Here is a 141,561-nt window from a genome sequence, read left to right as displayed (position 1 = left end):
TGTGTTTCTTCAAGTTTCCACACACACAAGAACAATCATGTACTCTGGGGGCACGTGGAAAATCCTGCTCACGTGGAAGTGAGCACAAGGAACACAGGCACCCCAGGACCCATCTGACAATTGTTTCATGGTCAGGAACTTCTCTGGAACAAGAAAAAGTGGTGGAAAGACTTCCCACCAACATGGCTGGCAGTGAGTCCATTGGCCGTTCTGATTCATGTGGTTGGGGAGTTCCTAGGGGACGTTACCATCTTGAAATTCTTATGCATGCTTCAGGGTTTGTGAGCTTGTGAGCTCATCTCTCAGGTTTCTGATGAAACAGGTTCTGAGCCTGCGTAGTGGACCTTGGACATTGCTCAAGCTAAGGGATTAGTAAATTCACCCAGGGGACACCCGCTAGGCAGTGGGTAAGATGGCTGCATCGGGAGACACTCAGCCTGCCGTGATCCTTGCTCTTGCAAGGTTAACAGTAGTGGCTCGGCTGGTGGTGAGCCTTTGACTATGACAGGAAAGGAAGATGCCAACAGACAATATTAGGCCAATGCCGGAGGACCAAGGCAGTGAGGAAGAAAAATGGAGGGGCCAGTACAGTTGCTCCTCAGAACCTGTGAGGATTGGACTGTCTCTGACAGAAAGTCATGAAATAGTGAGTCAAACTGCACTTGAGTAAGCTGTTTATTGAGAGGGTAGCAACTAGATGTTCTATTTTTTAAATTAAATTTTATTTTGATATGTTAGTGCACATCATATAAGCCTTGTGCCTACAGAGGCCAGAGGAGGGTGTCAGATCCCCTGGAAGTAGAGTTACAGATGCTTGTGAGCTGCCATGTGGGTGCTGGGGAATCAGACACAGATCCTGGAAGAACAGCCAGTGCTCTTAGCTGCTACGTCAACGCCAGCAATTAAGGCAGAAGTGAACAAGATACATGTTTAGTAGCTGGGTGGTGGTGGCTCACGCCTTTAATCCCAGCACTTGGGAGGCAGAGCCAGGTGGATCTCTGTGAGTTCGAGGCCAGCTTGGGCTACCGAGTGAGTTCCAGGAAAGGCGCAAAGCTACACAGAGAAACCTTGTCTCGAAAAACCAAAAAAAAAAAAAAAAAAAAAAAAAAAAAGATACAAGTTTAGCATTAGTTTGATGCCCCTGCAGTGACCTAAGGCCCTGAGTGTCCTTAAAGAGGGGGTTTTGGACAAATGGGTGTGAAAATGCAATTTTTAAGTCGGCTGGTTCCCGTCAGTTAAACACGGAGAAGCAAGTCTGACGTTTCCAGTTGTCTGGACACTGACACTTGGAGAGTGACCCATAGGACTGATGTGCCAGCCAGGTGTGTCCCTTCACCTCTGCAGCTACAACTGCCCCTTGTCTGGCTTCTGGCCTTTCCACTCAGTTTGCTTACTAGTACTCATATCATCCCTCTCCCTGTTCCTTCCAATGAGTTCCAGACAACTTTCAATGCCGCTGTGTGTCAACTCCAAAGTGGTTTGTCCCACTCCATCTTTCTATAGCTTTTGCCTAAGATCCCATCACCGTCAAAGGCTGCTCTATCTTGTCTTTCTCCTGTCTCATGCTCTTGACAGTCTACTTCCCACGACTTACCCCACTTTTTTTTTCCCCCGCTTTAGGAGTGTTATTCTTCTCATGACCAGCTCCAAAGCAGCCTGTCAGTTTCTTGCCTTGACCATTTATTTCCAGAGCTGTTGCCACTGCTTACAGGGGCGAGTCACTGCTCCTCCTTGCTCTGCTTTGCCCTATGACCCCCCTGTGTTATTGCTATCATGAGATCCCCAAACTCAACATGTCTAAGTTGGACCTTGGCAATTCCCCATAAATTCCATAGACTTCTCTTAATTCCGTCACTCTTCATATGGAATCATTGCCCTGGGTGGGTAGTAAGGACTTATATCCTGGGCAGTTAGGTTGGAAGTCATTTCTATTTATTCCTTCACCAGACTTTAAAAAATAGTGAGATGTTAGGGATGGTGGTGCATGCCTGTGACCCCCAGCACTTGGGAGGCAGATGCAGGAAGATCAAGAGTTCAAGGTAAGCCACAGTTATATGTAGAAAGAGACTTTGTCTCAAAACTGAAATGTTTTTCATCTCCAAAACATTCCTCCCATTCCTTGCCTTCGGTTTCCACGGCTGTCAGTTGAGTGCAGGTCTTCATTACTAATCATATAACCTTTTACAAGTGTGCCACAGCTGACCTCCTGACTGTTAATCTATTTTCCATATAATCTTTCTCTATAAGCTGTTGCCAAATTAATCTTCTTAATGCATACCTCTGACTGCATCACATCTCTTTCCAAAGGCTTTTTTCTTGTTCCCCTGTGGCCAGCCAAATAAAGCCCAATGTCCTTTGCTTGACATTCAGAGGGGATCACGACTTGACTGGGCTCCATCCTTCTTTGTTGCTATGGTTTTTCAAACACTAACTGAGGGACTGGGGAGGTGGCTCAGTGGGCCCTTGCCACCAACTTGATAACCTGAGTTCGATCCCTGAGACCCACACAGTGGAAGGCCAGTATAGACTCCCACAGTTGTTCTCTGACCTCCATATACACACTGCAGCTGGTACATACACACACTAAATAAATGAAATGTAATAAAAAATAAAACCCAACTGAACTCTGGCAGACACTGTGATTGGCTGCCTTAGGACATACCTTTCTTATTCATTTTCATTCACACTGTAATTGCCTGAAAAAGAGAAAACCCACCCCCCACAATTTGGTTAAGTGTTGAGAAGCAGTGATCCCTGAGAGAAAAGGCCAAAGGAGAGACATTTGTAGAGGTAGAAACAAGTGAGGTGGGGCTTGGAGAGAAGTCTCAGCAGTTAGCAGCATGTACTGGCCTTGCAGAGGACCCAAGAAGTCTGATCCTCAGCACCCACCTCAGGTGGTTCACAGCTACCTGTAACTCCAGCTCCAGGGGGTTCTGAGACCTTCTTCTGGCCGCTGTGAGCACATACATTCATGTACAAACACCCCCACTCAGACATATACATAATAGAAAATGCAAATAAAATTTAAGAAGTTTGTCTAGTGACATCAGGACTAAAAAAAATCAGAGGGAAGAGGAGAGATGAGCTGATGTTTTATTTAGTTTAGGGGAGGGTGGTCAGATAGTAAAGCCATTAGCTTATAGTTAGAAATACATTAAAAATGAATCCAGTTTTGGAAATGCTGATGTTACACATTTGTGTCTAGACAGCAGCTGGAAATGATAGCCTGGAAGACAGGGCTTGGCCGAAAGCAGGCTGCAGATTCACATTCAGTGTCCTGAGCATGTGGCCTGGATGCCAGCATTCGGAGGTCACCTGTGCATGCTCACAGGAAGAAGACATCAGCGATAAAATCAAGAGATGTCGGAAAGAAGTTCCTCCCAGACAGAGGTTAGCTGCCTGTGGGTGTGCCGTGTCTCTCCTAAGCAGTTGTGCTGTTCGTTAGAGCTGTTCTTACACTTCATCCGGGGTGTTTTATGCCTCCGCGGGACCTCTCTGTAGTCCCTGGGTCTAGCCACAGGATACCCGCTGCACATGCTTACTGAGCAATGCCACAGATGAGTGGTGACGCCTCCAGGCTAGCACTGGACATATCTGCCCCTCACAGAAAGCCTGACAATGTAGTTCACACTTTCCAGTGTTGTCTGGCCAAAGCCACACTGCTTCTGAGTCCCAGAGCTCCTCGCTCCCCTTGTGGTAGCACCCTCACAGTTCTGCCTGCTCGCCGGCACTTATCTCCCATTGAAGTGCAAGGACCCACTTCTTTTTTTTTTTTTTTTAATTTTATTTTACAATACCATTCAGTTCTACATATCAGCCACGGGTTCCCCTATTCTCCCACCTCCCACCTCCTCCCCTTACCCCCAGCCCACCCCCCCCCATTCCCACCTCCTCCAGGGCAAATCCTCCCCCGAGGACCGCGATCAACCTGGTAGACTCAGTCCAGGCAGGTCCAGTCCCTTCCTCCCAGACTGAGCCAAGTGTCCCTGCATAAGCCCCAGGTTTCAAACAGCCAACTCATGCACTGAGCACAGGACTTGGTCCCACTGCCTAGATGCCTCCCAAACTGATCAAGCCAATCAACTGAAGGACCCACTTCTTTATCTTTGCTTACACACTTTCTTTTAACAAGGTATAACAACACATACCACACACACACACACACACACACATACACACACACACACACACACACACACACACACACACACACACACACACACATCCTCGAACACATTTAATCACATTTGAAGAAAAATTTGTTTAACTTATGGAGCCCAGAACACACTAGAGATGTGGAAGAGAACCCATTCCCCACTGATATTCCAGGTAACAGTTTTGTGTCTTTGAAATTATTCTCTATTTCCGTGAACAGTGCCAAAGACAGTGGTGGTGAATTTCTCTAGTGTTAGCACGGCAGTGTTGCAGGGCCAACGAGGGGCTTTGTGAAGGTTGGACTGACTGGCAGCCATGCAGTTACCTTTAGTTTCCTCCAATCCCTTTTCAAAATTTACTATTTATTTGTTTGTTTGTTTGTTTATTGTGTGTGGGGGTGTGGGGGTGCGTGTCATGGAATACTTGTGGATGTTAGAAGACAAGGTTCAGGACTCAGGTCTCTCCTTCCACTGTGTGGGCTCTGGGGATTGGAACTCAAGCCTTTAGGCTTGGCCACAGGTGCCTTTACCTGCTGAGGCATCTCGTTAGCCTCCGCCACTTCTCGAAAACAAATGCATCTGGGGAAGTATTTAAGAAGCACATGCAGTCCCTCCTTGCCTAAGTGGAGCAGGCGCCAGGGTTCTGAGTTGAGACAGACAAAGCAAATGATTCATGACCACGTGGGTTTGTTTGAATCTGATGCTGTTTGAGCTGCACTCAAGAACTGCTGCCTGCAGATGCCAGCAGCTTAGAAAAGCTGGTGAGCAAGCGTAAGGGTCAACCCAGATATCATCAGGAGAGTTACCCAAGACGCAGTTCCATGCCATAGTGTCTTGTTAGTGCTGAATCCAGTAGAGTGACGGCTTGCTGTGCTCAGTCCGAAGCGTTTGAACTACAAGATCACTCTCCTAACAAGCGCTGATTCTTCTGAGAAGGCAGCCAGGCCACTAACTGCTGTGTCATCGAGACAATTCCTTTGGAACACAATCTAGCTTCTGTTCTTCTAATGCACATTCATGCCAGCAGTCTAATTCTTCATCCAGACGAATGTTTGCATAAAAACAAAATTAATTTATCTCTTTATTTGATTCACAAATAGCCACACTTGGCCTCTTCCCCACTTAATTCAGTTCAGAGAACTGCTTTGAAGTCATCACGGTGATGAGTGCTATTTCTGGCTTTGCTATTGGCCCAGGCACAGTCGGCCCACAGCTTGGCTGTCTCTTCACCTCCACACACAGAGGGCTGACGGCAGACGCCAGCTCCCAGAATAAGTAAGCTGCGTTTTCTTGTATCATGGCAGCCCCTGGAGTCCTTAGCTGACTTAGTTTCCATCTGGAGCACTCAAGAGCAGTTGATGCAATGACTGCATCTGTGTTGCTGGGTTTTTTTTTTAGCTCTTTTGAGGGGCCTGCTACTCAGCTCCCGAATAAATCACACACAGAGGCTTATTCTTAATTATAAATGCCCAGCCTTATCCTGGCTTGTTTCTTGCCAGCTTTTCTTAACTTTAAATTATCCCATCTATCTTTTGCCTCTGGCCTTTTCCCTTTTCTTACTTCTGTAATCTTACTTTCACTCTTACTCTGTGGCTGGCTGGGTGGCTGGGTGGCTGTGTGGTTGGGTGGCTGGGTGGCTGACCTCAAGAATCCTCCTCTCCTTGTTCTCTTCTGCACTTTCTTCTTTTCCTCTCAGATTCCTCCTTCTGATGATTCACTCTGCCTGCCAGCCCCACCTATTCTTTCTCCTGCCTCGCTATTGGCTGTTCAGCTCTTTATTAGACCATCAGGTGTTTTAGACAGACAAAGTAACACAGCTTCACAGAGTTAAACAAATGTAACATAAAAGAATGTAACACATCTTTACATCATTAAACAAATGTTCCCGAGCATAAACAAATAAAACACGTCTTAAAGTAATATTCCACAACACTTCTGTACTTGGAGAACCACATAGTGGTTCTTGCATCTATAGCTGGAGCTCCATATGTAGACTCTTGGCCTATTTTTTGGTGTTTCTGATGTGCACATGTGTGTGCATTTGCATGTGTATAGGTGTGTGTGTATGTGTCTGTGTTCTGTGTGTGTGTCTGTGTGTGTATCTGTGTGTGTCTATATGTGTGTTTGTGTGCATGTCTGTGTGTGTGTGTGTGTATACACTTGCATTTATCTGTGCTTGAGGCCCAAATTTGATGACAAGTGACTTTATTTCCCACTGTATTTATTGAGGCAGAGTCTCTATTGCCAACCTTGCTCATTTTTTGCTAACAAGCTTGCCCATGGGATCCCACATCTCTACCTCCCAAGTCCTGGTATTACAGGCTGCCGTGCCTGCCTGACTTTGGTGGGATTCCAGGCTGCTGCCATGTCTGCTTGGCTTTGTTTGGTGTGAGTTCTGAAGATATGAACTCCGGTTCACATGTTTGAGCAGTGAGTGCCTTATTCACTAAGCCATCTCCTCAGCCCAGCGGCACATTTTTTTTTTTTTCCTGAGACAGGATCTCATGTAGCCCAGACTGGCTTCAAAATCACTATATACCCAAGGATGACTTTGAACTCCTGATGCTCTGCCTCAGAGTACTGTGATTATAGACATACACCACCATACCCAGTTTTCACGGCACATTAAAATTTCCATTTATTTATATTATTTATGTGTGTTCATATGTACCATGTCATCTGCAGAGGACAACATACAGGTTGGTTCTCCCCCCACACCATATGCACCCTGGGGCTCTGACTTGGGTGGCTGGGTTGGCATTAGTGCCCTTTAACTCCTGAGCCGTCTTGCCTGCTCACCGTGACTCATTTTAATAAGGTCACCATATGAGTAAGTGGAACATATATAGATGGATTTGACTTGTTTTGTAGAGATGGCTGAGCAATACTGGGACTTTTTCGTAATGGCACAGTTTGACTATTTGGTGGCACCACTTTAAGCCTTCTAAACATCTCCCCACTTTCTTACCTGAGGGCCATAGCTGAATCTGTCCCATACTGCCCTGACTGAAGGAAGGGCTGATAGGCAACAGAACAATGCCTTCCCTGAAAAGGCAGTGTTGACTGGCGGAAAACACACAGACTTTTGACCTTTGGAAAATCTTGGTTTAACTCCAGGTTTGTCAAGTAGTAGCTCTTTACCTTGGGTGTCTTACACAACCTACAAGACTCAGCGTCCACTGTTAAACAACAGCTGACGAGATGAGAACAGCACCTGTGTGGATGCGGTAACAGAGACGCACAGCCCAGATGTTGTTGGTCCAGCATGATTTATAAATGGTAGTCCAGTCATGGCGAGGCAAACTGGGGGTCTGGCAAAGCCACCTTCATTTCCACTTAAGCATTTTTTCCCCTTTGATTGTTTCTTGATGGGTATTTTACAGAGAAAGTTGAAGCTCCCTGGCTGTCTGGTGCCAGGTCTCAGGCTTTTTGGACAGCAGTTCTCATGACTTGATGTGACACCTGTTTCAGTTCAGCCCGAAGTGCAGATCTTATCAAAATCGATTATGTAAGTTCATTAGAATTTGCATATTTTTACTTAACCTGCAGGTACTGCTTAGTTTCTGAAGCAAATAGAAATATAAGAAATTATTATGGCACTCGGAGGATATTCCCACTGACTTTGGTGAGATGCATCTATACAGCAGATAATTTGTGGAACTAAAGGTAGCAAATTGGGTCAAGGGGAAAAAGGCATTTTGGGGTATCTATTAATGCGATGACATATGATGACTTTTCCCCAGTCACCAGCCATGTAAAGGAAGAATTCTGAATAATTTGTACCCGGGAAGGACAACTGGAGCTGGGCTTTTCTGTTTGCTATCAGCCAAAAAAGAACTCATCAAATCGTGTTTCCGGTGGGCAAGCGTCTGACAAACTGGCCGAGGGCAGCGGTTGCATCAGTAACTTCCAAACTTTGACCCAAGCACTGAGCTTTGATGAATTCAGAAACATTTTGGCAGACTAGGTAAATGTCTGTAAATAGGGAGCTGGACTCTGGGTGTGGGGATCAGCAAGGCATCTGATTAAATGAGCAGAGAGGAGGCCAGCATTCCGATTCTGCTTCAGTGGCTCCAACCTTTTTTTGATAGGATGAAACGGTTTTTCAGTGATAACAGTTTTCTGCGGGCCTCGGGGAAGTGGTTCACTTAGCAAAATGCTTGCCCCATACAAGGATGAAGAGCTAGGTCAGATCTCTAGCACCCACTAAAAAGCTGGGGAGCAGAGACAGGAGGATTCCTAGACTTGCTGGCCAGCTGGCCTAGTAGAATCAATGAGCCCCAGGTGCAGCACAAGGCTCTTTCACAAACTAAGGTAAAGAATTGTCTTACACGGGATTCTGGGTTTCTATCGCAATGATAAAACACCAGGACCAAAGGCAACTGGGGAGGAAAGGATTTACGTCACTTACGCCTTCACATCACAGTTCATCATTGAAGGAAGTCAGAGTAGGAACTCAAACAAGGTAGGGACCGAGGCAGAAGCCATGGAGGAGTGCTGCTTACTGGCTTGCCCCTCATGGCTCGCTCAGTCTGCTTTCTCAAGAACACACCCCAGGGCCACCTGCCCAGGGGTGGCACCCTCTACAGTGGGCTGGGTCTGACCACATCAATCAGTCATTAAGAAAACATACTACAGACCTGTCTGCGGGCCAACCTTATGAAGGCATTTTCTCAATTGAGAGTCTCTCTTCCCAAATGATTCTAGCTTGTGTCAAATTGATGCAAAACTAGCCAGGACAAGAAAGAGGAAGACACCTGCTGTTAACCTCTGACCTCCACATGTGTGCATGTGTGTGATGTGTGTATGTGCGTATGTATGTATGTATGTATGTATGTATGTATGTAAAGGTGCCTACTGCACAAGTCTGATGACCTCAATTTTATCCCTGGAACCCATGGTGGAAGCAGAAAATGGATTCTCAAAGGTTGTCCTCTGGCCTCCACACAATGAGCTATGGGATACACACAAGTAATAAATAAAAATAAATTTATGGCAAGAAATTAAAGTCAGCAGTGACTTGAGATGGATTTGTATTTTATAAGTCACACACACATTTGTGTGCAAGTGTGTATAAGTGTGCATGGACACCTGTGTGTTTGAAAAGCAGTGACCCTTTTCTAGGTCAGTAGCATCTTCAGATCCCTGTAAATGCTTGGGTCAGGCACCCAAGGCCCTTTGCCACACCTCTGTGTATTGGAGAAATTATTTTGGCCACTCCACGTAGTTAAAAGGATATTTATTTAATGGCGTAACTCACAAATTAAGTAATGGGTAGGTCGCAGGGTCTTGGGAAGGTGTAACGCAGTCCAGCGGTGTTCTCCGGAGCTCTGCACAGTCAATCTGCACCGGTCAGCGTCCCGACACCGACACCGAGAGAGCGCCCAGAGAGAGCGTTGACCCATCCAGCTCTCGGGTCCCCCGGCGCTTCCCCTCGCCCCGCCTCGTAGGCGTGACAGTTGCCAGAGTCTCAATGGGGGTTGGAACTTCCAGAACCAAGCTGGAATGGCTACCCACTACATCTGTGTCTACTCCATTGATGCTCAGCAAGAGTCAGATGCTGTCTTGGTCCTGATGAGAGATATTTTGTAGGTCCCTCCTCCTATGCCTCCATCTAGGAGAGCATGTTCTGGTCAGGGAGTTCAAGCAATGAATCAAAGCTTGTCTTGAGGGTGAAACACAGCCCCAGGTCCTAACTGCAAGGGGGGTTTTATTGCAACTTGTCCTTGAGCAACTGAAACCTCCTGAGTGTGTGTCAGGAACTGAGCTCACAGGCTTGTAACCTGAGGCATGTAATAAAGTGCATGGCTGGTGACTCAGACCAAAGCTGCCCAGTGTTCTTGGGAAACAGATGTCAATGTAGGGCTGAAACATCGCTCAAGATCTTGTGAAGGAGTTGTTAGTGAGGCTTAGAGGAGATGTAGTCAGAGGCCCAGAAGGGAGCAGAGGAGGAAGAAAGGAGTGCCAACCTGGACAATTTCCCCATTCTTTTCACCTCAAAAGCCTGGTTGCAACACACACACACACACACACACACACACACACACACACACACACACACACACACTGCTTCCTTTTTTCTTCCCTCTCACATCTCTTACTGGTCAACCTCTTTTTTTTTTCTTTTTTTTTTGACTTGCCTGATACCCGAGGTCAGAGTGGGAAGGTAGCTTTTCCACAAGTGAGTGTATCAAGTCAGATATGATAATGTTCCTGCTTGCTACGAGGATAGGTCAACACGGGCTCCTGAGCCCTTCAGACTACCCACACTAATATCCTTAAATTGACTACTTGACTTTAGCTCCCTGGGTGCACATAGTTTTTCTGGCAACCTGCTCTGGCTCCCTCTGGAAGGTACTTCCTGGTGTTGCCCAGCACTGTTACCCTGAGCAGACTCTGGAGATTAAGGTGCAAACCATGGAGGCACCCAAGTTGGAGATTAAGGTGCAAACCATGGAAGCACCCAAGATGGGCCTCATTAGGAGGGGAAACGTCTGCCTGTTAGTGGTCCTACAAATCAGTCTTCACTGGTTAGTTCTTTTGACTTGGCACAAACTAAAGTCACTTGGGAAGAAGGATCCTCAACCGGAGCTTTGCCTCCATCAGACTGGCCTGTAGGCAAGTCTGTGTGGGCATTTTCTTGATTCATGGTTGGTGTGGGAGGGCCTAGCTTATGGTGGGCAGTGCCATCCCTGGGCAGGTTGTCTTGGATCGTAATAGAAAGCTGAACAAGCTACAGAGAGCAAACCCATAAGGAGCACTCCTCCATGGTCTCTGCTTCAGTTCCTACTTTAGGGCTCCTGCCTTGAGATCCTGCCTTGAATTCCCTCAAGAGTGGACTAGAACTCATAAGCTAAAATAAACCTTTGTCTCCCCGAGTTGCTTTTTGATGGTATTTCAGGACAGCCACGGAGGAAGGAAAACAAAACAGGGTCTTCCCATCATGACTTCCTCTGAGCTCCAGGGTTGCCGGGTCATCGGGAAAGCCTAGTGAGAGGCATTTAGAAAACACTCCTCTCAGAACTGGGGACCATCTCATTGGGAGCTACTGTCACTGTGTACTTTGGAATGCTTATAGCTCTATCCCTGGGAGTTCACTGGCAGATCGTCATGCTGTTTTCTTGTAGAGAAATCTTCTTACCTAGTCACCTCATGCTGTTGCTTCCAGTATCTCCATACCACCCTCTGTTCCAACTGGAAGACAAGCTGGAGTCTCCTAATAAAATCATGGGCGAAGGGCACATATTACCTCTGGCACCCATTTTACATCTTGGAGATAGAAAGCCCAGGCTTGAGCAATTGACCTCTCCAAGCCTCATAGGCCTCTGCTGGGGAACACAGCACACATTCTCTAGGTTCATCTTTTCTTTATCCTGAAGGTGTCTTCCTCACAGTTAATGGGACAGCCTGCTCCAAGGTCATTGCTTTTTCCTTTGCTGTCTGTAGAAGTCTTTAACTAAACTCAGAGGGACACTGTCTATAGAGAAATCTTAGAATTTTTTATTTAAAAAAACACAGACCTAGTTAGGGTTACCATTGCTGTGATGAAATGCCATGACCAAAAGCAACTTGCGGAGGAAAGGGTTTATTTGGCTTACGTATCTTGAGTCACAATCCATTGAGGGAAGCCAAGGGAGGAGTCAACCTGGGCAGGAACCTGGAGGCAGGAACTGATGTGAAGGCCATGGAGGAGTTCTGATTACTGGCTTGCTCCTCATGGCTTGCTCATCCTGCTTTTTTTTAATGGCACTCAGAGCCACCTATCCAGGAGTTCCACCACCCACAGCGAAGTCGGCTCCCCCACATCAATCAAGAAAATGCCCCACAGGCTTGCCTACAGCCTGATCTTAAGGAAACATTTTCCCAGTTGAGGCTCCCTCTTCTCCAATGACTCTAGCTTGTGTCAAGTTGACATCACACTAGCCAGCTGAAACACTAAGAGAGGGCTGGTGAGCAGGCTGATGTACTTGCTGCTAAGCTTGGTGACCCAAGTTTGGTCCCCAGGACCCACCTACATGATAGAAGGAGAGAACCAACTTCTGCAAGCTCTCCTCAGACCTTCATATGCATGCTGTGGTGGCATGTCCACTGCCCCTAAGATAAACAATTTTTAAAATATAATAAAAATCAAAATCACACCCCCGCCCCATTATTGTTAGCTGGATTGGGCAAGGATAGCACACATTTTAAACCCCAGCACTCTGGAGGCAGTGAGTTTGAAGTCAGCCTGATCTGCTAGTGAGTTCTCTTCCAGCCAGGGTTACATAGTGAGACCCTGCCCCAAACAAACAAGCAAACAAACAAACACAAAACAACAACAAAATCGATGTTTTTAAAGGGTACTTTCAGGTTCACACACCTGAAATGACTGGTATGAGTACAGATAAAAGAACAAAATATGGCAGGCACTGGCTTAGCCAAGAGCCAGCTGTCACTCGGTCCCTTCCCTTGCTCACTTTGAATGGCTCCTCACAACCTGCTTTATCGTGGTGGCTTTCTTCAGCTAGGTCCCTCCTTAACCTCCTACAGATTTATCCCTCTGGCCCAGGTGTCCACAGCATCCCAGGTTATCAACACCTGGTGGTGCATCTGCCAACGCAACAGGGATGCATTGTTAGCTGCAGTCCATCTGTTACCTGAGAATTCACTGTGCGGTAGAGGTTTTTGACAGACACATTTTGATATGTTGCATTAATCTCTTTTTGTGAGCTGTGACAAAGGGAATGTAAGGAAGGAAGAAGGGGTTATTTTGGCTCACAGTTTGCGGTACAGTCCATTATGGTGGAGGAAGTGTGGAGGCAGGAGTGTGAGGCAGCTGGTTGTGTTTCATCCAGTCAGAACACAGAGATGAATGCTGGTGCTCAGTTCATTTTCTCCCTGTTATTCAGTCCTGGAGTCTAGTCCAGGAGATGGTGCCACCCACATCCAGGGTGCGTCTTCCCTCCTCACTTAAGTATTTCTGGCAACAGACACACACCAGAGGTGCGTTTCCATGGTGATTCTGAACCCAGTGGAGACAAGGCTGATGACCATCACTCTGGACTCAGCGTTACAGTATGGTACAGGGTAGTTCCATTGTCCTGGAAGTCAGCCATACTTTAATTGTTCCTTTCTGTCTGTGTCTGTCTGTCTGTCTCTCCCTTTCCCTTTCCGTCTCTCTCTTCCTCTCCCCCTTCTGTGTATGTGTGTGTGTGTGTGTGTGCACATGTCTGTCTGTCTGTCTCCCCTAATCCTTGGCAACCACTAACTTTTTTTCTGCCTCCATAGTTTTGTCTTTTCTGATTATCATACAGTTGGAATCACACATTATCTGGCCTCTTCAGAATGGCTCCTTGCATTTAGCAGTTTGTCCTTATGAGTCCCACATATCTTTGTATGGCTCAGTATCCCATTTCTTTTTATCACTGAGTAATGTTCCATTGTATAGATGTATCACAACTTTTTTATTCATTCACCTAATGAAGGACATCTTCCTTTTCGCATCAGTTATATCATATTATGAACAAGTCTACTATAAATATGTAGGTTTTTTGTGCAGAAGAAATTTTTTTTTGCATGACCAACCACACTTTCAGAATATTCTCAACTTCTCCAACTCATTTTTTTAGTTTTGTCAGATTTGCCACATCCTTTGAGATGCTCTTCCTCATTTACAAAGGAACATTCTGTATTGTATGAACTGCAGAACTTTGGGCTTGGTGTTCTGGATGGTTTTGTATGTCAACTTGACACAAGCTGGAGTCATCAGATGAAGGAGCCTGGGCTGAGGAAATGCCTCCTTGACATCCGGCAGTAATCCATTTTCTCATTTAATGATCAATGGAGGAGGGCCAAGCCCATGGTAGGTGGTGCCATCCCTGGGATGCTGGTCCTGGGTTCTATAAGAAGGTAGGCTGAGCAGGCCATGTTAAGTAAGCCAGTAAGCAGCACTCCTCCATGGCCTCTGCATCAGCTCCTGCCTCTGGGATCCTGCCCTGTTTGAGTTTCTGTCTTGATTTCCTTCAGTGATGAACAGCAATACTGAAGTGTAGGCCAAGTCAACTCTTTCCTCCTCAAATTGCTTTTTGGTCATGGTGTTTTGTCACAGCAATAGAAACCCTAACTAAGACACTTGGGAAACCTCTTTGTGGTACATTTACAGGATAGCACTAGTACTTCTCAGACTCCATTAGCCCTTAAGGGGGCTCATCACTGCAGAATGATCAGCTGACATGAGGCCTCAGCCCACAGGGAGGTCTCTGGAACACTGTCAGCCATTGATGGTGCTTTGGCCACCAGGAAGTTTCTTAATGACTTTCAACCCCATTGTCCCATAGCCTCGCTAGCCTTCTCTGCTGTTGTGATAAACACTGACCAGACCCAAGGTAGGTGAGGAAAAGTTTTACCTCACCTTACAACCCCCAGGTCACAGTCATCACTAAGGGAAGTCAGGGCAGGAACTCCAGGCAGGAGCCTGCAGGTAGGAACTGAAGCAGAGGACGTGGAAGAATGCAGTTTGATAAAAAGCTAATTAGCAGGTGCATTATCTGTGGACAGGTATGAACACCGCTGTACTAACTGAAGATGACCTACCAGTAAAAGAGAGAGCTAGGGCTGACATTGAAGATGGCATTCCTAGGATGCTGGCAAACTTGACATTGCTCTGCTCTAGGTGTTGGTTTCTTCTCGACAATGACATCTGCTTTTCAAACCTCTTCCCTTTTGGCAAATAGAGATGCTTTAGTTTCATTTCTGTTGCTAGGACAACATGCCCAACAAAAAGTGACTTGTAGAGTAAGGGTTCATTCCGCCCACCATTTCTGGTAACAGTTGGTCACTCTGGGGAAGCCACAGATGCAGGAACTTAAGAGAGCTGGGCACATTGTATCCACAGTCAAGAGCAGGGGGGAAATGATTGCATGCTAATTACACGGCTAACTCTCCCCTATTCCATAGTGAGAGAGCTGGTCACATTGTATCCACATCAAGAGCCGTGGGAAATGATTGCACGCATGCTAATTACACGGCTAACTCTCCACTCTTTCATAATCTATCCTGAGTAGGATGAGCTTCAAGACGGGTCCTGACTGGGATAGGAAAGTCAGTGTGTGACATTTTCAACTTTCATCCGTGAGAAAGGAAGGAAGTCCAAGTCACTGGCATCTGTGAGAGCAGATTACAGCACAGGCCTCCGCATTTTCATGCTCTGGGCACCAAGGTCTTGACTGGGAAATCGTAAGTCCAACCACAGTAAGGTTTTGCACAGAAGCAGATGTGTCCATCTTGGTGGAGAGAACAAATGTCTTCATCTTGCCACAACTATTGTTGGGAATCCTAACTGGGAGACAAACCTGAAGTTGGTTTGTTTGTTTGGTTTTGTTTTTGTTTTTTTCTTCCCCAGTTTCCTATTATTTCCTGTTTCCTGTCTCCGTCTGTGAAGTAATTGGAGCTGCTGGGACCAGATTGAGAACTCTCTGCTATGGAGCAAGAATTTTGTTGGGGAAGTTTTGGGGGGAAATGTTGATATTGGTCGTAGAACATGTTTACATTGTGGACTAAATCTGCTCAGCAGAGTATCTGCCACATGCCATGTGATGTGGCCCATATGTCACAGCTACATGTGCTGAATGTTCTGGCCGTGCAGTGCATTTTTAGCTAGAAAATGTACCGAGTCCATTCTTGAAGTCCACCTTTTGATGTTCACTCCAGTTTTGGCCACACTAGAAACTACACTTCCCAGAATCCACTTCTGCTAGTGTCACAAGAAGTTAGAGGTGCTGAAGGGAGGTGACAGCTCTTCTCCACCCCACCCCACCCCCCGGGGGGGTGTCTTTGCGCAGATGAGGGAGGGGTGCCTCTGGGTGTCCCAGGCTGGCCTTGCTCCCTTCTTTTCACTGCCCATCTCTTCTTTCTAATTGTTGGTCCAGAATGTGGGCCAGCACTTGGCTGGGAACATGAAATGCCTGGTGTTTCCCACCCACAAACCCTCATTATTTTCACATACCCACGCCCAAATACACTCACGAACACGTAATTCTGAAAGTAAGATAGATCTCTACAAAAGAATATATTTTTTAAACGTCTACCTGACAGTCACGAGGGTGCTGTGTCAGACACAGGATCAGGCAACCAATGAATGTTAAGGTCATAAAAATAATGCAAGACAATATGGCTCTGCCCTGCAGCATTTCCTATTGTCCACAGGCAGGAAACCCTAGTTAATTACTTAGCACTGTAGAACCTTCAACACAGGTGTGGCTTTAGATTTTTCTGGGAACTTATGTCTGCGCTGAGTGAAACCCAAACAACCTATGCTGCTGCTCCCCTGTAGGTAAAGTAGGCCTATTGGTCTGCTTCCCACCCAAGGCAGAGATGAAATGAGAGACTACTACATTTACCCAGAAAACTTGCAAAGATGTCGTCTCATACTCTGAGTAGTCATTTCCGGTCCATCATCTATTGTGCACCCACCTCTCACTCTCCTAAAATGCCTGTGAATGCAGGGGCAACATGTCCACCCCAACCCCAGGTAGGCAGGCCTCTCCTGGTCCACCTGTCCTGCGTGTCCTTCACTTCCCTTACTAGAGGGGTTTCTAACTCCCTCTGGGCCAGTAAGCTGGGACCTGGTGCTGGCTCCCACGACTCCTGAGATTTGCCTGTTTTAGGGAGGTGGTCATGCCCTCTCTACCTCGTTTCTTAACCCCATCTCTGATGGCTGCCATGTCCTGTCAGAATCTCCAGAGCATACTCTGGGGCACTTGTAACTTTCTGAATTCTATGCCAGATCTACCAAGGAATCTACAGACAGTGTGGGAAAGGTTTTCAGATCGACCAGACATTGCAGTCCAGAGTGGTGGAATGGCACCATGCTGTGGGAGAATGATTCCAGGAGTGGGGAGGCCCCCAGTGCTCCCCAGAGTGGAGAAGGAAAACAGGGGGTATGGACATGCTGAATATAGGCATCAGTGCACCGTGTTAGCATGACTGGGAGGCCTTGAGGACAGGGAAACCCAGGAGCTTGGGGCAAAAATGGAGGAAGCTCAAGAGAGCAGAACAACTGTGGACCTTGTAAGTCAACCTCACGAGTTCAAATCCGGGGTCTGAGGTCAAACGTCAATCCTTTCTTCAGCCTCATTTTCCCCATGTAGTGAGTATAAAAAAGGGTGTAGGTCATGGGCAGGGTTCGGGTGCACGTGATTATCATCATTAGCTGCACTTGGCAGATACCATTAGTTACTAAGTGCCAGCAAGAAAAGCAGTTAATAATCAGCCCCAGCATTGCCTGAAGACGGTCCATTTCCTTGGGTCTCTAAAATCCCATGGTGCACATGTTATTGTTCTAGCTCCCAGTTTTGGTCCCTTCATCCTCTTGTTAAACCATAGTGCATGTCAGAGTTGACACAGGAAGTGCCTCATCTGTCTGTGGGTGGGTGTGAAGGAACGGCACCACTTGGTGTTTCTTCTGGTCTTGCTGTCCCTCTGGTTGGCACACCCATTTCCCTACTGATGTGCCCCACATCCTGCCACACTAGTGTAAGTCAAGAAATATGGTAGTCATAGAACCTCATGGTGCCATTATCTCTTTAAATACTGACTCCTATCATGAGAAGACAGGCTCTTAATGCTAGGCTTAGCAGATACGCATCTAAAAGGTGATTTAAATACTGAACCCAGAGGATATAAAGTCAATGTGAATTGATTACACATGCCGAGTATGTAAAAGACAAACAAATGCCAAGATGTAACTCCTTCATGACTTCCAGTGAGACTTCAAGAAGAACTGCCTTCTCAGAAGCTACGAGCTTGAAGAGTGCATTGCCAAGGACAGTAGGGGGCCTTTCTCCTATAACAGGAGCCTGCTGAAGACAGACTCTGACTGGTGTGCCTTCTCAGCTTGCTCCAACTCGTTGGAACCTTGACGATATTTTTTTAGTAGACTACAGAGCGTTTCACAGACATTTCTTTATCTAGGGCTGATGTGGCTTTCTGTATCGTTGAAAAACAAGCAGGTGCAGAAGCTGAGTTAGATTCAAGGACTGGGCAAGTGGGGTCTCCTGCAGTCCACACGGTTCCCCTTCAATGATCACAGGAGTTCCACAAACTGAACGAACAAAGAAAACTTGTTTTGCACCAAAAGAAAATAGGAAGAAAACCCCTCGAGCCAACAGCAATGTTGCCTGACCCTGCCGTCCCTGTAGACCTCAGAGCTGTTGGTTCTGCCTTGGTGTAACCCCACCACCCTGCTAAGAAGGAGTGCTGCCCAGCCCAGCTGTGACCTCCTCCTCTGTAACCTAGTTGCTAGGAGACGGTAAAGATTAGCTTGTCATAGTGAATGGAAATTTCTCCCTTGCACTGTTGTTTAGAGAGATGAAAAATAATTGAGAGTATTTGGGGGGAAAGCCTCTTCTATGTCTTTGGCTCTTGGATTATTTTTTTAGATTAATTTTATTTATTTGTTTGTTTAGTGTGCATATGTGTGTGCCCAGTGTGCATGCTAGTGCCCGAGGAGACCAGAAGATGGCATTAGATCCCCTGTAATTGGAGCTATTGACAATTGCATATTAGCATGTGGGTGACTTATTGGGGAACATTATTTTAAAGTGTGTTGCATTTTTTCCTCCTGCTTTTGTTAACAATTCAAAGATGTGTTTGATTAAATAAAATTAAATGCGAGCAGGAGACTGAGGCAGCAAGTAGCCGACAGGAAGTGGTAAGGAGGAACCACGTGTAGCAAGGGTTTTTAAGTGGGGCTGAGAGAAGGACACTGGGTTTTTGGAAGACACCAGCCAAGGGAGACGGTGAGCTACTTGCTACTCAGCCTCTCTGAGTGAGCAGAATTCCAACTAAACTGTTGAATGGTGAATTCTTTGGGTTTAGATAAGTCCCCTTGGTAGGTTTGAAAGCGTCGGTGCCTGAGGGAACAAAATCCATGGCCCTTGTGGCCAAAGCTGGAAGCTGAACCCAGGTCTGTAGTTTCTGGGAACTGAACTTGGTCTGTGGGTGCTGGGAACTGTATCCATGTCCTCTGCAAAAACCGTACCCAGGTGCTCCTAAGTGCTGAGCTTCCTCTCCTGCCCTCTGATGATGAAAGAGCCCCTTTACCCTAACAAATCCAAAGACAGGACAAGCAGTAGATGGTTTGCTGTGGTCCTAAAATGCTTTCGCTCTGGGCCTTTTTTCTTGTTCCTGTAATTATTTCTTTCTCAACGAAAAACATCTGGTAATTCAAAAAGCACAAGGAGGCTGGGTGTGGCCCAGCCTATAATCCCAGTAACTAGGGATATGGAGTCTCCACAAATTGAAGGTCAGCTTCGGCTACATAGTGAGACCTCGTCACTCTGCCTACCTTCCTGCCAAAAAAGGAAAGGAAGGTGGAAAGGTGGGCACAGAAGGAAGGAGAGAATTTTGGATAGTTGCATAGGCCTTCAACAAAGCAAGGGTCTTACACTGTCAGGCTAAGCACCGTGGCATAGGCCAATAGGCCTAGGTAGTTGAGAGGTTGAGGCTTGGAGCTCCCTTGAGCTCAGGAGTCTGAGGCTAGCCTTGGACAACACAGCAAGACTGTAAACTCCACCTCCTAAACTAAAATGTCAATTGTGGAATTTTTGAGAATATGAATATTGACCAAAAATTCTTTCAAATTTACCATGTGCATGAAAAGTTTCTCAAGATTGTTGGGGGAAATGTCTCCTGACACACGTAAGCTCTCAGCTAATTGTGGTCCTATTCTGTATAGTTTAAGGACATCTAAGAACAAATGCCATGTGTAAAGTGTGTGGGGGTAGAGACTAGAGACGAAGTTCTTGGCTCAAAGTGCACATGGTTCCATAAAGCAGGCCCAAGCGACACTGGATTGTCCTGAGCACAAACACATGGACAGACTTCTACAGCCACCTGCTTCGTCTGTAAGTACGAGAGGTTCCTTAAATGTACAACTGTATGCTATTTTGTTTGCTTTATATACAAATATGTTCATAAATCAAGAAAATTCTTTGGTCATAGGTATCTTCCAATTTGAGTTATGGAAATATGTGTTTACAAGAACTATATTTTGCCTCTGTTGGTTTTATGACTTTGTTGACATAACATTTAATATTTACTTTAGAGCAAGGAAAAGAGGCGCCCGGGAATACGTGGAAAAATCAATAAGATTCAGAGCAGAAAAAAAACGTTAATGTTTAACACTCCTTGTGGTTAGTGTTACCTTCAATCCCCTGACCACCTTTGGAGCCTGGCGCCTCCAGCCCACCTTCTGCTGCAGCCGGAAAGTTCTATCGAAGAGCTGTCTGCCCTGAGACCCGGGCTTGGGATTGCAAACGTCATCTCCCAGCCTCTGGCCAGTCTCCCCCAGAATCTCTGTGCCTGCTTCTTCACTCACAGCTTCCGCTCTGTCCACTGCCTCCCCACCAACACCTGACCCGTGTGAGGTGAGCTCGGATCTGGCTGGTCCCTCTCTCCTTGCTGCCTCCCAATTACCACTAAAACCTCACCTCTCCAAAAAGACCTCCTGCATCTTCTTTGTCTGAGGGGCAGGCAACGACAGAGAAAAAAATAAATCTCTCTGATAAGCTTTATCTCTGTCCCCTCTTCTCAAGTCCCCCTCCCTCTGCTCCCCTCCTTCCTCCTCTTCCTCCTCTTCCTCCTCTCCCCCTGCCTCTTATTGAACCCAGGGCCTTAGACTACCAGACAGCCACTCCAGTGCTGAGTGACCCCTTCAGCCTCCATCTCGCTGTCTTTGATGGCGTCTTCATCAGAGGCCTCCATGTTCAGAAGAACGTCTTTATGACCCCTGCTTCTACTCCAGCAAGGAGGGCAAGAGCTGGACTTGACTTTTTAAAACATGAATGAGCGCTCTCTACAGAGTGAGATTTCAGCCAATGTTGCTTGACTGAAGGCAGTTGTGCTGAAAAAGTCAACATCTGTTCTCAAAATTGCCCCCTACCTAGTCTGTGTGTCACTTGTCTGTCAATTGTCATTTTCTTCAATGGCAACATTTAAAAGACAACCAAATGCCCACGATTGACCTTCAGAAAGCGTTTTTGTATTTCAGCACCAAGAATGGTAGAGGTTTTATATTTGACTTCCATAATTGGGGTTTCATTTCACAGGCAATTTGTGTGTGTGTGTGTGTGTGTGTGTGTGTGTGTGTGTGTGTGTGTGTGTGTGTATCAAGTGTGGGAGTGCAGGAGCACACATGGCATTGCCTGTGTGGAGGTCAAAGGACAACTCAGTTATCTCCTTCCACGGAGGAAGGAAGCTTGAATTCAGGTTGTCAATCTGGTCCCTTGAGTCCATGGCTGGGGCCCATTCCCTTGGGCCATGGCCCATCACTGGCAATGTTAAAGTGCCTCATATTGTCTGGGAGGCCCATACTGAAGGAAAGCACCCAGCTCTGCCAGTTTGCGTTGCTCGTGAACCTAGCAAATTGCTTCATTTTTGGCTCCTAGATTACACAGTATGTGACTTTGCCTTTTCCCTGCATGCACAGTGCCATCTTGTGGCCACAGCGTACATAGCACTTATATTTGCTATTGCAACGGAAGCTCAGGTAACCGCTTTGGTTAATTTTTTTCCCCCATGCTGGTGATGGAACACGGCTCTGCCACGGAGTCTCCACCACTGCCTTGCTCTTTCATGGGAATTATTTCTATATGAAATAAACATCCTTATAGCTTGTTACTAAGCCAACTCCAGGTGGGGCTTATCTAGCAAGATATATTTGGAAGCATTTATAATTTTTGTGTTTTGTGCATTTCCCAGTCTCTTTCATTGAAGTACCCCAAGGACTATCAACTTAGGGTTGTCTCTTTAGTCCTATGGAAAACTCAGACAATGAAAGACAGTTGGAGGGGTCCAACTCCAGGGGGCTTGTAAAAGTAAAGACTCTTGTGTTATGGAATGCATCAGTTTCTTTTCCTGTTGCTGAGAGTAAATATTTGAGCAGAAGAAACTTAGTGGGGCTCATGGTTGGGGGTACAGCTCACGATGGTGGGGAGGGCATGGAAGTGAGGGCAGCTCTTAGCTCCGGGGGTAGGAGCTGCGTGTTCATTTATCAGAGGGTCCGGAAATGGAGACGAGACCGGAAACGGGGTCAGTTATGCACCCGAAGATCCAGCCCCCAGTGAATGACTTTGCTCCACAAGACTCACCTTCCCAAAGGTTTCACAGAGTGGACGAGCATCTTACAACCCCAAGGACAATCTTTTCTTTAAATGTATGCATGTATGTATGCATGTATGTATATATATATATGTATGTATGTATCTATCTATCTATCTATCTATCTATCTATCTATCTATCTATCTATCTATTTATTTATATTTTTTATTTTTTTGAGACAGGGTTTCTTTGTATGACAGCCCTGGCTGTCCTGGAGCTCACTCTGTAGACCAGGCTGGCCCCTGACTCACAGAGATCCACCTGCCTCTGCCTCCCAAGTGCTGGGATACAAGGTGAGAGCCACCACACATGACACATTTCTTTTTTTAGATGACATTGATTCACTCAGTGTGGAGGAAGGGGCGTGGCCTAGCCACATGTATGGAGGTCAGAGGACAGCTTGCAGAAGTTGGTTCTCCCCTTCTACCAAGTGGACCCTGGGGCTCAAACACTGGCTGCCAGGCTTGGCATCACGCTCTTTTATCTGCCGAGCCGTCTCACCAGCCCAAATGGAATCTCTTCTTTTAAAAAATGGGGATCTTGGGCTGCAGAGATGGCTCAGCAGTTAAGAGGAAATACTGCTTTTGCAGAGGACCTGAGTTCAGTTCCCAGTACCCAGATGGGTATCTTACAGCTACCTGTAATTCTAGTTCCAGAGGAATCCCATACCTCTGACCTCCCTGGCCACCTGTACTCATATGCATATCCACGCATACACTCATAATTAAAAATAAAAATCTAAATATGAGATCTTTAACACCTTGTTTTCCTTAGCCTGGTCTAGAATAAAAATCTGTCTCTAACAGAGAATGGAGGCAGCCTCGTGCACAGGTCCCTTATTCCTGGAAAAAACAGATTAACTTGTCTCATAGCTAAGTCCACATGTATTCTAAACTTTGTTTCATGGCTTCATATAAATTGTAAGATAGTCACAGGTTTGTGAGGTGGTATTGTAAACACAATATGCCAGAATCATGCATAAATATTTTATGTTTTTCCATGATGTCAGAATTTATCAAATAACTTTGTGTTATATCAGTTTCATTGGCTTCAATTTAACTTAGTAACGCTATTTTCTCATATATATATATATATATATATATATATATATATATATCTCACACATACATACACACACACACACACACACACAAAATGGTTACAAAAGACTCAATAGGGCGCAGTAGAGTTCAGGGAATTCTGGCTTTACTGGAGGCAGAGGCAGCTGATAGAGAGGCAGCCACCGCAGGGCTAGAAACCCTGGCCAAAGTTCCCAGACACAGAAGTCCGCCCTAACACCTAAATGCACGCCCCAGCTGGAGATTTAGGGTGATACTCGAAGCTGTGTGTAGAACAACATACAGCAGAGTGTACATCTAAGAGCCACACTAGGAACCTGAGCCCAAAGTTTGTGTAAAGGAGACAGGAAACCCCCACCTTTCTGTGCAGCAGGGCCACCGAAGAGGTCCTCTCTCGGAGAGCTTCAGCAAGGGTCACGGATGGAGCGTGCCGAAGGCAGGAGTGAAAGAGCTGATGAGGTGAAGAGAAAATCAGTATCAAGACAGAAGAATGAGACTCACTCACATGAGCAATTGCTACAAAGCCTAACTGCATGCCCTTTAAAAGGCATGTGCTGGAGAGACAGACAGACAGACAGCAGAAGGATTAGAAAGGCAAACTACATAAACACTGAGCACCATCAAGCTGGCTGGTCATTTTAATGGTTTTAGCAAAGTGGATTTTAAAGAGAACAAGAAAACCAGAGATACAAAGAGATAATGCACAATGCTAAAGAAACCAGTTTTAAAGGTGCATTAGTTAGATAATTCTAAACATTTATGCCTGGTAACAACACAGATATAAAACTTCAGAATATAGGAAGTCAAGAATTACAGGTGATGATAAATGAAGTTGTAAGGTGTAGGAGATTTTAATAGTTTTCTTTCAGCCACATAAAGGGTAGGAAGAAAATAGAAAAGATACATAAGATTTAAATTACATCAAGATACGTTAAAGAGGTGCCCTTTGTTTGCAGCGCCTAGCACCCGCTGCATCTCACTGTAAATTGGAGGTTGTGATGACGGGAATGTGGTCTTCACAGGTCGGGCAGTCACTCCCGTGTGCCACCTGGAGTAGAGACCCTGTGGTCTCCATGCTTCAGTGTATCCTGACACACCAGTGTGGTGAAATTGTCATTAATGGTCGTTGTGGTATTGCCAGTGTAGGAGATCAAAATTGCCACCTCTGTATATGACTTTTCACCGTGTGGACACTATTAATGTCTGTCAGCAAAGGTATGACAGCAAAAAGGGATGCTTGTCTAAGATGCAATGCCAGCTGAAGCCTGAGGGATTCTTTATAGAGGCAAAACTGCATCCTTGGCTTCACGGCAGAAAGGAATTCAGCATGAGCCGGTTTGAAGAGGAGTCAAAGTTTATTAAAGAGATTTACTTATTTTTATGTCTATGGGTGTTTTGCCTGCATGTATTCTGTGTGTCATGTGCATGCCTGGTGCCTGTGGAGGCCACAAGAGGGTGTTGGGTCCCATGGAACTAGAGTTACTGACAGTTGTGAGCCACCATGTGGGTGCTGGGAACCGAACCTGGGTCCTCTGTAAGGGCAGCCAGTGCTCTTAACCACTTAGCCACCTTTCCAACCCCTAAAATGGATTTTCAACATAGATGTAAGCACAGAGGTCAGTAGAAGGAGAGGTGTCCAGGGAAAGAGTAAGACACACTGAAGTGTGGGTATGGGCTCCTCAAGAGAGTCCCATGTCCTGGCCTTTGCAGTAGTCACATACAGGATTTTGAAGTCATCTGTCAAGGGCTGCTGAGGAATCTGAAGGAGCTGGCAGATGGTTCCTGCCCTGTGTTCTGCAGGACTCCGGCTGATGTGGTTACACCTTAGATCCTAAGAATCGCAGGGGAACCTAAGGTATTTGCACGGTGAATAAAACTTAGCGGTCTTGTTTGTGAAATTTCAAAACATTGGCTGGGGAAGGAAGATGGCCATAATGAAGTCCACATCTGCTCATGGTTAAGCATGGCTTGTTGCTATTTTAACATTCTCATTTGAAAATACCTTATGTAAAAGGAATACTGTCTCTATGTCATCAACCTTCCTTCACAGCAAATGTTATTTTTTTCTGGAATTCCTTATTTTCAATTGACAGGAGATTTTGACCAGACTCTGGAGTGAGGGCTCCTGTCTTTCCCCAGGTCCCCATAATTTCCCCCATCTCTCTATGGTGATATTTTACTTGTGCTGAAATGTGATTCTATTTGTATGTTAATAAATAAAGTTGCTTGGGGGTCAGAGCTAATAGCAAGCCATAGCAGAAGTCTGTCAGTGGTAGCACACGCCTTTAATCACATGACAGGCAGATCTCTGTGTGTTCAAGGATACAGCCAGCATGGAGACACACGCCTTTAATCTCAATACCAACCATAGAGATCTGTATAGACAGGCAATGACGAGGAGGTCATGTGGTTGGATTTACAACCAATAAGAAGGCAGAACAGAAAGTCAATAAAAAGACAGACACAGGAAGTAGGTCTCTTTCTGAGGGGAAGGACAGCAGCGGCAGTGAAGGGTAAGAAAGGGTTTTAGTCTCAGCTCTCAGCTACTGCTCTGACCTCTTGGGCTTTCAACTCTGCATTTGGCTTTGTGTTTCTTATTTAATAAGACCGTTACATCTACAGTTGGCGCCCATGTGGCAAGAATTCATTAAAACCTGCTTGGCTTGGCGGCCCAGCCCGGATTCCCACCTCAGAGGACCCAGCTCCCCAGTTCTGGCCAGCTTGACCTAGGCCCTAGGCCCCAGGCCTGACCAACCATAGCTACAAGCGGTTACCCACAGCTGGAGCTACTTGCAGCCAGACTGACAACTCAAGCGGCTCAGGCTTAAAAAACAAACAAACAAAAAATGGTGCTACAAACAACTCAGGCCTGCCGGAGCTACCGGTCGGCTGCACTCGACTGTAATTGCAGCAGCTACACACAACTGCAGATAGAGCTGCTTTCACCTGAAATGCCAACGCACATGGTCAGAGCTTAAGGAAGCTGGAGCCCAGGCTCGACTCGGCTCCAGTGGGAACACATGGCTGGATTTAAGCTTTTAGCCAGAACTCTTGATGCTTTTTCTTTCTTTCTTTCTTTCTTTCTTTCTTTCTTTCTTTCTTTCTTTCTTTCTTTCTTTCTTTCTTTCTTTCTTTTTTCTTTCTTTTCTTCTTTTCTTTCTTCCTTCCTTCCTTCCTTCCTTCCTTCCTTCCTTCCTTCCTTCCTTTCTTTTTTTTTCTCTCTCTCTTTGGATTCACACCTCGGACACTAGGTAGCTGTTTTGAAATTCCATCGGATTTCTACTGTTCTACACAGACTTGGTAAGTCAATTAAGATATCAGATATTTTAAAGGAAGAAAATATTTAAAAGAGAAAAATATTTTTCCACATTTTAAAAAATGGTTATTATGTATACATTGGAAGAAAATTGGGCTTTGTTTGATAAAATTTTAGGCAGTCTGAAAATGGAACAACTATATGAGAAGATTAATGTTGATGGGATTATGCACATTATTACTTTCCTTGTCCTTATTTTACTATTTAAAAAGATAGTCAATTTAAGTGCCAGGATAAAAGCTTTAGAAAAACCTGTTAAGCCTGTTAAAATGAATTATAGAGAAATTCAGATTCAGACAGAAGAAAACAGTGAAATTATTTCAGGATTGGATTATAAGGTTACAGAAAGAAAGCCTGTTTTCACACAATCTCTTAATTTATCCAGTAGCCATACAGCAGCTACCTGGTCAAGTGAATGCACAAAATATTTGGACTCCAGTTGAAATGTTAGATTTACGAAGGTTTAAGGAGGCAATAGTATCTTATGGCATGCATTACCCATTTGTAAAGCAAATGTTAAACTCCTGGTTAACTTATAATAAGATTATACCACAGGACTGGCGAGAGCTGGTAAATGCTGTTCTGGAACCCCGGCACAACTTCAGTGGTGAATGTGGTTCAAAGAGGAAGCTAAAAACATAGAAAAACAATGGAGGGCTAGAGGTATACAAATCTCCCAGGATCAGCTTGTTGGAGAAGACCAATATACTACAATATAAACAATGTTTATATGATAACCAAACCCTAATACTATGTCGAATGGCAGCCTTGAATGTATGGGACAGAGTTGAGGAACCAGGAAAGAAAACTGAGTCATTTACAAAGGTTATACAGGGCCCAAAAGAATCCTTCATGGATTTCTTACAAAGACTGACTTCAGTAGTAAAGAGTTGTCCCGAATTCAGAAGCTAGCAAGATAATAATCAAATCTTTGGCTTTTGAGAATGCGAATGCAACATGCAAGACAATAATCAGGCCATTAAAGGCAAGATCTGCACCCATTAGAAGCTTGGATTAGAGACACATTTAATATTGAGGCTCATGACTATGATGATATGTGGATAGGAGAAGTGATTTCAAGAGGTTTGAGAAATGTCAGATATTTTGGATGTGGAAAGCAAGGACATTTGAAAAGGGACTGTAAACAGGGCATTACTAGAAACAATGTTTCTTCAAGGAACAATGGCAACAGAATGCCCATTCCTTCTGGAGTATGCAGAAGGTGTGGTAAGGGAAAACACTGGACCAATGAGTGTGGATCAACAAGGGACAGACAAGGTAATACTTTGCCTCGGTCTTTGGGAAACTCCCAGAGGGTCCTCAGGCAGGCCCCCACAGCAAATCCAGTTCAGACCTTTCCTGCAGTCATAGAGGAAACCCCTACTCAGAGCAATTAAATAATCAATGCCTATTGGAATAAACCAGGCTGCTTGGGGTGATGAAACAGCTGAGACAGAGAGAAAAGAAAAATAAGGAGAAACCATAAAGAAAAATTTTTGACAAACTTCTATAAACGAACAAAGACCAAAATTAACAATAAAAATAAATGGTATTTTGTTGTCTGGTCTGGTAGACACAGGTGCGGACGTTACCATAATTGCACCAGAATTTTGGCATCCAACTTGGCCTCTTCAGAAGGTAAACGCTCAACTGTTAGGAATTGGGACATTATCTCAAGTGAAACAGTGTGCAAGATGGTTCAAATGTATAGGTCCAGAAGGACAGAGAGGAAATTTAAAACCATATGTGGCTAACATAGCTATGAACCTGTGGGTTTGAGACCTGTTGCAACAATGGAATACTCAGATTAACGTCCCTCCAACCTCAGAAACAAATCATAAACTAGCACATGTTTCTGAGAGAAATATTAGAAGGTATTATTCTAATGAGTGGTCACCAGCCAGCCAGATTGTACAAGAACAGGGCACAACAACTGATGATCTTCTAAAGACACCAACAGCTCTACCTTTAAAATGGTTAACAGACAAGCCTGTATGGGTTCATCAATGGCCTTTAACAACAGAGAAACTCTAGGCTTTAGAAGAGCTGGTAGAAGAGCAGTTAAATGCTCAGCATACTGAAGAATCAACCAGCCCTTGGAATTCTCCTGTATTTGTTATTAAAAAGAAATCTGGTAAATGGAGAATGGTAACAGACCTTAGAGCAAGTAACAAAGTAATTCAGCCAATGGGAATTACTTTGCCTACTCTGTTACCAAAAGGATGGCCTCTCATAGTTATTGATTTAAAAGACTGTTTTTTTTCAATACCCTTACAAGAAAAAGACAGAGAAAGATTTGCTTTTACAGTGCCTACTTATAATAATTCTCAACCAGTTAAAAGATTTCAATGGAGGGTCCTCCCACAGGGAATGTTGAATAGCCCAACCCTGTGCCATTATTTTGTACAATAGCCATTGGAAGTGATACATAAAAGATTTCCTAAATCTATAATTTATCATTATATGGATGATATTTTACTAGCTGACTCAAATGCATATACTTTAGAAAGAATGTTTGAAGAAGTAAAAAAAAAATTTGCCTTGCTGGGGGTTACAAATTGCTCCTGAAAAGATACAAAGAAGAGATTCTATTAATTATTTAGGATATAAAATAGAGCTACAAAAAATTAGACCCCAAAAGGTGCAAATTAGGAGAGATCGATTACAGACTCTTAATGACTTTCAAAGATTATTTGGAGACATTTCTCATCTATGAACTATTGTTGGGGTAAAAAATGATAAACTGAATAATTTGTTCAAAACCTTAGAAGGTGACAAGGACTTAAATAGTCCAAGAGAATTATCACCTGAAGCTGAGAAAGAATTGGCCTTGGTAGAAAAGAAAGTACGCGAAGGACACGTGGATCATATTGATCCAAAGCTCGATTGCATTTTGGTTATTTTATGCTCTAGGCATTCTCCTACAGGAATATTAATGCAGAAGGAAGATATTATATTGGAATGGGTATTTTTACCAAATAAACCGAATAAAAAATTAAAAACTTAGGTGGAAAAAAAATCTCTGACTTGATTTTGAAAGGAAAATTGAGACTTCGTCAGTTAGCAGGAATAGACCCAGCAGAAATTGTCATACCTTTAACTAAAGAGGACATTGAAAAATTATGGGCAGAAAGTGAACCTTGGCAAAGAGCTTGCAGTAATTTTTTTTGGGAAAAATTAACAGCAAATATCCCAAAAGCGATAGAATTGATCTTATAAAGAGAGCTGATTGGATTTTGTCTCGAATTGTACAGGAAAACCCCATATCTGGAGTTCATACATTTTATAAAGATGCAAACAAACAAGGAAAGGCAGGTTATAAATCAGAAAATTTAAGTAAAGTGGTTCGAAGTCTTCATAATTCAGTTCAAAAATCAGAATTTTATGCTATTCTGTTGGTATTAATGGATTTTTCAGAACCTCTCAACATAGTAACTGACTCTCAGTATGCTGAAAGAGTGGTATTACATATTGAGACTGCAAAATTTATCCCTGATGAGTCAGAATTACCTTCACTATTTATTCAGTTACAAGATACAATCAGGGAAAGGAGTCATATCAAGGCTGGACAAGGCAACCCAGTAGGAGGAAAGTGACCCAAGAACAAGCAAAAAAGTCCAAGGCAACCCCTACTCCCATTGTTAGAGTCCCACAAGAACACCATGCTACACAATCACAGCATGTACACAAGGACCTGGTGCAGACCCATGCAGACTCTGTGATTGTTGCTTCAGTCTCTGTGAGCTGTTATAAGCCCTGCTTAGTGGATTCTGTGGGCTGTGATCTTGTAGTGTCCCCAACTCCTCTGGCTTGACAATCCTTCTTCCCCTTCTTCTGTGGGATTCACTGAATTCTGCCTAGTATTTGGCTGTGGATCTCTGCATCTGCTCCTATCTTTGCTGGATGACGCCTCTCTGATGATGATTGGGCTAGAGGCTGCCCTATGAGTATAGCAGAGTATCATTGAGAATCATTTCATTTACTTTTTTTTTTTGCCACTTGTGTTTGGTTCTATCCTAGGTCTCTTGTCTCTGGACTCTCCAGCCTCTGGTTCCCGGCCACACAGGCAGTGTCAGGTATGGGATCCCTTTCGTGGTATGGGCCTCAAGTTGAACCAGTCATTGGTTGGCCACTCACACAAGTTCTATGCCATCAGTGCCCCAGCACATCTTGTAGGCAGGACAGATTGTAGGTCAAAGGTTTTGTGGCCCAGTTGATGTCCCAATTCCACTTCTAGGAGCCTTGCCTGGTTATGGAAGATGCCCGGTTTGGCTCTATATCTCCCATTACTAGAAGACTTTGGTAAGGTCACTCATCATAGATTCCAGGAACTTTCCAATGCAATAGGCTTCTACATTGCCCCAAATGCCCCCCAATCCCAGTCATCTTTCCATCCCTCCCTCCCACCTTTTTCATCTGAAACCTCCTGTTCCTGTTCCCACCGACCCCCAGTCAATCCACAGAATCTATTCTATTTCCCCTTCCCAGGGAGATCCATGTATCATTTCCCCCTTGAGCCCTCCTGTTGCTTAACCTCTCTAGGTCTGTGAGTACATATCATATTTGTCTTTCTGGGTGTGGACTATCTCACTCAGTATGATTTTTTTCTAGTTCTACCCATTTGCCTGTAAATTTTGTGGTGCCATGTTTTTTTTTGTTGTTGTTTTTATAATGGCTGAGTAATAAAATACTCCATTGTGTAAATGTACCACATTTTCTTATCCATTCTTCAGTTGAGGGACATCTAGGTTGTTTCCAGTTTCTGGCTATTATCAGTAAAGCTGCTATGAGCATAATTAAGCAAGTGTCCTTGTAGTGGGATGGATTGTTTTCTGGCTATAGTTGAGTGGTATAGCCCAAGAGTGGTATAGTTTTCTCTTGAGGTAGATAGGTTTTCTGAGGAACCACCATACTGACTTCCATAGTGGCTGTACAAGTTTGCACTCCCACCAGCAATGGAGGAATGTTTCCCCTTGCTCCACATCCTCTCCATCATGAGTTGTCACTTGTGTTTTTCATCTTAACCATTCTGACAGGTGTAAGATGGAATCTCAAAGTAGTTTTGATTTGCATTTCCTGATGGCTGAGAATGTTGAACATTTAAGTGTTTCTCAGCCACTTGAGAGTCCTCTGTTGAGAATTCTCTATTTAGATCTGTACCCCATTTTAAAAATCGTATTATCTGATTTTTGATGTCTAGTTTCTTGAGTTCTTTATATACTTTGGATATCAACCCTCTGTCTGTTGTGTAGTTGGTGAAAATCTTTTCCCATTTTGTAGGCTGCCATGTTGTCCTGTTGATGGTGTCCTTTGCCTTTCAGAAGCTTTACAGTTTCATGAGATCCAATTTATTGATTGTTGATCTTAGTGCCTGTGCTATCAGTGTTCTGTTCAGAAAGTCTTCTCCTGGGCTATTCCCCGCTTTTTCTTCTCTCAAGTTCAGTGTGTCTGGTTTTATACTGGCTGAGGTCTTTGATCTACTTGGACTTGAGTTTTTGTGCATGGTGATAGATAAAAATCTATTTGCATTCTCTACATGCTGACATCCAGTTACATCAGCACCATTTGTTGAAGATGCTTTCTTTTTTTTTATTGTGTATTTCTGACTTATCAAAAATTAGGTGTCCATAAGTGTGTGGTCTTATGACTGGGTCTTTGATTCAATTCTATTGATCAATGTGTCTGTTTTTATTCTAATACCACATGGTTTTTATAACTATAGCTCTGACGTAGAGCTTGAAATCAGGGATGGTGATACCTTCTGATGTTCTTTTACTATACAGGATTTTAGCTATCCCGAGTTTTTTGTTTTTCCATATGAAATCGAGTATTATCCTTTCAAGGTCTTTAAATAATTGTGTTGGAATTTTGATGGGGATTGTGTTGAATCTATAGATTGCTTTTGGTAAGATGGTCATTTTTCCTATGTTAAACCTATCAATCCATGAGCATGGGAGAGTCATTCCATCTTCTGGTATATTTTTCAATTTCTTTCTCCAAAGACTTGAAGTTTTTTAGTTACTTCAAGATATATTACATTGTTTCATTATTTGTGGCTATTGTGAAGGTGTTGTTTCCCTGATTTCTTTCTCAGTCCATTTATCATTTGTATATAGGAGGGCTACTGATTCTTTTTAGAGCTATTCTTGAATGCAGCCACTTCGTTAAAGGTGTTTACCAGCTGGTAGATTTCCTTGGTAGAATTTTGAAGGTTGCTTATGTGTATTACCATATCATCTGCAGGTAACAATACTTTGACTCCTTCCTTTCCAATTTATATTATGTGATCTCCTTCAATTGTCTTATAGCTCCAGCCAGAACTTCAATTACTCTATTGAATAGATTTGGAGAGAGAGTAGACAGCCTTCTCTTGTTCCTGATTGTAGTGGAATTGCTTTGAGTTTCTCTCCATTTAGTTTGATGGCTTTAGGCTTGCTGTAAATTGTCTTTATTATGTTTAGATGTGTCCCTTTTATCTCTAATCTCTCCAAGAATTTTTATCATGAAAGGGTGTTGCCCTGGTGGTCTTTTCCTGGCTTATCTTCACTGTCCAAAAACCCACGTGGCTCTTCTTTTATGCCCGCCCAAGTAATTACACAGTTGAACTAACTTTGGCCCAAGGTGGCATCTGTAAGTTGAGTCTTTACATAGTGAACTGCCATCTGCTTTACTAGGCAACCACAAAGACTCAGTTTGTTTGTTTGTTTGTTATTTATTACCTCATCCAGTCACAGGATACCCCCTGTTGCTGGTCTGTGACCAAGATACTGACTGTAAATCCTGCTTGCCCATGTTGCCTGGATTCTCTAAACCTCTCCTGGTTCAAGGCTAGCCCCTTCCTATGCCATGAGTAATTCTTTGCACAAGTGATTTGTTAAATTCTAAAGTTTTGCTCTGAAAAATGGAAACCCAAATTCTAAATATTTTTTTCAACTTGCTTAATTCCAAAGTTTTTCTGTGTATTATACATGCTAATGACCCTCTTTATATTTTTCTTTTCATTAATCTGTATTTCCTCAGAGTCTCAGCATAGAATAATTTTCAACTTCTTCCTCTACTGTAGTGACTTTTATCGTTCCCTTTGTAAAATGTAACAAGCAACTGAAACAGCCTCTCTAACTGTGGTAAAAAAAATGTCCTCTCTTTGGGTCAGATGGAGAGCTAAATGGCTAAATGTAAGAGACTCCTGTAGAAATTTCTTGGTAGAGTGACAATCAGTTCCTCAAGAGTAAAGTTGCTAGACTAACCAAGCAATCATGGTACTTGGTTAAAACTTAATTTCAGAAAGATAATAGACAGTCACCGACCTGTGATGGTTCAGCTGCAGGGTGGTGCCAAAGTGACATGTGTTTGCTAGGAACGGGATTACAGCGTGAGGCAGGCTGGGATACTAACTGCGTGCCTAGTTTCCTGTATTTTCAATTAATGCTGGGTTTACTGGGGTACAGTTCCATCCCAAGTCAAGAGCAGCTGCATTATTTTTAGACTACTGATGTACAGTAAGAGAGTATTCAATGTTGACCTGAAATTTCAACTTAACCACCCTTCTTAGGAAGATTAGCAATGCTCTTCACAGAGGCTGCTTGAGCCAGCAAAGCAGATCATATTAAATAAGGAAGCCCAGGAAACATCTGCCAAGGCAGCTCTCTGCACCATGCAGGAGCATCCTTTGTAAAATACAACCGGTCGGTAGGGAGACAGGGAGAAAGGCCGCTCTGAAGGAAGGCAGTCTTTTTATTGAAATATTTTACATGGATAGACACACAAACACAATCCTCCCAGGAACAAATGTAAAAACCGACACAAATCACCCTTTTAGGAAGATCATACAAGTGACTATGCCCTGTGCAAATGAGGAGCGGGGCCCCAAACCTACCCAGAGTTTTAGTGTTTTGAGCACATGGGCCGTATTTGTAGCCTCACACAGTAGTGTGATTCCTGCTGCACATCTGGTGAAACATCAATTACAACGAACAAAACAAAACAAAACAAAACAAAAACCCCACAAAGCTTGCTATGCACAAAGTAAACCACTCTAGATTGTAGAAATAAGTCGGCCTCCACCCCGCACAGCAGACCATTTGTAAAAATACTTCACGCATCAGATAGTGGGGTGCACGGTATGAATGTTTTCACAATGCGATGCATGTAAACATCATTTTAAAAATGTCTACAAAAGTGTAAGTGACCCGGGCGGTGGTGGCGCATGCCTTTAATCCCAGCACTCGGGAGGCAGAGCCAGGCGGATCTCTGTGAGTTTGAGGTCAGCCTGGTCTACAGAGCGAGAGCCAGGACAGGCACAAAAACCACACAGGAAATCCCTGTCTCAAAACAAAACAAAACAACAACAAAAAAAGCGTAAGTGAAGAATTTCCATTTTCCTAGCAAAATATTGAGGAATTTGATTGTTTTCAATAGGTTTTTTTTTTGGTAATGCATAAATTGTTACTGATATACACATTGGTTTTGAAACACTTTTTTATAAACAATTTTTTATTTATATAACATTTTCCACTGATGAGCTGCACAATCCCAACAACTTCCTTAAAGAAACAAGGCAGGGAAGTTCAGTGAAACTGATCCAATTATTCAAGGTTTTTATGGTAAAATATTTAGTTCATGTATATCAAGTCATAACCAGTCAACTGTGTTTAGACATCAGTGGTAAAAATAATAATTCAGAATTATAAAAAGAGTCTTTTTGATATTTGAATAATTGTAATAAAAGAGTGGTTTGTGGAAGTCAGCTTGACCCATAGATACTGGCTTGACCCCTACATGAGGCACTCAGGATGACAGGTGAAAGGCTGGCCACTTAACCACACGGAATTGTGTGAGTGCAGTACCGCCGATGTCCAGTAGAGAGCATCAGACCCCCTGAGTTGGAATTAACGGTGGTTGTGAGCCACAGGACATGGACTTGAGAAACTAAAGTAGGGTTCTCTGCAAAAGCAGTAACGTGCTCTTAACCCCAGAGCCATCTGTCCAGCCCCTGAATGCACTAAATTGTAGCTAAGAAACAAATATATGCTGAGGGTTTTTTTTTTTTATAGACTATTATCACATTACAGAAAATTAAGTATGAATTTTATCTTGGTTATTATTATTATTATTATTATTATTATTATTATTATTATTATTGAGACAGGGTCTCTCTATGTAGCTCTGGATGTCCTGGAACTCTTTACATAGACCAGACTGGCCTCAAACTCAGAGATCTCCTGCCTCCTAAGTGCTGAGACTAAAGGCACGTGCCACCACACTTGTCTATCCTGGATTATTTAACTGAATTTAAAATCCTTAGTGTCTTCATGACCTCTGAGAAACAAGGAGGAATATGAAGTCATCTTTTTAAGCACACAGGACATGTGTGGATACATGTCATGTGCAGAGAAATACCCACTATGTACTCTTATCATGTCAGTGTTCTAAAATTCCAACAATTTACACAACTAAAAGGGGTCCAAGGTTTTTTCTCTTTCTTGCTGCTGGCCTCCTGTGATACTCCGGGTTCCAGTGTTAAAGAGAACCAGCAACACAAGTGGAGGCCCAGAGAGGAGATGCTCCTCTGGGTTAGATGGGCTATTTGGTACCTATAACCTGTGAGGTTCTGTAATACAAAGGGTGCAGCTGTCCCTACCGGGTGTCGATGCATTGTGCAGAGACCCGTCCTTCTGGACCAGATGAACTCGAAACCAGGCTTTAATTTGGCAGGTTCCTAGAGGCCAATTTTACTTGTCTAGTCTGTGAGTACTGCTTGCACAGTGTGCTAAAGGCACTTGGGAAACAGCGTCTTCAATCCATCCCCGGAATATCTCAGAGCATTTCTGAAATACAGCCCTACCAGAGACACTGTGGCCCTCGGCACAGCAGCGACTTCTTTCACTGCATAAGTCTTTGTATGGGTTAGGGCCATGGAAACACACATCCAGCAAAGCCAGTTAGGCTCCGGGTCAGTCGGCAGCCGGCTTCCGTTTAGGAGTAAGAATGTTGCACGGTGCTGTGCTTGGTGACCCTGGTGGAAGATGTGGTTACAGTAGAATTGGGATGGCCAGATTCCTCTAAACCTAAACTGGGCCCAGGGCCCAGGCCTCCTACACTGGAAAGCACAGTCTTCCTAGCCTTGAGAGAGGTTTCGCTGGGGATCTGGTAACCGGACTGCAGAGAGGAAGCAGGAGCCAGAACTCTCTCAGTCACTGTGACATTCTGTCCTGCTGCCACACTGGGCATTACCAGAGTGGGCTGCACACCTGAGCTGGGAGCAAGGATGCTCTCCCTTTCCCTCACCATAACATACTGCGAATCTTTCAGATGCTGGGTGACCTCGAGTGGCTTAGGGACACCCCCGTTAGGCTGGATCACTCGTTCAGTAACAAGGACATTTTCTTCATTGGCATAGTGCTGATCCACCAAGGTGGATGCTGGAGCGTACACCCTCTCTGTCACAATAAGGCTCTGTGGCTGTCTAGGACCCAGGATCACAGTGCTAGGCGGCACTGTGGAGCCTGTGGCATAGGAAGTTTCTGTCACTATGATATTACCGGAAGCCACGGGATCAGGAGGTGGTGGCACTACCTTTTGGCTCTGCCTGGAAGACACAGAGCTTTCAGTGACAATTTCCTGGGTGACTTTCTCTGCGTGTGCTTCATGCAGAGGTTTGGGGACTTGGAAGCCATAGCCAGAGGAGAACGAGCTCTCTGAGTTGACCATCGTTTGCTCATAGAGCGAGCCCGCAGCTGGGTTCACACTTGCTTCTCCAACAGGCTTTTGCCTCTGTTCACCCTCCACATCCAAATTGATCTTTCGACCCAGGCACACTTCGGCTAGTGTCTTGAATTTAAGCCCCAGGTCATCTAAGAACAGGTCATCAAGCTCTCCCTCGATAAAGCTGCAGCAGCCAATGGAGCCTCGGAGGGAGTCTGTCTCTTCCTGGGAGTAAACGAGAAGGCAGTCTTTGGCCATGTGAAGGTCGTCTTCCTCAGCATAGGAGGCCGCTTTCTGTCACAGAAATAAGAATGGAGCCAGATCATTACCAACACAAATTCGTTTAAAAATGAGGCTTGATGTTCCTGTTTATAATGCAGAAGCTGAGAAAAATCGAGTCTAATTACAAGAAAACAGAAGAGAAACGTAATTGAGACATCCTATATCATAGGATATGTCGACCTGTCTTGTCACAAAACATTAATATCATGAAAGATGAAAAATGGCTGGGAGAACAATGTCAGATTAGATGTGAATAGTGCCATGGTAACTCAGTTAGACACCGAGTACAGAAGTTAATTGCTTTAGACAATTGCCATTATCATGGAGTTTATCAGTGACTAAACTGAAATGTAAATTGTATCAATTTTAAGTTTCCTAATTTGTTAGCTGCACTGTGCTAATAGGGGACACGTGCCCGTATTTGGAGGCATGCACATGTGTTTGTGTAAGTGTGAGACAGAATGGAAAAACAGAAGATAATGGAAAATGTAATTATAATCCATGTAAGCAACGTATACGCTTGGAAATTTCTACTCTCTTTGAGACATGATTTTAGGTATCCCAAGCTGGCCTCAAACTCATTATGTGGCTGAAGATAACCTTGAACTCCTGGGTCCTCCTGCCTCTGCCTCCTGTATGCTACGGTTAGAGATGTGTGTCTCCACATGCAGCCGTTGATTCCTCTGACGTTTTATGAAAGCTCTGAAATTCTAGTTCCCTTTCCTCTTTTAGGGGGAAGGCTGGAGTTGGAACCCAGAGATTTACGCTCTTCCACTGAGCTGAATTCCTAACCCCTGCCATGCTGCCAGGCCTATTTAAAGTTTTGTGATACCCAGCGTTGCACCGTGGCGGTTAGATCCAGTCAGCTGGCCACGCCACTATGTTTCCTGCACCCTAGCCAACTTCCTCCCTGCTCTGACAGAACAGGCTCCACCCTCCAACTGTAATGGTGGGTTTGTCTACCTCTCCAGCAGTTTTGGCTTCAAGGCTTTCGATCCCTGTTGTAAGGCAATGACCTACTCAGGAGCATCAGGCTTCTGCGTGAACTGACTAGTTCCCATTTTGAAGTGAATAGTTTGGGTTCTAGTAATGAAATGTATCCTGGGATGAATTTTGTCTAGATGGAACACTTATTTCCAGTCCTGTTTTCAGTTGTTAACCTCAGGCCACGATCCCTGACCATCTTTTGGGCAACTCCCTCCATTGTTTCTTTGTGAATTCCCTCCAGAACGACAAGTTTTATCATATAAATAGCCAAAATGTGGAGCTCGAGAGATGGCTCAGTGCATAAGCACATTTGCTGCTCTTCCAGAAGACCCAGGTTTGATTCCCACCACCCACATGACAGCTCACCACCATATGTTCCTCCAGTTCCAGGGATCTGATGCCCTTTTCTGGTCGGGTCTCTACCAGACATTGTCTGCCTGTGGTCCTTAGACACACATGCAGGCAAAACATCCATACACATAAAATCAATAAATAAAATTAAAACAAACAAATTCCAACCAACCAACCAAAAATGTAAGTGGGTTTACTAGCCTGAGAGTTTCAGGCCATGTTCTCTGTCCTCCTTCCTCTGTTTACCCCCCAAAGCCCGCTTCGGTAGAAGGGTTCTATTTCTGACCCAGGGCCATGTGTCATAGTCACATGACTTACTTTGACCAAAGAAATGCAAGTGTGAAAAGGGAGAGTCTGAAGGAGCCTGTGAAGACTGATCATCATTATTGACTTGACTGGGTTGAGAATCACCATGGCAACACACCTCTAGATATGTCTGTGAGGCAGTTTTCTAAGAGGTTTGAATGAGGATGGAAGACTCACCCACCCTACATGTTCCTGAACCAAATGAAATTGAAAAAAGGAGAAAGTGAGCTGAGCCCCAGCATGCACCTCTCTCTGCTTCTAGACTGTGGACATAATCTGACTAGTCATCTCGTGAGGCCATTGTTATGCCTCCCCAGGATGGTCTGGAACTACCTTCTCAAACCATGAATTCATCTAAACTCTCCCTCCAGCTGTGTTTGTCAGCTGTTTTATGATAGCCGTGAGATAAGTAGCCACGAGAGCCGAGGGCTGGTTCTGCCACTGTGGTCTTCCTTGTTCCACAGGATGGCAGCTTCCCTGGGCTCAATCTGCATCTTAGAATGAAGATGACATGGAGCAGAGCAAGAACAAGTCAACAGGTAAAAGCATGAAGAAAAAGGCCTTTGTAAAAACTAAGCAGATTACGGGGCCATTTGTTATCACAGCGTAACTTGGCTAACACTGTCTATTTCAATGGGTCCCACCTCTCTTTCCTATTGCCTATAAACATCCCCCCCCCCACAAAACCCCATAAAACTTTCCCACTAATTGTCTCTACAAAAGCCCCCTTGGTAATCTAGAATCTCACGTTTTGACATAAACGTTTCCTTCTCCCCCCTCACCATCCATAAACACCAGTGCTTACCTCTATGTAGTAACTCCTTAAGAATTCCTCATTCATGGCAACAGCAGCTCCCCGAGCCCCACTCATGTCTCTGGAAGCCCCTGTGGCTCTTGTCATCCTCAGTGTCTCATTGGCTGCGATGGCTCCTGCCGTCCCTACAAGGTGAGTGGCTCCGCCAGTGAGGAGGCTTCTGTGTTCTTCCCACCTTGCGTCCACTTCGGACAGCTCATGCTGTCCTTTGGTAAAGGACGCCGAGCTGCTGCCTTTCACCAAGCTTTCCTTGAGCATCGAGCCTCCTGCATTGCCTGCTCCGTTTCTCACTGCTGAATTCTCGGCATGATCCGCCACCAGAAGGGACGGCACCACCTAGGGGTAAACAGCTCAGACATGAATCTAAAGGACAAAGGGACAGTGGACTTGGCATAAAGAGAAAAGCTAAGTGGATGTAAGGAGGGATAAGCTATTTCCTTCTAGGCAAATTAGGAGACCACTTAGGGTGGGACACGTCTACTTGAGTCCTGTGAAGGATTTCTTCTCCCTGCTTCAGAGCTGACTACAATCCATGGAGGACATGAAGCTCAGATTCCTTAGGTGGTCTTGGTTCATTCTGTTTACCAGAACCAATGACATCTACCTCTCCTTTGAGGTCTTCTGTGACAGTTACAGAACTCTGAAATTTCAGCTGGACATAAAGACTCTATTTCCAGTCTTCCATTGCTAGAATCTCTTGCCTAAATTAAAGAGAACCAAGGAGCTTGTAAAAGCAAATGTGCCTACAGAGCAGTTCTTCATGTCTCAGCTGCTTGCTCCAGTGTGAGGACAAGAACTAGTTTCTGGAATGGAACCCATCTGTGGGGCATCCGGAAGGAGGTGGGATGGGGCATGTGTTGAAGGATCTCTGTGTTGACTGATCCAGGACTGCCCACATTCACTTACTTATTCTTATTTGTTTGAGACAAACTCTCACTATGTAGTCTAGACTGGTCTTGAACTTCTGACCCTCTTCCATTATCCTCCCAAGCACTGGGTTACAGTGCTCATGTGTTTGACCACTTGGTCCTCAGCTTGTGGGGTGCTTTGGAATATTGTGGAACCATTAGGAGGTGGAACTTCACTAAAGGAAGTGGATCACTGGGGGTGGACCACTTCCTGTCTGCTCTCTGCTTCCTGACTACAGATGCAATAAGACCCGCCTCTTCACACTTAGGCTACCAAGCCTTCTTTGCCATGCTGGACTGTGTCTCTCAAACTGTAAGCCAAATAAGCCGTTACTTCCTTAATTTACTTTGTCAGGTATTGCTGCTGCAGTAACAAGGAAAATAATTGTGGTGGTTTGAAAGAAAATGGCCCCCAAGGGGAGTAGCCCTATTAGGAGGTGTGGCTTTGTTGGAGTGGGTGTGGCCTTATTGGAGGAAGTGAGTTACTGTGGAGGTGGGTTTTGAGGTCTCATCTATACTCAAGCCACACCCAGTGTCCAAGACTACTTTCTGTGCCCATGGGTCAAGATGTAGGAATCTCAGCTCCTTCTCCAGCACCATGTCTGCTTGCACACTGCCACGTCCCAATATGGACTAAACCTCTGAACTGTAAGCCAGCCCTAAATGTTTTCCTTTCTAATAGTTGCCATGGTCATGGTGTCTCTTCACAGCATTAGAAACCCTAACAAAGACAGTAATCAACATGAAGAAACACCATGTTCTTCTTTGCCAGCACTCAGCTTCCTGGCACTTGCTGTTGAAACATATATCCTACAGGAAATGGTACTTGTGGCAGATGAAGAGGAAAGCCAGGGTGAAGACACATTGGAAGTACAGGGAGCCGGCTGTTAAGCAATAAGAAAGGGATTTGGGCACACTTCATAAGCATCTTGGGGGTTGGGGTTTACCTCTGTCAACTGACTGTACTGAGAATGGAAATGGATCAGAACTTGGTATTGAAAGGACCATTTAATAGCAGGGCAGAAATTCCTAGTCTAAATTCCCACATGTTCCTGCTCCCCCTGTCCCTTGCTCTACATAGTCTGGATCACCTGCTGGCTTCTGGTCTGCATTCTTGTTAGCCCAGGATATTCCACAGTACAGTCAAAAACCTCTCCAGTCTGCTCTAGCAAGCAAGAGAGAACATGCTATCACTTGAACCTGTTCTTTGACAAAGGGTATGTGTGAGATCTAATGACTGCGGCTGGATAAACACATGCATGGGATTTAGGGACTACTTTTCTCTTTTCACTGTCACACTACAACACCAACACAGGCTCCCGTGACCTTGAAAGGCATTGGACTTTCCCTCACCAGCAAGCAGGCAGGCAGTTTTGCAGTGGACATCAGCTGATCCCTCTAATCAGTTCCCCTGTGACACTGTCAGTTCCAAAAGATGGAGGGCTCAGTCTTCCAGACACTGTTACTTCCTAGGTGCCAAGGACTTTAAGAGCTGAATGCCAGCTCTTAATGTATATATTTTATAACAATAGCTGTGCCAGTCTCTCATGACCAAAAATATTGTAAATACCCCCCAAATACCTTTAAAATCATAAAATAAGGCTGGGCATAGGTGATTCACAGCTGTAATCCCCATACTTGGGAGTCCAAGGCAGGAGGATTGCTTTCAGTTCAAGACTAGTCTGGGCTGCAGAGTGAGACTGTCCATACTCCCCACATCCCCCACAAAATCAGACCCGAAGGCAGGTTACATCACCGATAAACTGACCTTGTCCTCAGGTGGTGCCCCTTCATTATTCCAAGGGTGCAGCATCTCTATGGTCCCAGGGATGGGGGTGAAGCCTTTGGCGCCCTCTCCACAGTGGCATATCAGCAGCAAGAGTGGCACAACTGTAGAGAGCAAAGGAGAGTCCAGAGGTCCGTCTTCCCACCCAAACCCCATCGTTTAGAGTTCACACTGGACGAGTTCACAGAGCAAAACACAGTCCAGAGGTCCGTCTTCCAACCCAAACCCCATCATTTAGAGTTCACACTGGACGAGTTCACAGAACAAAGCAGAGTCCAGAGGTCCGTCTTCCCACCCAAACCCCATCGTTTAGAGTTCACACTGGACGAGTTCACAGAACAAAGCAGAGTCCAGAGGTCCGTCTTCCAACCCAAACCCCATCGTTTAGAGTTCACTTACTTAAAGCTTCATTTTTCTGTTCTATGTTTCTTCCCTGTGGTCCAACCTTTGCAGCCTTGCTTTGGCTGAGTTATACCAAAGCCTGAAGGCAGATAGAGTCCTCTGACTCAAAGGTCTTACTCGCTACAGAGAGCCCATATCTGGCCAGTGAGCAGAATATTGTGATTGAATGAGATCATATGTAAATCAGAAAGACCAAGGCAAAGGTGGAATGTTTTTAAAACTACTGCCCTGAATTTTTTTTTCTAAGTCCACTATCTAAAAGATATGTATCAGAGAGTGGCCAAAAGCAGCCAAGAACGGTGGCACATGTCTGTGATGCCCCCAGTCCCTAGATGCTGGGGAGGCTGAAGCAGGAGGATTGCTGTGAATTTAAGGCCAGGCTGGGCTACAGAATGAAACCTTGTCTCTAAAGCCCCATCCAAAACAAACACACACACAACCTGGGTGAGGGGGTGGTAACAGCAGACTAAAACATCAGCATATTCTAGAACACCAAAGCTATTGTACTTTACCTCAGAGTGGGGCTTTGCACAAGACCTAACTCCCTGATGCCTCAGTTTACCTTTCAATTACCTAAGTACTGTTTTCTTTTCTTTGGTTTTTATTTATTTATTTATTTTTCAGACAGGGTATTATATACCCATGTTGTCCTTAAACTCAATATGTAACTAAGAGAGATCCTGAAGTTCTGACCCTTCTGTTTCCTCTTCCTGAGTTCTAGGGTCACAAGTGTGCTGTACCCCCACGTTTAGTTTTATGTATTTTGGAGATTGAGCCCAGGCATGCTAGGTAAGCCCTCTACCACTGAGCTACACACCCAGCTCTTAAGTACTGTTTTTTAAAAATTAATAGTAATCAAGTGCCGTGGGCTGAGTGACAGGCTAGGCTTCAGAGAAGCTGGGATGGGATGGCAGGACATGGAATCCTGGGTAAAAGATGCCTACCCAACTCCATGGTAAATCAAAACGAGTCACTCACCACAAACAGAACCGATGGGCTAGAGGTCCACTGTAACTTGTTGAGTTCTGTGTATTTAACTAGATATTTACAAGTGTCTCTAATGGGACCCTCCTCTTTCCATGGAGACAGCCCAATTTCAAGTAGACTGGGACTGTAGGTGACCCCAGGTCTTTGGAGACTGGAGGGCAGACAGGACTGGCTGGGCACAGCTTGTCATTGTGAGGAGACACCAAGTGCTTTGAAAAGGGTTGGCTGCCGCTGGTGCTGGCCAGAGGCAAGCCGAGCAGCCTGGGGTGGAGGCAGGGGAGCCTCAGTGACTTGAACATACAAAGCATGGTTGGATTGGAACATACTACCTTTGCAAAAATAACCTTATAGCCACATGGCACATGCATGTGGCAAGTCTTTTCTGAAGATATAAACACTACTGACTCCTGGCATTGGAAATACAGCTGAGTGACAGGACCCCCCCTCCCCTCGCCCCCCCCCCCAGCTCATGGAGATACCCACAGGAGTTATGTCAAAAGGTACAAGAACATGTAATGCTCTCCATTTATCTTAACATTCACCCTCCAAAGTGTTCTCATGAGGTTAAAGCAGGAGTGTAAGGAAGTCACCCTGGGCCGAAGACACTCAAGACAGGCTCTGAAGACTTACGCAGCAAGAGCAGGAGGGCCAGAATCATGAGAGCGATTGCCGCGGGGGCCAGGCCAACGTAGTTGTCGTACTGGGCTTCTGCACAGCCACCGCCCCTCAGGCACTCGCACACCGTGAGCTGAAGGACCTGCCTCTCGGGGCAGCTGAAGCCTTGGCTGTCGGAAATGAGGAAGGGGATCTCACTTCTCCCGGGCTTCTGCTCGCTCTGCTGCAGCAGCACACTGGTGCCTGTGAGAGGGGAGGCACAGGGAATGAAGATGAGCAGCTGCTGAGGGGAGAGAAACTAACCCGGGGAAAGGGTCTGGTGTAGCTCCAGGTTTAAGCTTTATTCCCGCCCAGCTCCCCATGGAGTTCGCTCTGTGTGCTCCTCAAATGTGTCCACAGATTTCAGACCAAGTTGAACTAGCAATGGGTTAGGGTTGAATTAACTTTCCTGATGATTATTTTTAACTAATGTGTGTGGTCTACTAAATTCCAGGAACAGCCACCACACTGTCCAGTCAGTGGGAATACAGGGATGCAGGAGATGACATTTATATGAATAACATTTTCACTCAAGGGTGTTTATCTTACCCGTTACTAAAAAAGAAGCTACCAAAGTAGTTTTTAAGTGTAGCAGAAACTGCACCATGCCAAGCCCAGTTTTGATAATTTTCAGCACAGGCTCATCTTATTTTTATCTTGCTCTTCTCTTCGGTGGCAATACTTCTCTCTGTATAGCCACGGTTTTGTTTCTTTTCTTAAGAAGTTCGGTACTGGCATTTCACATTATTTAAACAAGCATTTTAATACAGTGACACACATATTAAAAAAAGACAAAGAAAATAAAAGATGTTAGCACCCGGCTGCTGAGACAGGACAACAGCAGAGATGGAGGCCAGCACAGGCCACAGAGTAAGGCCTTGTCTCAAAAAACAAGCAAATAGAAACAACGAGAGAGAGAGAGAGAGAGAGAGAGAGAGAGAGAGAGAGAGAGAGAGAGAGAGAGAAGGAGGGAGAGAGAAGGGGAGGTTACATTCATTCATTCATTCACTTATCCATTCACTTTTAATTCATTCATTCATCCATTCATTCATTCATTCATTCATTTACTTATTTATTGTGGGTGTGGCTATGCCTGTATGTTCCAGGACCATGGTCAGCATTGGGAGGTTAGAGGTGGGTCCTGGGTGTAGAACTCTGCAGTTAGGCTTGGTATCATGTGCCTTTTCCCATTGAGTTATCTTGCTGACATTATTTCTTTGAGACAGGGCCTACCTATGTAGGCTAGTCTGGAACTTGATGTGTAGCTGCGGCTAATCTCAAAAAACAGTCCTCTTGCCTCTGCCTCCAAAGTGCCAGGGTTGTAAGAACCACTGTACCAGGGTTGTGGTGTATATTTAAAAAAACTAACATTAAAAAGTAGTGGGAAGAGACAACAAAATCTTTCTCTGAACTATTTTAAGGTACGCTACAACAACTGATAAGATGGTTGTTGATAACTGTGCTGTAAACCTTTCTGAAATAAACACAGCTTGCTAAATAGTCTCCTGGATAGAATTTTCTGCACTTGAGACTGTCAAAAGGACACTCAAAAGTTCACATCAGTGAGAAGAATATGGCCAAGATATGGTGACTGTGCCCACCAGCACCGTGTGAGACCCTTTGCCAGGTCATGACCATCACAACCTAGTTTTGTGCCGTTCACCAAGTTACATCTACATCTCAGGCCAACAATTCTCCACCCACCATCAGGAAATAATGTGACCAAGCAAGATTAGATGAGATCATGTATGCAGAGGGCCTGGAACACAGGACATGCTCAATAAACTCGATTTTAAACAGAATCATTATGAGTGCACTTTACAAATGTGTGATTGCTGTACATGGGAAGGCTCCAGTCTCCCCAGCTTATGAGACAAAAGTACTTGAAGGGATACTAGGAGCAAACTCAGCCTCCTTTAAGGCACGTTAGAGAATCTTTTGTACTTTCCACGGGTCTGTAAGAGGAGCTGAGATACTACTGTAGGTTCAGAGACTCATTTTATAAGCCCCTTGAAAACTATATTGGAGATGACATTGGAAGTATAATTTGAGAGAAGAAATATGGTCTACGTTATTATTGTGACTATTATTTTTGATGCAGGGTCTCACTGTGTAGCTCTGGCTGGGTTGAACTCTCCAGCCTTGAACTCCCAGACATCTACTTGTTCTACCCCCCAAGCACTGTGACTGAAGGTGTGTGTCACCATGCCTGGCAGGAAAGTAGACTGGGAATTAAACTGGAAGTAAACATTATAAAAATCTTAGTTGTCGATTATGCTTATAATTTAGATTTTGATGTAGTTCAATAACTCACTTACTTTCTTGATGTATTATCTTCCACTTCTCTGCTGTTCCAGAGGGCTGGTCAATGATGGAGAAACGGAATGGCCCACTGTTCTGGGGTCCATCCAGATCCTCTGCAGTGACATTCACATATGGTGCATCATCACAGATCCTCTGTACTGGCTCCACCAGTGTGGGACAATTGTCATTGACGTCTTCAACAGTGATAATGACCGTGCCAGTGATGGTTTTCTGAGGATGATCTTGAAAATAAACAGGAGAGAGTTCAGACTTCCGAGTCTATCACTGACCATGGACACAGTTTCAATACAGAAGCCAATTAGGTAAGGAGGGGGCGCTAACCACTGAGGACACCTCTCATCATAGTTGGGTCTCAGATTTGAATCAGTTCTAAGTCACTAAGTAAGCAAGAATAGAATGTTTAAACTGAAGAGATGAGCCTACTATACACAGAACATAAACTTCTGGTGCTGGAAGATAACATCTGAACGCATTTAGTTACACAAAACATCTGTTTACCAACTTACCACTGGATATAGCCACAACTTTTACAGTGTAGGTGCCATTTTGGACATATCTAGATTCAAAATCTGGAATCTTCACAAGCTTAATTTCTGAAGTGGTAGAATCCACAGAGACCCAGTTGTCTATATCTTCCACTTTTGCATATCTGTTACAAAACAAACACCAAATTCATTGTTAATTCTGGATACATTGGGACTAACATCTGGACCTCTTTCTTAACTATATCCCATTGATACACTTGTTACACACACTGGATTTGAATGTCTCAAGGTAGTGGAATAGGCTTATGATATATAGTATATTGAGATACTGTGAATATTTAAAAATAACTTTAAAAAACAGTGGTTGCCTTAAGTGGAAGCACCTAAACATTTGGAGACACTGCATATTGTTAGGAATGATGGTGTTCAGTAGAATTGGTTAAAAGTGAAAACAATTACATTTCTGGGTTTCTTCTCTGAAGTGAGGGAAATCACTGTGAAAAGCCAACTATGAGAAGGCACAGAGAATGTGCTCATATTAAGCTTTCGGAATTATATACAGTGAGTACTATTGAGTTTAACACATAAACATACAAACACAAGCCAAACATGTGAGTCTCTTGGTTCAATCAATCAATGTTTTCTAGTAAGTAGCTATTTAAGCACACAAGAAGGATGGCTAATTTATAGTAATATTTGTGTACACGATTTGGAAACAATCCACTTACATATTTGAACTGTGTTTTTTATGCCCCTTATTATTGTTACTAGTAAATGACTAGAGAGGGAGGTATGATCCAGAACTTGGGAGGTGGAGGCAGAAGGACAAGGAGTTCAAGGTTATCCTTGTCTACAAAGTGAGTTCAAGGCCAGCCTGGGCTAATGACACCCTGTCTTAACAAACAACACCTAAAACTGTAAAAATAAAACTATACAAAATAAAATGTAAAAAGCAAATGGCAGTACATTTGGACTTTCACAAGTACTTCTGAATGTCCTGTCAGGAATTTTAAAGCAGGCCTTGATTTGCCTGCCCCATTTTTCCATTTTCATAGCCATTACATAATAAGGTAATCTAATCCACACATCACAAGTGAATATGTTATGTGATGTCATTTAAAGAGCTTTGCTACTGATCTATTGTGGGACTCAACATTTGGTCAGAATAGCAGCTCACATGTTATCTCAAATATCCATAACTTCCTGAATGAATAATCAGTTTAATACCACACTATGACAAAAATTAAAGATGTGATTAATTTTATCTGTCCTTATTAAATTGTATTTAATATTAAATGATGTTTAAGTGTGCTTATCTGTGTGTGGCTATGAGCATGTGCATGCAGGTGTCCTCAGAGGCCAGAAGAGGGTGTCAGTTACACCCAGAGCTGGAGCTGCAGGTGACTGTGAGCCACCTGAGCTCCTCAGAACCAAACTGGGTCCTCTACAAAAGCTGCAGGTGCGTTTAAAAGCTGAGCCACCTCTCCAGATCTTACCATCCTTATGAAGACTTCAAAAGCAGCAACTACTAATGGATTAAATGAGTTAACTTAGCCGTGCCTCCCAGAACTTAGGAAAACTCACGGACGTGAGTTGATGGTCAAGGTCACTCCCATTCTAAGGATCTATAATTACATGCTAAAGAAGGAAGTAAGACTCTTTTGAGACAGAAGCATATCTTATCATTCTTCAAAGAACACACATCATTTTTGTAATAGTCACAGGCCCTGATAAAACTCGCAAAATTTAAAAAAATTGTCAGGAAGCCATTTTCAACAGGTGGGTATTAGAACACACAAGGTTCTCAGCGAATGCAGAGAGAAATCGCACAGGATTTCCTGTTCTAGGGACTCAGTTCGGGGTTGCCCTGTCAGGAGACAGAGTCATGGAGGTTAAAAGTAGACTCCTGCAGAAGGGCAAATAAAAGATGGTCACAAAGACATTTAGTGGAAAGTGCTTATTAGTATTGATTTGAGGAAGTTATCTACTCTATGGCTGATAGATTCCATTAATGGAGACTCAGGAAATATAAACAGACAGTTGGGGAGCCTTCCTACCAAGCTGGCCCTATTTGTAGATGTTTTATGGGGTGTCAGCACCCAGGAACACAGGCATAAGGCAGATGGGCACCAGAGCATCTTTGGCATTGAGCAGAAGGTCCCCAAAGCTGTGTATCTGAGCAGCTTAAACTCAACCCACATAACTTCATAAACAGCAGCTTTGTAGAAGGGTCTTCCCATGGAGTGACCCTCGAGCTAAGAGAGAGATGCACGTTGATAACCCTAAAGTGTGCCAGTGTAAACTGACACTTTAGAGACTGGACACAATGAAGTCCTTCTAGCAGAGTGACAACATCCACTCAGTTCCTAACAAATGTGTTTTAGTAATGACCACTGGGACCCACACACACCCAAGTTCACTGGGAAGACGGCTCAGTGGTCAAGAGTGCTTAGCCATCCTGGAGAGGACCTGGCTTCCGTTCCCAGCACCCATAGAGTGGCTCACAACTGTCTATAACTCTAAGTCCAGGGAATCGGGCACGCTCCTCTGATCTCCGTGGGCTCATGCACAAATACACATTCATGTGGTACACAGAAAATCTCACACCTCCTGGAACTAAATAAAGTGGCTTAAATAAAGATTAATTCTCAAAATTTATTTGTACATAAAACGACTTCTCCCATATTGAAATGTGTGAAACTATTCCCTAACTCCCCAACCCCCAAGCTGAGGACCTAACACAGGGCCTTGCATTTGCTAGGCAAGCACTCTACCACTGAGCTAAATCCCCTCTTCCAGGAATGTGTAGAACTATTAAAAAATGTGTGTGTAAAGCAGAATTTGTGGCAAGATTCTCTCATCATTCGCCCATTTGAGAAAAGGGTCTCCCTGTGGAGCTCAGGTTGGCCAGGATCTCATAATCCCCCTGCCTCAGCCTTCACAGTACTGGGTTATAATCGTGTGCTGGTATCTTTAGCATGTGGTTAATCTTATTGGCTACTTCCTCACCCACTAGTGTGCTGGGAAATAAGAGAATTTTACAGTTATTCTCTGAGATACTCTCTCAGTCTTCTCTAGTAGAGCTGTCATGGAGGTGACCAGCCAGCCTCCACCTCCACACAGAGGCTGAGGGAAGGATGGAAATCCCTCCTTCCTCCAACTACAGGCTCAGTTTGGAGACAACTGACTTCACGGGCCTTTGGCAAACTGTAATTCTGGGGCATAAAGGAATGAGCTGCTTAGACGTCGTAATGAGTTTCGAATACCGACATTTTTAAAAAACAGGCATGTAAGGTAATTAAAACCTAGAAATACATCCATAACCGTATCTTACTTCACTTTAGCTGCTTGTCCAGTGTCTTCATCAAAAACCTGAAATTTTCCAATCGACCGGCTGAGGCTGGATCTATCCATCGCCTCACTAGCTCGGACGGAGACAACACTGCTCTTGAAATGAATGCCTTCAACCACGTTCTTGACCTTGACAGTGATGGGGATGGGCGTAGCCTTGAACTTGTTCCTAACAGACTTGTGGAAAGCTGCTTTATTAGTGACAAGGATGCTGAGGTTGAGACTCTTCATTTTCTCATAGTCGACTTCCTAGAGAGACAAAGCCAGTTACTGCAGAGGAACCAGAGCACAGGAGTACACGCACAGAGACTCCTGACTCCAATAACAACACCCACGGGAGCCGCACTGAGCGGTCCATTCTACACCAAAGCAGCCAGCGGCAAACCCTGCTAATCTGGAAACCCACAAACGTGGAGTGTTTAGGAGGTTTCATTATTACTGTTCTTTTTTTTTTTATTCTTTGAGAATTTTATGCAATGAATTTTGATCAGCTTCATGCCCATCTCAGATCTCCCAGATCCACGTCCACTTTCCTTCTCACTGAACTCTGTTCTCTCTCTTTCTCTCTCTCCCACCCCCATGGACTCTGGTTTGTGCCGTTCAGTTGCTCTTGGGTGTGAGGCCTGCCCTGGAGTGTGTCAGTACAGCAGATGTCACACCATTACAGAAAACTGACTCCTTCCAGCAGCCATCGCGTGCTCCTCAGTGAGGGTTGGTACCGACCTTTTCCCCTCCGTGCTGGGAATTTGTCTGACTTGAGCATGTCCAGGTCTTATATAAGCTGTCACGGTCTCTGTGAGGTCACATGTGCAAAGAAACACTTTCTTTGAAGTCATCTACCACCTCTGGCCCTTACAATTATTAGTATTTTGGGGACAAAAAAAAATATAGCTCTTCCTTGGCCTGGAACTCACTCTGCAGGCCAAGCTGGCCTTGAACATGTCCCTGTCTTTCTGCCTCTCCTCCTTAGGTGCTGTCTTAAGTGGCCTGATCCACTACGTTTAATATAGCAAGTTTTTGTAACGGTTATAATTACTTTCAGAAGCATATATTTCTATTTAAAAAAAAATAGCAAAAGTGGTTTTTTTGCAATGAAATTAATGGGCATTTAATAAAAATTAATGTTCTGTAACATATGTTCCATGGATCTGTTTTTCATAAATGGGGATGTGGTGGCTGCGCTGGATAGTTTATGTCAACTTGACACAAGTGGAAGTCATCTGAGAGGATGTTGTCTCAATTCAGAAAGTGCCTCAATAAGATGGGGCTGTAGGCAAACCTCTAGGGCCTCTTTTTAAATTAGTGATTGATGAGGGAGGGCTCAGCCCACTGTGGGTGGGGACATCCCTGGGCTGGTGGTCCTGGGTTCTATAGGAAAGCAGGCTGAGCAGGACAGTAGGCAGCACCCCTCCATGGCTTCTGCATCAGCTCCTGCCTCCAGCCTCCCCAATTAGCTCTTGGTTGTGGTGTTTCATCAGGACCCTAACTAAGACAGTGGTATTGCCTACTCTGTTCCTAAGGTAGGTTTAGTTTTTTTCCTTTTTCTTTTTCAAGACAGGGTTACTGTGTAGCCCTGGCTGTCCTGGAACTCGCTCTGTAGACCAGGCTGGCCTCAAACTCACAAAGATCCACCTGCCTCTGCCTCCTGAGTGCTGGGATTAGAGGCATGCACCACCAGTACCTGGATTCTGAGATAGATTTACACTGCACCTTAACATGATAAAGAATATGATCTTCCTGGTGAAAAGAGAAAGCCCAGGGAAGTACATTTAAATAAGAGCCCACTCCCTCCCCTTGCAGCAGAAGGCCAATGAGTATCTTAGCTCTTGACTGCTGAGTCCAAGGAAGATCAGCCTTCCTTCGAAAAGCTCTTTGTCAACTGTGCTGTTTACAACACCCATTGTGTAGTTTGCTCGATCACTGTGTACAAAGCGTGTGTTCCCACTTTCCATTTTAAAGACAAATATTGGGATTAAGCTGTGCTTAACTCACTTAGTCATTCTGTTACTAGCTTTTGAGCAATTTACAGTTTTTACATAAAATTGATTTGTTCTGAGGATTTTTATGCAGCCATTTCTTTTTCCTGTGTTGACATATGTGTGTACACACACACACACACACACACACACACAAATAATACTATCATCGGGAAAAGAAAAAAGACCACCCTCTCGAGGTCACCTGAACTCCCCTTTCATTGCTCTTCACTCCGGCAGTGTTTGTGTAGCTGCTGCAGGTGTGGATGCGTCCCTAGTGACTGGATGACCTTGGCTCCTTTCCCTGTGCATTTGCTGTGTGTTACATCTGTCCTGGGATGTGCTATGTAGACCAGGTGGGCTTTGAACTTACAGAGATCCACCTGCCTTTGCCTCTGCCTCCTGAGTGCTAGAATTAGAGATGTGCTCCACCACTGCACCTTGGTTATTATTGTTATTATTATTATTATTATTATTATTATTATTTTAAGACAGGGTCTTGCTTTGCAACTCAGGCTGGCCTAGAACTTACAATGAAGTCTAGGTTGGCCTTGAACTTTCAACAGTCCTCTCTCCAAGTGCTGGGATTATAGGTACAAGTCACCACATCCCATTAAGTTTTAATTTGTTTGGCACTGGGGATTAAACCTAGCACCTCACACATGCTGTACCTTTAGTAGCTCGCTAAGACTACTTAATTCACTTTTTCCTTCACAGGAGGCACTGGAAAGCAGGTCACTGTGTTCCAAAATGCAGCTCTTACAATACTTACAAGTAAAATCACTATAGATTTGGGTTCAAAAGGCAAGTTACGGAGCCCTGGCCCATCAAGCTCACACTGGGTAGCAAGCTTCCTGGAAGTGTGCTATGATTCTGAGCAAGGCTGGTACCAGTTGACGTTCTCGTAAAGCAGTCGCGAGAGTATGGAGCTCACAATATGTGAGTCTCTCCGATAGCCACAGTCCTGCCCTGGTGGCGAACACTCACAACTTACCTTGACGAGGGTCACGATCCCTTCATTAGTCTGTGTGTCAGTCTCAATGTGGAAATAACCTCCTTCATTTCCTGATGCAAACGTGAAATTTGCTAACCAGTTATCTGAGCCTACTTCATCTGCATCGGTGACTTTGATACGCATGACTTCCACGTTGGCTTGGTTTTCCTCCACCACCCCTTCATACTGCAAAGCATAAACACACAGTTCTTAGTAATGCAATAAAACATTTTCAGTTGGGACTCAAGAAACAGTACACCAACTCTAAAAACAAGTTACCATTTTATTTTCCACCACAGGTATATTGTCATTGACATCCAAGATCCGAATCTGAACTTGAGCTTGCTGTACCGGTTTATCAGTTATCTGCCCATCAGCATCTCTTGCTTCTACCGTCAAGGAATAGCTGCTGTACTCCTGCAGAAAAAAAAAAATGAAGATGATCCATCTGAGGTGGAAATATTATCTCCAGAAGCTGCCTTTCTGGGTTTGGTTCACTCCACCCTTAGGAAATGGACGATGGCCTGTTTCATTCACAAGTAACCTCCGTGGCCTGCTATTATTGGTGTGGAGGTGTTGTTTACATGCAATCAGAGCTTTTACAGAAGGGCAGAAAACCCTAGAGGAGTTTTTGATAATCCTTAACTGTGTCATTGGGAACAGTTTTAGGAGATGGTTTTTCCAAACAAAGGTGGACTGTTCTGCCCTGGAGGTGGTGTGGGACTGAAGTGGGCACTTTGTTTTGCTCCTGTACTTTTTCATCCCAAGTTAAATGCTAAGTCAGGAAGACTTGGCCAGGGGAGGTAAAACTTGAAAGGCTTGATCCAGACTCCTGCAGGGAGGACTCCTAGGAAACCTGTCCAACAGATGCCCTGAGATGTCAAAAGTCACGCCAAAGCACCTAAAGAAAATTCCAAACCAAAGCCAAACAACAAACAGTGTACCGTTTTCTGGAGGTGAAAGCAGGAGGACCAGAAGCTCCTGGCCATCCTCAGCTACACGAGGAAACATAAAAACCACTGCACAGCACAAAACAAAACAATGGAGAAAGTGAACCCTTTTCTTATATGCAGTCTTGCGTGTTGGGGCTCAAGGGGCTCAGCCGCCATTTCAGTGTGGGAGGGTCCCGTGTGGGACAGAACCACTCAGTGGACGGAGGAGAGAGAGCTGCGTCTCTGAAGCTAGCTGCCTGCTTGGCTGGACACACACTTACTCCTTTGGAGCCTCAGGTTCCTTATGTGTAAGATGGGAGTAAGAGCTGGATTGGCCTCGGGGTTTCAGTGTGGATTACACAAGGTAACCTGGTAACTGCCCGATAAGTGGCAGCCGTGATTATCAGCTCGATGTCCACACTACAGGGATAGCAGTGTACTTGGAGGAACACTCCCTCACTCCAGTTTCATGTGAAAGTGCGTCAGCAGAAGTTAGGAGTCATTGGTCACGTTCTCTGATTTCAGAGATCTCAATAGGAATGCTGGCCAAGGTCCTTCCCATTTGAGTAGTTGATTCTCAAACACGACACAGTGCGTCTGCCTAAGATTTACATCTGGTAACATTGCAGTGTCCTCGGGACTGCTAACACTTTCCTGTGTTACTAAAATCTTTGTGCATGTGGCACTTAAAGATTATCTATCTCCTCTTTGATTGAAAAATTAGAATTAGGGATTGGAGAGATGGCCCAGTGGTTAAGAGTACTGGAAGCTTACTCAGAGGACCCAGATTTGGTTCCCAGCATCCATGTACTGGCTCTCAGCTGTCTCATAACTCCTGTTCCAGGGATCTGATGCCCTCTTCTGAACTCCACAGGCACCAGGCATACATGGGGTGCACAGACATACAAATGCAAGCAAGACACTCATATACATAAAGCTAAAAGTTTTTTTGAACTAGAAATAAAAAAAGAAAAAAGAAAAATGTTTGAGAGAATAATCTTTCCAGGAAACTACTCAAATTCTCAAAATTTCTTTTGAGATTCAAAGAAAGAATTTTCTCCATTATGAGCTTTTTAATTTTGCTTTTTGTTTTGACACCAAGTCTCACTATGCAGTCCTGGCTGGTTTGGAATTCTCTTATGGAAACCAGGTGGCCTCAAACTCACCGAGATCCACTAGCCTTTGCCTCCTGAGGGCTGGGATTAAAGGCCTGTGCTATCATGCCAGGCACTGTCTGAGAATCTGAGTTTCACAATGTGGCTCAGGATAACCTGGAGTTCCCTATGTAGAACAGGCTGGCTTTGAACTTGTGGAGCTTTTCTACCTCTTTCTTCTGAGGGCTGGGAGTGCAGCTGTGCTCAATGTCTGAGTCACATGGTAAAATTTTTTAGCCTCCATGCTAAGTTTTCCCGATCTGGTGCTTATTTTACTCATTTAAATATGAATACCACACACCTCAATTTGGACTGGTCACATTCCATGAGCTCAACAGCCACACGTGACTACTAACTACCATATTGGGCAGCACATCCCTACATGATAATTCTTAGAGTTATTCCATGAGTGAGGAATGCAGAAAAAATAAAAATTAGAAAACCAAACAGAGTGGAGAAACTAAAAAGGAGAGAGTGTAAAAAAAGAGAAGGTGGCATATAACATTAACTTACCTCTCTGTCCAAAGTAAAACTGCTTGTATAAATCTCCCCTGTGTCTTTATTTAGGTAGAACATGGGACTATTTGCAGGCTCCTGAGAGACAATTCTGTAGGAGATTTTAGAATTCAGGGTATTGGGCTCATCTGCATCTGTGGCGACGATTTTCATCACAAGTGTATCTGGCATTAGGAATAAAGGTGTTGAGGTAAGGGTACTTGCAAATTCTTTCAGCCGTTCCCTATAAGGATCTGGGTTCTTACCAGAATTACACTATATCACTATTGGAAATTTAATTGGATGGGGACAGAGAGACGTCTCAGGGCTGAAGGCATTTGTTGCCAAGCCTGACGAACTGAGATCGACCCTTGGGGTCACATGATGGAAGGAGAAAACTGACCCTCACAGGCTGTTCTCTCACTCCATGCATGTGCCATGGAACTTGTGCACAGGCATGTATGTCTACATAGAATACTAGGAAAGTTTTGAAATATTGCTGCATGAGGGCCACACACTTAATCTAATAGCCAAGACTGAGAACTACTCGTGACCCTGGACGTTTATTCAGATGCAAATAAATTAGGATTAGTACAACTATTCTTTTTATTATGATTAATGAGAAATCTCTTCTTTGGGTCTTAGGGAGAGCATTGCATTGAACAATGTCATCAGCAGACCTTATAGTGAAAATAATACAAACCACAGACCAACAACAGACACCCTACAGTAGCCCAAAGTCAGGTGGCTGTTTGTTTTTGCTTGTAAAATTTTACTAGAACATAACCCTGTCCATTTTACACAGTGTCTGCAGCCAACTTCCCCTTACAGGGCAGGCTTGAACAGTTGCTATGGAAACCTTATCTGTTGTGTCAATCTAATCTGTCACTTTTTTTTAAAAGACCAAAATCCTTAAGGTCCTTTAAATTTACAGTAATAAAAGAGGTCTGAACCTGGAGTGAGGGGTTTATTATCATTCTTCCTATGAGTAATACTCAAGTTTTATTAAAAGATAGAATTTTGTGTTTTTATATATGGAGGATAAATGACCTTGGCTGTGCATATCCCTACTCCCACCCCCCCACCTCCCACCCCCCAATAAAAAGTAAATATATTTGGGTCTAGGCCTGGAGAGATGTCTTAGTGGTTAACAGCACTGGCTGCTCTTGGAGAGAACCCAGGTTCAGTTCTTGGCATCCAGTTCCAGGGGATCTGGCACCCACCCCCTCCTGGCCTCCACAGACTCCTGCCCACAGGTGGTGCACGTACAGACAAGCACACAGACGCAAATACGTAGAATTAAAAAAGCAGTACGTTCTTACGTGCAGCACTCAGTTCTTCAACAGACCCAGCAAAGACATCCTGCGCGAACACTGGCTCGTTGTCGTTGATGTCGAGAACTTTAATGCGTAGTTCTAAGGGTTTCTCCAGGTTGTTTCCTCTCGAGTCCAGTGCATAGCCAGTCAGCTGAGTTGTGACAGGGACAATGACAGATTTAGAGCTAAACTAAATCAACTGCTATAGCATAGACACAAAAGCAAGTCATAACTGTAATCAAAGAAGAACTACACATAAAGGTGAAATTGTTCTTTCTTACCAGAAAATATGGTGTTTCTTCCCGGTCAAGAATGCTGGTAATGTTCAGGTCTCCTGTGTTTTTATCAAAGACGAATATACCAAAGGGTGGCTGTGTAATTCCCTTCCCAGTGTATTTATAGGTGATTTTTATTCCCTGTTCTTCCGCAAGGTCAGAATGTATCTAACATAAAAAGAAAAGAGGAATATCTCAAGTTAAAACCTTTATAATTTATAAAACAGTTTAATGACAGTGTCCTTTTCAAGGTGTCATGGTGTAGACAGGAGGCAGGTGGCCTGGGACACGTAGTGACACTGGTCATTTGCTCGGCCTCCCTGGGTTCAGTTCTCTCTGTGAAATGGAGAGTAGGACAGTGCTCACCTTTTGTGACTATTGTGGAGTTGAGATATAGTTGGGGTACATCTTGGAGGGGCAGTAGATTTTTTTTTCTTTTCTTTGGTGTACTAGGGTAGAAACCAGTGACTTATGCATGCTTGCAGAGAGCTCTTTCTGAGCTACACTCACTGGAAGTAGGCTTAATGAGATAGTCCAGGCTAGCCTCCAACTTGATATGCTGCTGAAGATGACCTTGAACTCCTGATCCTCCTGCATTTATCTCCCAAGAGCTGGGATTCTAGGCATGTGCCACCATACCCAACTCAGGGGGAGGATGCTTTAAATTTGGTACATACAGTAAGAACTCCAGAATCAAAAACTACTTTCATAAATCCATCCAGTTGCCTGAAAGGTATGAATAGAGCATCTTCCCAGACAGGGGTGAATACACTTAAGCACTTTTTCTGCTTGGAATAAATACTTTGGCAAATCAATACTGTTTCTAACCTGCTGGGTGCCCTGCGGTTGTCCTCGTTTTTCTCCATAAGCGATCTTATTCCTACCTATGTTTTCATTAGCTGTGTTTCCCTGTGTCCCTCCCCCAGGCTTCTTAATTTCTGTAGTTTGTCGTAACATATCACTGAAGACATAAATCTCTACCTGCCCGACCAGCTTTCTGTACTCAAAGCTTAGGATTAATGACACATTCTTCCCACAGTTTTCCAACATACGCTGGAGTGGGCCTGTCGTGAGTATTGATTTTAGGTGGGGAGTTTGGAAAGTGTGGATAATTTCCTGAGGTATTTTGCTTTCTGTGTAAAGTATTTTGAAAGATGTATTTTGTTTTTAATTATGAACATGTATGTAGTGAGATGGGGATGGAAGAGTTTGTGTATGTGACTATAGGGGCCTGCAGAGGCCAGAGGGAGGCGCCACGTCTCCTGGAGCTGTAGTTACGGGTGGCTGTGAGCCTCACGAGGTGCTGGGAACCAAGCTCAGGCCCTTGGCAAGAGCAGCATGTGAAACCAGCCCTTCGGTTTTTGTGAAAATTTTCCTTTTAGCAACTTGTATAATTAAAATGAATAAGAACAGAAAACACCAGTTGGACTCAAGAGTCAGTTTTATGGAAACTTATTGACAGACAGTATGAATGACTGAGATACAAAAACCAGAAACAAAACCAAAGCCGAGCAAAGTCCAAACAAAACACTCAGTTGCCTGTGGTACACATGCCGCTTTGTGAGGCCAGTGAAAGACAGTGGAAGTCTAGATTTTAGAAGGCTTTTATAAACCAGTGCGGTGGGGCTGGAGAGATGGTTCAATGGTAAACAGCACTCTGGCTGCTCTTGCAGAGGACCTGGGTTGGGTTCCCAGCACCCACGTCATAGCTCACAACTGTCTGTAGCTCCAGTTTCAGGGGATCTGATACATACTGTGTATGTGAAAACACACATACACAATAAAATTAAAAGTCAAAAACAATGTTTAAAAAATAAATAAAAATAAATACAGCAGGATGCTAGAAAAAGGAAACTATTGTCTTTGAGTCTATAACTGATCTTCAACTGGAGAGTTGAAGATCAAGCTTGGATGCAGGCGAGCATACATTTATGCCGATGTTCATGGAACACCCACTGCGCAGGCCAGAGCACCGGCAGGACTGACAGCCCTAAGGACTGAGGCTCGCATGGAGCCTCTGTGCTAATGATGTGGGTAACAAGCAAGCAGCGCCTGACCAACGTCTAGCACAAATATGCTGTAAGCCAGACTCAGACAGGATCAGAGGACAGAGAGAAAAGAGTGAGGTGGAGAGAAGGAGACATTTCAACAGGGACGTGATGAAGTCATGTGCCAAAAATCCCTGTGGGGAACAGACTCCAGGAAGAGACACCAGCAAGGGCCGAGGGTGGAAGGCTGGAGTGAACTGTGGTCAGCTGAGGAGATGCAGTGAAGGAGGGGATAGACATCCAGGATGGAGAGAGGCCAAGGCCAACAATCACATGAGCTTCCACAGACCGTGTAGGGGGCATTCTTCCTCTCTGCCCTTCCCTTAGCTGATTTCAGGGCCTCAGTAATAGGGTGGACATGCGTTGGTTTGTCTTCAGAAGTTTGCTCTTGCTAATTCCAGAGAGTGGGTGTCAGGTGGGTGAGGCTCTGGCAAGAGTGAAATCAGGGAGACCAGGCGGGAGGTGGAGGTGACAGGGACTTTAGCAGTGGGACCGAAGAAAAGTTTGTGTCGCAATGCCGGGGCAAAACTGACAGTAACAGCTAGATTTTCAACCTGCAGCCTAGGTAGGGGGCCTCCAGCTTCCCATCGCGGCTAGGAGCGGGGACCCGTGAGTCCCACCCCTCCTGAGGAGGCAGGGCTGTTCATGGTTGCTGGAAAAGATGGTGTCATCTTCTAATGGTATAGGTCACCGGGGACAACATAGGAGGAAAGAGAAGGGAAGGGAAGCCGGAGGGTAGCAGGGAGTGAAATAACAAACATTGCAAATATGTGGAAAACTATTAAATCCAGAGGAGGTTCAGCAAGATGGCTTGTGGGTAAAGGCGCATGCTGTCAAGTCTGATGACCTGCGCTCAGTCCCTGGAACACACGGCAGGCGGAGAGGACAAACTCTCAGAAGTCGCCCTCTGAACTTATGTGGCTGTGGAGCTTCCCCACACAACCAATGTAAAGTAATAAATAAAAACAGTGGGAAAAAAAAGAACTAGAGTGACAGTGCCAGTCTCAGAAGTGGGCAGAACAAGAACAGCTTTAAGGGGACTAGCCAGAGGGGTTGCGTGTTCAGGTTCGTACAGCTAACTTAACACTGGGATTAGAGTGCCCCAGGCTGGGACTGCCATGAACTTTATCTGAAAATTGGATTCCTTTTGTGGAAAAGGGCAGCTGTCAATCACTGACTGCAGAAGACAGGCATGCAGGGCTGTCCTAAGCCAAGAAGGACACATGTCCCAGTCACTCTTCTTCTCAGACCTCAGTTCTGGCAGCTGCTGTTTTTCCATGATATTATCCTTTTATGAATATTGTGAGGTTGTGTATTAGACTAAGGTGACCCAACGCCAGATTCCCTGAGTTGTGGCTGAATCAAATCCTCAGATCATGTATTTGAGTGTTATTGATGCTGCAAGGCAAGTTCTGGTCACTTTCAAACATACCTGGTAAGTACAGTACCTAATTTTCCTTATATCGGAAAGTGGACAGAGTAATTTTCATACACCACAGCCTTAACTCCCCGCCTCACACATCACCACCACCACCACCATACACACACACACACACACACACACACACACCACACACACACACCACCACCACCACCAGCACACACACACACACATACCCACACCATCACACACACACACCACCACCACCAGCAGCATCACCACCACACACACACACACACATCACCAGCACACACACACACACACACCAGCACACACACACACCAGCACACACACACACACACACACACCACCAGCACACACACACACACACCACCAGCACACACACACACACCACCAGCACACACACACACACCACCAGCACACACACACACACACACCACCACCACCACCACACACACACACCACCAGCGCACACACACACACACACACCACCAGCACACACACACACACACACCACCACACATACACACACACACACACCACCACCACACACACACACCACCAGCGAACACACACACACACACACACCACCAGCACATACACACACACACACACACCACACACACACACACACACACCACCACCACCACCAGCACCACCACACACATACACACACACACACACCACCAGCACACACACACACACCACCACACACACACACACCACACACACACACACACCACCACCACCACCAGCACCACACACACACACACACACCACCAGCACACACACACACACACCAGCACACACACACACACCACCATCACCACCACACACACACACCACCAGCGAACACACACACACACACACACACCACCAGCACACACACACACACACACCACACACACATACACACACACACCACCAGCACACACACACACACCACCACACACACACACACCACACACACACACACACACCACCACACACACACACACACACCACACACACACACACACACCACCAGCACACACACACCACCACACATACACACACACACACACACCACCAGCACACACACACCACCACACATACACACACACACACACCACCAGCGCACACACACACACACACCACCAGCACACACACACCACCAGCGCACACACACACACACACCACCAGCACACACATACACACACACCACACACACACACACACACACCACCACCACCACCAGCACACACACACATACACACACCACACACACACACACACACACACACACACACACCACCAGCACACACACACACACCACCAGCACACACACACACACCAGCACACACACACACACACCACCAGCACACACACACACACTACCACACACATACACACACACACACACACACACACACACACACACACACACACACACACCCCGTATCGCTCTGTAGCCGGTACCTTGGCAATTGGGTTCTTCCTGGAAAGGTCCTCTCCCTCGCGCAGAGCCACGGGGGCGGTGATCCAGGCCCGCTTTTGACGCACCAAGTGCGTGTGCTTAGGGGGCAGTTTGTCTCCTCTCCTTGCGCTGAAAACCTGTTAACAAGGTTACCTTCAATCACTACATCCCCACGGACATTCTGCAATTCACTAAACTTAAAAACAGTGCATAGTTTAATGTATTAGTTAAAGTAATCCTAATCGATTAAAAACAAAATAGTGCAAAACTTAAGATACGTCTTGTATTTTTTAACAAGCTTCATTTCCATAGAGGAAATTCTAGCAAACTCTGTAGGCACAGGAGAGAGGCCTCCCAGCTGGTAAAGTGGCAGGGTCTGCTTTCCATAGTAAGAGTAGGTTTCCAAAGCGAGCTCCACAAAAGACCAAGAAACGAGCTGGCCCCTTACGATCAGAAGCGATACTATGCCAAGGGCTTCCTTTCTTTCTGGCTGACAACTGACTTCCACTTTCTGTGATGACTTTTGGGTTGAAAATACATGACTTTGTGTTTTAGGACTTTCTCTTCAGAAATGGTTGATAGAAATTTGACCCCAGCAGGCGAGGTCAGACATGTTGTAATCCAGCACTTGAGAAGCAGAGGCGGGGTTCTAAGTCTGAGGCTAGCCTAGGCTCTGGTTTAGCTGCGGCTTCCCACCCCTACCAACTGGTGAGTCATTAAGTTTGCCCTGTTCTTGTGTTTTAAAACTCGACATGGGAAAATTATTTCACATATTTTCAGTTAGGTTTCATAGGGAGATTTTATATAGTTTTAAGCATTTACTTATTTAGTGTGTAAGTGTGTGTGCGTGTGCGTGTGTGTGTGTGCGCGTGTGCGTGCGTGTACGTGTGTGTGTGTGTGTGTGTGTGTGTGTGTGTGTGTGTGTACAGTTGTGCCTCGTGGAGGTCAGAGGACAACTTGCAGGAGTCAGTTCTCTCCTTCCTCCATGTTCTTGGGGATCGAACTCAGGTCCTCAGGCTTGACAGCAGGTGAGTTTACCCGCTGGGCCATCTTGTTGGCCTGTAGGGATTTTTTATCCAAGGAAAATTTCAGTGTAGTTGATTTAGTACAGAATAATTCCATACCAGGTTCATCTCTTTGTTCTACCCATTTTGTTGCTCTAAATAATCATGTGTTTTATTTTAAAATGTTTACACTGCCTCTCATTTTTCTTTATTTTTATTATAAAATTTTTAATAAAATGTGAATTATGACTTAAAACATTTTTCAATAAAAAATTCTCATGCAATTATATTTCGATCATGTTTCCCTCCCATCCTCCCATATCCTTCTCACACAACTTCATGCTCACTTTTTCTCTGTCTAAAGAAACAGATGAGAACATTAAAACTTACAACATAAAACTGCAAAAATCCTAATCTTTACTCATTCCTTATTAATGTCTCAAGGAAAACCTCCCATGATCTCCATGGCCTCACAGTTCACAGCCATGGGTAAAGGGTTTTCATCTCACTATGTAGAGCCGGCTGGTCACCAACAGAGACCCACCTGCCTCCCATCTGCCTCTGCCTCATGAGTGCTAGGACCAAAGACGTGTGCTCTTCCATGCCTGGCGAGGTCTTTTTTTTTTTTTTTTTTTTTTTTTTTTAAATGAAATGTGGAACTGAGCATTCTTTGATGTGGGTTCCTCTGTGCTTGTTTGAATGAGAAGGTCCAGGTCTAAGGCAGTGTAGATTTCCAATCTAGAAAAGCAGAGCCAACCTGCTTGCCAGAAAACTAAGGCCCTGGGTCCCCAAAATGGGATTAATTCCCCTTAGTTCCTCACCTCTAAGTGAAGTCCATTTCCAAAGTCCAAGCAGACCTGTAAAATAAAATTATAGACATTAAGAATAAGAGTAATTATCATTGTCATCCTCTGGGAAAAGAAACAAATTATAGTGTTCTCCCTTTTCTGCCAAAAACCAGATTCAGAGGGTTGAATCTACCTTTCCTTGGTCCACAAAGTCTCCTTCAGAGAACACGCGTGCACACACATGCATGTATACACTATATAATATATATATATACCATATATATTATATATACACACATGTACTATATATATAGTATGTGTATGTACATATGTATTATATACATATATGTATATATGGGAACTCATGCATGTGTCACAGGGTGTATGTTGAGATCAGAGAACAACCTAAGAAGCTCTGTCTTTCCACACATAGGTTCTGGGGATTGATCTCAGTCCTCAGACTTGGCAGCAAGAGCCTTGACCTGCTGAGCCCTCTTGCTGGTCCTGAGAATAACTAGTATTTTAATGAACAAAACAGGTCTGGGGATGTGGCTCAGGGGTAAAGGCATGAGCTGTACAAGCCTAACGGCCAAGTCTGCAGTGGTCCACACCTGTAAGGCCAGCACCCTACGGAGGCAGGAGGATCACCAGAAGCTGGGTGCCAGTCTGTCATGGTAGAAACAGTAAGAGAAACCCCCTCAGCGAGGTGAGAGCTCACTCCCAAAAGCTGTCCTCTACACTCACATGCACAATAAACAAATAAACAAAAATTACAAACAAAATTATTCGCTTCCTGAAGCCTCAGACCTTCTGACTGTTTTCTCCTCGCCCGGTAGCTTTTATCTCATGCTTTCTGGGGCCTGGGTACCTTTCTTCAGGGCTGTGGGTAAGCGGTGAGTCTCCCGGGGAACCCCCATCATCCCCCGGCTGCACATGCACTCACACACACTGCCCCTGCAATCTGACCTCTAGTTCACCTTCAGCTCCCTTCACTCACAGGCACTGTTACCATCTGGATGCCACCACAACACAGAACTGTTTTAAGTCCAGCCAGGCTTGGTCTCAACCTGTTCCCTAACCCCTTCGTACTTCTGATTTTTGGTGCAATTCCTTTGCAGTCCGTCAGTCTTCTTCGGGTCTCATTTTCTCCTGAGCTTTATCTAGACTAGCACTGCCTCTCACATTTACATAAAGATGAAAACGTTTGGAGTCAGAGATTTAGTTGCTCGGTGGTCACAATAGCCACAGTAGCTACTTACTGTTCAGACAGTGCAGAATGAAAACATTTTTATCACTGGAGACCTGCTGGCCATTGCCAGCCGTCCCCACGATGTCACCAATGACAGCCAGGGAGACTTGTTTCCTCAACCCTCTGTTATTCATGCCTCACATTCTCTCCAACTCTGGACACCCGTTGTTACGGTTCTGGCTTCTCTCTCTGCGCTGGCCACACAGCCAGAGGAGCTTATGCTGGCATAGACCTTTAACGGCCAATCCTTCGTTTCTCCATGGAAGTGATCTCACTTTCGTTTGCTCAGGGTGGCTCAGCCTGACACCTGCTGTTAGGAAGCCCATCCATCAGCATTGTTCCCATCGGCAAAAGTGTGCTCCAGTCAAACCACCTGTGACAGCCATGTGGCCTTGTCCTCCCTCACTGTATCCCCACCATTGACCGGCATCTCAAACCCCAAAACCTGGGAGTCACACTGACTTCCGGACAGACTCAGCGCTACACAGTGAGGTCATGTGTTACCTGGGATTATAACTTCATAATAAACCGTCCCCTCCTCTTGCCCCAGGTGAGAGATGTCCTGAGGACTTGCCACATTTAACCACCAACTGTATACTTTGGTTTCAGCTCTAGCTTTTCCATTCATCATCTCAAGAATCTTGGTCATCTGGCTGACTGTCCACCATTTTCTAAGGCTGATTAAACATGTTCATTCTGTTTGCACTGGCTAGCCAAACTTATCTGGGTCTTTCTTAGTTTGCTTCTGCTAACACTGAACTCTTCTGCTTTGAATCCTTCTAACTCTAAACTGGAAATAGTTTGCACCGATCGGCTTTACTTCTCCACATCCCTTTTATGTGTGAGTTAACTGTAACGCGTCTTCAGCTTGAATTTCTGCAGCCATGTTTGCCTTTCCCTGTGTGTCTTAGCAAACACAGATCCATGGAATCCACACAAAGTGGGAGTCAAGGCTTTCTCTGAAAATGTATGCTCTCGACGGCCTTCATATTCTCGTCAAGGCTTCCCGGGGCGTCTGCTCTTTGAGGGGACACTTAACTCTCTTTTTGCCCTCTTGCCCCATCTAAAAGAAATTCAGGGGCTGGGCGGTGGTGGCGCACGCCTTTAACCCCAGCACTCGGGAGGCAGAGTCAGGCAGATCTCTGTGAGTTCGAGGCCAGCCTGGACTCCCAAGTGAGTTCCAGGAAAGGCGCAAAGCTACACAGAGAAACCCTGTCTCGAAAAACCAAAAAAAAAAAAAAAAAAGAAAAAAAAAAAAAGAAATTCAGGCAGACATGCAACTCTAAGGTGAGCCTCTGGGCAGGTAGGAAGCTATGGTGGTTTGTGTGAGATGTCTGCCGTAAAGTGTCTGGCATTCGAGCACTTGGTCCCTGGTTGGTAGCTGTTTGGGTAGATTAGGAGGTGTGGCTTTGGTGGGGGAAGTATGTTGCTGGGGGGACAGGCTTTGGCTCTCTAAGGTTTGAGATATAAGCTATGAGCTGTTGTTATAGTCGCCCGACACCTGCCTCCACTCTGCCATCATGGATTCTAGCCTATGAGAAAATTCCCAGGCAAATTTTCTTCTCTAAGTTGCCTGGGTCTTGATGTCTTTGCATAGAAAAGTAACTAATACAGCAGCTTAGCCAATTATCTACTTTCTCTTTGATGGATGCATGGACTAATTACCATTTTCATTCTTAAAAATGTTTAGGTATTTATTTGTTTGTTTATGTATTTATTTATTTGGGGTGTGTGTGTGTGTGTGTGTGTGTGTGTGTGTGTGTGTGTGTGTGTGTGTATGTGTGGTGCCTGGAGGCCAGAAGAAAGTGTCCAAGTCCCTTGGAGTAGGAGTTATGGGTAGTGCTGGAAACTGAACTCAGGTTCTCTGCAAGAGCAACAAGTACTCTTAACCTCTTGAGTCATCTCCTCATTTCCCATTCTCTGTCTTGTCTAAAATCTTATTGGCTCCAGCAAAAAAGGTGTAATTATGTGTTACTTTTGTATTATTATTCTAACCAAATAGCATATGTTTTACTTTGTTAAAAGGAAGTGATTTATTACCCTCTAGTAAAAAGTAAACGCATCTCATGAGTATCTTTAGTGACTTATTGAAACCTATTTCCTAGGTGTTTGCTTAGAAATACAGATTAGCCAGCAACAGAAGACTTACTCAAGTATGGGAACAGGCATCTCAGGGGAGGGCCGCCATGACTCACTTTTTTTCTTATGAGGAACTTGATGACAGATAAATGTCACATGCAATGCCTGGATGGGAGAAGTAGGCTTCTATGTACTCAGCCAAACTAGTGTTTTTAGATGAACCAGAAAAATCCTTCAAAAGCTTCCTCACTCCATAAAAGTTTAAATGTTTCTACTGTTGGATCTTGTGCCTCACGTAAAACTTGGCCTTCCTGACAACAGGCAATAACCCAAACCAACCAGCCCAAACAAAAACTTCAGTAGCGAGGAAGGCCAAAGAGCCCTGAAAAATGCTGCCAGTGTACGCTTTGTTCTCAAGGCCAGTAACTTTAGAAAAAGCTTCCTGCTCTGAGGTTATTTTGATGAATGCCATCAGGGCACTCCGGAGGACTGGGTGTGGCTGGCTGACAGATCCTCCTGGCCGACAAGTTCTCTGAAATTTTGCTCTGCACCAGGTGACCTTTAACCTCCTCCTGTGGGCCTACGATTCCACGGTGAGGTGACCATCGAACTTAAATATCTCAAACTAGTATCTTCTACTGAATACAGAGCTACAGGAAGTCATTTCAAATTGTTTCAATTTTAAGGCCCAGTGTTGGTATGTTATTTCCATGCTAGCAGAGATGCTTTAGAAGGCAAGCGGTGCTCAGTGGCAGAGTTTTGGGTTCTACACAGGGTTGGCCCAGCATGGCTGGTTGTTCTTTAATTCCAGACCCTCTCTGCGTTGGTTAATGTCATCAGTTTGACAGGAGCTAAAGACGAACCTCTGGGAATGTCTCAGTTTCTAGACTAGGTAATTAGGGTGGGATAATCTACCCTCATTTGAATGGCTGCATTTCATATGCTGGGGTCCCAGACTGAATAGCAGGAGAATGGAAGTGAGCATCAGCATTCACCTCTCTGCCTGCAATGTGGCCAGTGGACTCACGCTCAGGACACCAGTGGACTCACGCTCCGGACACCAGTGGACTCACACTCCGGACACCAGTGGACTCACACTCCGGACACCAGTGGACTCACACTCTATTCCTGCCAGCAGGGCTTCCCCACTGTGATGGGCTGTGATCTCCAACTGTGAGTCAGAATTAAACCCTTCCATCCTTCTAAGGTTACAGTGTGTGTGTGTGTGTGTGTGTGTGTGTTTTCATAACAATGAGAAAAGTAACTCCTATTAACTTCCAAGACCATTCTAGAACATTCTCACCCACCTGTCTAACCATAAAGAATGTTCCAAAATTCTTTGTTTCTCCCTTGGGCTATATAGAAGGCATTAGACTGAGGATCCTTGGCTCTGCTCAAATCCATTCATAAAATGAGTTCAACTTTGGATGAAACAAGTAAAGAGGATGAGATAAAATGAAGGCACTGGATGCCACTTGTTTATTTCTTTTGGTCACATGTCCTGATTTCATGTTTGTATTAGCAGAGCTGGAGATGTGGCCCTTGGATAGCTTTGAAGAAGGTTTTGGCAGGGCTTCTGTGGCCATAGGCTCATACATGGCTGGCAGAGGTTGGGACTTGATGTCATCATGGTGTCATGATTTTGAAGCGCTTCTCTGATAAGTCTGATGTGGTCTAGATTTATACTGGAATTTAACATGCCATCCTTGCCCCTGCCCCCAGACAGGGTTTCTCTGTGTAGTTTTAGTGCCTTTCCTGGATCTCGCTCTGTAGACCAAGCTGGTCTCGAACTCACAGAGATCAGCTTGCCTCTGACTTCTGAGTTCTGGGATTAAAGGTGTGCGCTACCACCGCCTGGCTACCATCCTTTGTTCTTAAGTAATTTTTTTATGGAATGGGGTTAGTCTTTGTAGTTCTTACTTTATAGGTAAATATTACAACTTAGTTAAAAGAATCCCAACTTTGGGGCCAGTGGGATGGCTCAGTGGGTAAAGGCATTTTTTTTTTTCTTCTGTGCAAGCCAGATGACTTAGATTTGATACCTGGAATCCATGGAAAGGTGGAAGGAGAGAACTCACTCCATAAAGTTGTTCACTGATTTCCACATGTGTGCCATTGCATGTGTGCTCCCCGTAATAATAATAATAATAATAATAATAATAATAATAATAATAAATAAATAAGTAATTCCCATTAGGCACAGTGACACATGCCTTTCATTCTAGCACTCTGGAAGCTGAGGCACGTGGATGGATCTCTGTGAGTCTGAGGCTAGCCCAATCTATACAGTGAGTTCCAGGCCAGCCAAGGATATATATCGAGACCCTGTATCAGTAAGTCAGTCAGTAAATAAATTAAGTAAATGAATAAATAATCCAATTTAAAACGTCAACTTGTAAATGACCCAGACACGTACATGGCCCTCAATAGTCGGTTTAAGTGTACACTGTGGTCTTCTCAGTTGCTAATTTTGAAAAATCCTCAATAGCAGAGGAAGGAGGACTCTGAACTCTACTTTCTAATTTATGAGCTCTGCATTTGGGCCTGATGAATATTTAACAGGTGACTAGCAAAGTGTATGATTGTCACAATCTCCTGCCTGCTCTTCAGATACGAGGCTATCTCAATGTAACGACTGTGACTCACCCATTGAAGTCGGCTCCAACAGGAAGGCATCTGCTTGGTGCCATTTTACTGACTCAGAATTTTGAAACATGAATTGAGCCATACTGCGCTACACCCAACCTGCCCCGTCCTATCCTGTAAGGAATTTTTTTATGAGGTTAAGTTCTGTGTCATCATGGCCAGTTCCTAGACAAACCAACAGAAACCTCAAAAAGTCAAAAATACATTTTCATTCATTGTGGGATTGTACTAGCATCCTTAGACTATGCTCTAAGACACATCACAGTGGCTAACAAAGTTGGGCTTTTATGATGTTTAATCTTTCTGCTCTCACTTTTCACCACACAGCTGTGTGAACAGTGTTTTTCACACTTGGGTGGCATCAGAGTTACAATGAAGACTGCCTGGCCCCACCTTAGACTTCCTGTTCAATAGGTCTGGGTGTGGCCCAGGAACGTGCATTTCTATTCACTTTCCAGGTAACACTGGTGCTTCACCGTCTTGAAGGCCAGTTTCCAAAGCCACTGCTTAAAAATCACAGGCTAGCCAGGGAAAGAGCAAAAGCCTGAGCCTGGGCAATTTATAAACCAGATAATGAACACTTTGATGAAGAGAGCTGTGTGCAGGCATGATTTCTAAATGATGAAATTCAAGCACTGTGAATTATACAAGACTTCACCTTTTAAGTGCTAATCATGTGCCATAGCTTTAGAAATGTGTGTGTGTGTGGGGGTGTGTGTGGTGTGCTGGTGCCCCTGGAGACCAGAAAGTGTCAGATCCACTCATACTGGAGTCACAGACAGTTGTGAGCTGTCCTGTGGTGGTGGGGACCTAACAGGATCCCCTTCAAGAGCAGTCTACACTCTCAACTGCTGAGCCATCTCTCCATTCCCAAGGCTGCTTTAAAAGGTATTTTCCCTCTGGTTTCTATCTCTCTTTCATGTTAGCAAGTTTCACCAATCCTGGACATTTATTATTAAAAACAAATTATCATTTTTATTGTCACGTTTCTGTAACAGCCACAAATGCCTTTGGAATCAGACAAAACAGAAGGTAAAGTGTAGAGTGTGCTCCACTTTATTGGACAAGTGAAAACCGTGGGCTGTTTCTATCTTCTTCTTCTTCTTCTTCTTATTTAAGGTGAAGTACAGTTATTTCTGAAAATGACACTAATAATGGGTGATGTCATTCTGTATGCTGTGAAAATGTATTGCTCTGATTGGTTGATAGATAAAGCTGTTTGGCCAATGGTGAGGCAGAATAAGGTTAGGTGGTACATTCCACCTGTAGAGACAGGAGAAGAAAAGAGAACAGAGGAGATGCTGCTAGCTGCCGCCAGGAGAAGCAAGATGTAAAGATACCAGTCAGCCACGAGCCACGTGGCAAAGTATAGATTTATAGAAATGGGTTAATTTAAGATATAAGAGCTAGCTAGCAAGAAGCCTGCATGGCCATAGTTTAAAAACAATAAAAGCCTGTGTTTATTTTGGTCCGAGCGGCTGTGGGAGCTGGGCGGACCAGAGAAAATGTACAGCTACACACTAAAATAAAAATAAAAACGAAGGGAACTGATCTTCCTCATCACCGAGGTTTAAGACTGCAGCCTTCTTCCCACCACTAGATGGCACTGGTCTGCCAGGAAGGTCGACTCCAGGAGCCCCTGGAAACTGACCCAACAATGGTCTCCAGAACAGTGGACTGGCAATATGGAAGGGCGTGGAGAGCTGCATAAACATGTTTGCAAGATTCTAGCCATGCAATTAGGTAAATTTTCCTTTACGTTATCTTGCAATTCCATGCCCTGGCACATGGGGAATGCTACACAGCTGTACAACTGTCACACTCTCTTGTCCACACTCCTCTTCCCCACCGTAAGCTTCGCGATCACGGGAGAGTGTGAGTGCACCCGGAAGACTGTTTTGCACCCACACAATTCATGAGTGTGAAGTGTGTGGGAGTCCAGCATTTCCTATTCAATCTATCTGGGCACTCAGTATTTATGCCTCCCTCCCCCTGTTATTATGCAGAGTAATGGGTCTCAGGTGGCATTTTATAATATGTACATGTCTGTACTCAGGTCTACCTTCTCCCCCCATGGTGTCCGCCCCTTGTTTGTCCTCCCCTTCCCTCCAAACAGCCCTAGAGTCTGCTCTAGGACACATACCCCATGACCCTCTTGATTCCCTTCCTGCTTTGCTTACGCCTCTTCGTTCCCTCTTCTAGCCCTCTTTTTGTTGTTGTTGTTTTTTGCTTTTTTCAAGACAGGGTTTCTCTGTGTAGCTTTGCGCCTTTCCTGGAACTCACTCTGTAGCCCAGGCTGGCCTCGGACTCACAGGTATCCACCTGCCTCTGCCTCCTGAGTGTTGGGATTAAAGGCGTGAGCCACCATCGCCCAGCTAGTTTTCTTTTAAAAACAAACAGCACCAAAAATAAATCCAGAAAACTTTTATTGTTCCACATAAATATCATTTAAATAGCAATTCCATGTGTGAGAGGAAACATGCAATTTCGTCTGAAAGTTGGCCTATTTTGCTTAACATAATAATCTCCAATTTTATTTGCAAATTCTTTAGCGAAATTCCGATTGCTTTGCTAGCTTCTCAAGCACAGGAAGAAATGAACTCATTTTGAAGGACCATTTCTGTGTCCAAGGAATTTACTGAGTTTCTAGGCATACCCAACAAGGATGCCACTCTAATGACTCTCAGTTTAGTTAGGAGAGAAAAAAGGAAGTCATTGTTCCTCCCAAGAGGGACAGGTCACAGGCGCCATGGATGCCTGAGACCCCAGGTAATCCTGACCTCTGTGTCTATGAGATTATTTCTGATATAATCATATGGTCAGAAAGTTATAGGTTAGGCACAGTAAGAGATGAACAGCAGCTATAATAATGATCACAATGATGTACAACAATGAAAGGTACTTCAATTTTACACATTGTTTATACCTTGAACTCTTCATCTAAAAGTTTTCTAGCATGATAGACCATGGCTAACTGGAACTAAAAGCTGGGGGAAAGTGCACACCACAGAGGGAGACAGTCTTAACTGTGTGAAAACCATCTGCAAACAGGGTTCTGTGGGACCTACAGAGGCAGAAGGTACTTCCTGTTGGGAGGGAGGAGGTGGCAACGGGCGTGGCTTTGGAGAGGGTGCAGAATGGGTCTGTGTAGACAGAAGACAGATCCAAGGACAGAGATTCAAACTCGTGCACAGTAAGCACTGTGTCTAGCATCTAGCACCCACCATATGACGCTGGCAGGCTGAAAATCAGACAAAGTGTGAAGGACCTTTGCTGATCGTGAGGAATGAGTCACCTCCAGCTTCGAATGAGGAGTTTGCCGCTGTGCTTCTGAATGATGTTCTGCTTCTACAGTATAACGACACAGGCAGGAGACAGTTTGAAGATGCAAGGAATAAGCCCAGGAGAAACGGAAGGAGGGGCAGCCTAGGATAATGGAAATGAGACAGATGGGTGGAGGCTCATCCTTGGGGATGCCCTTGGCATGGGGACAGCATGGGAAGGAGGCAGAGGAGGAGTAAGGCTTAAGGGTGAGTGTCTGGAAGGCTTAGATTTTCAGACACATTGGGGCTATGTTAAGCTACGATGCTGATGCTGAGGAAACTGATTAGGGAACAACAGTGGGATGTCCAGGTCAGTGATATCCAGCCTGGCCACAGCTGGCTTCCCAACCTTCTTTCTCGTATGATCCCAGGGCTGTATCCACTCAGCTGCTGCTACTCCCTCCCCAGCTTCTAGCCCCACATGATGTCTTCCCGTGAGGCACCCACTGACTGTCCTTTCATCCTGTTTGCTCAGAAAGATGTGGTTCTCTGGAACGAAAAGCCATTCCTTCTATAGGTTGCTTCTGTTGGGATGTGCTCACAGTACTATAAAGCTAAGTAACATGCCTCCCCAGAACACCCATTGGCAAGGAGTCTTTCCGATCTCTTCTGTTAGCTTGGGGGCCACCCTACGTATATCCTATACATCCTTCAGCCTCACAGTCTATGTTAAGGCAACATGGACTCTTCTAGCTCCTCCACAGAACAGGCCTTCGAGCCTGTGCATAGTCCTCTCAACCTACAATGTTCTCCCTTTTTCTGCCATCTCATCAATTTATAACTATTCTCCTATCTAGGCTGGGACAGCCAGGGCTGGGCTGGTTGCTCCTTCTGTCCTGTGTTAATCTATGTTCTTATCTGTATCCAGTGGGAAATTAGTCATTTCACTGTGCCGTTTATGAGACTGTGAGCATCATGCGGGCAGGACATGTGTTTGCTATAGCCTTCTTGTGTCTAGCACATTGCCTAGCACCAAGTGGTTATACATAGCTTTTCTTACAGGCATTTCTCATCTTACCAGTACAGTGGGATATACATCCTGGCACCCCAAGTTCCTGCATACAATTATCAAACTTCACCTGTAAAAAAAGCTCAATGGGTTTTGAAGTAAATAGTTTTAATGTTGTACAAACTATACTTCGGAAATGTTAGGATGAACTGATCAGGGAAGACGCCTCTCATCATAGACATATAGTTAAAACGTGCTCCAAAGCAGCTGAGCTTTGTGGCACCCGTGGAGAAAAAGCTGGGTTAACAGGAGGCTTTACCTACATCTATAGCTCATTTGTGCTTTCAACTGAGGCTTCTGATTTGGGGGGACTGGGGAAATGGCTCAGTGGCTAAGAACACTTGCTGCTCTTGCGGAAGGAAGACCTGGATTTGGCTCTCAGCGCACAGTGTGGTACCTCACAACTGTCTGTAATTCCAGATCCAGAGGACGCGAAGCCCTGCTCTGGCCTCTGTGTGTAAGCATGTAGTGTGCTTACATACATGAAGACACAGCACTCATACACAAAATAAATAAATCTCTAAGGGCTAATCTTTAACAGAATTTGACCTTTTAAAAAAATGTCAACTCAGGAGCCAGTGTGATGGTCCAGTGGTGGAGCAGGTGTTTGACACAAGCCCAGGGTTGATCCCGCCACACATGGCAGAAGGCGAGAAGGATTGAAGATGTCCTCTGACTTCCAGTGTGGTATACATTTTCACACACACACACACACACACACACACACACACACACACACGCACACATACGCAAACACAACTATTTTTGAAGAAAAAAATCAATCTACATCTGACTTTTTTTTTTTTAAGACAGAGTCTAGTTTAGTTGTGTAGTTTGGAACTGGTTTAGGCTGGTTTGGAACTTAAAATGTAGCCCAGGGTAGCCTGGAACTCATGACTCTATTGCCTTGGCCTCCTAAGTGCTGGGATTATGGATGTGTACCACCATACCCGGCTCGAATGTGTAACAGTTCCCCGTGTGGCCACTGGTAATGTAGACAGTAATTCTCTCTTACACTAGGATCAGCTGGGGTTTCTGTAAATACATCTTTCTGGACCCCAGCCTTAGAGACTTGAGCTCAGCTTAAGAATCCCTCACCATAAGGGAGAATTTAGATGGTTATAGCCTCATTTTTCAGGTAAAGTACTTTGACTTAAATTCATAATTAAAAAAAAAAACTGTTGGCATTTCCCCATTTACTAATTTTTAGAAACCGAAACACATGAGATGTGCTTTTCGAAATTCACGAGTATCTGATCATCCTTGTGAGAGTCAACGTTCATTGTGCAGTTTGTACTTTATTCTCAAATCTGTGCAATTTAGTTGCATAGTGTAAGCATAATTATCTAATTGCTGGCAATTTGTGGAGCCCACTTGTTAAACTGTATCCCCTAAAAGAAGATGTTGAAATGCTGATGATTTCGAAACAAGGGTCTATGCAGATTTCCCCGAGCTGAGCCCGAGGCTGGACCTCACTCAAGACAACTGGTGTTCTCTCAAAACCTGGACACAGACACACAGAGGGGGACCGCAGACAGCAAGAGGTGACAAAGAGAAACTGCCACGAGAGGATGGGTGGACCAGAGTGATGTGTCGGCGAGGAGGAGTGTCAAAGACAGGCTGCCAGCTGTCAAGCGCTGGAAAGAGGCATGATGGGACGCAGGGAACAGGGCCCTGCCGACCTTGATCCTGGGTCTCCCAGCTCCAGAACTGGGAGACAGTAAACATATGTTGTTTTAGGCTACCCAGTTTCAGTACTTTCTTATATGCCTGGTGAACAAATACGCTACTAAATACATCAGCTCACAGAACACAGGCTGGGTTTGAACCTATAACATGGAGTTTGACTTCTAAAACACAAACTCAGTTAAGGCAAAATTGAGGCACCTACTAAAACCATGGCTGTCTGCCCTTTTAGAATGGCTTTAAAATGTGTGCAACATATTGCATTATAAGCCCAAGTATATTAAAATTAATTTAGAATTTATAAACCAAAAAAGTGATAGCAATTTCACATACTTTGGTACTGAAACATGAGTTTAAAGAGTCTACCAGGGCTTACTAGTGATATTTAAAATAAATGGTATTTTGAAATAACTAATACATTAAAATGTGGAACCATACTGTGAAAATGCCATGAGTTCTGCTAATGTGGTCACCTCGTCACAACTTAGACAAATGAGAAATCTCAGCTAGAGAACAGTGGGAACACATGTGCACATAAGTCCCTGCATTTGGGAATACATGTGTACACGGGTCCCCACATTTAAGAGTACATTTGTACATAAGTCCCCGAATTTGGGAATATGTACATAATAAGTTCCCAATTTCTAGACACCACCTGAATTCCATCTGTGGAGAACTTTATGATGGAGGGATCCCAGACGAACACTTGAAGAGGAAGCCTCTTGGGTTTTATTCAGGAAACTCTGTCATTTTGACAGAGCTGGCCTAAATGTGGGTGACAATCAACAGTTACTTTGTGGTGTGCTACTGAAGGAGCAAGCCAAAGACCACTAAAGGCTCCTCGGCAGGCTCAGTGCTCAACATGTGGGTTCAGCCACTCTGAGCGGGGCCTGACTGAAATGCTTGGGACCACATTTGTATCAGATTTCAGTTTTTTTTCTTTTTAAACAAAACCAAGGTATGTGCAGACTTTATTGACAAAGCATCTCCAATACAAAAACTCCAGTCTGAAATGCTCTGAAATCCAAAACCTTTTGCGCTCCACCATGCTCAGAAAGCCTAGGGTCTCAGAGCACTTTAGGCGAAGACGCTCCACCTGTACTCCCACGAATCTTGAGGGAGGCTGCATGTCTGCTGCTTCCCTGGTGCACACATGTGGATGAGGTGGGTTTTGTGGCAGTCTTATTCATCCTTTGCTGTCTAGTCTATAGATCCACGGGTGGCCGGAGGCAAGACACAGACAAATATCTCCTTACGCATTCCACTCACAGTGTTCTCTAGACTGTGGAAATGACCCTGTGGCTCTGGCCCCTAGTGGCTGGGTCTGTGACTTTGAAATTCCAACAGCTCAAATGAATGCAGGTTTCTTCAATCCTTTTTCCCAGGTGGACTCAAACTATAATGTTCTGAAATAAATCCCTTTTTATGTGGGTGCCTGTGCGTGTGCGCACATGTGTTGGTGTGTGTGTGTGTGTGTGTGTGTGTGTGTGTGTGTGTGTGTGTACACTTCTGTAGGTGTGGGGTTAACCTCGTGGGTCATTCCTTAGGAGCCATCCACTTTGTCTTTGGAGACAGGGTCTTTCACTAAACCTGGAACTTGCCAAGCAGGCTGGGCCAGCCAGCCATCAAGCCTCAGGGAGTCTGCCTGTCTCTGCCTCCTCAGGCCTGGGATTATAAGGGTACACCTCTGCACTAGGCATTTCTTACATGGGTTGTGGGAATTGAACTCAGGACCTCCTACTTGCAGGGTAAACATTTCATCAGCTGAGCTCTCTCTAGTCCTTTTTTTTTTTTCTGGAACAGGCCAGAGTAAATGCTGTTGTGTGCAGCTGAACTGACCAAACTGGCTACAACTTACGTTCCTTCCTTTGAAGGATCCACAGCTTCTGCTTCCCACAACCTCACATAAACTGAGAACAGAATGCCGAAATGCCTTCTGTTCTTTTTTGTTTGTTTGTCTACTGTTCTTCATAGGTCACCACACCCCTTCGGATTTATAGCAAAAAAGGACTCTAGAAGTATACAGACTAGTCGGAAAATTCTGTTCTTTCCAAAGGAGTAGCCCATCACTGTCTAATAAAGTAAAAATATGTAGAATGCTAAAATGGAAAGTCTAAGCCTATGGATTGGTTGCTTGCTATACCATGTGGACATTGCATAGACTTTCTTTTCTTTATAGGGAGAGAATTTGTACTGAACATTCCAGGTGAGCCCGGAACTGCTGGCTTGGAATTCCCCTTAGCTAGGAAGCAGCTAGGTGAGGGATAAAGTCACTCCTTGGGCCAAAGACAAAGCCCAACATTATGTCATAGAAAAATCTGATGAAAAATGACCTCAACAACATAGGCAAAGCAAAACCAACCAGCATGAAAACAGACTGTACCTACCGCCTGCAGTTCCTAGTTACCAAGCTGTCCTCGCCTAAACTTAGTTACCAAGCTGGAAAGTTAGTTCATCGAAATCTTTGGATTGGATTTACTCATCTTTTCTCTGGTCTGCCTTAAAAGACAAACAAACCAAACTATTGTTTTCTGCACCCCATCACCATTCCAGGATCTCTCTCTCTCTCTCTCTCTCTCTCTCTCTCTCTCTCTCTCTCTCTCTCTCTCTCTCTCTCTCTTTCTTTCTGTCTCTCTCTCTCTGTCTCTCTAACTAACTAACTAACTACTACAACCCCCTTCCTCCCTCCCCTCCACCACTACTCTAAATTCATTGTTCAGAGGCAAGAATGTCCAACAGGATGAAAATACTTGCTCTTAAAATTACAAAAATGATGTAAGAAAACGAGGTATGATTTTGTATACCTAATCTCTCTGAACCTATCTGTGAAGTCTCCTCGATATGATCCCACACTTGATTAAAACCCAGTTGGCAAATCTCTGAAAGTCACAGACATTCCTACATGATATGCAATTTTGTTAGCTGACAAACGAACGAACGACCACAGCCATTTAAAATCCAAGTTGAGCATAGAACCCAAACAAAACCATAGACCTTGGGTCTGAACCTTGCCTCTGGGGCGGAGAGCCCTTGTCTTTAAAAAGGCCATTTCTGAAAACCCAGTTTGATGATGGTAGCTTCAATTTTCCTCTAAATTATACAAACTATTAGATATGTTTAATCCCGGGAGAGTACTGACTGTTCAAGCCAGTGACCAAAGCACCTGTAACAATAAAACTTTAAGCTCTGTAAACAACACTTTAAAAGAAGGCATTTTTAGTTGCTATTTTTCACTCTAGGAACTCAGGTCTTTCCTGGTTTCCCGGTTCACTGACGTTATCAGCAGGAGCGGCAAGAACTGGGAAACTGCGGGAACTTTAGCGAACTTGCAAAAGGGTGCGCGTGGGACTTCCCACCGCCTCCATGTTTCCTAGTCCAGAAGGCTCCAAACAAAGTCGGGAGCCCCCAAGAAGGGATTTCCATGCCCCTGGGCTTACCGTACCCACAGATCACAGTTAGGAAAGGTCACTGGGGCCTGAGTGTGACGGCCAAAGGGAGAGTGATCGAGCGTGAATTCTGGCCACCCGGCTGGCCGCAGGTCGGGCCCAGCGCTGTCCCACCGCGGGGGACACCGGGGGTGTTCCCGACTGGGGCGCGGGGGGTCACTGCACTTACCACCGCCAGCAGCAGCAGGGCGCACCGGCCGGCCGGGCTCCGCGCCATCGCCTCGCTCCGCCGCGCCCTCGCCTCCGGGCCTCGCCGGCGGATCCTCCTGGCCAGGTCCCTCCTGTGGCCGCCCCTCTGCGCCTCAGCCCTGCCCCGGGTGCGGTTCCAGGAGTGGCCGGGTCAGAAAGGGTAGCCGGGGGCCCGCCCGCAGCCTGGAGGTGGGGAATGCGCTCCGCGGGGAGGTGCGAGCCAGTTCCCGCCCTCCGCACCTGGGGCCGTGACGTCCCCTCCTGGGGACCTAGGGTGGCTGGCCCCGCCCCGTCGTGTCTCCTTCCCGATCCCCTCCTCCTCCCGGATCAGAGTAGAGAACCTAGTTACCAGCCCGTCCAGACCCCAGGACAGAGGATCTAAGGAGTGGGACTCGGGGAACCCAGGATCGCAGGGCTGCTGTGGAAAAGGGCTGGCGATGCGGGAATGAGCGCAGGTGGCGACCAGGGGCCACGCGGGCCACGCGGTTTGGGGCCTGCTGTTGGGAGCCAGGCTTCGGTAGTGTCCCAGTAAAGGCCTCTCACCTCTTCTCTGCCGCCCTTGCCAGCAGGTTTGCAACTTTTCTGGCTCTGCGTGGAGACAGTGGAAGGCTCACACAGCAGGGCAAAAGAGACAGGTCTTTGACCTGCTGAACTCGGTCGGTAACGTCCAATACATTGGGCTGGGCTGCTGTAGGAATAAAATCAGAAAACCTTTATGAATAATCTTTCTGCAGTGGCCAGCGCTTAAGGACTCTGATAGCTGTGAAAAATCAAAACGGTATTATTGCAAGAGTGAGTAAAACATTAAATTGTATTCTGTTGTTATTATAATTACCATTATTTTTAGACTCGGTCTCACTTAGCAACCCAGGCTGACCTCAGACTTGAGATCCTCCTGCCTCACCAGGCCTGGCTAAGTGAACTCTTGCAAACAGAAAACTGAATATGGGCATCCGGACATTGGAGTCAGCACAGGTTGGAAAAATCCCCTGTTACACCTAAGAAGTAAAGTATTATGGAAAACATTCAGGTAAATTTTGGTGTATTTGAATATATTTACATTAGTTACCTGCACAAATATATTTTGAATTAACACAGTATAGCATTTAAAGAAAGGTGTTTGCCATAATCATTAGCTAAGGGGGGGGGGGGCTTTGCAAGTTTTACTTTTCACGGCTTATGGACATCTCTGTTTATTTCTGGTTGATAGGACAGTAGTGGAAGACCCTTTATGCATGGAGGGCTGATAGGAAACTGGCAAGACCAGTTTGTCACTAAAATTAGCTCAACTAGAGGAGTTACTTCTACAGTCACAAGTGGCTCCCTTTTCTCTGAGAATCCCAAGCTCTTTGTCCCTCAATTTCAAATGTAGAGAAGATGGACTTTTAGTTTCTGCTCCTTCCTCTTGAAGTAGGTGTGGGTGCCAGCAGAAACCTCGGTGATTCCCATTCTTCACAGCGCTGGAACTCCTAATTAAAGACAGGACTTTCCAAAATGGGCTTGCAAACCTTTCCAGGAAGCTTTCTCTCAGCTCTGCTTAAGAGTGTGCTTGCCTCTGAGCCCTGTAGATGCGTTTCTTTTATGCTTCATTATCAAGCCTGCAGGAGCTGTTTCCTAATGAAGATAATTGTAGCTTCCAGGGTAAGAACTAGCTAATACAGAGTTTATTTCTGCTGAATTATTCAACAGCCTCTGGGGGCTGTCAAAGTAAGCTGTGGGCAGCATTCCCTCCATAAGATGTCTGTCCTAGGACTGGAGAAGTGTCAGTCCTTATGTGCACTACATGATGTCATCACTTTGCAAATTCTGAGCTTGGGGCCGGCTGAAGGGACTGAGAATCAGATAAGCATATCTATGTCTTCAGCTTCTGATTACTTCAGACTGGAATGAGGTTAAATTTATTTCATAAATCTCTGCATATAGAGCCAAATAGGGTCATTTCCAATGAAACAGTAAAGATGGCTTTGGGATAAACGGAAATGTTGACAAGATGTGAACATTTTAACTCCCAGGCTCCCTACCTAAAGTAATTTAAGATTATAGTACACACATTTTCTTTAGATGTTTATAATTCATTAGCTCAAAACGTATTTTGCTCAAATAACTATATTCAAATACATTGAAGTCTGGAGAGAAGGCTCAGAGGTTAAGACAGCTTGTTGGTCTTGCAGAGGACCTGGGCTTGGTTCCCAGCACGCACATGGTGGATCACAACCATTAGTAACTCCAATTCCCAGGGGTCCATCTCCCTCTTCTGACCTCTGTGGGCACCAGGCACACATGTGGTGCACATATATACACACAGGCAACACACACACACACATTAAAATTTACCTGTTTTCAATAAATGGAAATGATGAGAATAATCTTTAAGTGATTAGTCTTGGATTCACTCTTAATATCACCTAAAATAAAACATAAAGGGTTTATAAAGGTCAATAAAATTTACCATATCTCCTCCCTACCATCACTGCCTCCTCTTCCCACCATCTCTTGGCCTCAGACATCTTTTTAAACATTGACACTTCTTAGCTAAAGAAAGGTCAGATAGATAGCTGGCCACTTAAGTCCAGTGACAATCCTTCTAAGTGCATTATTTGAGACTTTGAAAGCCAGATCTGGCTGTTGTGCTAAGAAAATACCCCCCAAGAAAATTATAAATGTGTGTGACTTTTATAAGACATGAGGTTGCTATGGTCAGTAGACTTACCCACAGAACTTTGATTAGTAAAAGGTACCAAGTTGGGGATGTAACTCAGTGGCAGAGTGCTTGCCTAGCAGGTACTGGTACCCTGGGTTGCCTGTCAAGAAGCAACTTAAGGAAGGGCAGAAGGGTTTGTTTGGCTCACACTTGGAAAGATGGAGTCCATCATGGCAGGGAAGGCATGTGGTGGGAACTAAAGGTATTTGTTTACATTGAGGCCTCTGTCAGGAAGTGGAGAGACTGCACAGGAAGTGGGACTGGACTGTGAAACCTCAAGGTCCACTTCCAGCAACCCACTACTTCCTTTAGCTAGATCCAGTCTAGCAATGGTTCTGCAACTTCCCAGAACAGACCCGGGGAATCATCCTTAATCTCCCATTAGGATTTTCCGTATGCACAACTAATCATACTCCCTGTGTGCAGCAGCAATCACTGTGAGGCATGGCTGTTTCGCCCAGGTCACCTGGGTGGGAAATCCCCATCGCTCTGTCTTAAGACTGTCAGTTCCACAAGAGTAGGGATCCTTTGATAGTCATGGTAGGCTCAGCCCTAGTCCCAGGGTCATTCAGGATGATCAATAAAAATTTGTTGGACCAAGCTTACATACCAGAAGGAATTAATTATGAGTGAAAAAATGAGTATTATGGAGGAGAATGCTTTGAATATTCATCGTGATTGAATTGATAGAAAATGCTGGTCTGTGGTATGTGTTTCTTGCCTCTCTCTGTGTGTGAATGCATTCACATGCATATACATGTGATTTGTGTATGTGTGTTTCCTTAGCAACCCTGCAGCCAGACAAAGATAGCAGGTGTGAGTCAGGTTGTGGAGCGCTCTGGCCGATGGCTGAGAGACTTAAGAATCCAGGATATATATGGAACTGAGTGTGGCTGGGACGGGGAGGGATAGGGTGAAGCTGTAAGAGTCCAGGAGCCAAGTGAGAACAGAGTTCATCACCCTGAAGGTGGAGAAACTAACAGAATTGCCCTTCTCCTCAGTCCTGGTGAAGGAGCCATGTCCTGTGGCCCAGAGGCCACGGTATGAGTGTCAAACGGTGAGAACCGGGGCCTTGGAGTGTCTGGATTCTCCAGTTCGTTGGATCAGAAGCCAAATGCAGCTTGGGGACTGAGAAGGAAGCGCTGATAGGCTAAGAGCCCCTAACGGAAAGGTGCGTGGGTACTGTTGCCTTTCTGAGAGTCTCAGAGTGGTAAAGTCAGCAGAGGAGGCAACACACCGTTAATAAACAGTCCACACCCTGCAGGCAGACACAGCCCTGAGCACCGCTGAAGAGGCCAATAGTTAGAAGACTGATAGAGCCTACCGCAGTGAGTCAGTGTCTCACTCAACAGCTCCCCACACGTTCTTCTGTGTGAGTCAGTGACCTGTGACTGTGGGGACAGAGTCCCTTACCCTCACTATTTTAAGGAACTCCTTAATGATCGAGAAGTAGAGGAGAAATAGAAAAAGATGCAAAAGTAGCAAAGAGGAACTTGTGCAGTGGGGGTCGAAGTAGTGATCAAAGCGTCATCGTGCTGCTTTGAGATGCACACAGAACGGGCCTGGGAAAGCCCAGGCAGGCCTTGCTGCCCTGCTAGCCTGACACTCGTCCCACTGACTCACGCCTGCTGTCATTTAGCTGAAGGCTCCCCTGGCATCCAGTGAGTGTTGTGGGGAGGTGGCATGTTGATGCACTGTCCATGATCTGCGTATGACTCTGCCACCACAAATGTGCCCCCCCCCCCCCCCCCCGTGCTCTACCCCAGAGCCTTTGTTCCCAGAGTCCCGTTTCCCTTTGCATAACTGTGTGCAACGTTCATTTCTTCAGTCTTCACTTTCTTTGTTCTCACACTTTGTCTCTCCATAAAGTCCTCCTCTGCTGTAGCGTTTGTCACTGTCCCTATTCATGTTTCCCTGTGTCATGTTTCTCTGTCGTACATCGCATCCTAACGGACTGTATTTCTCTTACTATGTTGTCCAGAATGTGAACTCTGTCTGGGCCCGGATGTTTCTCTGTGAGCGGCTGTGTATCCAGTTTCTCTTGGAAAAGCATAACTCTTAAAAAAAAAAACAAAAACAAAAAAAAAAAACAAAACAAAACAAAAAAACACATGCGTGTGGAAATGGGGCTTGAGGAGAGAAGAGGTTTCTAGGAGTGGAAAGGAAATAATGAAAGACAGGGACCGAGAGTAATCAGAACCCACTGCGCACATTCATGAAAATGTCAAGGAACAAATTCAATAAAAAATCAAACAGGCCAACTCATACAACTGTTACTTAAATGTGTGAATGGAGAAGTGAATAGACTTTTAAAATTATTGTTGGACTCTGTGTGTGTGTGTGTGTGTGTGTGTGTGTGTGTGTGTGTGTGTGTATGTATGTATATGTGTATGTGTGTGTGTGTGTGTGTGTGTGTGTGTGTGTGTGTGTGTGTGTGTATAATAAAGGCAAAGTAGGAAAGAGTGAGAGGATATCAGTTTCCTGGAGCTTATGGGTAACTCTCCAAATGAGGGAGGGGTGTGGTTGAACCTGGTTTATGATGGACAAAATTCTCTGACTTTCCCAGTTTTTCAAAGGTGGCTGTGAAGCTGGAAAGCTTAGAAGCCACTAGTGAGCAACTCTGTGTCCACCCAAAGTGTGACAGTCATGATTGTCCACTTGACAGGACTAAGTGTCACCATGGAAACACACCTCTGAGCATGCATATGAGTGGTTCCCAAAAGATTTAACAAAGGGACGCCTGACCCTGAATGTGGGTGGCACCATTGCTGTGGAATGGTCTTTCTGAATGCTATGACTATGTGTTGCTACCATTGGTTAATAAAGAAGCTGCTCTGGCCTATGGAAAGACAGGTTATAGCCAGGCAGGAAATCTAAGCAAAGATGCAGGAAGAAGAAAGGCAGAGTCAGGGAGACACCGTGGGCCAGGGAGAGGAGGGCTGGGGGAGGGACAAAATGTAGTGGAATACAGGCAAAGCCACAAGGCACCATAGATTAATAGAAATGGGTTAGTTTAAGATATAATAGCTAGCTAGCAATAAGCCTAAGCCATAGACCAAACAGTTTGTAATTAATATAAGCCTCTGAGTGATTGTTTTATAAGCGGCTGCAGGACCGTGGGTGGGAGAGATTTGTGGGCCTGGATTGAACAATAAGAGAAGGGGAGCCAAGCACCAGCCTTCAATATCTCAGCTTCCTGACTGGGGGATACAATGTGACCAGCTGCCCCACACTCCTGTCTCCATGCCTTCCCCACCACGACAGACAGCGCTCTTCTTCTGTGAGAGAAAGTAAAGCCTTCCTCAGGTTGCCTTTGTCGGGTGTTTTCTTACAGCGAAGAGAGAAGTAACTAATACCCAGGAGGACAGAGTGAGAAAGCAGGATCCATCTGGAAAAGTCCCCTTCCCTCTGGGACCGAGAAGGACAGACCTTCATTGTGGGAATTCGGTACTAGGACGGTTGATTTTACCCACTCATGGGGAATCTGTGGCTTTGGTTTTCCCCTGGGATTGTTTATGGGAATTCTTAGAAAGATAAAGCCACCAGCCGACAGTAGCCTGGAATCCATCTGCAGCTTGACAGGGTGGAGGTGGGGGTGGGGTTATGGAAGCCAACCGCAGTGTTTACAGAAACCATCAAACAGAAACCACTACTGACCGAAGGGGACGGGGACGAGTGGGCCAGTGGAAACGCACAGAAAGAAACCCTCAGAAGAAGAAAAAGGAATTTCTCAGCTATCTCATTCACTTGCACACAGATAAGCAGCATTCTTCTATTTAACAAAAACAAAACCAACCAATCAACTACCAACCACACAACAACAACAACAACAACAACAACAACAACAACAAAAATAAAACAAAAATCTAACTAGATATCATGCAATAGCTTTGGAACACAAACCCAGAAGGTCTTGTTAAAATCATGTTGGGTTGAAAATCTTGTTGACAGAATCTAGCATGATGGGTATAAGACCTTAGAACAGACATGCAGCATCTCAAAAGTAAACCTCCCAAGGACTTACAGAAAATACTTACTTTAAAGATTATTTTAAAACATATAAACGTGAATATGATCTTTTTAGAACTGCAATGCCATTTGAGTTGATATAATGATTTGTTAGCATTCAAGTTCAGAACTCCGTGGATGGTTGACTCTGTTAAGATCCTTGGGATGCAGACAATGTTGTGCAATAGTGGTTTTTTGTTTTTTTCTGGGAGCCTAACAATGCTAGAATATGTGCCTAATCTGCCCCAGGTTTGAGTCTAGGTGCTGAAAATAAAGATGGTGCTGGCTTGCATTCTCGGGAGGAGGTAGGAGGTGAGAGAGGCGTGCCTGTGTGTGCTTGTCTTTGTGTTTCTACGGGGAAGACAGTAAAAAACCACTGCTATGGAGGTCATGTGCATGAGCTGCTCTGACTGAAATGACAATCTTGAATTCCAGTTAGATCTTGTGAATGGCATTTCTATTCAGTAGGTCTACTTTTGTAGCAAAAAGAGTCGAAAACCTCAGAGCAGGAAAAATAGTAGTTTAATCAAGTCTGCTTCTGTAATAAACACACAGGGAACGGGAATGCTGAATCAGCCTTTCACGTACCGTTAGGGAGGACACCAGAACCTTGTCTAGCATTTCAGGAGAGTGGTTTTTGTTTTTTTGAGAAAGGGTTTCTCTGTGTAGTCCTGGTTTTCCTGGAACTCACTCTGTAGACCAGGCTGGCCTCAAATTCATACTGATCCTCCTGCCTCTTCCAAGTGCTGGGATTAAAGAAGTGTGCACTCCTCCCCCCCAAAAAAAAGTGATTTTAAATGTGTTTTGTTTGCACTATTACAGCTTTATTTTTGTTAACTAGTTTGGTTTTCATCGCTTCTAGTTCTTTCTCAAGGCAGAGATTTTATTAAAAAGGAACTGTGTTCAAATGTTAAGCAACCCATGAAACAAAAGTTTGATACAGGGCCTAGAGATGTAGCTCAGTTGGTAGACTTTTGCCCAGCATGCACAGAGACCCGAGTTTGGCCCCAGAGCCACACAACTGTAATCCCAGCACTTTGGAAGTAGAGTCAGGAAGCCCAGAAGTTCAAGATCATCTCTAGCTACATAATGGGTTCCTGGATACCTTATGATACATGAGACCTTTCTAAAAAGTTTTATACAAAGGAAATAAATGGAAAAGCTTGCTTTCGGTGATTTACACTTCACAATCACAATAACCCTTAGTAGTTTGTGTAAGGATATTGTGGTTGTTTTTTCAATACAAACCATAATGTTTATTATAATACAAACATGACTGTATACCTTGAAAGGTGACCTGTCATTTAGCTAGGCAATTGTCAGTTAAATTTCTACATAATTTCTACTTCACCCCCTACCAGACTGTCTCTCTTAACTTTTGCTAAGTGATGTCAGAACTTTTGGAATGAGTCACATAGGTTTCATGCGTATTCAGCTACAATAAAGGTAAGCCCAGCAACAAAACTTTTGATTAATTTTCCAATGGGTATGCAGGAGGAAGAAAGTCTGCCATTGTTTTTACTTCTTAATATTGGGCTTAGAGCTGCCATCTAAAATCTTTGGTTATTTGGATGTCAAGTGAACAGGTTAAACAGAGTGGTATTCCAGGGAAGCCTTGGAGTTGAGTAGACTGAAATCCACAGGAGACTGTATGTGAAGAACTTCTCTGTGGCCACTAAGAGCAGGTGAGTTTCCCTTGTTTATTGTGAGACAGTCAGCCTGTCTCAGAATTTTCAGTAGCTGCTGTGGTGGTTTGAAAGAAAATGGCCCCCAGAGGGCGTGGCACTATTAGGAGGTGTGTCCCTGTTGGAGTGGGTGTGTCCTTGTTGGAGTGGGTGTGTCCTTGTTGGAGTGGGTGTGTCCTTGGAGTAGGTGTGTCCTTGTTGGAGGGAGTATGTCCCTGTGGGAGTGGGCTTTGGTCTCCTATGGTTAAGCTATGTCCAGTGTGGAACACGGTTCGCTTCCTGTTGCCTGCACATCAAGATGTAGACCTCTCGGTTCCTTCTCCAGCACCATGTCTGCCTGCAAGTCCTCATGTCTCACCATGGTGATAATGGACCAAACCTCTGAAACTGTTAAGTGAGCCCAATTAAATGTTTTCCTTATAAGAGTTGCCATCATCATGGTGTCTCTTCAAGGCCATAGAAACCTTAACCAGATGCCGTCTTAAGAACAAAGTAAAAATGTGTGGCAGAGGATGATTGTTGTCCTAGGATATGTATCCTGAGTTTTCAGTTTAGAATTTGGTCAAGCTATTAAAAATGACCACTTTCTCCCAATAGAAGATAGTCAAATCCGGTTCCTTTTATTTCCCAGCCTCTGGCAGCGTTAAGCCAACTGGTCAGAATGTGAAATCTGAGTTACAGGTGTTTATTCACACAGAGGTGGTCCTATACAGGAAGATATCAAATATAGGATTTATTTATTTATCTTTTTTCTTGTTTAAAAGTGTTGTTTTGTTTTTTTGAAATAAGCTCTCTATTATATAGCTCTGGCTCTCCTGGGACTCGCTAGGTACTCTATGTGGATCAGGCTGGTTTCCATCTCATAGAGATCCACCTGACTCTGCTTTCTGAGTGCTGGGATTTAAGATGTGTGCCATCATTCCTAGTATGATTTTAATTTGAGGCAGAGTTTCATGTTGGCCTTGAATTCAATATGTAACTGAGGATAACTAGTTCTTAAATTAGCCATTGACCAGCAAGTCCCCACAGTCATGGTTTGAACATCGGAATTAAAAAAAGAAAAGAAAAGAAGAGAAAAAAGAAAAGAGGAGAAAAAAGAAAAGAAAAGAAGAGAAGAGAAAAAAGAAAAGAAGAGAAAAGAAAAGAAAGGCTGTTATCTCTAGACCAGGCCACTTGACCTGGGCAGGCAGAAATCAACCCTGAGCCGGTGGTGGTGGGTGGTTGAGCACCATTATGGTGAACGAGTACAGGGTAGGAAAATGGGAGATTGAGGCAAAAGAAACAGCTCACATGCTGGGGAGAGAGGCAGATCTGAAGAGGTGAGGGTGGTAAGGAACGGTCTGATGTGGGTGGCTTGCTTGCCATCTGGGGCCATGGTGATGTCTGGATCCGAACTGCGGTGGAGGACCATGTCTGGGTCCATGGCTGTACTGAAGTCAGAGTCTGTGTTGATGCCCATGGCTCTTGTTGTTACCGAGGGTACACAGAGGCCTGGAGTCTGGATTGACAGCTGAGGCCATGTTGGTCTTTGAGATCAAGCTGCTGCTGGGGCCATACAGATCTGGGTGGCTTGTGCTGCTACCTGGGCCATGGTGACATCTGGATCCAAACTGCGGTGGAGGGCCATGTCTGGGTCTATGGTCATACCGAAGCCAGGGTCTGTGTTGATGTCCATGGCTTAGTTGCCACCAAAGGCCACATGGATGCCCAGTTTCTGGGCCGCCACCTGTGGCCATGTTGGTGTCTGAGGACTGTGCCTCCGCTGGGCACATACAGACCTGAGCCACATGTGGTCACCCATCATGCAGGCTGAGCTGAGGGCAGTGGCATATCTGGGTCGATTATGTTAGTTTGTTTTTGTTTTTGTTTTGTTTTTTAGTTTTTCTTTTAAACTTTATTTTATCTTAGAGAAGAGGTTGCAAAGGCAGAGGGTGGATAAGAAGGGATGGGGAGATGGTAGGATCAGGATGTACGATGTGAAATCTGTAAAGAATCAATAAGAAGTTTTAAAAAAATAAAAAGGAAAAGGAAACTGTTAAAAAATAAATAAGAGCCAGGCAGTGGAGGCAGAGGCAGGAGGATCTTTGTGAGTTCAAGGCCAGCCTTGTCTCCAAAGTTAGTTCCAGGAAAGGTGCAAAGCTACACAGAGAAACCCTGTCTCAAAAAAACAAAAACAAAAACAAAATTAAAATAAATAAGAAAGGCTGGTCAGGGCAGTAGTGGCACACACCTTTAATCCCAGCACTCAGGAAGCAGAGGTAGGCAGATCTTTGAGTATGAAGCTAGCTGAGTGAGTTCCAGGATAGCCAGGGATAAACAGAGAAAGCCTGTCTTAAAAAACAAAAACGAAAGCCGGGCGTTGGTGGCGCACGCCTTTAACCCCAGCACTCGGGAGGCAGAGCCAGGCGGATCTCTGTGAGTTCGAGGCCAGCCTGGGCTACCAAGTGAGCTCCAGGAAAGGCGCAAAGCTACACAGAGAAACCCTGTCTCGCAAAACCAAAAAAAAAAAAAAACCAAAAAACAAAAAACAAACAAACAAACAAAAAAAAAACCAAAAACGAACAACCCCCAGTGAACAAACAAACAAACACCCCAAAAGGCTGTGGATCAGATGGTGTCAATGGTTTGAGATTCTGTAGGGTAGGTAGGCAGTCAGCATGCCTAACTTAGAGTTCATTTAAAGACTTAAAATGCAAATATAACTTTCTAAATATTTACTATGCCCCAAATTCATTTTATAACTACCAGAACTTGATGGGTACAGATGGTTGTTATTCCCATAGCAATAGACTGAGCAATCTGCTGTGAGTTTGAATTCTGGGAGCTTGTCTCCAAAGTCTGAGCTGTTGTTAATGACAAACGAAACACACACGGGCACAAACAGAATGAAACTGTTTAGGTTTAACTTTTGTTAATCATTAAAACAGATATGTCTGATTGATTAGTACATGGAATAAGATTTCTCTTATTTCAAAATTTTCTCTTAGTTCCTCCCATAGCAATTTGACTATCTGAAATTTTAGTGGGTTTTCTTTACACAACAACTCATTATTTCCTGTCTTTAACAATGTCTCCGGGCTTGCTTCTACAGCGGAGAGATCTTTGGCTAGCCAGAATTGGCAAAGGAGGCCATTGCAGGCACTGGCATGTAGGAAAAGCCCTGGGAGAGCTTTGGCTGACAGAGCAGGTCTGCTGTTGCCTTGGCAACAGATTTGTTGTTGGTTTGCTTCACTGAGGGAGGACTCAAAGACCAGCATAAAAGAAGACAGCTGCAGGGATCTAAGGTGGTGTATCTACAAAGAACAGCAAGGCCTTTGGTTTATTTATTTGTTTGTTTTTTCTTTTGTTTGAGACAGGGTTTCTCTGTGTAGTTTTGGTGCTGTCCTGGATCTCGCTCTGTCTGCCAGGCTGGCCTCGAACTCACAGAGATCCGTGTGGCTCTGCCTCCCGAGTGCTGGGATGAAAGGCGTGGGCCACTGTTGCCTGGCTGTTTGTTTTGTTTTTAAAGTCAGCTTAGGGGCTGGAAAAGTCACTCTGTGCTTAGAAGCACCTGCGGCTCTCGCAGAGGACCCCAGTTCGGTTCCCAGTGCCCATTTTGGGGAACTCAAGACCACCTGTAACCCTAGCTCCAGGGCACTGGCTACCCTTCTGTGGCTCTGGAGGTACTGAACTCATGTGCATAAATGCACACAAAGATGCATAATTAAAATAAAAATAAAATCTTAAAAATAACTTGGATATCAACTCATAGCCATAAAGTAGCTTCTGAGGAGAAATTTGGAGTCTCTAGCAGCTGTGAAGATAGGGGAGATACAGAAAAGAATGTGTTCTAGAACCTACTAGATAGAAATGGATTACAGTTTTGAAGGGACCGGGGAGTGTCTGCCTCATCAAGAATAAGGTCTAGTCAAACACAGACTCTCGATTGTATCTATCTAAGTGAAGTTAGGTGAAAAAAAAAATCTAGGTTGTTCTTATTTTTCATTAACAACACTAGAAAGCATACTCCTTGAATGCAGAAACCGTGGGCACGTACTGAGCATTACTGTCTAGCCTATGGATTTAACAGTGAAAAGACTTGCTTCAGCTACTTCAAGCTATGAGGTTATCTGAGGCAGGTGTGTGTGTGTGTGTGTGTGTGTGTGTGTGTGTGTGTGTGTGTGTGTGTGTGTCCGTGTGTGTGTGTGTGTGTGTGTGTGTGTGTAAGCCTGTGTTTTGCCTTGGAGTTTGGATCACATAAATCACACTTCAGTTCAAGTCAGTTAAAATGTTAATAATGAGGAATTCAGTTCACTGTAACGGTGAGAGATATGTGAGGCATAAGACTGAGGATATGATAGTCTCATATTTGGCCAGAATATAAGTAAAATGAAGGTTAAAATGTGCCATTTCTCATGGGTCATGGAAGGAGTCTTTTTAATATAATATTTTTATTAATTCTTTGAGAATTTCATGCATTTTTTTTGATTGAAACTCTTTTAAGGAAGTAATTTTTACACAGGGCACATTTCATACAACCTCTTCCAAGTAGTTTGTTACTAGCTCTCTAGATTATTCTTAAAGGTTCATTAGAAAAGAACCTGTGACTTCCAAGTAGCTTGTTTGGGTGCCTATGACATCTGTCAGCAGAAACTGTAATTAAGTTCAGCTTAAAGACTTGGTCTTCGATTTAATGCTCCAACTTTCCCATTTGACTGCCTATCTATCTATCTATCTATCTATCTATCTATCTATCTATCTATCTATCTATCTATCTTTCTTTCTTTCTTTCTTTCTTTCTTTCTTTCTATCATCTATCTATCTATCTATCTATCTATCTATCATCTATCTATCTACTATCTGTTTATCTATCTGTATGTCTTATGTCTATGCTTATGTTATATTATACATGTGTGTGTTTGATATAGGGTCTCGTTATGTAGCCCAGACTGGTCTCAAAATCACGCTATTCTCCTGCTTCAGTCTTCTGAGTGCTGGGATTATAGATGAGAGCTATTATGTCCCACACTTTAAAACATTTTCTCCAGTACTGGGAATTGACCCTGAGCCTCTCACAGGCTAAGCCAGGCCTCTATCACTGAGATACACCCTCAGACAGCTTTACTACTTATTGTGAGACAGGTTCTCACTGAATTGTCCAGGCTGGCTTTGAACTTGCAGTCATCCTGCCTCAACCCTTGGAATAGGATTACAGAACTGTGCCACCAGACCTGGATGCTTTTATCTCTGGGCTATATGTCTATATTTCTAACCCTTCTTATTATTGCCTTTATTTTTGACATACTCTTTCTAATTTTTCAGGTGTTGCTCGTTGTGTATAGTGAAGAGTGTATTCCAAGTAGTTGTTCCTAGAGGAAGGTGACACATTTTAATGTTTATTCTTTGTTGTGTCATCTGGGAGACGTTGCCCTTCCAAGTCTCTGTATCTGTGACTGCAGTCTAAGGTTCACTCTGAGACTTTAATTAGAGTATGGAGCTTTCTCAGCATACAGCAAGGGCAACACTTGGCAGTATCAGTTCCTTTTCTGGTAACTGCAACCATTGGTACATTCCCCCACTGCTGTTGTCTCGAGTTTTAACCCTGGCACCATTATATCTATATTTCTCTGTCTTATATTTGTAGCGAAAGTTTTTTTTTTTTTTTTTTTTTTTTTTTTTTTTTTTTTTTGGTTTTTTGAGACAGGGTTTCTCTGTGTAGCTTTGCGCCTTTCCTGGAGCTCACTTGGTAGCCCAGGCTGGCCTCGAACTCACAGAGATCCGCCTGGCTCTGCCTCCCGAGTGCTGGGATTAAAGGCGTGCGCCACCACCGCCCGGCCCGCGAAAGTTTTTAAGAGAAAGAAATAACACAAACCTGAGTGTGGCTGACGTGTTGGCTGTGGACAAATCTCAGCCCACGGTGAACCAGGCAAAGCAGCAGGATCCTTGGTTTGTGGAGGGAACTCTGTAGCTTCTGGAACCTGGAATTGAAATGATTGTTACTTTTCTTTATTTAGCAGTTGCTCCTCTTCCATAAAACCATCTCAGCCTGTGTTACTGAATAAATGTTAAGCCATGTAATTTCTGATTCAGAATTTCTCTTTGTAGACCCGGCAGAGGGTGTGAAAAAGCAGACCAGCCATCAACAAGGAGTCTGCTTGTGTTTGTTTCTAAACTGTTGATGTCTTCCAAACTGTGACTTTGTCTTTAAGGCCCTAAAATGAAAATGAACCAGCTTTGCCTTGATTTGTTTCAGAATGTGTTGTGTGTGTGAAGTGACGTCAAGGGTTAAATGCGCAGGTGTGTGTGCATGTGTGTGATGTGTGTGTGGGGGTCAGAGGTCAAACTCAGATGTCATTTCTCAGGTGCATCTATGCTGTTTGAGACAGGGTCTGTGTATTTGCCTGGAGCTCCCTGGTGAGGTCAGGCTGGCTGGCCAGTGAGCCCTGGGGATCTGTCTGTCTCAGACTCTCCAGTGGCTGGGGTTATTATCTGGGTTTTAGAGGTTGAATGCTTGGGAGGATAAAGTATAACAAGCATTTTATCAATGGAGTCATCTGCCCATCTCCAGTTTTGTCTTTTTTATTTCTTGAACTTTCTATGAATAGAATCCAGTGCTGTGGGATGTCTTTTTGATCACTGAACTTTGCCAAAACAGAGCTATATGGTCCTTCAGTTTCCTGCTTCACAGAAGAAACTGCCAGACATTCTGCAGGACACAGAAAAAAGTGATTGACAAACTTTGCCAATAGGTGAAACAGTCCTTCAAATTTCCTGCTTCACTGAAAAGTCTGCCAGAGACTCTAGGCCTTTAGGCTGAAGATGGATGCCCCAGCATTGCAGAGGGACTTTGGATGACTGTCCAGGCAGCCAGATGTCTCTGTCATTTCTAGAATATTGGAAGTTGCTTACAATGCCCTTCCTGTTTACTCAGGTGATATTATATCCTTCTGGGGTCTTTGATAGTGTTGAAGACTAGATAGTTATAACTATAGTTTTCCTTAGTTATGATAAAAGGCAAATTAGATATAAAACTTTAGTTTCACAAATATAGGATAGATGATAGAATATTCTCTTTAATTTTACCAAGTACAAATACAAATAGAATAGACATTATAACTGTAATTCTTGCTTGACAACTGTTTGGTTATATATAATTTTACTATGTTAAAGCTAAAACCTTCCTTTTTGATTAGACAGAAAAGGAGAAGTGCTGTGGGATATCTTTCTGTACATTGCGAATATATGTTGCTCTCACTGGTTGATAAAGCTGTTTGACCAATGGCAAGGTAGAATAAGGTTGGGCAATACATTCAACTGAAGATGGAGATGAAGAAGGGTGGAATCAGGGAGATGCTGTGAGCCACTGCCAGGAGAAGCAAGATGTGAGAGAATGGGAAATGCCACGAAGCCACGTGGTAAAACATAGATTAATAGGAATGGGTTGAGTTAAGTTGTAAGAACTAGTTAGTGAGAAGCCTGAGCCATGGGCCATACAGTGTGTAATTAATATAAGCCTCTGTGTGTTTGCTTGGGACTGAGTGGCTACTGGACCAGGCAGGACACAGAGAAACTTCTGCCTCCAATCCAGTAATATTTTTGTCATTTACCTAAATGACTTTTACTTCGCAGGCATTGACTCCTAATGCTCAGGGCAAGTCATCCACCATTCTTCAAGATTCTTCATCCAGCACTTGTTTTCATCTTTTCTCTTCATTGCCCTCATCTGAGCCTCACTGTCCAGATTTAAGAAGGAGGAAGGTCCAGCCAGAAGAGCATCCAATGTCTTGGCACCTCTTAGAAGGATGCACAATAGTATGGTATTTATTTAGTGATAAAGCCACTGTGAGGGCAGATGACTCTCAACAGTGTCATGGTCCAGATTGCTGTCACAGTACAGGAAAACTGTCACCTCTTATTTCAACTTCTCTCTCCAAGTCATAGAAGGGCGGACTTTTGCCTGTGAGGTTACTCACATTGTCAAATACACTGTACATGATCAAAAACATCCAGTGTCTAAACGCTTCCTGCTTTGAACTCCTTGGGTGCTACAACCTCCCAAAGAAATTCTGAATCCTCAGATATTTCCCCATTTCCTGGGAGAATGAGGAAGAGGTATTATCTAGGAACAAAAAAGTAAAATACTATTAAAAGATTCATATACACGTTTACAGCACATTTCTTAATGACTATTATGGAAGAATCTCTCTTTCACAGGGTGGTTAAGGTTTATTGTAACAACATTACACCATTTGCTTTATTTGTTTGTTGTTTATCATGTGTCGGGGCATCCATGTGCCATAGTGTGCATGTAGCGATCAGAGGACACCTTTGGGGAGTTGGTTCTCTCCTTCCACCATGTCGGTCCCAGGGATCAAACTCAGGTTGTCAGGAGTGATTGCAAGCACCTTCGCTCAGCCAGGTCCCTAGCCCTGCCACGTGTTTCATTATGTACTGTTTAAAATGCACAATATACAAAGTCAAAGGACACTCAGATTTTCTGCTTAAAACAATTTTTATTTTTAATAAAAAATACAGATACATTGTTACAAATGAAGAGGACTTCTAGGTCATTCCAAAGATGAATACATTTTCAAACTTAAAAAAACCTTTAGATTTTCATCTATATAAACTTTACCACTGTGGCCTGGTTTCCTCTGCATTTTAATAATGCAGCCAAATATCCATTTTGAGGTTATTTTTCTAACCTTTTGTTTGAGACAAAGTCTCATGCAGCCAGGCTAGCTATGTGGCTGAGGATGACTTTGAACTTCTGATCTTCTGGCTTCCATCTCCGAAGTACTGGATTATAGGTGTGGGCCACCATGCCTAGCTCCAAATTCCCATTTGTTAGGTTGCGTTTAAGAGCTAAAGTGAAAATGCTCTGGGAAACCTGAGTCCCCCTTTGCACACTGAGTAAGGACTGTTCTTACTGTTAGTCCAGCACTCATGACAAAGTAGAAGCACAGACCAGCATCTGTGCAGAAGCGAGGGGCGGGCTGCTCCACATGCTCCTCTCGCTCAGTACAGGCATGCTGAAAGCCTTGTCTCGGGAACTTAGGTTGCGTAAGCTTCTCAGCCTGTCTGTCCTCATATGTCATTCCTGGTAGTCACGATACTAGCAAAAGGGACAGGTACTAGGTAGGGATGGTGACATTTAGGTGTCTGCTTCACCCTCAAGATCTTTAGACTGTATTTACTTTTAGGATTAAAACGTAATTGACTAATATTCAGTGTCTGGAAAACATTTTAAAGCTTTTATTATGAAAAAAGATCCACTGTATGTGGTGGCTCATGCCTACAATCTCAGCATTCAGGAGGTTATCAGGAGGATCACAAGTTCAAGGCTAGCATGACTATGTAGCAGGTTCCAGAACAGCCTTGGCTACAGCAAGACCCTGCCTCAAAAAACAAAAACAAAAACAAACCAAAACAAAACCAACCAGCAAAAACCAACATCAACAACAAAAATAAAAACCCAGAAAGGAAAATCAAAAGACCTACTTTTCATACAATTCAAAATAATTGAGCTGGACAGTGACCTTGGAGAGACTCGGCTAATGTCGAAAGCAGGTGAGGTAGGGTGTTTTCTGTGGGCTGAAGGGTGGGGCCATGAATACCAGAAATGTCTGGAAGAACAGTATTACTGTTAGGTCTACTCTCATGAAATAACTTTTAAACCAGTGGTTCTCAACCCCTGGGTTGGATCCTTGGGGGAGGGGGCCAGATGTTGAATGGCCCTTTCACAGGGCTTGCAGATCAGATATCCTGAGTATCAGATATTTACATTATAATTCATAACAGTGGCAAAATCACAGTTATGAAGTAGCAATGAAAACAACTTTACAGCTGGGGGTCACCAACAGGAGGAACTGCAGTAAAGGGTCGCAGCATTAGGAAGGCTGAGAACCACTGCTCTGAACATTCACTCACAGAACATCCTCACACTCAGCATTAAATTGCTACAGCTGTTCAATTCTCCTTTTCACTTGAAAATGTTTTCTTTGCTTTCCTAAAATGATACACATTCACACATTTCACTACATGCTATTTTAATTTACAGCCCTTTTTGCTTAGAAGTCATGCTTTCTATTCCCACAAACCCTGCTCGACGTCGTTAACGTAACAAACCTCCCTGCAGATCTTCTGTGAGTCAATCCTCCTCACTGGAACTCACAATAAGGACTTCTCTTTGAAAGACGGACACAGGGTCAGACACTTCTAAGGGGTGTCTGGAGGGAGCTCATGTTTCTGTCTGAAATTGCCTTTTCTTGGGCTAGCTCAAAATACACACGGAAGATTATTTACACCACACTAAACTTTCTTACATGTTCTATGCTGTTTGTATTTTAAAACTGTCTTATTGTGAATATACATAGAATATAGATGTGACAATCTAAACATGTTCACCCACGGCCCTGAGCTTGAGCAAAAGACACGCTTTGGGTTCTCTCACCAAGAAGACAGAAATAGTCAGCTGCATCCATTACCTTTGTTCCAAGCTGCCCTAAAATCTTCATCATGCACCTCAAATTACCATTGTCATTAATAATACTCTCATATCCTTACTAATGGCACCAGAAAAGGTGACAGAGACAGAAACCTGAACTCCAAGAAGGAAGCCAATCTCCTAACCCACACTGCATTTTAAGGCGATAGTGTCTTCCTTTGGCATTGATAGTACAGAATTTAAAGATGCTTAGGAACCCTCCCTATCTAATATCTTAAGGTCATTTTTTTTTTTTGTAAATATACAGGTTTACTCCTGCTTGAAAAAAATTAGAGAATTAGAAATGACAGCATACCCAGCTTTGGTATATGAATCCAAGTATTTGAGTTATAATCCTGGTCAGAAATTATCCAGTAAGAGCCAAGTTAGTTCAACACCATGCATGAGCTTTGCTAGATTAAAAAAAAAAGATATTTGGGTAGAAATATCTAAATTTGGTTGCTATGTTTTTCCAGTTTGCTCAGGTCATAGATGGGAGCAGGTTTCTTTTGTATAGAGCATACTGTACGAGCCTCGCAGCTCCGTGGGAGCCACTAGGCTGCCAGAGACACTCGGAAGGGGGCAGATCACCCTTTCTGTTACCGTGACGTTCTGGGTGAGATGTGGGTCAAAGGTGGCAGCGGTGGGCTGCACGAAGGAGCCTGAAGTTGCGTGAGTTTCTGTGAGCAAGTAGTTACCAAGCTGTAGAGGGTCAGGGATGGCAATGGCAGGGAGGACAGACCCGGAAGGGGACAAAACAGAAGAAACTTGACTGCCAGGCAAAGTCTGGTACCTTTGAGAACCTGACTGAGGGACCTCCAGACTGCCAGACAGAGTTTGGTGCCTGCTAGAACCTGATTGAGGGACCTGCAGACTGCCAGGCAGAGTCTGGTACCTTTGAGAACTCGACTGAGGGACCTCCAGACTGCCAGGCAGAGTTTGGTACCTTTGAGAACCCGATTGAGGGACCTCCACACTACCAGGTACAGTTTGGTACCTGCTAGAACCTGACTGAGGGACTTCGGTAGAGCGAGCACAGACGTCTGCCCCAGAAGCCCTGTCTTTAGGGCCTGGCCTTGCCTGCTTGGCTTCATCATCAATACCCAGACATATCTCTGCAAGCTTTTTAAATTTGGGGCCAAGGGAATCCAAGAAGCTGTCATCCAGGTCATCGGCAATAAAGCTGCAGGAGCTGAGTGAACAGGGGGCAGCATCCTCGCCTTCATCATCGTAGATCAGCAAACAGTCATTCACTTCCCGTTCATCCTCTTCCTCGGCATAGGCGAATGATTTCTAAAGATGGAGAAAGAGGAGAAACAATCTCACAAAGACCATCCCATTCTATTCATCAAGTCCAAGGCTGGAGTGTGGACCCCCACATTAGGTAATCCACACTGGTGATGAAAATGTTCTTCATTTTTAAATTTGATTATTTTTTTCCTCTGGATAGCTAAAATGTTTTCATTTATTTATTTCTATTGTTAGTATGTTTTTAGTTAGTGATCAATATAATAGGTTAGTGACATTCTCATAAATATATATCCTTGATCTTTGCTCATATTTAGACCCTCCTTTACCCATTCTTGCTCTTCCCTCCCTCCTGTTAGCCATTTTCCTTTCCCCAAATAGTCTCTCCTCAGCTTTCATGTGCTATATATGCATATATAGTTAAATACAGATGTTTGCAAATGAGAGAAAACATGGGGTAGCTTTTCTTCTCGTTACCATCCCATGTTCCCCCCGTCTCTCCTGTTCTTCTCCTTCCCTTCCAAGCAGTCCCCTCCTGCTTCCACGTATAGATAAAAATAAACCTAGACTCCACATATTAGAGAAAGCATGATGCTGGTCTTTCTGGGTCTGGCTTCAGGAAATCCTCTTTAACACTCTTGTTTGGGGAATTGACAGTATGGCTGACATTCCATTGAAGAGTCTAGCCTAGGCTTATCTTTTAGCTCTTGATTTTATCTGGGTTTCAGTCGCCATAGTAACTGAATATGCTGCCTGGAGTCTATCCCTGAACTGCTCCATCTTTTTGTGTTGGGGGAGGCGCAACTTTCCCAGCGTGCACTGAGACAGTTTTCACCCCAGTGAACTTTGCGCTAACTTTGTCTCCATCAGCTTGGCCTGTGAGTTTGAACTAGTGGCTCCATTTTGACAGCCCCAAGATGACCTGATTTATTTTGACAAGAGGAAGCTTTTCTTTCCTTCCACTAAAAAAAAAAAAAAATCTCAAAACTAACGTCTACAACCAAGCAACCAGACTTCCTGTGTAAAGGAGATAACCAACCCAGCCTGACAGGTGGCTACCCAGTTACCTGAGAAAAGTAGGAACCTAGGAAAGTCATGTTCACTGGTGCAGCGACAAAGTCCTTCAAGGTCCCTCCAGTGGAGTGCCTCGTTCTCATCGTCCCTGAATGACCCAAGGAGCAGGGGCCGAGCGTGGCTGCAGCGCCGGAGCCAGTGGCTGCTCCCAGCTTGGTCGTCATCTCCATCCCAGAAGCACCTTCCGCCACAGTCCCGCCGGCGTATGTGTTCGTACAAACTTCTGAAGACAGAAGGGAGAGTTCTGAAATGCTCTGCGCTGTGATTTTTTCAAAGCTTCTGTGTGTATGCATATGTGTGTGTACATTTGTGTGCATGTTCATGCGTGTGTGCATGCCCGTGTGGCTTGTGTGCATATGTGTGTGTGTGGAAGTCAGAAGTCAGTCTTGGGTGTTATTCTCAGGGCACCATCCCTCCTTTTTGAGTCAGGGTCTCTCACTGGTCTGGAACTTGCTGATTCAGTTAGGCTCTGTGACCAGTGAGCCCCAGGGAACTGCTCCCCGGCATGGGCCACCATGCTTAGCTTTTTCATGGATTCAGGTCCTCACCCTGGTATAGCAAGCACTTGACCGACTGAGCTCTCTTTTCAGTCCCTAAAATTCTTTCATCTTTGATGGACAGTTGCCATGTAAAGCAGCAATGTCAGGGAAAGCACAATGATGTGGCCAGGGTCATAATATTCCAGAAGGTTTACGTGAGAGTCACAGTGGAGGGAGGTGGGCAGGCAGAAAAGCCATGAAAACATGTCACTTAATGAAGAGTACAGGGGAAATAGACTGTCAGTGGCAAGAGCCAGAAACACAAAAGGGAAAAGACACAGTAGTCGGTGATCAGCCATGGATAGCTTCTGACCTCACGTGTTCTCAGGTACAAGAACATTGCAATCAAACAGTCATAGGATTTCAGTATGGGAAATGAGGAGAGTCTCCATGATGTGACCTTGTAAAGTGACAGACAGTGTCCAAGGGAAATTTAAAGAAATTCCTATTTATTTCATCGTATGTATTGATAGATTATTTAAATTTATTTTTACTTTTTATTTATGTATGTGTGTGGATACGGACACATGTGTATGGGTGTTCACAGAAATTGTCACAGGATGTCAGGTCCCCTGCAACTGGAGTTTACAGGTGTTTAATAACCACCCAGTGTGGGTACCAGGAATTGATCCCCAGTTCTCTGGAGGATCAGCCAGCACTCTAAACCACCTAAGCAATACTCCAGCTCATCATGAGTTTGCTATATAATCACAATGGGAGAAGCAAGTATTTGAGAAGCTGTTAAAGGCTGTCACATAGCTGGAGATAACTTGTGTAGATTCTTGCTAACTATAGAATTAAGAATAAAATTCCTATGAGTGCCAGGTGTTACTGATCACTAGTTTATAGTGTACTTCTGGTAATGAGACAACATGACTAAAATTGCCTTGGTAAATCCAAGGAAACAACAGATGCACTTATGTGCTTGCTTTAGGCTTCATGCCTCATGGTTACTGTACAGAACTAGTAACTGAACTCAAATCAGGACACAGTTGATGCTGTCACACCAGGAAGAGGGACAGAGTTGCAGATGCACACACACACACACACAGATGCACACACACACACACACAGATGCACACACACACACACACACACACAGATGCACACACACACACACACACACACAGATGCACACACATGAGACTTGATGGGTAAGCATGACCTGACCTGAGCCAACAATAGACAGAGTCGGTGGTGGGTATGGCTACTGCTTACAATTTCATTTACAGTTTTCTATCACTGTAAAATATTTCATAATTAAATGTTATTAATTAGTGATTGGAGAGATGGCTTAGTGGTTAAGGACTCTGGCTGCTCTTCTAAAGGACAGGTTCAGTTACCAATACCCATATAGTGGCTCACAGCCATCTGTAACCCCAGTTCCAGGGGATCCTATACCCTCTTCTGACCTCCGTGAGCAGCAGGCATGCACGTGGTGCACAGATATACATGCAGGCAAAATACCTCTAGACAAAATAAGATAATAAGTTAAAAGTATTTTAAAGTTAGTAATTAGTTGACTGAGAGCTATAGTTACTTTAATTCATTAAAGTTTGGGAAAAGCAAAAAAATAGTCTTTAGATTTTCAAAACAGCAACGTCAGTGAGTGAATTGACTCATGGAGGGCAGACCAGTGCCATGGAATTGGCTAGAACACAAAGAAATACAAAGCCAGCTTCTCATCTCAGTGGTGATATCTCTTATGTACATGCAGATGCAATTATTGATCATTTCTTAATTTTGACTAGTTCTCCTCTAATCCACCTTTGCTTTCAAAGATACATTTCAAAAGTAAATTTCAGCTCTCAGGAGGCTGAGGCAGGAGGATTTAGTGAGACCGGGAAATTAGTGAGACCCTGTCTTAAAAAAAACCAAAAACATGAAAAAGGACAGGGGCTGTAGCTCAGTGGGAACACTTGCTTAGCATGCATGAAGCCCTGAGTTTGAATCCCAGTACAAATAAATAAACAAGCAAATTGGATGTTTACTCACCAGAACTTTCCATAAAATCTGCTCCATTGGTTGTGGTAGGAGGCACACAAATATTTGTGATTTCCTGCAAATTGTGTTATAAGAAACACATGTTTCAGTGAAGTGCGGACCCTTGTAAGTGCTAACATTACAACTCTTCTAGGAACGGCTCTTTTTAGGACATGACTTCTATAAAGCTGGAGTCCTGAAAGTCCCAGCCACGACAGTCTGAACTCTCCACTTAGGACCAAGATGTCTCCTGCTATCCCTCTGTTCCCTTTCCTATTTCAGGAGAAACTGTTCCCCACCACATGACTACAGTAACTGCTCTGCAAACCTGCTCCTCACCTTGTCTTCAGGCTGGGCTCCCTCGATTCCCCACTGGTGGATCGTTCCTTCTGAACCATCAGGCACAGGGATAAAGCCACCTGTGGCGGCTCCTCCTCCGATGGGACCCGCCCCACAGTCACAGGTCAGCAGCAGCAGCGGGGCCACTGGGCAGGAACAAGGAAACAGAGAAGGCTTGAATCCGTTGGAAACTATATGGCATGGCAATTGTGAAAAGTGTTACAAAGGCAATACAGTGACTCAGACATTAAAGGAATATATTTAATGAAAGCAAAATTAGTGTCTAGAGAATATAATTTAGTGAGTGAAACACAGTAATTTTCTAATGATCATGAGCTGAAGGAGGCCAGGCCATTTCTTGGAAGGTTTGTTCAGTTTCTCAGTTCCTTTCCATAATACACTATCATTACTACTACTAACTACTACTACTACTACTAACTACTACTACTACTACTACTACTACTACAACTTACTGTATTTGTTTGTACATGTTGAGTGTATCCAGTGTGTCTGGTACATATATACACAATATGATACCTTCACAGCTAAGATTTTAGGTAATTTTTTTTTTTTTTTTTGGTTTTTCGAGACAGGGTTTCTCTATGTAGCTTTGCGCCTTTCCTGGGACTCACTTGGTAGCCCAGGCTGGCCTCGAACTCACAGAGATCCACCTGGCTCTGCCTCCCGAGTGCTGGGATTAAAGTCGTGCGCCGCCACCGCCCGGCTATTTTGATAATATTTAAGCACTCCGATCTTTAGTAAGAGCAGCTGACCAGCAAAGTGCAACAGCAACTAAAGACAGTTTAATCAATGGCTGTCAGTGCACTGTGTGTGTGTGTGTGTGTGTGTGTGTGTGTGTGTGTGTGTGTGAGCGTGTGGTGCATGTAAGGACTGGAGGTGTGCAGTGCTGGGAACTGGAACTTGGGTTCCTGCAGAGCCCGTGCTCTTAATCTCAGAGCCATTTCCCAGCCCCTGTAAGTGAACTTTTAATTGTGAATTGAGAGTCCTTAGCTTGGAGGATCTTCCAGCCATTGCATCACTCTTTCCACTAATGGGCTAAGGAATGTTCATTTAAAAATATTTACTTCATATGCATGGGTGCTGTGCCTGCATCTTTGTCTTCATACCATGTGCCTGCCTGGTGCATGCAGAAACTGGAGGAAAGTGTCAGATTCCCTAGAACTGGAGTTCCAGCAGCTGTTGGCTGCCATGTGGGTGCTACAATCCAAATCCCGGTCCTCTGGAAGAGCAGCCAGGGCTCTCAGCTGCTGATCCATCTCTCTAGCTCCAGAGGCACTTATTTTAGAAGTAGGTGTTTATTGTACTCCGAAGTCAATGCCTCCTCTCCATCTCTGTGCTATCAAGGCCACATGAACCCTAATGCTTGAACTGTCCACTTAGAAGTAGCTCCCTGGAGGGTTTTGGGAACACAGCCTCTAAATCAGACTTCTATGGTTTGAATTTTGGAGGCACTGCTTTTCAGCTCTGTGCTCCTGAGTATATCACATGATCTTTCTCTTTCTAAGTCATCCATTCAGAGGGGAACTGCCTTCATCATGGTTGTCTGATAAAAGGGAAAAAAGAGTAACGGGTGCTATGAAGACCTGCTAGTATTGCTAGAATGAACTACATAATTATGCAAATTAGATCAGTCTATTAGCATAAAATTAGGTCAAGTTAGATGGGATATAATTCGTACAGTATATTCAATTTTAATACAATGTTTATATGAATTGTATTTATTTGTATTTTCTTTAAAATATTTCATTTTTAATTCTGTTCACATGTGTATGTGTGTAGGTATATACATGTCTCTGAAGGCAAGAACCTCTTTGGATCCCCTGGAGCTGGAGTTATGGGGAGTTGTGAGCCCCCCAAAGTGTGTATTGGGAACTGAACTCAGCTCTTCTATAAGAGCTCTGTGCTAATGATCACTGAGGCACCACTCTACCCCAAAAATCATATTTCTAAAGACAGTTGAAGTAGAATATACATACATGTCATGAAAATTTGCTTTACCATTATTATTTTATGATTCAGTAGTAAACTAAGGAATTATTGTGAATTTATTAAAAATCTATTGTTTATCCAACTCCTTTCAAAATCCTGTAAGTAGAGAACTTTCATATTCAGAGCATCATTTGATTAATGAGATTTTGATTAAAATGAAAATTCCCAGAAATCTATCTATTGAATAACATAAAATGCACATTTATTAAAAGACAGTCAGGCATGTAGTTTCCCTAAATGTCTTTACTATTATGTGTGAACATTAAAAAGTTTTTTAAAGATTTATTTTATGTGTATGAGTGTGTTCTACATGGGTGTCTGGGAGTTATGGGTGGTTGTGAGCCACCATGTGGGTGCTAGGAATCCGAACCAGGTCCTGTTGGGGACTCCTAACTGCTGAGCCATTGCTACGGCCCAGGTATGAACATTTTAAAGGGGTGCACGTGAGGGGTAAGCTCTGTTTTGAGGTAAATTCTCAGTGCTCAAGTTCTGTTAATATGGATCCTAGATGACCTCTCCAACGTTATTTGACCAGCATTCTTTTTAGGGCTCATGAAACTCGTATGTGGATCTGAGATGTGTGAGTGCATCTTAGAAAGTCATGCTTTATTCATGCTTATAAATAAAGGCATGATTTGACTCTGAATATAATTGACTGAATGTAGAGTATCTTTATAATTTCTTTTCCTCAGTCTTGTCCCCCATCCCCTGTGTGCGTGGAATGTGCTTACGGGCACACACCTGTATGAGTGTGCTTATGGAGGCCAGGGGGCATCTTGAATGTCGTTCCTTTGGTGTCTTCCTGTTTCTGTTTGGGACAGGGTCTCTCAATCGCCCACGCTTTGCTAAGTACGCTAGGCTAGCTGGCCAGTGAGTTCTAGGAATCAGGTGTCTCTTCCTCCCATCCCGCTATGGCGGGGATTGCAAGCATTCGCTAGTGCACCTGGCTTTTTAGGTGGACACTGGGATTAAACTCAGATCCTCATGCTTGTGAGGCAAACACTTTACCGATGGAAGCCATCTCCCTAGCCCTGTTTTTTTTTTTTTTTTAAATGTTTGCATTATGATTTGCTTTGCTGTATGTAAATTGTTGCTAAGTGATAAGCTAAACACATTTCAGATTTTTCTAGCAGTTTCCTTCAGTTTTACCAGTTAAGTGATTATAGAATGACGCTTCTCACACTATACAAACGAGCACAATGACTCTTGTAAATGATGTCACTGCCATGGACTACGAAGGGTACACTGGCTTACTCACACAGCAACATCAGGAGTCCTAGCAGGATCAATCCGATGGCAGCAGGCCCCAGCCCCCAGGATGACTCCCTGTATAAAATGGGTTCTCTGCTCGGGTTAGGAGATCTGCACAGGTTCCGGTCATCACACTGACACACGGTCAGAGTCAGGATCTCTGGTGTGTCACACTGCCCGCCCTCATTGTCCTTCACGACGACTGGGACACTGTACACTCCTGGAGACACCTGCTGTTGGGCTTGTAGACGCGCTGAGGTAGCTATAAAAAAAGCACAAATCACCGGTGAGGCTAGGCTCTCACAGCTTCTTGTTTTTGATAATGGTGCTAGAATTGTCTTTGAATCATGGTCACAAAGAGCAGGTCTGCTGTGGTTGGAGCAGTGCTGAGTAGTGGAAGAGGTTTGATGGGGTCAGTCTGCCTACCAGGAATGTCCAGTCCATGGCATGTTGGTCACATGTGGCCCAAAATAGCTGCAGATGCAGTCCAACACAAAATTGTAAAAGCTTACAGGCACATGGCCTCATGTATGCCTTCACACTCTGATCCCATGTCCGACTCATTGAAACCCACTTTAAGCTTTGGGGGTGCTCTCTCATCTCACTCCAGAGTGGAGAGCCTGGGTGATAGGGTTCCTGGTGGTGGGGCCCATTGCCTATTAGACAACTGAGCATCACTTGTTCTTGGCTCCCCATTTCTATACCACCTCTTTCTAAGTGGGGATCTGGGCAGTGTTGTAGTGTTTGAGTTATTCTGGAATCCACAGTACCCTTGACATTGTGCCATGGCTACCCAGTTTGTGTTGTCCAACCCAACTCAATTCAATCACCCCCCAACCTGCTACCCCCAAGAATTGACCCTGGAACCTTGTGAATACTAGGCATGTGCAGTATCACTGAGCAATATTCCCAGCTGTCTGTTCATTGACCACGTATCTATCTGGTAAACTCATTTGGAGACCAATGGTGCACGTGAAGTTTGGAGCTATTCCTTTAAATAAGATCAGAATGCCAAGGGTGAAAGGTCATGCAGAGCAAAATTTCTTTGGTGTCTGTGGTCATGACTAATGTATGACTGCAGGATACCATGGAGTACATCCACGAAAGGAAGCAAGATTTGTACAGAAAACAGTAAAGGAAAGTGCGTTCACAGAGGATTAGCAGTGTCTTGGTCATTGTACAGTCCAGAAAGGGAGGAGATTTCTATTGTCTATGAGACTTTTGAAAAACACAGAAATATATAATAAACATGATATGCTTTAAGAGGAAATGATTCCTTTTTTTCATTGACTAGTGGGTTTGCAGATGTCAGTCTATCGCGCTCTCAAGGTTGCCTCTTACCTGGCATGCTCCAGCCCTGGCTGGGCTGCACACAGGGACCCTATCTCAAACAATGATACTAACAAATGCAGAAAACAGCAAATGGTGCTAGAATTCATATAATTTCTCTTCCCTTCAGAGGAGACCAGGCTCATATCTTGGTTTCAAATGAATGTTTTCAGTTTTTCTTAGAAAGGACCTCTGCCAAAGGGGTTCATGGTCCTCTGGAAACACAAAGCCGCTGCGGCTCAGCCACGGAAGCAAGCTTCCTCTGACTCACCGTTCACCGTTCTGATGTTCCACATGACGGGCAGTTTCAGGGGCTGCTCCTCCAGAGACACTGTGTAGGGGCCGGTGTATCTGCCCCTCTCCAGGGTCTTCACCGAGACGAGCACAGACGGTGAGGAGCTGCAGATCTCTTCCTTCTCGAGGACAACTGATGGACAGTTTTCACTAAAACTGGGCACTTCCACAAGCACTGTGCCTGTAGATGTCTTACCAGTGTTTTCTGTAAGAAGAATAAAGAAATACAGAGAGTAGATTTGTACAAAAACGACCCTTCATGCTCCCATCTCTTTTCCTCTCTCTCTCTCTCTCTCTCTCTCTCTCTCTCTCTCTCTCTCTCTCTCTCTCTCTCTCTCTCTCTCTCTCTTTCATTTTTTTTTTTTTTGAGAAAGAGTCACTATAGTTTGCTCAGGTTGACTGCGAACTCCCTCCTCAGCCTCCTGAGTAGCTGGGATTATAGGTAACCCACTGTACCCAACTTACAAAAGCAACTTTTCTATTTCTTTCTTATTGCCAAGTTAGGATAACTTCTCATGAAAAGGTATATTTGTTATTATCAGGAGTAAAAAGACAACATCCTATTTCTGCAACTTATAAGACCAATTTAAACTGGCTGAGTTGCCTGGTGTATCTAGTAAGCAGCATTAGTATTAGTCAAATATTCTTGAAATCAAAGTAATTCATTAATTACAAATGAAATCAATAAAAAAAAAAGCTGGAAAAGCTGTGGTTACATTTGTAACCAGGAGACGAAATTGCTTCTGCAATTTGAGCCTTAGTATCTGGAATAAATAATTATATTTTTTACTTAAGACTTAAAAGTTTACTGAAGTCAGTGTGCGTGGTGGCATGTGGCTTTTTAATCCCAAGCACTTAGGAGCAGAGGCATGTGGATCTCTGTGAGTTTGAGTCTAGCCTGCTCTACATAGTGAGCCACAGGGCCAGGCCCATATAGTCAGGCCCTATTGTAAACAAACAAACAAACAAACAAACAAACAAACAATGTTGACAATCAAGCAGCAAAATAAAACTCTTCGGTGGTGAGATGATGAATGAGTTCTGTCATTTTTAGTGTTAGAGGTGGTTTTTCCAAATGTTAACATTTTTGATGTTTATTTTCTGGTGCTTATTACACTGAGTCTAAATTAATTTTATAGATCGGTAAATACACACATTCTATGAATATTATTTAAAACATCTCAGGAGAGGAAATTTTGTTGTTTAATGATGAGAGTTTACAGGCTTTCTGTAGGGAACTCACAACGTGAGCTTACATTTGGAGTGGATTTGTTATTGATTGTCTGTAGGAATTTTTTTACTGGTCCTCTAAAACTCAGTTATTAAAATTCAAAAAAATTCCTCCCGGGGCTAGGGAGATGACTTAGAGGGTGAGAACACTTGATGTGCAAGCATGAGGTCCCAAGTTTGGGCCCTTAGCACTATGCAAAAAGCCGGGGCTGCTGTGTATGCATCTGCAACTCAGTCTCGTGGACCTGCTGACTGCCAGCATTGCTCCAGGTTAAGTAAGATACCCTGTCTCAAGTGCCTAAGGCACACCATATGGAGTAGGACACTCAGCATCTTCCTCTGGCCTCCACAAATGCATGGGTACATGCACTCGCACACACATATGGATGAATATGCATCATACACCCCCCCCCCCACACACATACATACACACACTTTCTCCCTCACCCATAGTAAACCAAAAGGACCAGAGTTATGGGTGTTATTAACTAAACTAGTAAGTGGAAATTCTTCGTCTCTCTTAGGTTCAGGTGTGGTGTATCAGACCCAAGGCCCAAAGCTCCTAAGATAATGATCTTTAATGATAAAGGAAATAGGTAAAGCAGTCATGACCACCTACTCTGAAGGAAATGCTAATTTAAATATATCATTCAAAACCATGGAAATATCTTTCTTACCATCTATGGCCAGAACCTCAGCTGAGATTGTCTTGTTAACTATGAAAGTAGAATCTCGGTCGATGTTTTTGACAAATTTGATCTCAGCAGTTTTTGAATCAATCACAAGCAGACCACCATCATTACGACCCAGGACATATCTGTTTTATAATAGAAAAATATAAAATATTATTTATTTAATGAATATTATTTAGCCAACATATTTATGCATGATCTAAAACGCTGTGTGTGTACTTATAAACAATATCAGAGTTCTGGAGAGAAGGCTCAGTACTCAAGTATTGTTGCTCTCATATGGGATCCAGGTTTGGTTCCCAGCACCCACATGGCAGCTCACAACCACCTGTAACTCCAGGGAATCTGATGCCCTATTCTGACTCCTTGAGGAACTACAAACACAAAGTACACAGACACACATGCAGGTAAAACACCCATACACATAAAACAAACAAATAAATCTAATAAAGAAGTAAAAAAAAAAAACCCAGAAAATTAACATGACGTAGGTGGATCACCCTTCATAATCCTTTTGCATGCATTAGTCTGGTTACTCAATTTTTGGCTGTGAAAAATAAAATAGAACAAAGTAAAACCAACCATGTGCCTTTGGTCTTCAGACTGTGGCTGCTACTCTGTATGGTGCTTAATGCTTCAGCCGCTACCGACTTTGCCTTGAATGGAGCCACAGTGTCTTATCTCACTAGAACTCACTCCTTTGGTGAACTTCTAACCTTTTGCAAGACTCAGCTATGAAGCTATCTCCTGATTTCCATATGAGCTAAGGGGCATCCATCTTTTAGTTCCTACTAGTTTACAGACAAGCTATTTTTGCTCATGGCACAACATATTCTAATAATTTATCTGTGTATCTCTTCTTGAGTTATCTGTTCCTCAACTTCACCCCTTTTGTAGCTCTGTTTTTGGCAACCAGTTGATGGAGCAATGTGATGTAATCGTATATAGACAAAAATCACACTAAGGACCCAGAGGATATAAAGCCCGTCTTACCTGACAGAGGAGGCAGCTTTACCAGTGTCCTCATCAGTAGCTTGATATGTTCCCAGGATATAACCAGCCAATTTGTTAGTGCTTACTCCCCTTGGCACAGTAAATGTCTTGGAAGGAGGACGGAATGAGATTCCTTCTCGGACATTGGTGACTTGGATTATGACTGGAGTCGGCCGAACTTGGTACTGGGAGATCACTGACTGGTGGAACTCAGCTTTGTTTCTGACAGCAATACTAAATTGCATGCTTTGCATTTGCTCATAATCCAGAGCCTGGAGTGAAACCAAATCAGACAGGAGGAAGCGTCACAAAAGACAAAACAAAGCAAACACAATCTGGAAGACCATGACATGGACAGGACCTTCTATTTCTAAAGAGCAAAAATGGTTTCAGAAGTCAACATTAATGTCAACTAGAGACTGCCTTATTTTTATGGGACCTTGTTTTGGTAGCCTGTTTATAAAGTGTCCCCTTTTTAGATAAACAAAACATCATTAACTCCCTTTAGGCTGTGAAGTAGAACTTAAAGAATCCCTAATTTGTGGTGGTAACATGGCTCAAGTCTTGATTCTGTTTGTAACAGAATCTGGATGTTATAAAGCATGGGGTTTGACTTCTCTGATCCTCAGCTTTTCACTTCTAAATGTTATGTACATTTTAACTTGTTTAAAAAATATATTCTTTTCAGTACTGGAAGTGGAACCCAGGATGTTACATATGGTAGGCAAGTATTCTACCACTATGCTACATCCCAGACCTTAACTTTTTCACATCTCAAAACAAACCGTACCTCACCAGGTTATTATAAGACTGAATGAATGAAGTCCTATGAGACATTCTTTTTTATTTCTTTGTTTTTGAGACAGGGTTTCCCTGTGTAGTTCTGGCTGTCACTTTATAGACCAGGCTGGCCCCCAACTCAGAGATCTGCTTGCCTCTGCCTCCTGAGTGCTGAGATTAAGGGCATGCCCCACCACTGCCTGGTGATACGTTTTTTATAAACAGCAACTTGGCTATTAATAAAATACTCATTAGATTCATGTATATTCTTTTCTGACATAAATAAAATTTCCCTGGTCTAAAGGCCAACTATCACATATTCATTGGCAAAAAGACCAACCCATTCTTTTTATAGCAGTGAGCATTTGACCCACTCTTCATGGAGCCGGTTTTAAGTGTTTTTACTTAAAACTGCTTGATTTTCTAATTAAATCAAGTACCAAGGAATTCAAGGTTAACATTTTTCTTCTTTTTTCAGGAGGATAGATTAGGAAATGCCAATTTTTGTTTTATCTATTTACCAGTAGAATATTTTTAAGGAAAAAGATCTGGATTTGAGTGTCCGTCAGCTACAATGATTGCTTCTGAGGGCTCAGAGTTTCCCAGTGGAAGGGGAAGTGTAGGTAGAGACAAAGAGATTACAGAGCTGCGTGGAAGCAGGGAATTGCTTCTACTGAGAGTTAGGAAAGGTGTCCAAGAGGTTTTGGATCTGAGCTGAGCATTGAAGGATGCAGTAAAGTTATTCAGAGAAAGGCGGAGACACTTTCAAATACTCTGCTGCCGAAGGTGATCTGAGCTGGCTGGTAGGGCCTTGGGCACCGTTGTGAGGAAGGTTTACTACCCCATTTGGGAGTAGGTGGCTATCCACCTGGATGGCATGTTGGAATCACGTTGATTAGTCCAAGACTCAACAGTATGAGGGTTTCCCCACAGAATCCTCAGCGGACCGAGGCCAGGCAGAGGAAAAGTGGTAGGAGGCAGAGGAAAGCCATCCTTTAAAGGGAGTTTCTAGGCAGAACTTGATGGCTGGCCAGTTGCTGTGAGGAAATGCCAGGGTTCAAGGATGACAGCCAGGTGTTGAGTTTGGGAAACTGAGTGACCCTAGTACATTAGATAAGGAGTCATGATGATGTTGAGATTTATAACAAAGTCCTTGCAGGTTCAGAAGCTGTAACACTCTCTGTGAAATGTGGAATAAGGGAATGCTTGCAATTCATCCAGAAGTCTCTTAATTAAGGAAATACTCCATCACTATGTCAGACCTAGGTGTTAAAGAAGCTCCAGAATGTTCCCAAACCTGATGCCAAAGAATGTCAGCAGAGTGGCTATTTGTTCGGGTATATGCTATTTCCAGGCACAGCTGTCCTGACATAATTCCAGATGGGGAGTCTGCCATGCTGAACCCAAGCTTTACTCAGCTTTTTGCTTTTTACCTAGCAGAATTTGTTAACAGTTCCCACTTCCTGGAGGAATTCTGTGCTGACATCAGCTAATGCATTTAAACATGTTGACAAATTCCAGCGCCACAATCCCATGCATTCTCATCTCTTCCAAACTCCAATCCAACTGCAGACTGATTTTGATTAATATATGAAACGTCTTTGCTTCCCTGTCCAGAAAGCATGCAGCCCCCCACCCCGACCCCATCCCTCTCTCTATGTGGGTGTGTGTTACGGAAAGTACGATAACTTGGAAGGGATGCTGTCTTTAGGCAATATAACTATGATGATAGTAAAATAAATGCTATCTACTTTGTTATGTTTTTATTTTTATTTTTTAAAAATAATAGAGTGGTCACATTATTGATGTAATTCATTTGTATAATTAGTAGTTTGAGTTACTATAGAGTGTTTTTACCCATTAAGGAAACTCAGACCTTACCTTAACCACCTTCAGGATGCCTTCATTGGTTCTGGGATCTGTTTCAATTTCAAACCAATTCCCCTCATTTCCAGAGGTAAAGAAGTACACAGCCAGCCAGTTATCCGTGTATTCTTCATCCCAGTCTGTCACTTGAAACCGGAGTAACTCAGAATTTAAAGTATTTTCCTCAATACGTGCCGAATACTGAAAGAGAAACCCGGGATTTACGATTCAGTGCTGCGAGTGGTGAGGGGAACCAGGCTGCAGAACTGTTCTCACACTGTCCATCGCCGGGGTGTCTGGCTGACCTAGTTGGCTAGGCGAGTGTGCCCCTCTGCCCACACTGTGCCAACCTTCCTCCAACCGAAGAGGATGGTCTTCAGCCACCCTGCTAGAACCCCCAGACCCGTGCTCAAGATTCAGCACTAGGGTTTACCTAAAAGAATCGCATTTACTTTAAATAGTATTTATCTTTATTTCTCCAATTATGTGTTATTTCACACCAATTCCTTAATTATATTTAAGCTAATTTTTTTTAAGTAGAAAAACAGAAAATTTAGTAACCAACAAAGAGGCAATTCGTGACTTGGGATGCTAAACTATTAAGCGTATATAAAGTGGTTCTTCAAGGACCAGTGGATGTACCTGAGAGTCTCTAAGCACCGGGAAGTTGTCATTGACATCTTTCACTTTAATACTGCATTCACATTGGCTTGATAGTCCCGCTCCATCATTGTCTGCGCCGCTCACCACCAGACGGTAGCTGCTGATTTGCTGAATTTGGAGAAAAAGAGAACAGAGATTAATTGTCAAAGGTTGTGAATGGCCAGGAGTTGCCTCCTGAAAACATTTCAGATCATGAATCATAACTCACGCACACTGCTAGTTTGTCCATGGCAGAGAGAGACTGGTGTGGCTCCAGGTGACTGGGTGGAAGGTTTGAGGGACTACAAGAAGCTTCCTGTGTCGTAAACTTCTGAAGGTAGTGTTGTGGACTCAGAGCAGAAAAACTGGGATATAGGAATGAGAGGTGATGTGGTTGTCTAAAAGAAGCTAACTCGTGGAATTTCCCTAGCAGTCTACCGGGAAAATCACCTGTGTGAAAGTAATACGCACCTGACTAGCCTGTTCTGGTGGAGAGGGATGGTGGTGGTGGGAGACGATGAGAGAAGAGAAGATTCTTTGGTGTTTTGTAAGCAGAGGTAAAATTAAATAGAGATGTCTAGAGAAAGCTATGCTATCAAAGTTTTATGACAGATAGAAATCTCTTCATCTTAGAATTTTCTCCTGATCTTTAGGAACTGATCACTGTGTAGGGTCTGCTGCACACGGGTGTCTTCCACAATTCTCCCCTTTGAGGTGTTGTGTGACAGGTTGTCCTCACAGGTACACGTTCTGTTACAGCAGAATCACACCCACCGAGGCAAATTCCTCTAGACTGTCTCAGGCAAAGGGCAGGAGCTCTTCCCCCTTCTCTGTATTCTCAGACAAAATGGAGGCACCACGCTTGGGTTGCTAGTCATCAAACTCTTGAGTTTTGTTTTTGTTTTTGTTTTTTGATGCTTCCAAGTCAAACCTTGTCTTACCTCTCGATCAAGAGAACTGGTCAAAGTGCGGACTTCTCCAGTGTTTCGGCTGATGAGGAACATGGGCATGCCTGCAGGCTCCTGGGAGACGATTTTGAAGGCAATTTTAGAGTTCATATGGTTTGGCTCATCTGCGTCTGTGGCATTTAGGATCATTACCAGTGAATCTAGGAATACAGGAAAATTGTCAAAGCCTACATAAAGTTTGACATCACAGTCACATTAAAGAGTCAAAATATTTTAGCACTGATTCCCATTTAAATTTTTTTAAACTACCTGTTTGCTAAAAACAATAAAAAAAAAAAAAAACCAAAGTATGTCTGTCTCTTTCTAGAATTTGTTGGCTTTCAGAAAAACCTAATGCTCCCTCAGCCTTGGCTTTGTTGAGAGTGGGGCTATCTTCTGTCTGGAGTTCTTCCCCGGACAGATGTACCTTCATGTTTCCTTTTAAATATGATCCAAATAATGTGAATATGTCTCTCTTCCTTAAAATCTAAAAACATTGAGCTTGTGTATCCAGGCTGCCTAAGAGGCCTCTTCACGTTTGTGACTCAGAAAGAAGTTGTATACCTAGATACTAACTTTGTGACGAGACTATAATCTACAAATGTAATTCTGATGGTAATTGTTAAGAGTTACTACAAGATTTGGAAAGGAAAACTCAGACTATCGTAATTAATTTTTTGTTGTCAAACTACTGAGCAAACTAACAGAATAGTTTGTAAAAATGACATAATGATATATGTAATTGAAAGACGTGAATTGGAAGCGGCAGGAACTATAAAGACTTACTTGAAGCACTATTTTCTTCAATTTCACCATTGAATATGGTTTGTGAAAATATGGGAGCATTGTCATTGACATCTAAAATTTTCACTGTTAATATGAGTGGTCTCTCTACATCTTGTCCCAGGGCATTTAGAGCTCTGCATGTGATCTAGAAACACAAGGAGAATATCCATTGTCACTATATGGAGTTAGTTTGAATATTGTTAACACTCATAAATTAGATCAATGCTGGCATTTACAGAACTTAATGAATAAAGAAGAAAAACATTTCCCCAAAGTGTGGGCAAAGGAAACGTTTCCCACTCCTGCCATTGGCCCAGCTGCCCTTCCTTCAAGCTGCTGCTTTTTTTGCAGGATGAAGTTCTGGAAAGTTCCCATCCTCACCCTCACTCTCTGGGTGTATTATGCCAGGCACATGAACCACTGGGGGAGGTTTTTAGTAGAGGGATTAATTTTATTCGTTGATAGACTAATCTGGGTAATTCCTTATCTTGCAAACCCACCTGGGGAAGAGCTACCGTTTAATGTCACAAAGTACAAGGAGAAGGATACCCTGACTGAGGACTTACCAGGAAGCTCGGGGTTTCCTCACGATCAACTATGGCCGTTATGTTAATATCACCATTGTTTGGGTCAACGACAAAGATCCCAAAAGGGGGCTGATCAATTCCCACCCCAGAAATTCGGTAGGTAATTTTCTGGGTTGCTTGGAAATCTGAAGTGATCTGTAAGAAAAAAATGGCTTAAATGTCAAGCTGACCCTTGACGGGCCTTCTCCTGCCTGACTCCTCCACGGTCTCAAGTCATCTGTTCCCTTGGTCCACCCTTTCCTTTACTGTGTTATCTATTCTTGCACTACTTGACTATTGGAGACTGGGAATAAGGGATAAAATAGGGCTGTTCTGCTCACCAGCAGGGACCCAGGATGATGAGCTGGTTGGAATGAATGCCTGTTTGGTTTGTGGCACCATGGTGGGAGTGTTAAGAGGTAAGAAAACAAAGGGGGTCTAGGTGTGGGAAAGCTTCTTCTGGATGCTCAGTTCTTACTTAGCATTTAAAAAAGGACGCTTCCCTAAATTGGAAGAAATGACAGTGAAGAGGAGAAGGGACAAAATAAGGTAACAGATGTTCAAAGTGTGTGTGAAGATGAATTGGTTTTTACTTTTATAATTTTAAAGCTGTTTAACAGAGAGAATAGTACAAGGCTCACGAGACAGCTCATTGTCCAGCCTCAGTAGTTGCCCATCCATGGCTAATCCAATGTTGACTCTCAGTCATCTGATTGCCATCTCTCTCTATTTTTAGCCTTGTTTAATAGAATCTGGGTAAACACAGGCTAATACATTAAAATGAGCCAATATATTTCTTAATCCCAGTTTATAACTCTAGGCTATCATTCCTCTCTCTCTCTCTCTCTCTCTCTCTCTCTCTCTCTCTCTCTCTCTCTCTCTCTTTTTTTTTGGTTTTTCGAGACAGGGTTTCTCTTGTGTAGCTTTGCACCTTTTCTGGAACTCACTTGGTAGTCCAGGCTGGCCTTGAACTCACAAACTCACAGAGATCTGCCTACCTCTGCCTCCCGAGTGCTGGGATTAAAGGCGTGCGCCACCACTGCCCAGCCCTCTCTCTTTTTTTTTAAACATTACTATTATAGTTTTGTTGTAGACAATAGGTGGTTGTTCTGTGGACTTTGCAGGCTACGTATTACTGAGTGGAATTGCTGTATTGTCTTGAATTTGTGTGCAATGCATTTATTCTAAGGCTCACACTGCTGCTGTTAATGTGACTTACCTTGGCAATTGGGTTTCTTTTTGAGTTGTCTTCTCTTTCTCTGCAGGGCTTGGCAAATTTTACCCATTCTCTTTTGTGCCTTCTTTTGGCCTGTTGCACTGCTGTCCTGTCTTCACTGGGCTGTCCTCCTGGCTGTGTTGAGAGAGACCCACTTTATCACGTCCATGGCGGGCAGTCTTTGCTTTGAATATTGATCAAAGATAGACACCCGCGCTAAGGAACTTTACCTTTCTACTTTGATGACCATTTGCTCACCTGATACTTTGTCAAGAAGCGGCATTAAATAGGTCATTGCAAGGCTATGTGATGTTTATTATTACCATTTGATCATATTTGATTCCCCCCTATATGCTCCATAATAAGATTTGACTTGTTGTTTATTTAAGATAAGAAGAAAAGGAGCCAGACAGAGTAGTGCATGCCTGCAAACAAGCAGCAGTGAGGCTGAGGCGGGAAGATTGCCCGGAGTTCAAAGCTAGCCTGGTCTATATAGTGAGTACCAGGTGAGACAAGATTACCCAAAAGACTGGTTCTCCAATAAACAGAGCCCAGCAAGCAAGCAAGCAACCAAGAATCCAATAGAGAATAAGATAACATGAACAAGACCATATGAGATAATAATCACAATATTTATAGATAACTTGAAAAGATTTTGGGTTTTTTTGCTAGAATTTTAGTTTTATATATTTTCACAGTTGAACTATCAAATAATTAAATTACATACTTTTCTCAGTATAATTTTAAGTTTCAGAAGCAAACTCTGGTTTTAATGATACAAGCCGCACACTTTACCTCTGCCTGCAGCTCCCCATGCACCAGCAGCACCACCTGTAGACATCAAATAGAATCAGACTCCACGTGAGTTCTTCAAACAGATGGCTCTATAAAGCCAATAATCCTTATCAATGCACTCTGTTCCTCAGATTATAGTTCGTTTCTAGCTTTTAAGCATCCCGAAGTGTAAAATCCCACCAGGAGAAGGAATATTTTCCATACAAACAAGTTCCTCTTGTTTTTCAATCTGGCTTCAGACTTTTTAAAGATTTATTTGTTTTACTTCATGAATATTTTGCCTGCATGCATGTATGTGCACCATGTGTGCACCTGTTGGATCCCCCGCAACTGGGGTTCAGGATGGCTATGAGCTGCCACGTCAGTGCTGGGAATCGAACCTGGGTACTCTGCAAAAGTACCAAGTACTATTAACTATTAACTCTTAAGGTATATCCCTAGCACCACGATGTCAGATTTTTTTTTTTTTAAATTTCAGAAAAGAGGAATCTACCAGCCGTCAGAGGCTGAGGCTGGAAGATCATTGCTAGTCTGAGACAAACCTAGGTAATATAGTAAATGCATATCAGCTTGGACTACAGAGTAAAACCTTGTCTCAAAACAAAAGAACAAAACAAAAACAAGGAAGAAGATTCATCACCACCACCCCAACCACCATCATTATTACCATCACCACCATTCACCACTATCTCCTTGATTGTAAAATTATGCTTTCAGTCAGTTTCAGTCACTCGATGTTTCTTCCATGGATGCCATAGAAATCATTGCTTTAGGAACTGTTGTGATAAACCTCTGGAAGTGGTCACAGAATTATTGACAACTATTATGCTGGGCATGGTGGTGCATGTCTACAATCCCAGCATGTGGGAACCTAAGACAGGTAGATTATGAAGAGTTGGAGGACAGCCAGGATGACGTAGCAAGACCTTGTCTCAAAAAAAAGAAAAAAGAAAAAAGAAAAGAAAAAACTAGGAAAAAAAAAGCAACAACAAAAATCAAACCCCCAAATCTCTATTATCTATCGTGTGCTTATACAAAAGCAACCCTGGATTAGCTCCTTTTAAAGACAGGTTCTTTTGTTACCCGCTTTTGTCTCCCCCCACTTCTTTTAAAGCTATATTAGAGTAAGGAGAGCAGAATGAAACCATTCTGGTTTATGAAAATGAAATCTTTTTCTAAAAGCAGGGGTTGTCCTATGCCGGTCTCAGGTGCTGTTTGCTGTAGGGCATAAATCTTCTCTTCTCCTTCCTACTGCAACATAAACATTGCACTTCCTTTTAAATTCCAGAGGTAGTGGTGCTTGTCTTCAATCCCAGCACCCAGGAAACAGTGGCAGGTGGATCTCTGTGAGTCTGAGACTATCCTGGTTTACATAGTGAGTTCTAGCCTAGGCAGAACTACGTAATGAGACCGTGTCTCAAACAAACAAACAAGCAAACAAGCAAGCAAACAAGAGTTTCATTGTATACTACTGGTATAAAAAATTAAATGAGGATAGAAGAAGTTGGGCTGCCTGGGACCTTTGCTCTCTCAGGAGCCCACAGGCCTGGCGTCTGTATTGCTTTCCACCTGGAATACATTCTTGCTCCTCACTGCCCACCTACATGTGATTCATCCGGTCAAGCACCAACATGCTCCATGAAGCTGCCTTTACTAATGCCTCCCGCTCTGAGTCTGTACAGTTCACATTGTCTTTAATGGCATGCAGCTCCCAAATGTCCCTGTGTCTTCCTGTTTTATGAGTATTAGAGAATTTCTTCATGAGCCTTCCCAATCCCAGGTCTTAGTCATGCTATCATCCCTCCCCATTCAAGTGGAGTGTGAGATCTGAGGGGAAAAGGTTGTGGAGAACAAATTACAGGATAAAATTAGAAGGGTGATAGTGCTAGGTGACTTGTTTAGTTGTTATTCACAGAACATTATATTTAATATTGCTATTGTTTATTGCCACAACCTGAAGAAGATACTACTATATAAGCCCTGTTTTTATAGATCTAGAGATGTAAGAATACGAATCCTTTCTCCCTGTTTAACAACCTCCAGTGAGCTAGGGTTGAAACATAACCACTTTATCTCCAGGGTGTGTGCACTGCCATGACACTAGATTATAACCCCAAGCTAACGTAAATACACAGAAGAAAGTTATATGACAGTAACCTGAGATTTTTATCTGGCCAAAGGCTGATCCTGGTTGAACCTGAAACAATGTAGATTTATTACATCATTTATTTTTGAAGATTATAATGAACAGGCAGGTTCAAGTCTGAACCAAAGGAGCAATTACAGCAGACACAGGATGATCAACCCCTCCACTGTAAACATTTCAGCTGAAATTCTGATTTTTAAATAGTGTCTCAAGATGATGCCCCAACACCGTGCCATCTATTAGGAAAGAAGGGGCCAGTGTGGTGTGGTCACTGACCATTCTTTCTCATCTGATTGTGAGGGGAAGGATGGGCTGGGCATGCTCCTCTTTACAGGAAAAATGGAGTCATCCAGAAAACATGAGTCATGTCTGTACTAGCTCCATGGAGAATGAGTCTTCTAATAGACATTCAAGCCTGGCCCTACCTTCCCAGGAGGGCAAAGCCTGGTCTGTGGAGAATTAACAGAGCAGACCACAGGCTATCCCATTTCCAGTGCTTTGAGGGGACCAGAGCCCTCAGATGACTTATTCATTCTAAATTTTAAACTCTCCTAAGACTGATCTCAATGGATGGCCCCTCATTTAGTGTTTGTTTCTAGAAACAAGAGGAACGTCATAGGAAACATTTCTGAATGCTGAAGCACTCACTGGCTGGCTAGAATTCCGATTACAGCTGTGCATTAATTCTGAGGGCCGTGGAGCCTTGGGAGGGGGGCCCTGGCTGGAGGAACAGGTCACTGAGGGTGGGGCTCAGAAAGCTGGCCCATCTCTAGTCCCAGCAAGCCCTCTTTGCCTCCCGTGGGAGCAGCTATTGATGTAAGATTCCCTTGGCATGCCCATTGCCGCCCCGCTTTCCAGCGGCAGACTGGAGTCATTAGCCAAAGTAAAGCTATCCTTCCTCAAGGTTTCTGTCGGGAGCTTTGCAGCAGCTGTGAGACAAGCAGCTTACCCAGCCACACTGCCCGTTCCCAGAAGGCATCACAGAGTCCACCACACTCCCCGCTGGGGAAGTCGGAGAATAAGTTAGGTAATTCAAGGAGTCATTACATATTTAAGTATGATTTTATGTATTTTTTATTTATACCTTTCGGGTAAGAAATGTCATGAAATGCCTGTAGGTTGGTGTTTCACTGCCATAATTGATCAACTCGTCAGAAATAGTGATTGTAAGCCTGTCAGGTCATAGAAATCCTCCAAGACACATTTGATAAATGAGTTACACAATGCACAGTTCAGAAGAACGGGTAACTTACTCTTCCTATTTCTATGTGGAAGCTCCTTCACGTATGGTGGCCAGTGTTCTAATAATCCCACTGTAGGCTGGAAATACTAATCTGAACGTGCATTTAACATCCATAACCCTCTGAACATCATAGTGCAGTCTGCGTCCTCGGAACACTTACTTCAGTCTGCAGTGGGGGAATCATCTAACACAAAAGCTATTTGATAACCAAGCACTGAGTACTTCATGGAATTTACTGGATTTTACACTGAAAACAACAACCCAAGGGCTGTGTAAATATAAAACAGAAAAAATTGAAGTGAGGACTGTGTAGAATTTTTGCATTTTAAAGCCACAAAACATCCTAAAAAACTTTGTATTCATCAAGGCAAATTCTCCTATTGAATAATATAGTAAATTATTTAGAAATCAATATATAATTTCAGACAATTCAGTTTTCAAGAACTGATTGTAAACACAATTAATTTAGAAAGTTGATTTTTTTTTAGCTGAGATATTTAGCTATGTAAAAGTGATGCCCTTGGCTGTTTGCTGATATTCTGTTTTACTGCATTGGAGGATGCTGTGTTGAGTGTGCTGGTGTAAATCTGGACCGTGGACCCTGGTTTTCTTTTTCATCGTGTGTGTGTGTGTGTGTGTGTGTGTGTGTGTGTGTGTGTGTGTGTGTGTGTGTGTGTGTAGGTCAGAGGACAGCCTTAGGTGTTGGTCTTCACCTTCTACCTTGTGTGAGATAAGAGCTCTGGTTTGCTGCTGTGGTTGCCAGACTCCTGGGCCACAAACTTCAGGGGATTCCTGTCTCTTCCATCTTCCCATAGGCATGTTCTGATTACATGTGTGTACTGGGTGTTCCCAACACATGTACACTGAGTGTTCTGATTACATGTGTCCACTGAGTGTTCTGATTATGTGTGTACACTGAGTGTTCTGATTATGGGTGTACACTGAGTGTTCTGATTATGTGTGTACACTGAGTGTTCTGATTACATGTGTCCAGCATTGCATCTGTGTCCACCTGGCTTCTAAGGATCTGATTTCAGCTCTTAACCCTTGCTTGGCAGCCCTTCTGAGCCATCTGCCTAGGCTCCAGACTGATTTAAATGCCAGTCCCAGGCAGCACCACTATCTGACTTGGGAACATGACCCAGTCCTTCCATTTCCTCATCTGCCACAGGGGGATTACACTACTTATTAATGTGTAGGTTTGATGTGAGGATTGAACTCTGAGCAGGTGTAAAGCACATAGTGAGCCCAAGTGCACAGCAGGTGCTTAGTAAATGCTAGTAGTTTCTGTTAGACTAACGAGAGAAGGAAAGGGGTAGCCAAAGCCCCTTGCCTATGCTGAGAGAGACCCCTTAATGCAGTGCTCGGCTGGGCCGCTGTGCAGGCTGCTTTTGACAGACTTCAGGAGAGCTGCACCCACTGCTGTTCCCATGCATGCTGCTATTGAAGTTGTGCAATGCCCAGCCTGGCCCGCTGTACTGCGTTAGAAAAGCTGTGCATTAGGCAGATTCAATTATTCGTCATGTAATTATGGACAACCCGTCATCTGTGTGATTTCCTCATGAGGCACTTCCCCAAGCAAGCCCTCACCTTAGGCTATCAGGTTGAGTCTTTACTGGAAAGGAGCACCAAGGGCTAAGAGGTTTCCGCGAAACCTCTGGGACTCAGAGTGTTCTAGTCAGGGGCGAGAACTGGTTTCTGGTATTAGGCAAGGGGGAATGCTAATTGGTAGAAATAATTAGGTCTCTCCCGACGGCTGCCAAAGCCAGGCAGTGTTAGGCAGTATTCCCGGCAAGGTTTCTCTGCCTCTGGAATCTTGAATTTTGAAGAGGTTCAGTGAGACTCATTTTCATATGTTCGTCAACAGTGGAAACAACCATTTCACTAATCAAGAATGGAAAAGACACCCCAGAGACTTTCCATTGATTAAAATGGGAGGTTAAGCTTAAAGCCATTTTTTAAAAAAATAAACTTTGATGCATAGAAAAGATGGATGGAAGGAATCTTGCTGGTTTCAGGACACATTCTGCTCAAGACTTGACATTTTAATGACCTTCACTTTCTCCCTTCACCACAAACAGCTTAAAAAAACTGTGTTAAACTTCTGAGTTTTGAGCATCTCTGTTAATTCCCTAAGTAAAGTTTTAGACAGCATTGTAACATGAAATCGATGAGCTCATTCTTCAGGTATAGAATGCTATGGCAAAAACTTGTTTTAGATTTTGATAACTGTAAAATGGGGAATAATGGTTTTCTTTGAAGACAGTTTTTACCTGCAGAAGTGAGTCTCTGAATCTTAACTATAAGTTTTTCTTGAAAATGCTGATTTTGTGTTATGTGGAATAAATTAGATAAATATAGATCACTGATAAATCTTACACCTTAAAAAGGATATTCAGGTTTATTTTGTACCTACATATTCCAAAGAATTAATCTTGAAGCCCAAATAGCTGAGACTTTGGAGAAAAATCTCTACATTTGAAAATGTGGCATTTCCCCACACTCACAATACTTTTGTAATTTTCAAAACATCAGTTTCAGAAATATTATTTAAAAAATTTTTGTGTATGTGCATGAATAGGTGAGCGGTGTATATGTGTGTGTGTTATGTATTTACATGTACATGTGCATGTATAGGTGAGTGGTGTGTGTGTGTGTGTTATGTATTTACACATGTATGTGCATGAAGGTCAGAGGAGGGCACTGGGTATCCTTCTCTATCACTCTTTACTTTATACCCTTGAGTCAGGGTCTCTCACTGAACATGGAACTAGGCTAGTGGCCAGCAAGACCCAGCAATCCTCCTGTCTCCATTTCCGATCGTGGAGGCTCCAGGTTGTATGGCTATACATGGCTCCCGAGGATTCAAACTCAGGTCTTCATGTGTGTGCAACAAGCTCTCTTAACCTCCTGGGTCATCTCCCCAGCCCCACACAGCTATTCTTAATATTCTGTAACTGAAGACTTGTTGAAACTGATGTCAGTGGTTATTTGAAGCATTGAGACTGATGTCGTCAAGGATCACCCCTAGTCCTAAAACACTACAAGAGGATGGTATCAGAGTCATGCAAATACTTCTGCTTCTCAAAGCGCCTTTGTGAACACAATGATGCTCCCTGTGGGCATTTTTAGAGAGGCAGAGACAGGACGAAGGTGATTCTCTCTCTTTATTATTATTTTTTTGCTGTTTGTTCTTTTTGAGACAGGATCTCTCTACAGAGCCCTGGCTGTCCTGGAGCTTACTATGTAGACCAGACTGGCCTTGAACTCACAGATCATTGTCTCTGCCTCTTGAGTGATGAGGTTAAAGGGGTGTGCTACCATGCCCAGCCTAAGATGATTCTTCGTTGACAATAGAGAACACAGGACCTGGAGTGAGTCAACGGAACAGCTACACACTCAAGCCTAGGTCTTGCTGTTACACCTCACATTACAATGCTGTCAGTGACCTTGTATGGTGTGTGTGATGGGAAAGGTACTTAGAAACCTCCAGACACGTCTTTCAACTTTCAGACACCACCCTTTAACAACAAATGATGCTGGTGCTCTGAGAACATTGCTTTTTACCCGTAACCACATTGTCAAAACTCTGGGTGGCTCCTCTTTCTAAAAGGATTCCATTTGCCTTCACCGAATGAACGTTTCAATGTCACACTCATCCACCTTTTTAAATCACTCCCCGATTCTCTAGCATATACTTCCAGTCCAGTCAAACCGGTAGCTCCATGGCCCCTGGCAAAGGCCACAATTGCCCTGTCTCTGCTTGTATCGGTCTGACAATGGAACAGTTCGGTCCATCTCCACTTACGGAATCTCAACTCCCACTGAATCCACTGAGTCTTACCTGCCGAACACCGCCCTCTGCAAGTAGGATTAGGATATGTCTTTGTTTAATGTGAAGCACAAATGGCCACCGCAAGAATGGTTTTAAAATTTCTTATACTTGCATCAAAAGGCTTGTTAAAAAGTTAAAGTTAATTGGTGGTGTGTTTAATTTAATCTACTGAAAATACTATAATTTCATTACGCAATCAAAATAAAAACTAATATCTTTTTTACTCTTGTTATGTTGTATGTTTTACATTTAACACTGTATCTCATCTGAGAACAATTCTATTTGAAGTGATAAATATCCATGTATGGATAGTGGTTATGATATTGCAAGGTCATATCTAGACCCTTCATTTTGTATTTCTTTGTCTCTCTTTGTCTCTGTCTCTCTCCCCCTCTTCCCCTTCCTCTCTCTCCTTCTCTCCCTGTCTTTCCTCTTTTCCTCTCCCCCTACATGGGCAAAACTTCACTGCATGTTGGGAAATGTCTTCTATGTTGTGCCTTCCTCATCACCAGCGTCATAGGAGAACTGAAGGCCGATTCACAGTTAACAGAGCCCTTGTTCAATCGTTGGTTCATTTTTAAAAAAGCACTGTGATGCCTGTTTTCTGTTTGAACACTGTCATGTGAGGGAGAATTGAGGCATTCTTCCATACAAGGCATTGGTTGTGATGGCAGACACATTTTTAGACAGTTCTTGAGATCAATCTCCCTGTGACTTTTAGAAGTCACTGTTCTATGTGTTTTGAAATGAGGCAATGGCTTGAATGAATGCCGAGGCCAAGTTTATCATCCACAATGTGGTGATTAACTTTGGAAATTTTTCCTATATTTATTTACATTCAAATTTTTGGTGATCTTCATGTTTGAGATGTTATGACATATTTCTGCCTCACTAATACAATGATTAAGGCATAAACTAGCTTATAGTATCTAAGCTAATGAGTTCACTTTAGGTTCTTCTTGCCTTTTAGGAAACAACATATAACGTTTGCCCGGCCAGCAGAAGAACTTCTCTCCTAAACACCATTCTCCTGCAAAGTTCATGTCTCCTCCACAAAATCTCCATACAGTTTGCACATAATGGCTAAATGTAAAACCGGTTTTCTTAATAATCCTTCCAACTTGTCTAGAGTCAAAATTACTTTGATTTTAGTTCAACGGTTGGTGACTATTCTAAAAACACGTCGGGTGTCAAGATCAGGCATGCAGAGTTCTTAGCCCTACGCTTAATGAGAGATGTGTAATCCTAGAGAACAGAAGTGGCTGTGTCGTGCATGTTTTCATTTGTGTGTTAGAAAAAGGTGCTGCTTTGAAGAAAATAAAGATGTGAAAAATAAAACCTGAGATTGGGATGAGTTAATTTGATCACTGAAGAAATATCAAATAGTTACATTAAAAATTAACTTTGTTCTGTTTTATATTTCTTTTCAAAATTAGACATTAAGAAAAGCAAAAAAAAGAAGGAATTTAAAACTTCCACAGTTTAACGTTTAGTTCTGCTGCTCCCTTTTTAGAATGTATAACAGGGACACAGCAAATAAATTCAATCTTCTGGAGTAAGCAAGGCAGCAGAGAAAGCTTACTAGTTTCAGAATAAGATGGGACTTACCATCAGGAGGGCCAGAGGCCCCAGGGCTCTGGGGAAGAGGCAGGTCATTGTCGCTGGTGTCCCTGGTGAACAAATCCAAGCCCCTCGCTGCAGCTGCTCACCCGGGTGTCCGTAGCTGACGTCTGAAGCACCCTTTCTGGCAGTGGTGGCTCTGCTGTCTGCCCTGGGACTCTCCTGGTGGCCTGTTAGTCTGTTGCTCCCCACCCTAAGCCAAGGATTGGTCTCAGCAGAAACGCTTGCATCACTGCCTCCCAGGTAAAAGCCGAGACACACCTCAGTTCCTACAGCAATGGAATCCTTTGTTGGAAGCTAAATGAGAAGTTCACAGGCCAAAGACAAGAGTCGAATAGGAAGGTACCAGATGAATAACACATTAATCATGGCATGGAAGTAGAGAGCTGGCCCTGGCCACACTTAAAAAAAAATCTAGTTGGCTTCTTAGGATCACAACTGAAAACGAGAAAGCAGAGGAGGGAACAGAAAATTCCCCAAATCTACTTGTGGAAAAGCTCTCGTTTTAAGGCTGACTATGTTTGGGCAAGGGGTGCATCTTAATTAATAATGTGTGTTATTGAAAGGTCTACAAACAATCAAGAAAGGGGAGCACCATAGTTAGCCACTATGAGTGCAGGGTTTGAATAAAGTCAATTAGAAATAAACAGAAACAGACAGCTCCATGGGTGCGCTGCGGTTTGAAGTACATGATTAATGCATTGCGGAATCCGATTGTGTTGATGCTGAAGTGACATCCTATTGTGTCTTTGTTCACTTATAACTGAGGGAAAGTAGATCAACTGTCAGATAGGTTATCACAGCGCTCTTTTAATTACTCCTTTAATTTCCGGAGGCAGTCAGCCTGCACACTGCTGCATGATCAGAAGCACCCCAACATCTGGGCGGTACCCCAGGTTAGGGGAGGGAGCTAGATCTTTGCTGGTTTCACAATATTCAAAGAAGTACTTGAGGAAGAACAATTTTTATCTTTGAAAGTATTCATGCATCATTTTAGAAGTATTTTGTTTCAGGGAATTATTTAATCCTAGAGCATTTAGCAGAAAAGACTGTGTAGGCCAGGAGTTTTAAAAAAAATATCTGATAGGAAAAATTTTGTCTGTTTCTTTTTAAATTGTGGTGAAATAAACAGGAATATTACTATAAAATTTTATAAGAGTACACTTGTGTGTGTGTGTGTGTGTGTGTATCTGTAGCAGGGCAGAGAACAACCTTGAGTGTCATTCCTAAAGTGCTGCCTTTGACTCTTATTTATTTATTTATTTATTTATTTATTTATTTATTTATTTATTTATTTATTTATTTATTTATCTATCTATCTATTTAGAATAGGCTCTCACTATGTATCCCTTGCCTGGACTGGAACTCACTATGTAGACCAGGCTGGTCTTGAACTCCAGGTCTTCCTGCCTCAGCCTTCTGCATGCTAAGACTGCAGATGGGCACCATCAAATGCAGGTAGAGAATGTATTAGTTTTTCAATTAAAAAGGTAAGTTTCTTAAGAGATAATGTGAAGAAAGCAAGGCTTTGTGGGTAATATTCCAATAGGCAGGGAAGAAAAGACAAGACAAGTACTTTCATTTTTCTCCCAGAATTTATTATCTTGCAATTCTTTAGATTATCCTTGAGCTAATGGCAAAGGGATCTGCAGTCAGATGGGGCTCTCTGATTCTTCTTCTTCTCCTTCTTCTTCTTCTTCTTCTTCTTCTTCTTCTTCTTCTTCTTCTTCTTCTTCTTCTTCTTCTTCTTCTTCTTCTTCCTCTTCCTCTTCCTCTTCCTCTTCCTCTTCCTCTTCCTCTTCCTCTTCCTCTTCTTCTTCTTCTTCTTCTTCTTCTTCTTCTTCTTCTTCTGTTCCTTTATATTTTACTGTTCTGGGTTACATAAGACAAATTCCATGCAAGTGTATGTTATACCTGTGGCATGTTCTCCCATGCCCTGCTCCCCTTCTCTTTTCCTAATAACTTTCCCAGACAAATTTGTTTCTACTTTATGCCATCTATGCATATATGGTTGAATGCATTTATATTAAATCTAGGACCCACAAATGAGAGAAAACGTGTGATCTTTGTCTTTCTGAGATTGATGTAATTGCTTTAATATAATTGTCTCCATATGAATCAATAGTTTGACAAATTACATACCTTCCAGGTTTCTTTATGACTGAAAAACATTCCACTGTGTATACAGACCATATTTCCCTTATCTAGTCTTCTGTTGATGGACACATAGATTGGTTCCATAACTAAGTTATTGTGAAAAGTGCTTCAGTAAACATGGAAGATATGCAAGAATTGCTGTGATATGTTGACTTGGAATCTTTTGGGTAAATACCTAGTGTGGTGTAGCTTGGTTATATGGTACATCTATTTTCAGTCTTTTGAGGATCCTCCATACTGACTTACACGGTGGCTGTAAACCCATGGCTCCTGTTCTTTGAAAGATGGGCCTCTTAGCAAGGTAAATACTCTGGTATAGCTCTGTTTATGTGGTTGTAAAGCTAGTCTGGAGAGTGATTCCAGGTAGTGTCTTCTACACTTAATGGGGCTTTCTCTTGCCACTTAATTTGTGTTTGGAGTTAAAGAGGTTGTGAACTGTCATGTGGTGGTGGGAATTTGAACCCGGCTCCTCTGGAAGAACAGACAGTGCTCTTAACCATTGAGTGTTTTTCAGTGCTTTCTGTCTGAGCAATGGTGCTATTATTCTTGGGATAATGGCTTGGAAGCCCAAGCCTAGCTTGAACTGGCTCTTGTTCAAGAGACTAAAATAAAAACGAGAATCATAACAATAACAATTAAAGGGGAGCTTCATTGTATGTGTTGGTTGTGTGCCCCAACTAATGTACCATGTGAAGACAGGACAGGTTGAAAGCAGATCCAACACAAGCTGAAAAACTCATCTTCTCTTTGCTGGAAACTGAGCCTCGGAAGCCAAGCAATGAAAGCGAATACTTATTCAAATGGGCAGAGTCTCCAGAAGTTTCCAGGCCGTTTTTGAAGGTCGTTATCTACAGTAGCTCCCTCATCCATCAAGTACAGAACACTAATTAGACCTCGGCTTCCCTGGCAAGCCTTTGCTGGTTTCCATTGCTTCCACTGGAAACATGTATGTAGTCCATGTCACGTTTACTACTTTTTTCATGTTTCATTGTGCTTGAATGTTCACAGATTTATGAACTGAGATTAGTGCCACCAATCAAAAATGTACCTGTCTTTGGAGAGGGCTTGCAAAAAGTATGGGTCTGTCTTCTTTTGTTTTTTTTTTTTTTTTTTTTTGGTTTTTCGAGACAAGGTTTCTCTGTGTAGCTTTGCGCCTTTCCTGGGACTCACTTGGTAGTCCAGGCTGGTCTCGAACTCACAGAGATCCACCTGGCTCTGCCTCCCAAGTGCTGGGATTAAAGGCGTGCGCCACCAACGCCCGGCTTCTTTTGTTTTTCAAGGTAGTGAGAACTGTATACCTCTTCCTTTCTGATCATCCAGGGGAGGCATTCAGACATTCCAGGAAGTCTGACGGTGCTACAGAGAACAGCATACATTTAATTAGTGGGGACCAAGCTCTTGTCTCACATTCTTCATCATGCTTCTGTGATTCTTGGGAATATTTTTAAAGAAAGCACAATGTAATCTTTTTTTTTTTTTCTTTTTGGCATGTGTTTGCTTGTGGTATCAAGGATTAAGCCCAGGACTTTGCACAGGCCAACTGAGCAGTCTATTACTGAGCTACATCCTGACTTATATGCTGACTCCAGTCCAGACTTCAGAGGGTAATTTTACATTTTAAAAATGAATGTATCTGGGAACCAAGTCAGGCTCTCTTTGCTCTGAGTTGGTCTGATTTAGTAATTGCTTACTTGTGGGAATGTTTTTTTTTTTTTCAAGGTAATGAAATGTATGAGTGAGAAGTTTTCCAGATGAACCTCGATGTAGATTTAGAATAAATTTACCATTGGTTCCTGTGATTGTTGGAGGTAAAACTGACAGACTTGAGTCCTTTTACAAAAATGTATATTGAAGTCATGAGTTCCTTTCTTCTCCTAGCCACCCTAGCCAAGTTCCTAGCATCACTCTCATGGTGGAGACAAGGATTTACAACCTGGTTCTTGCTCAAATCGCTACTCACTAATAGCCCACATGAAGTCTTTTAAAAAAAGATGCTGTCTCCCATGCTGGGTGGTGGTGGTGGTGGTGGTGTATGACTTTAATCCCAGCAGGTGGACAGAGACAGGCAAATCTCTAAGTTCAACATCATCCTGGTCCAGGATGGCTAGGGCTACACAGAAAAATCCTGTCTTGAAAAACAAACAAACAAACAAAAAACCAAACAAAACAAAAATCCACGTACAACTTTCTGAACAGAACACTAACAGTGCAAACACTAAGATCAACAATTAATAAATGGGACCTCATGAAACTAAAAAGCTTCTATAAGGCCAAAGACACCACCAATAGAACAAAACTGCAGCCTACAGAATGGGAAAAGATTTTCACCAACTTCATATCTGATAGAGGATTAATATCCAAAATATATAAAGAACTCAAGAAACTAGATCTCAAGAAATAATCCAATTAAACAATGGGGTACAGATCTAAACAGAGAATTTTCAATAGAAAAATCTCAAATGGCTGACAAAACACATAAGAAATGTTCAGTGTCCTTGGCTGTCAGGGAAATGCAAATTAAATTGACTTTGAGAGTCTACCTTACACCAGTCAGAAGGCCTAAGTAACAGCTCACACTGGCCAGGATGTGCAGTAATGGGAACTCTCCTCCATTCCTGGTGGGAATGAAAACTTGTTCAGCCACTATGGAAATCAACACGGTGGTTCCTCAAAAAATTGGGAATTGATTTACCTCAAGACTCAGCTGTATCACTCTTGGACCTATACCCAAAGGATGCTCCATCCTACCACAAGGACACTTGTTCAATCATGTTCATTGTGGCTTTATTGATAATAGCCAGAAACTGAAAACAACCTAGATGTCCCTCAGCTGAAGAATGGATAGAGAAAATGTGGTACAATTACACAATGCAGTATCACTGAACTGTTAAAAAAATGGCATCATGAAGTTTGTAGGCAAATGGATGAAACTAGAAAAAAAATCATCCTTTGCTGGGGGATGTCTTTCTGTATGCTATGAATATATGTTGTTCCTATCAGTTAATAAATAAGCTGCTTTGGCCTATGGCAAGGCAGCTTAGAGGAAGACGGGAAAGGAGAGAGACAGGAAGAAGAAAGGCAGAGGCAGGAGAGATGTCAGCCTGCTGCCCAAGGAACAACATGCCAGCAGATTGGTAAGCCATGGAACACATGACAAAACATAGATAAATAGAAATGGGTTAATTTAAGATATAAGAGCTAGCTAGCAAGAGGCCTGCCGTAGACCATACAGTTTGTAAATAATATAAGCCTCTGTGTGTTTACTTGGGTCCCAGTGGCTGCAGGACTGCGGGTGAGAGAGATTTGTCTGGACTGCAGGGTGCGGGAGGGTGGGGTGTGGGGTGGGGTGGTAGTGGGTGGGACCGGAGAAACTTTCCAACTACAATCCTTAGTGAGGTAACCTAGACCCAGAGAGACAAATGTGGTAAGTACTCACTAATAAGTGGGTATTAGCTGTTATGTAAATGATAATCAGGCTACAATCCACAGGCCCAGGAGGGTAGGTAGAGAAAAGGGCTCTAGGGAGGACACATGGATCTCTCCGGGGAAGGAAAATAGAATAGATTTTGTGGTTGGACTGGGGGTGGATGAGGATGGCAGTGGCAGGGATCAAGTGGTAGGGGAATGAGATGGAGGGAGAGAGTCCAGGGAGGGATGGTTGGAATTGGGGAGTATTTGGGGCTGGTGTGGACACGTAGGATAGTGGAAACTTCCTGGAATCTATGAGGGTGACCCTAGTGAGGACTCCTTGTAATGGAAGATACAGAGTCTAAGCTGGGAATTTTTTTTGTAGCTAGATAAGGCTTCCAGCGGTGGGCTGGGTTGCATTCAGTTGAGTTGTTGGCCAAGGGGTCCCATTTACCCAGGGTGAAGCTAGGACAGTGTGTTGTTCTTTGAAAACTGATAGTGTGTCCCCATTGCTGAGGACATCAGCACATAGCTTATTGAACTTAGAGAGGTAGAGCTTGTGTTTGCATGGAGCCTTCACCCCTACATTCTAGCATCCTTGGTGTGAGAAGGTAATCTTCAGGTTACTGTAAAAGAAACCTGGACACTAACCTAGCCACAAAATGGTCAACCTACAATCTGTCCTCCTTATAAGATGTGCTGGGGTAATGGTGGCACAGAACTTGTAAGACTGGCCAACCAATGTCTGACTTACCTTGAGGCCCATGCCATGATAGGGAGCTCATTCCTGACACTGCTTGAATGACCAGGAACCAGGATAGCCCAGAGACCTCAGATTGGTGCCTTGCTCTCCATTTGTCAACAGAGAGGCTTCCTCTGGCAGCATATGGGAGTGGATGCAGAGACCCACACTCAGACATTATGCAGAGTCTGAATTGGAGTTCTCCATTGGGTCCCTTCCCTTAGAGCTCTAGGGAACCCCACAGAAGAGGAGGAGGAAATACTGTTGGAGTTAGAGGGGGACAGAGGACACCAGGAGAACATGGCCCACCGAATCAACTAGTCAAAGCTCATAAAGGCTCACAGAGCCTGAAGAGGCAAGCACGGGCCTGCATGGGTCCACACCAGGTATATGTTACGGCTGTTAGCTTGGTGTTTTGTGGGAGTCCTCTCCTAATAGAGGGAGAAGGTTTGTCTCTGACTCTTTTTTCTGCTGTTGGGACTCTTTTCCTATTGGGTTGCTTTGTCCAGCCTCAATCTAAGGGCTTTTGCCTTGTCTTATTGTATCTTGTTTTGTAGTATTTGGTTGTTGTCTCTTGAAGACCTGCTCTCTTCTGAAGGCAACCCTAGGAGGAGGCACCTGGCGGGAGGGGCACTCAGAGGAGAGGAGAGAGAGGGAACTGTGGTTGGGACATATTTTAAGACGGAAGAATCTATTTTCAATAAAAAAGATACCGTCTACTGTGTATTAAAGAGAGAATCTAATCTGCCTATTACAGCTTTAAATACCACAGCATCCTTGACTTCTTCTTTCTATTGGTTGAATTGTACCAGTATCATTACTAGCAATTTTTTTTGTTTTCTTTCTTTCTTTTTTTTTTTTCCAAGACAAAGTTTCTCTGTGTAGCTTTGGAGTCTGTCCTGGAACTCGCTCTGTAGACCAGGCTGGCCTGGAACTCACAGAGATCTGCCTGCCTCTGTTTCCTCAATGTTGGGTAAAAATAATTCAGTGAATTAAATCACAACCCATTTCTTCTTCTAAGGGAAGAAATATCAAGTGGAATGTTCTACTGGCTCTCAACCCCACACTGGAGATGTAGTGACCACTGGTCAGCGCCTGGGCTCTCTGGCACATCACACATGCTGATGGTGGAAGGATGCTGTCTGTAAGCATCACGACACACTGAGAAGAAGCGGTCCAAAGACCTCAGTTTTCAGTGCAGTGGGGAACCACCAGCTGTGCCATGGTAAGGTAAGGGCATATATCTAACTGCAAGTAACATGTCAACTTAATTCTTCAAGGCCTGCGCATTTTTGACTCAAGACTCATGCTTTACCAGTGAGGTACTGGGCATCTATGTTCGTGTGATTAGTAGTTCCCAGTAAATTCGCAAGACCTGTAAAACTTGCACAACTCACTGCGCTCTGTGATTTTTCTATTGTATCATAACCAGAAGTTATTAGACACTTCCTGAAATGATTAACCAGTGAGATTAGAAATTTCAAAAGGGTTTTGTCACTTCTGCTTTTCAGGGGACAGAACAACACTACCCCATGAGAACCTACTTTGCATTCACCTTGTGGTCAGGAAAATGCTGACCTACAGTTTGGAATATGTTTGGTTGGCCTTTCTTTGCAACATCATCATTGTATCCCTTGACATTAAGGGTAGACTCCACTGTCTACTTCAATTGTTCACGAATCTGTCTTAGTGAGATATGTTGGTTAGTCTACAGAAATTTTCTATACTATTTCACATTGCTTTGCTTCAGACTATAATTACAATTTACTTTTTTTGTTTAAACTTCTCTAGGATCCCAAGGGTTATGTAGTCTGAACGTTAGATGTGTTTGTCAAAGAACAATCCTATGAACCAAGACTAGACCAGATGCAGCATATGTGGCCCTCTTTCTAGAAACTTGATCTAAAGAGGGATGAAAACAGAGAAGACTCCACCTCTCTCTTCCCTCACCATGACAGCTGTTCCATGAGTCATGATAGGTTTAGTTTCTGGTGAATTATACAAAAGACAAATTTGATGGTTGTTTGTTCTCATCCCTCATCTTGTGCAATATAGTGGCTTAGTATTAATCTTCCATTCTCTGGTGCAGAATCAGGCTGACACATTCCCAAGACACCCTTTTATTGCTTTAGAAATAGAAGAGGTGTAGTGCAGCCTGATCAGACATCACTTGGAGGAAGTGATGAGCTCAGGCTACTTAACCGCTAGGTAAGAGTGTCCCTGCTCTAAACATCCTCAACATTCAATCAGACTACCGATGTTTTCTTATTTTTGAAGAGGAACTACATTTTTTATAATTAGTGTTTTCATAGGAGTCAGGTGATATCTTCATTGTTTTCACATTTATCATCACATATTTGCATGTAGTATTTTCCTTAGGAAAATTTAATTCCTAGAAACCTTTAAGGGGAAGTATAGAAAAATGCAGAAAACAAGTAACTTTCCTGGAGTAATGAGAAATTAGATAGTGACATGAGAAAATAATCTATTTAGAATCTTAGCTAAAAATGATCAAATATTTGGAAGTAATTTTCCTAAGGATTCACAAAAGATAATTAAAGAAGGCTATAAAATACAAGAAAATAACAGTATGATATTATGTTCCTGGGTGAGACAAATTGCTGTTTTAAGGTAACAAATCTTTTTTAAAAATCTGTCCTATTTCAGGACTGACTGTAGTCTAAGCAGTACATGGAGCTAGGGCACTAGAAGATCACATGGAAGAAGAAAAGTTCTTAAATTCTCATAGAGGAAAAACTGAGGCTGATATTATACGGAGTGGTAGAGTGTATGATTACCATGTGAGACACCATGGGTTCAAACCCTAGCTCATTTTGCCCAATGAAATTCAATAATAACAAAAACATAATCATTGAGAAGAAGGCTAAAGGGTCTTGCTTTATCAAAAATTATCCTAGTGCTATTATCCCCAAAGAAACTATTAGAAGTGGTGCTTCTGGGGACCTAGGGAGTGGCTCAGTAGTAGAGTGGCATTGAGTTTGATTTTCAGCACCTACATTGGGCAGCTCACAATTACTTGTAACCCAGCCCCACGAGGATGCTCTGCCTCCACCAGCACCTGTGTTCATGATTACATGCCCCTCCTACATACACATGACTAAAAATAAAATAAATATATTTAAAAAAACTATTGCTTTGGAACTCAGGGCTCTCATGGAAGGCTTTGGCTACAGCAAGGCTGACTTTGCTTCTAACTCTTTCTTTGTTCCTGTTGCAGACAGAAGAAGGAATAGTCTAGTTGTAAGCTTGGGAGATGGTATCAAGTTGGTTCAGCCACCATAACCTTGTCTCCTTGGTTTCCCATCTAGGGCTTTCTTTAGGGGGCTATACTGATGAACAGACACATGCTAATCTTATTCTAGATAAAGTTCAGCAGGACACACTCCATACAGTGGCAGTGCTAGTGTAGGCTATACAATGGCTAGGCAAGTCATATTCTGAGATGGGAGTCTGCGTGCATCTTGTGGTGGCCTGTATCACCCATAGCAGTCACCATTTAGGTTATATACATAATATACTACTTTTGTCTGTCTCTTTTCATTTGTTTCTCAATTGCTCTCACTATGTAGAGGTGAAAAATATTAGTGCCCCAACACTCGATGAGGATGACATTGTTCTACAAGTAGATAAATAAGATAAACAGAAGGCAGAAAGTAGAATATTTTGCAAACAATAATAAGAATTAATTTAAGACATCCTAGTTGACTTCCTGGGATATGCTTTGAATCCTGTTGCATAAGAAGACCAAGATATAAAATTGCACATATTTTTACATATATTAATATGTGGCTATATATATATATACATATATATATATATGTTTTATATGGTTAAAATGATTGCTTGAATAAAGAGAAAATATGAAGGACAAATGCTAAGCAGTTAGGGTTAATTTTCACATAAAATATTGTTACTAGTACATATTCCATAGAGGGGAAGAGTCATTCAACTAAGAAGATGAAAAAGGTCTCATTGGAACCTCTTATCACTGTTTTACTTTTATGTTACTATTTTAATTTATATATTAATACATTATATTTATGCATGTATTAGTTAGGGTTTCTATTGCTGTGAAGAGACACCATGACCATGGCAACTGTAACAAAGGAAAACATTTAATGGGCTGGCTTATAGTTCAGAGGTTTAGTCCATTATCATGGTGGAACATGGCAGTGTATAGGCAAACATGGTAATAGAGAAGGAGCTGAGAGTCCTATATCTTGACCCGCAGGCAACGGGAAATGGTCTGAGACACTGGGCGTGGTTTGAACATATATGAGACCTCAAAGTCCACTCCCACAGTGACATACTTCCTCCAACAAGGCCATACCTACTCCAATAAAACCACACCTTCTAATAGTGACATTCCCTATGAGCTTATGGGGGCCAATTACATTCAAACTACCACATTCACCTATGCCAATTATAATACATGCATCTGAAAAATAAAATATTTTGATTAAAATGTACTTTTATTTTTTCAAAGCAGTTGATATTTAAAACTATCTAGAAAATTTGGCCCTATCATGAAAAGTTATATATGATTATTATTTTAGAGCTTTGTCTACTAACAAAAACACCATACAAACATTGAACTATTGAATTTCTTTGAACCACATCTTTTCCTCTCAATGAGAAATGCAGTCTGAAGACACGAAGCTACACACGCTGTGCTGAAGGTGTTGGCAGCTTGACCAACCACACGCTTTTTCTTCTATTATGGCTGATAGGGTTGGACATTTGAAGAGAGAAACAGCAGCAGGACTGAGGAAGAACATTCCTTTCACCGTGCCTTGAAATGAAAAGCCCAATGAGCATCTTTTATTATTTGGAAATAGCATCCTTATTGTGGAGGATAAGAGTTTTGCAGTCCTGGCAATGGGTGTTTATAGAAAATGACCTTACTAATAGCTCTGAGACTCACCAGCGAATTTCTAGAGACAAGAATTTATTTCATAAAGGGATTCCAGGCCTGAGATGTTTGCTCAGTGGCAGAGTACTTGCTTTTAGCATGCCAAGATCCTGGGTTCAATTCTCAGCACCATCAAAAACAAAAAAAGAGGAGGAGGAAGATCCCAGATCTGTTGATGGAAGGCACAGCCCAGCGTAAATGGGTAGATCCTGAAAGGTGAATGTGTTGCCAGCTGACCTCATCATCAATTCAAGGCAATGTCTTTGGAAAGTCTACTGAGATGCGCAAGCTGCTGAGATGTGAGCCAACATCTGCATCAGATGTGTCTAATCCAAGAGCCTAACAGGAATTCCAAGTGGCAGCTTGAGTCATGTTGCTATGTCTTAAATCAAGACAGCCTTGAATAAAGTACGTAACGTGAAAGAGCATGCAGTTCAAGAGAGTGGGACTCTTCCAAAGAAGTAGAGCACGAGTTCTGAGCGGGCAGGGCCCATACCTGCCACTTTCCACTTCTCACTGGGTTCATTACTTGACTCTCACTATGCATCTATTGAGTATGTGAGTACATGGACTCATCACTGGGTGAGAGTGAAGAGATGAGGGGAATTGAATGTGGTTCTTAGGTAGGCTCCAGATGTGCCAGAGACAGAGCAAAGGATCTTCTACTGACGGCCCTTAATTCCTTTCAGGCTACAGTCTAAAGACCATCAACACCTATACAGCTGACTTCAGCCAGGCCTGGAAGCTGAGATTCAGTGAACACATACTTAATTGTGCTGCTCAGCACTTATTTAAATATTAATTAGCTTACCCTAAATGCCCTGCATTAGAGATGTTATTAACTCTGTTTCACCAGAGAGCCAAGGCTCTGAAGCAATGAATACTGAATTTCACCCCAAGTCACAATACTGGTATGCTGAGGATTTGGGCCAGGTGTCGGTCTCTCAAAAGGCCATCATCACTACATCACGGAGCATTATGTAACTCGGCAGGAAGTAGGATAATCATCTGCAAGTACCTCATTGGTGGGCTGGAAACAAAACGGACTTATATACCATGGTCCTAGTTTTCTAAAATCATGATAGTTATTGAAATGTCAAATATCCTTAGATCTGTATGTATGTAGATTCTCATAGTGGGGTTTTTATTTTGTCTTTGCACTCATTTCCTGGCTCATACATTAGATTTGCCTTTTTTGTCTTGGACCTGTCCCTAAATAAATTCTCTGGCTTATCTTTGTACAATGGCAGGCTGTAAGATCCCCTCCTCATCCTAGAGTGGTTCTGTGCATGCCCAGCAGGGAGACATGGTGCTCAGAGAAGCCAAGAAAAATACTGAAGTGGACACACCCAGTCTGGTAGCAATTGTTCCCACATAATGAAGTCTGCATAAAGACCCAAAAGACTGGGCCCAGAGGACTTCTGGACCCTTAGTACGGGGAAGATAGAGGCTTCAGAGAGGGGGTGGGGGCTTCTCACTCCTTCTCCCAGACCTTCCCCTCTTCATCTCTACCTGTGTCCTTTATAATACCCTTTACATAA

At 43.6% G+C, this 141,561-nt stretch overlaps 2 protein-coding genes across 2 annotated transcripts; both read right to left on the bottom strand.

Moving 5' to 3' along the window:
* Window positions 1–34,404: 34,404 nt before the first annotated feature.
* On the bottom strand, window positions 34,405–80,610 carry Dsg2 (desmoglein 2). Its single transcript, XM_006970230.4, has 15 exons — window positions 80,478–80,610; window positions 64,904–64,939; window positions 63,081–63,215; window positions 58,179–58,340; window positions 57,904–58,048; window positions 56,600–56,766; window positions 54,280–54,417; window positions 54,001–54,186; window positions 51,014–51,279; window positions 47,701–47,843; window positions 47,188–47,415; window positions 44,846–45,073; window positions 42,809–42,930; window positions 40,124–40,468; window positions 34,405–37,686 (listed from the first exon to the last, which is right to left on the bottom strand). Exons 1-15 carry the CDS (start codon window positions 80,523–80,525, stop codon window positions 36,664–36,666), a joined length of 3,372 nt encoding a protein of 1,123 aa, XP_006970292.3. The 5' UTR covers window positions 80,526–80,610; the 3' UTR covers window positions 34,405–36,663.
* A 16,757-nt stretch (window positions 80,611–97,367) lies between these two features.
* On the bottom strand, window positions 97,368–129,024 carry Dsg3 (desmoglein 3). The gene is made up of 16 exons (XM_076554781.1): window positions 128,769–129,024; window positions 119,937–119,972; window positions 119,145–119,276; window positions 117,926–118,081; window positions 117,360–117,504; window positions 116,568–116,734; window positions 115,627–115,755; window positions 115,000–115,185; window positions 112,339–112,610; window positions 111,331–111,470; window positions 109,401–109,628; window positions 107,808–108,062; window positions 104,540–104,685; window positions 104,213–104,276; window positions 101,672–101,901; window positions 97,368–100,649 (listed from the first exon to the last, which is right to left on the bottom strand). The coding sequence occupies exons 1-16, from the start codon at window positions 128,814–128,816 to the stop codon at window positions 99,843–99,845; spliced, it is 3,141 nt and encodes a 1,046-aa protein (XP_076410896.1). The 5' UTR covers window positions 128,817–129,024; the 3' UTR covers window positions 97,368–99,842.
* Window positions 129,025–141,561: the final 12,537 nt, after the last annotated feature.

Source organism: Peromyscus maniculatus, chromosome 19 (assembly GCF_049852395.1).
Source record: "Peromyscus maniculatus bairdii isolate BWxNUB_F1_BW_parent chromosome 19, HU_Pman_BW_mat_3.1, whole genome shotgun sequence".
NCBI lineage: Eukaryota > Metazoa > Chordata > Mammalia > Rodentia > Cricetidae > Peromyscus > Peromyscus maniculatus.
This window is presented reverse-complemented; position numbering and strand designations above follow the sequence as displayed.

Excerpts from the sequence above, each read along its gene's own strand:
- Dsg2 (XM_006970230.4), bottom strand. The coding sequence starts at position 80,525 with ATGGCGCGGAGCCCGGCCGGCCGGTGCGCCCTGCTGCTGCTGGCGGTG. Across the intron at positions 47,844-51,013 it reads GGACAAGCAGCTAAAGTGAA|ATATGCAAAAGTGGAAGATA; the intron begins GTAAGATACGGT and ends GTTTTGTAACAG. Across the intron at positions 37,687-40,123 it reads TAAGGAGTTACTACATAGAG|AAAGCGGCCTCCTATGCTGA; the intron begins GTAAGCACTGGT and ends TTTCTGTGACAG.
- Dsg3 (XM_076554781.1), bottom strand. The coding sequence starts at position 128,816 with ATGACCTGCCTCTTCCCCAGAGCCCTGGGGCCTCTGGCCCTCCTGATG. Across the intron at positions 112,611-114,999 it reads GCATCCTGAAGGTGGTTAAG|GCTCTGGATTATGAGCAAAT; the intron begins GTAAGGTCTGAG and ends GTTTCACTCCAG. Across the intron at positions 101,902-104,212 it reads AGATTTTATGGAAAGTTCTG|AAGTTTGTACGAACACATAC; the intron begins GTGAGTAAACAT and ends TTCTGTCTTCAG.